The sequence below is a fragment of the Neofelis nebulosa genome, chromosome 9, assembly GCF_028018385.1.
Source record: "Neofelis nebulosa isolate mNeoNeb1 chromosome 9, mNeoNeb1.pri, whole genome shotgun sequence".
NCBI lineage: Eukaryota > Metazoa > Chordata > Mammalia > Carnivora > Felidae > Neofelis > Neofelis nebulosa.
In genome coordinates this window covers 26,359,672-26,503,850 of record NC_080790.1, presented here as the reverse complement: position 1 = coordinate 26,503,850, position 144,179 = coordinate 26,359,672, and the positions used below count along the sequence as shown (strand labels likewise).

Below are 144,179 nucleotides of genomic sequence, written 5' to 3'. Positions count from 1 at the left end.
TCTCTCTCTCTCTCTCTCTCTCTCTCTCTCTCTCTCTCTCCCCGCCCCTCCCCCGCTTGTGCACACACGTGCGCGCTCTCTCTCTCTCTCTCTCAAAATAAATAAAACTTAATAAAAAAAAAGAGTTGGAAAATATATTAAGTGCAAAGGAAAGCCATTAGCAATGGAGTGATATGATCTGATTTGCCTGTAAAGAGACCACTCTGGCTCTTTGTGAACAGATAATTTAAAAGCCACAAGCGGGGCCCAACTAGAGAGAAACGCTAAGGCGCTCACCTAGGATGCAAAATTTAATTTTTTTTTTACATTTATTTATTTTTGAGAGACAGAGAGAACGAGTGGGGAAGGGGCAGGAACCGAGGGAGACACAGAATCCAAAGCAGACTCCAGGCTCTGAACTGTGAGCACAGAGCCTGACGCGGGGCTTGAACTCATGAACCGTGAGATCATGACCTGAGTCAAAGTCGGACCCTCAATCAACTGAGCCACCCAGGCGTCCCTAGGATGCAAAATTTAAAGACCTGCCAAAACACTCAGTAAGCCAGATAAATAATATTTCACTTTTTTTCAGATAAGTCATATTTTATTTTATTTTTTATTCAAAAAAAAATTTTTAATGTTTTTTTTATTATTGAGAGACAGAGAGACACAGAGCGTAAGCAGGGAAGGGGTAGAGAGAAGGGGAAACACAGTTTATTTATTTTTGAGACAGAGGGAGACAGAGCATGAACAGGGGAGGGGCAGAAAGAGAGGGAGACACAGAATCTGAAGTAGGCTCCAGGCTCTGAGCTGTCAGCACAGAGCCCGACACGGGGCTCGAACTCACAAACTGCAAGATCATGACCCAAGCCGAAGTCGGTCGCTTAACCAGCTGAGCCACCCAGGCACCCCAAGATAAGTCATATTTTAAAGCAAGACTTGGAAAAATCAAATCTACAAATAGTGGCCTACAGTCCAGCTGCCTGTTTTTGTGAACAAAGTTTTACTGGAACCAGGACTGGGATGAGCTTGAGAAAAGTACAACAGGATTGTGGGAGTGCAGATGCTGCCCTTAGTTAAAATTTTGATGTTTTTTACACCGATTTTGCATTTATTCTGATTTTTTAAAAAAATGTTTATGTTTATTTTGAGAGAAAGAGAGACAGACATACAGAGAATCCCAAGCAGGCTCCACGCTGTCAGTGCAGAGCCCGATATGGGGCTCAAACTCACAAACTGTGAGATCATGACCTGAGCCAAAATCGAAAGTCGGGCGCTTAACAGACTGAGCCACCCAGGCGACCCCTATTCTGATTTTTTAAAATTAGTTCATTAAAATATGATTTATCTTGATTACTGAGGTTTTGGGCATCCCTTAATATTTTGTACCTAAGACCACTGCCTCACTTGCCTCACTCTACAAGGGCAGAATATGAAGACCAATTGGGAGGTCATTCATCCATTCATTCAACAATACCAGACACTTCTACATTGTGGGGGTACAGGGTAGAAAAGACAATTACAGTCTCTATACTCTCATGGAGGGTATATTCTAGTGTAATATAAACAATGAAAAAAACAAGATGATTTGGGGTATTTTCGAGTGCAATTAAGGATGTAAAAGAGAAAATCTGATCTGGTGACCAGGAGGAGGCTACTTACAATAATGTGGCCAGGGGAGGCCAGTAGGACTAAAATCTGAATGGTGAGAACCAAAGGAAAAGGGTCCCAGGAAGAGGAAATGTTAAAGTAGGCTGAAACAGGATTCAGAAGAGTGAATAGTAACCTAAACTGGCATGGTGGCAAAGAAATTCACAGCAGTGGCTGATGTGAGAGGTTTTAAAAGTAGAATTAGTAATTGGTTCAACAATCCTAGAGTGAGAGAGGCATGTCAAAAGACTCCCCATTTCCTAACTCACAGTTGGTTGAATGAAGGCAAAGTGTGACAATAAATGCTTTGACTGTCATGATGCTTTAGTCCAGCAGAATTTATGAATCAGAGGAATAATTACATCAAAATAGCTACTGACCACTTGCCCCAGAATCAATACTTTGACACTGCACAACTCCCAGCTCAAGTGCCCATAGCCTCACTGAATTAAAGGGGATCAATATCTCTAAGAGATCCACTCCAGTTTTCCTGAATAAAAAATAAGATGAGGAGAGTCTGGCCATCTGATATGTAAGGAAGAGATGTGCTGTTCCTCTCAGGATCTTTCTCTAGGCTAGCATGCTCTGTCTTGGATGCCTAACATTTTTCTGTGGGTATGATATCTCCTGTCTAAATGGAGAGTAACCCATCACATCACACTCACTACTTAGCCCTTTGAGTATCTTTTTCCTCGTTTCGAACCTGCTCCATTGTGTCAGAATTGTCAATGTTCTGGTTGTTTCCTGATCTTGATAACAAACTGTCCTTCTGAAGAGCAGTCTTTTCTGTAAGGTAGCAACTGCAGTGAACTCTTCAACACATAAGTCAACATTTGGGCAGTTATACAATTTGAGAAGCCTAAAGGGGGGATATTAGCTTAGATATACCTTACAACAATCCTAAGGTGCAAAGTGTTGTTATTACTGGCTTATGGATAATGCCACTGAAGTCCTAAGGAGCCAGAGAGACCAGGAAAATCATACATTAGTTAAGTAGAGGGTCAGGGTTTGAACTTTTTTTTTTTTTTTTTAATTTTTTTTTCCAACGTTTTTTTATTTATTTTTGGGACAGAGAGAGACAGAGCATGAACGGGAGAGGGGCAGAGAGAGAGGGAGACACAGAATTGGAAACAGGCTCCAGGCTCCGAGCTGTCAGCACAGAGCCCGACGCGGGGCTCGAACTCACGGACCGCAAGATCGTGACCTGGCTGAAGTCGGCCGCTTAACCGACTGCGCCACCCAGGCGCCCCAGGGTTTGAACTTTGAACTACCATCAAACTTCACAGCCTCTATTTTCAGCCACTATACCTACTAAACTTCCCCCTGAAAGGGTATAACTTTATTAATTTGATATCAGTGCTCAGATGGAATGTGGTGTACTGAGAGGAATGCTCAGGTCAGTGGACGTGGGTTGTAATCTTGCCTTTTCCTGGTGTCCCTCACTCCATCTTCCTGAGCACCTTTTCTCAATTGCAGGAGCCCCTAAAGTCCTCTAGGGGAGCCTCCTTGTCCCACAACAGACTTATGAGTTGGAAATGTTGATGTATAGGAAGGCAGGATCAGTGTAGATAGATATGATTTTTTTTTTTTTTTAAATTTTTTTTTTTTTTTAACGTTTATTTATTTTTGAGACAGAGAGAGACAGAGCATGAACGGGGGAGGGTCTGAGAGAGAGGGAGACACAGAATCGGAAACAGGCTCCAGGCTCCGAGCCATCAGCCCAGAGCCTGACGCGGGGCTCGAACTCACGGACCGCGAGATCGTGACCTGGCTGAAGTCGGACGCTTAACCGACTGCGCCACCCAGGCGCCCCGATAGATATGATTTTTTTAAACAAAGCTGTCAGTTTGGACTTTCTGTATGAAATTTCCAATGTTTCAATGTTGGCAAGGAATTTACAATTGTTAAAACAACAACAACAACAACAACAAAAAAAACCCTCTGTGTGGACAGATTACATCCTTGGACCTAACCTAGTTTGCTCTCTGCTGTAAGTGAGCTACCTATAGAATCTTTCTCCTGGACAGAATATACTTTGTTTAAAAGCACATCTTAGTGCAAATTAAAAAAAAAAAATTCGACCAGACTATGAAGGAAACCCAAAATGGAATAGATATTATTAAAAAATGAACCTAAGTAAAATAAACTTAAAAAAAGAGGGGAGTACCTTGGTGGCTCAGTTGATTAAGCGACCGACTCTTAATTTCATCTCGGGTCATGATCTCAGGTTGTGAGTTCAAGACCCACATCAGGGTCTGCGCTGACAGCACAAATTCTCTCTCTCTGTCCCTACCCCCACCTCTCAAAATAAATAAATAAACTTAAAAAAGTGAACCTAAGTGTATTATGAGTCAATAATACAAGAACACTGCAGGGCATGGAGCAGAAAAGAACTAACCTAAGAGTAACTCTGGAAACCAGTATTTTGACTGTCTACTGTAAGGTTAAAGAAAAAATTGCACCAGGTACTGTACTCTGGTTAGTAAACTTGTTTCTCATAAGTTTATGGGTTAGCAATTCCGAAACTACTTTACACATTGACATTATATACCCTCCAAGGGAAGTTTTTTAGCTAAAAATGCATAGCCTCAATAATCAGTAAAATATCATCAGGTATGAACTAAAGGACATGCTACAAAAGGACTGCACTCTTCTAAGTTTCAGTACTCTTCAAAAGTTTCAACATTTTGAGGACAAGGAAAGACTGAGAAAGTGCCAGAGAAGACTTAAGGAGACGTGATAACTAAATGCAATGTGGGATCTGGAATTGGATCCTGGAACAGAAAGAGGACATTAACGGAAAATCTGATGAAATCCAAATAAAGACTATCATTAATTTAACAATATTGCACTCATGTTAATTCCCAGCTTTGATAAATGTACAGTTATGCAAGATGTTAACACTAAGGACATGAGGGTGACAGATATTCAGAAACTTTCTGTATTACTTTTACAACTTCTATGTTAAATCTAAAATTATTTCAAAATAAAAATTTAACACATACGCACACCACACACTACACATATCTTAAAGGCTGCTTTGGTTTGGCTGGTGGAATCCTTCTAGATTGGACTGAGAGGCAAAGAGAGAGCCAAATTGCTTTGCCCAAGAAACTCATGGAAATTTTGGGAGGAACAACTAGAGGACAGGAGAGAAGACCAAAAAGGAGACAAGTACCCAGGTCCAAGGCTCTGTGGAGAAATAGTCATGAAGAGGGAGTGATTGAGGGAATTTTAAGACTGGGTGGCTCAGTCGGTTGAGTGGCTGACTTTGGCTCGGGTCATGCTCTCATAGCTCGTGAGTTCGAGCCCCACATCGGGCTCTGTGCTGACAGCTCAGAGCCTGGATCCTGCTTTGGATTCTGTCTCCCTCTCTCTCTGCCCCTCCTCTGCTCGTGCTCTGTCTCTCTCTCTCTCTCTCTCTCTCTCTCTCTCTCTCTCTCTCTCTCTCTCAAAAAAACAAATAAATAAATAAATAAACATTAAAAAAATTAAAAAAAAAAAAAGACAGGATCCAAGTTGGATTTGTTTGTTGGACTATAATGTTCTACAAGTAGCCTTGTGCGGATGCTTTGTGGACCAAATGAATCAGGATGATGTACAGCTGTGACACAGGATGGCAGAGGGACAACATTGCATGGAAAGTAAAACAGCACAGAAAAAAAGGTCAGCAGAACTGGAAGACAGAAGGAACTAGGAAGCATGTGGGTACCATAGCAATTGCCAGAGTTTTCAAAGGAATATGAGTTTTCCCAGTATATCATGCTTCTAGACTATTTTACTCAAAGTTTATTTTATACTTTGTCCTTAAAAAAAATTGTTCCTTCTCCTTCTTCCCTCCTCTCCCCTCACTCCTTCTGTCTTCTATTTGCATGGCACTCCCTTCCCTCCCACAAATGTTAATCACTGTTGTTGGTTTTGTAAGCACCATTCTAGAAATTTTAAACATTCATTTACAATCAAATGTGACTACATATTGTCCCTGTTTATTATTACACAACTAGCATACTCTACATAGTTATCTCCACCTTGCTTCTTTTGCTTAATGATGTTTCTAGTAGATCTTTTCACATCAGATTATGAACAGTTTCATCATTCTTTTATATGACTAACAGTACACCAATTGACTCTGTACCATAATTTTTTTTTTATTTTTTAATGTTTTATTTTATTTTAGAGAGAGAGCACACAAGCAGGGGAGGGGCAGAGAGGGGTACAGAGGATCCTAAGTGGGCTCCATGCTGATGGCAGAGAGCCCAATATGAGGCTTGAACTGAAGAACCATGAGATCATGACCTGAGCCAAAGTCAGACACTTAACTGACTGAGCTATCCAGGTGCCCCCCATAATGTTTTTTTAAAAACAGACACTATCGCTAGATATCATGGTGATTCTAATGGAATTGCTGGGTGAAGTGTACATGTATAATTTGTTTTTACAGATAATGGTAAATTGTCATACAAAGGAGAATTTTATTTACTTAAGAACAAGTTGATCATGATACATTGGAGGATTAAGGGGAAAGCAGTCAAGTGAAATCACAGGTCCTAAAGAAAGTCCTAGTGGATTCACCACATGGTGACCCCAACCTAAGCACATTAGGATGACCTTCCACATCTAGAAATATCTCATGACTGTGCCTGCAGACTTGTGAAATGGCAGGGGTACAAGATTATTTCTCCAAGCAAGATTTGTAGTAGTGAAAAAAGCAATCTAAACATCCACCAATAGGGGGCTGGTTAAATAAATTATGGTATATAATCATACAATGGAAGACTAGGCATCTATAAATAAAAATGTATAGGTTCTTTTTGTGGTGATATAGCATAATCTCCAAGATCTACTGGAAATGATTAAAAAAAATACAGTGCACAGCAATGCACATAAAGGTCATCATTGTGTAAAAGGGGAGGGAGACTATGATACACATATATACCTGCATATGAATGAATAAAATAGCTCTGGAAAAATACACACAAAAAAGATACAATTGTTGGGGTGCTTGGCTGATTCAGTCAGTACAGCATGAGACTCTTGATCTCAGGGTCATGAGTTCAAGCCCCATGTTGGGCATGGAGCCAACATGAAAAAAAATTAAAATAAAAATATAAAAAATAAAATTTAAAAATCCAGAGAAGATTGTACAAGGATATTTTTTTTTTAATTTTTTTTTTAACATTTATTTATTTTTGAGACAGAGAAAGAGCATGAACAGGGGAGGGTCAGAGAAAGAGGGAGACACAGAATCTGAAACAGGTTCCAGGCTCTGAGCTGTCAGCACAGAGACCGACGCGGGGCTCGAACCCACGGACCACGGGATCATGACCCGAGCTGAAGTCGGACGCTTAACCGACTGAGCCACCCAGGCGCCCCAAGGATAATATTTTAAATATCATTGTTTATTTCTAAGGAGAATAACTGAGTAACTGAGGGGCAGTTCTACAAAGCTTTGCAAAACATTCAAATTTTGAACAATATGGATACATTACCCATTTGCAAAATGAAATAAAATTGTCAATTAAGTTTCCTGAAAGGGGAAAGATTGACCAATTAAGTACTAACTGTTAAAAGCAAATCAAGGCCATAGTGATTGTAAACACCACAGAAAAATGTTTGATCTTGAATTGGTGCCCCTGCACAGCATCTGGCCCTCACCTAGAGTGGTCTTTTCTGTTCCCACTCAGTGTAAAATGGGTGTGTCATTTTAGTGGATAAATGTGGATTGGCTGGCTCAATGTGCATTCTACCATTCTCTAGGGTGCTTGCCTATATGACAGGCGAGGCTAGAACACTAAAACCTGCAGTCTTGGCTCCTTTGCAGGTACAACTCTGGATGTGACTTAACTTCTGTCCATTAGACACATTCAAGTGAGATTTGGAAGGCAGAAATGAGGTGAAAGCTATTTTTCTGTTCCTCTTGTTTACTTTTCTGCTGCAGGTGATGTCATGGAAATGTGAGATTTTATTATTTTACAGCAGCACCTTCAGTGTTCTTTCTACCGCTTTCAGGGGGTGGAGTGGTTACTATGGCAACAGGAGCCATGTTGGATTCCTGAACGCTGAATCCAGGAATTTGTATCCATGGTATTGTGTCTTGAACTCAGTCTTTCCAAGTAGTGGCCTCAAAGGGCCGTTCCTGGTGAGTCAGTTCTGTATTGCTCTAGAAGTCATTCCTGACGTCCCAGCCTAGAACCTGCTCCTTGAGTCCTTTCAAAGATTTCCTAAGCACATAAATCTGACATCCCTTCATGCTTGAAATACCTCCATTTGTTTCTGTTTCCTGCACTAAATCCCAGCTGGTACAATAAGTAAGATCTCAGAAAACAATACATGGAAATATTGTGCCTGGACCTTCATGTTCTAATCCAGGTTATTCTTATTACTTCCTCCCCACCACCACCACCATGGTCCTGGCCTGCCCTTCACTGTGATTCCATCCTGACCCCAGACTAATAAGATATGCAGAGCCCAAATTCAGTATAGTCGTCTGGCTTTGCTGCTTATTCTGACCTAACCTTTGTTCCAAGTTTTCCAGCATGTGTCATAACCTTCCCTCTGCAGCTGAGTCTCTACACTTGTGACTCAGTTTCTGAAGAACTGGATATTTACTTAATACCTTGGAACAGAGTTCCTACAGAAATGATTAGAAAAGTATCTGGATCTCTGACCACTACAAGTGGTCCAGGCTGGAAACCAACTCAGGGAGCTAGGACTACCAGCATGGCTATATATGTGGTTAAAATACTGAAACAGCTACTATCTGGGACACCTCAGTGTTCCCTCACACTTCCCCTCCCACCTGGACCCTCCCTCCAATGCATCCACTAAAGACTTAATGCTCTGTCCAGCAGGGTCCTCTAGGCGCTGGTTCCAGAGCCATGGTCAGTCTCAACTCTGATTAGTCTTGGACTGTTCCCAATTGGTTGTCAAATATTTTGAAGAGCATCTCTGTATACAAGCCTGTAGTATCTTTGCTGAATGTGTAATCCTCTTTACCTCTGTTAGTTCTGGGCAACTGGGATACTTACTTTCTATTTATTCAATGAATCCTGACTGTTCAGCTCTAGGGACTGCTATTATCCAATTCTTGGTTTTAGATTCCAGTTTCTACTGATGTCCAGGATTTCTATATTATTTATATCTTTCTGACAAATCTCTTAGGTTTGATCAACCTTACTAACTCATTATTGCAGAAAAGATTCCTGGGATTATGGACACCTTTTAAAAGTCTCAATTTTTACCTGCTTTTAGTCCCAGGCTTCTGAATCAACCCTATTCTAAGCTATATTTATAAGAAATAATTAATATGAAAGAAGAGTATTTTAAAAACATTTTAAACATTAAAATATGCTTAATTTCCTGAGGCTAAATAAAAGTTATCTCATGTCCATTACTAAAAAATAAAATTTCTGGGGGCGCCTGGCTAACTCCATCAGTTAAGCATCCAACTTCGGCTCATGTCATGATCTCATGGTTCATGAGTTCGAGCCCCACATTGGGCTCTGCACTGACAGGCATTCTCTCTCTCCCTCTGTCACTCCCCTCCCTCCGTTGTGCTCTCTCTAAATAAATAAATAAACTTGAAAAAAATAAAATAAAATTTCTGGCTATAATTTAGGTCTTCTCTTTACAAAGCTACAAAGATTAAATTGTATACCTTAAATTAAATTAATCTGTCATTGGAAAACACTGTTAAAATCAAGACAATTTGACAAAATTGGTCAAATTCACAATCAATTTGTATAAATCTGGCAACTTTTATGATGCAAAACATGTACTAGGTTTTTCCATATTATCTGGATCATTATTCGACCACACAGAGAACCAATGGTGGCTCAAAATTACAGAATTCATAGTACACCTACCTTTTAAAGAATATTGGTGCTTATTGAGTAAGGAATCTAAGGAGGAGGTTGTAAGTTAAGTTCACAAGGGGAAGAGCATTTTAAGTAGAAGATAGGGTGCATATCACTTAAGTTGTTTGCAGAAATGAAAATCAAGAACATGTTCTAAATTAGAAAACAAGAAATCCGTGTGAGATGTATTGATCTATGCCAGCAAAACAAGAGAAAAATAAAAAAAAGAAGACATGGGATACAAGAACACAGCAACTGGAACTCCTGGGTGGCTCAGTTGGTTGAGCATCCAACTCTTGATTTTGGCTCAGGTCATGATCCCAGGGTCATGAGATCAAGCCCTGAGGCAGACTCTGTGCTGAGCATGGAGCCTGCTTAAGATTCTCTTTTTCTCCCTCTGTCCCTCTCCCCTGCTTATGCGCTCGCTCTCTCTCTCTCTCTCTCTCTCTCTCTCTCAAACAAACATAGCAACTAACCAAAAGTCCAGTGATGTGGTGGATCTGGAAGCAATCTGTCTCCAGAGGACATAACTCAGTGGGCTCCAAGGAGCATGTATTCCAACAGAAGCATTTCCTGCTGTGGATGAATAAAAGAGGCCACATATGTCTTCTCTTCCATAGGGAAAAAGAAAGGCAATTGGGATTTCCAGGAAAAACAAATAAAACAAAATATCAAGAAAGCCACCATCCAGATATAAAGCAAACTAAAAAGTGGCTTGATTTTGAAGAACTGATGGAATTTGAGAGGGACATTCTCTCTTAAGTAGCAGAGGGTGGGGTCAAATAGTGGACCCATGAAAGAGGAAAGGCTGTCCTGGCATATCACATGTTTCTCCACTGAGTAATGTTTACCTTGTGATAATAGAGCAAATGTTGGTTACTGACATTCAAAGTTTAGAATCAGTATGGACAAAACATTGAATATTTGTTTACAGCTACAGTACAGAATGTAGTTGTCATTAACCTTGATGTCATAAAGTTAAAAGAGAAAGCAAAAGTGAAGCTGACAGAAGTTGGTTGGAAGGAGAAAAGGAAAGGAAGCTGTGATAATGGCTTCATCTTACATACAAGAGAGACAAGAGCTACTGTAAACAAAAAAAAGCTGATGAACAAGAAACAGCAGCTTAAGCTATAAAGACTTTCAATCAATATAATAAACATACTAACACTGAGAGGAGAGAGAATAGATTAAGTAGTTAAATCTTTACCTTTTGTTTGTTTGTTTACTTATTTTTGAGAAAGAAAAAGCAGGGGAGGGGCAGAGAGCAATAATTCCAAACTGGCTCCACACTATTAATGCAGAGCCCTATGCGGGGCTCCAACCCACAAACTGCAAGATCATGCCCTGGGCGGAAACCAAGAGTAAGACACAACCGACTGAGCCACCCAGGCGCCCCAAATCTTTACCTTTCAAAAGTAGGAGTAAATGTCTACAACTGATACAAGAAATATCAACATAGGAATATTATTTAGCTATAAAGATGACAACATGAAAAACAAAAATAAAGGAGTTGTCCCAGAGCAGCAGTACAGGAAATGAGCAGGGAAAGAGGATCAGGGGCTGTGGCATTTAATTGTAAGTCCTCTGGCAATCCAGAGGTGTTTTGTTTTTTGGTTTTGGTTTTGTTTCACTAAATGTTAATTCCTTAAAAACAGTTAATAAAAATAAAAGTGCAGTGGATTGAAAACAGGCATAATAATTTTGTTCTCAACATATCAAATGTGGGGAGAACTGGTAATAGATCTAGAATATTTTAGAAAATAATAAACAATTAAAAATCATAAATAAATGCAGTCAAATAAGAAATTTGATAACAGTTTCTAAAGAACATTAATACTTGTTTTTCCTTTGTAACCACTGTATTCCTTAAGTAATTATCATTTATTTTTCCTTTGTAACCACTGTATTCCTTAAGTAATTATCACTTATTTACTTCAAAGATTTCTAGACATGTGAAGTAGTCATTGAATACAAGACATTAAACATCATTACCAAAACAGATGACCTGAGGTTTTGCCACAGATTGATAAAGTTTTGTGGACAATTCCTTTCCTCATGAGAAATAAAACCAAATGTGGTATAAAGGAACTCTCAGCACTTTGTAGTTTCTCCATTTTAATGGAGGTACCTTCAAGCTTATGCTCCTTAGGAGCACAGCAGTGATAAGTAACTTCCTACTACACCATTTTCCTCAAGCACAAAATAAGCATAGGTGGTTGGGGAGAGATTTACCCTCCCCCATTTGTCGGGACAAGCAGTTGTGGCCTGAGCAGCTTTAAAAATTTGCACAGTATGTGAACCCTTACAGGGTAGGATTCTTATCCTTGCATTGTTTTATTTTTTTTTTTTAACGTTTATTTATTTTTGAGACAGAGAGAGACAGAGCATGAACAGGGGAGGGGCAGAGAGAGAGGGAGACACAGAATCAGAAGCAGGCTCCAGGCTCTGAGCCATCAGCCCAGAGCCTGACGCGGGGCTCGAACTCACAGACCATGAGATCGTGACCTGAGCTGAAGTCGGATGCTTAACCGACTGAGCCACCCAGGCGCCCCTCCTTGCATTGTTTTTAATGAGATTTCCTAATAAATGTCTTTAAAATGTCTTTGAAAATCCTTTCGTTATAATAGAAGCCACACAAATGTTCTTTTATATTCAATCTCCTATGGATATTGGCTTTTCTCCACTTTCCTGTGGAAAAAGATTATAGTTTTTCTATAATCTTGTATAAAGATCTCTTCCTTGCTATATTTTGAGACAAGGGCGGGATACTTACAAGGTAGCTGGTAATGTGGTTCAGTTTTACTGCACAGATAAATGAAGGGAAAACCATAAAAAATACTCACAGAATAAGAGTAGCACACATTCTTGATTGATTAAAACAAATACATATTGAATACTTATTATGTACTAAGCAGAAAGCTAGCTGATAAAATTCTATATCAAGATAGGACTGGAAGCATTATTCTATCCCTAGTAGCGCTTTAACTGCTTGACATTTTAGAAAATGTATTCATTTTGTGTAGGATTTCTCAATTATGGCACTATTGACATTTTGGACGAGGTAAGTCTTTGTTGTAGGAGGCTGTCCTATACATTGTAGATTATTTAGTAGCATCCCTGATTTCTAACACTAGATGCCAGTAACATTGTCTCCTCTCCTCACACTCCTCCCACCTGGTAGTGACAACCGAAAATGTGTATAGATTTTGCAGTGTATCCCGTTTAGGCAAAATTATACCTGATTGAGGATCACTGAGTGTGACTGTATTTTTAAAAAACCAAAAATTTATTTAATTTTAGAGATCACTGTGCCAACCTTGGCTACGACTTACATGATGAAATTTGTCTTGCACACAGTTGAACATCCAAACTTGAAAAATACAAACCACAATGGACTCTGATTCTTAGGTAGGATAAACAAAATCGTTAGCACTGCAATTGATGGCATTTTCAACTAACTTATGAATAGCAGAACAAATATGATTAGATATTTTTAGCTTATGGGGGTCTATCTTAAACCATACATGGCTCATAAAAATGTGGAATCTACGCTCTTAGGATTTCTCTTGAGTTAACCAGATGGTGTGTTTATGATCTGCCTACAAAATCTTTCCATTCTTTTCAAATAAAAAGCTATTTTTTACTTTCCACTTTAGTATCATATGGTTTTCAATTCTTTCCAAATGAAAAAATATATAGGCTATGTTAGACACTAAAATAAACTATCACAAGTCCTGGGATTCCTGGGATTTGTGACACTGTAAGGAAAAGAATGTTCATGTTCTCTAGCCTCACCTAGGCTTCTAAACTAGCCTTATAATGACAGCAAACACAAATATACTTATTACGTGCCAGACACCATTATAAGCTCTTTTACATACGTTAAAGCTAAACATTTTTCCACTTTATTGATGTATAATTGATACACAAGAAACTGCACATATTTAATGTATACAATTTGATGAGTTTGCACATACACATATGCCCATGAAACCATTACCATAATCAAGGTAATAAACAAATCAGAATTTTAGACAGAAAAGTTGCAAAAATATACAAAGAGCTCCTCGAAACCATTCACCCAGATTCACCAATTGTTAACATTTTACTGTATTTGCTTCTCCCTACGCCCTCCATAAGTGTGTCTATAATGTGTAATTTTTTTCGTGAACCATTTAAGAGTAAGTTACATTATCATTTTATCTCTACCTCATTAGTGAGTTTTTCCTAAAATCATGGAAATTGTAATTAATGTAATACAATTACTTAATCTGCATTCAGACTTCACCATTTGTCCTAAAAATGTCTCCATCTAAATCCGAAGAAAATCCAAGACTATGTGTACATTCAATTGTCATGCCCCTTTAGCATCCTTTAATCTGGCACAGTTTCTCAGTCTTTCCTTGTAGTAAATGACATTGACATTTTTAAAGAGCACAGGCCAGTTGTGTTGTAGAGTCTCTCAGTTTGGATTTGTTTAGTCTGAATCATTTTAGATTCAGACTATGCAATTTGGCAAGGATACCACAGAAGTGATGCTCAGTTGTTTGTTTTCGTTTTTGTTTTTGTGATACTGAGTTCTTGTCAATGCTTCAGAAGGCATATGATATTTGTCCCATTATTGATATTATCTTTAACATTGGTTAAGATGGGATCAACCAGATTTCTCCACTGCCAAGTTATTAGTGTACTTGGCACTTAATAGGTATCTTGTGGAAAGATACAGAGACTATGTAAATATTGTTATACATAGATATAAATATTTCTCAAACTTTCATCCACTAGTTTTAGCATCCGTAATTATTACTGTGATTTTCCAATTCCCTCATTTCTTCTATATGGCTTTCTACTTTAAAAATGAACTTTCTTTTTATCTATCTATCTATCTATCTATCTATCTATCTATCTATCATCTCTATCATTGCAGCCCTGTTCTTTACTCAACAGGTTATATCCCTTTGCTTTTTTTTTTATTTTGTTGTTCAAATTGTTACACATTTGGTCAATGAGAGCTCCTTCAAACAGGTTCATGTGACTTTTGACATAGCACAAAAAGGTGCTCCAAGTTCATCTTGTACTTTCCCTGCCTCAGACCTGGAATCAACCATTTCTTCCAGGACTCTTGGTTTCTTTTTAATAAGGAATGGGATTTAGGAGCCAAAATCCAGATGCTATGTGTGTGCAAAGCTACGGGGCTCTAAGAGCAGACAAATGGGAAATAAACATATTTATATATACATAAGCATACATATACACATATTAACATTTAATCATTATAACCCTATGATATAGTTACTACTTTTATTATTTTCATTTTATAGTTCAAAAAACTGAGGCAGAGAAATTAAATAACTTGCCAAAGTTTTCCCAGTTAAGTGATAAGGCTGAGATTGGAACCTGGGTGGTCTGGCTGCAGGCTTACCCTTTTAGCATAAATATTTAAAGATAAAAGTATTCCCAGAATTGAGAAGAAAGGTTATCCTGTATGATCTAAAATTCCTATTGAGTTCTTCAGCTTTAATGTCCTATATGTTTTCTATATGGGGAAGAAGGAAGTAGGGAATGTACTGCTGACCAAGCAATCAAATCCTAGTATCAGACCTGACACAGAATTTCTTCCTCCCTCAGAAAAGTAAAGGCTTGCAACTGTACCAAACTCACTATGCCTGGTTCTCTCTTCCCCAAGGAAGAGTTCAGTCCTTCAAGGATTTTTCAGGCCCTCATGGAAATAGGCTTCTGGTCAGCCTGCTCACCAATCCTGTAGATGTGCTCAGACTTCATCTCCGGCTAAGCTGAGGCTCCATCTCCTGCTGCTTATTCACTCTTCAAAGTATTCAGGAAAACCAGGAAAATTAGTGTCTTTTTTAAAGTGGAGGATGAAGAGGATTGTGGATTTTTAGATAAGGTGAAAGGAAATTTATTACTTTAAAATTAATTAGGAAATGTTTCAGGGTGGGATATGGGAAAGTTTTCTTTAAATTTTTTTTAATGTTTATTTATTTTTGAGAGACAGAGAGAGACAGAGCATGAGTTGGGGAGTGGCAGAGAGAGAGGGGGACACAGAATCGAAGCAGGCTCCAGGCTCCAAGCTGTCAGCACAGAGCCTAACGCGGGTCTCGAATTCACAAACTGCGAGATCATGACCTGAACCGAAGTTGGACGCTCAACCAACTGAGCCACCCAGGCGCCCCATGGGAAAGTTTTTAATACCTATCCAGAGAACATTTGCCTTGTTCATGATTATGTTGCTCTAAAGGGAGCAAAAATATTAGGAATGACTTATAAATAAATGACTTATAAATTTAATTCTGACCAGAAAGCTAGACTTATGTCATGACACTAGCTTGAATTTATCCTTGGAAAATATTGTAATAGCAAAAAGAATAATGTTGAACATACATTAGACATATACTCTTAGTTTTGAGAGTGATAACAGGAATTTTTTTTTTTTAATTCATGTGATACCAAGGCCAAGGATTTTTAAAGGAAATACAAATGGATAGGGAAGCTTTAAAAATTATATTCTAACAAGAGAAGTGCAAGCAATTCAATTGAGTAAGAAGGGGAGGTGTTCAAAGCAGCCAATGTACCGTGAATGGAGCTGTCAGATAAGCTCAGACAAACCCAAAAGATCAAGAATGAATTTTTAAAAATGTAAGACAACTAGAGGCGCTTGGGTGCCTCAGTCGGTTAAGCATCTGACATCAGTTCAGGTCATGATCTCACAGTTCGTGGGTTCAAGCCCCACATCGGGCCCTGTGCTGACAGCTCAGAGCCTGGAGCCTGTTTCGGATTCTGTGTCTCCCTCTCTTTCTGCCCCTCCCCCGCTCGTGCTCTGTCTCTCTCTCAAAAATAAGTAAACATTAAAAACTTTTTAAAAAATAAATGACAAACTCTAAGGATAGTGTGGTAGGGCAGCCAGGCTATGAATTATCTCTGTGTAAACTCATACATACCTGGAAACTTCATATCCTGTAGGTCAGTATGGATATGTTGAATTATTTACTAAATGTGGCTTGGACAATTGGTTATCTATATGGAAAATAATAAAATTCGGTCCTATTTCACACCATAAACAAAAATAATTAACAGGAGGATTATATATGGTTTATATAATAGATTTAATTTAGCAAAACAGAAATATGATGTCTCTTGTGCCTGAATGATTACACATTAATTTTTTTGACAGAGAGATACAGAGAGAATGTGCAAATTCGGGGAGGGGCAGAGGGAGAGGGGGACAGAGCATCTTAAGCAGGCTCCATACCCAGCTCGGAGCTCAACTCAGGGTTTGGTCTCAGAGGCAGTGTGATCATGACCTGAGTCGAAATCTAAGAGTCGGATGCTTAACAACTGAGCCACCCAGGTGCTTCTACACATTAAATTAACTTCAGAAAGCAACCACGCAGAAAAAGCAAAGGCTAGAGACTCTTAGGAATGGATCCAAATCCAGAGAAGACAGTGCAGTTAGTACATAATGGGAAGGAAAGAGAGCTAGAAGTCTCTTTTTCCTATCTTCTCAAGGGAGGAAAATAACCTCCAAACCATTGAGCTGGACCAATAGTAAAACAAAAAAACTTAAGTTCCTAAATAAGAAACCTTGTACAACAGGAGTGCTAGATGAACGCATAAGCTAGGCCATCGCTATGATTCAGCTTCCAAGAAAATAAACCCTATAGCCAAATGCAATGGCAAACTCATAGAGTCAGATGACCAGAGTGAGAGAAATCCCACTGGGTGCCAGTTAGATCACATCCAGGTTTGAGGTACAGTGACTAGCCAAAAAGTACTCAGAAGTGAGCAAAGTTGAGCTTTCAGGTAAACATATTCTGTGACAAGCTGTTCACAAGTATGACAACACATTTACAGAAAACCTTGCATTCCCTGTGTTTTAAAAAGGTAAATATTATATAACTCTATTTTCTCTCATGTAGGTTTCTAAAAATCAACGAACACTAAAGTATACCTAGAATAAGATTGTACAAGGGGCGCCTGGGTGGCTCAGTCGGTTAAGCATCTGACTTCGGTTCAGGTGACGATCTCAAGCTCATGAGTTCGAGCCCTGCATCAGGCTTTGTGCTGACGGCTCGGAGCCTGGAACTTGCTTCAGATTCTGTGTCTCCCTCTCTCTCTGCCTCTGCCCCCTTCGCAGTCTGTCTCTCAAAAATAATAAATATTAAAAAAAAATTTAAGAATAAGAACGTACAATAGTTAGTTATATAAAATGTCCATGTTTTAAGACTATAGGGAAAAAAAAAAGTGTATTGGGCTCTCCAGAGAAACAGAACCAATAAGAAATATATAAATGTATAAATATATATGCTAAGAAATTTATTATAAGAAATTAGCACACATGATTATAGAGGCTGACAAGTCCAAAGATATGCAGGGTAAGTAGGCAAGCTGGAGACCCAGGAGGGCCAATGGCATAGTCCCAGTCCAAAGGCTGGCAGGCTTGAAACCCGGAAGAGTTGAAACCCAGGAAGAGTCCAAAGGCAGGAAACAACAGATGCCCCAGCTTTCCCAGCTAGAAGGTGGTCAACCAGGAGGAATTCTCTCTTGGGAGGTTGGAGGGTGAAGGTGGGAGGGTTGGAGTGGGATGGGAGGAAGGAGGGTCAGCCTTTTTGTTTTGTTCAGGCCTTCAGGATGCTGTCCACCCACCTTAGGAAGGGCAATCTGTTTTACTTGATCTACTTATTTAAATATTAATCTCATCCAAAAACATTCTCATAGAAAAAAACCCAAATAATGTTTGATCAAATATCTTAAGGCCAAATTTCTAAAAATATTTTCATATTCTGAATGTTTGCTCTGACTTCAAAATTTCTAATGAAGAAAATATGCAAGGGTTGGTTGGTATGATTCTCAAATTACCTTTGCAGTTCTAAAACTATAGCCTTCCATCGAAGCCAAAACAAAAATCCAAGTATCATTATCACAATTCTGAGCTCTTCAGATACTATTCAACTTTCTCAGAAAATTTTACCTTTGTTTGCTATCATAAATTTATAATAAATATACAGTTTATTGGGAAAATACGTTAAAGTGATTCATGTATTTATGTCTTTATTGCACCATTTGGATGTTCAAGTGTAGTGACTTTGTGCCAAATTAAAACATCTGGACATCTTTCTGAACTTTGGCTAAAATTCCAGATTTCTTCCCTAGCATTTCATAGTATTGTCTGTTAAAAATGCAATGAAGTTTTTCCATATAGTTCTTACTGGAATCATTTTCCTTGGAATGCCTATAATGATGTTTGGTATTTTCCCCTGGATGTTACCTTCAGCTCCACAGCATCAATGCAAGCCATTAAACTATTTTTAAAATTGTGATATTTTACCTTTTAAGTAAATTACTAAGACACTCATATGTACCAATTCAAACTCTGTGGTAATGACTGAAAACTTACATTCTTTTTTCAGATGTGTTACAAGTGAGACCATAAATCTAAATTGCAAACTCTGTATAAAAGGTTTACTAAATATTTCATGCCTAAAAATCCTTCTTTGTATTTAACACCAGAGTATTTGGTGTTAACAATATGAATGGTCTTTTCAAAACAGTTTTTCTTGGGGTTCCTAGGTGGCTCAGTTGGATAAGCATCTAACTTCGGCTCTGGTCACGATCTTGCAGTTTGTGAGCTCGAGCCCCACATCGGGCTTTGTGCTGCCAGCACAGACCAGATCCTCTGTCTCCCACTCTTTTTGACCCTCCCCCACTCACTCTCTCTCTCAAAAATAAACAAACATAAAAAAATAACTTTTCTTTGATCAATTGAAACTCTCAGGTGAGGGGCACTTGGGTGGCTCAGTCGGCTAAGTGTCCAACGTCAGCTCAGGTCATGATCTTAAGGTTCGTGGGTTCAAGCCCCACGTCGGGCTCTGTGCTGACAGCTCAGAGCCTGGAGCCTGCATCAGATTCTGTGTCTCCCACTCTCTCTACTCCTCCCCCACTCATACTTCGTCTCTCTCTCTCTCTCAAAAATAAACATTAAAAAAAAAACCTCTCAGGTGAAATTTTTAGAGGTTTTTTTTGGGTGAAAATGATAGATCTTTTAACCTCCTCAATGATGATTGCAAAGCTTTGAGTTATGAGCTTTAAGTGAATATGACTGCTTTTTGGATGAAATATGAGTTTAGCACTTTCAACTTTCAACACTACATTTTTGATCCCTGTTTGCATTCAACATTCACATCTGCTGTAATAAGTCATGTTTTCATTTCAGAAGTGAAAATCACAGGTTTTATTTTATATTAATTTTTGCACAGTATCAAAATACATTTCAGGATGTTTCAAGAAATGTTCCAAGCTAGAGTTCATTATCATATTCTTCCACAGTTTTAGAACATGAACATTTATGACATTTAAAAGGAATGTTAAGAAGCTTACCAACATTTTGCTGACACTTCATTCTGGGTGGGTTTTTTTTCTCTCCAATTTACAAGGTTTAATTCAAATACAATATCCTTATAGCAAGGTGTATCAAGTATACAGCTTGATACATTTTCACAAACTGAACACGCCCATAAAATTAGCACCCACATTAAGAAAGAGAAGGTAACAGCATCCTAGATGCCCCAATCCCAAAGCCTCTTTCAGTTACTTCCTTCCCACTCAAGAGTAACAAACATCCCTTTTTGTACTTTACATAAATAGAACCATGAAGTATGTATTACTTTGTGTCTGCTTCTTTTGCTCATTCAGTTTTTGAGATCATCCATACTTTTACATGTAGTTACAGATCTTTCAATCTAATTATATTCAACTGTGTGAGACTGCCTTAATTGGTCTGTTTGGGTTGTTTACAGTTTGGAACACTATTAATGGTGCTGCTATGAATATTCACTGTTCTGACCAATACAGTAGCTAATAACCACAGGTGACTCTTTAAGTTTAAATGAAATTAAGTTGAAAATCAGGGGAGCCTGGCTGGTTCAGATGGTAGAGCATGCAACACTTAATCTAGGGGTTTTGAGTTCAAGCCCTATGTTGGGCATAGAGCTTACTTAAAAAAACAATCACTTTCTCAGTTGCATTAATCACATTCCAACTACTCAAAAGCCACATAGCTAGTAGCTACTGTAGCGACAACACAGAATATTAGACTCCTTCCATCACTGCAGAAAGTTTCATTGCACAGTACTGAATTTATGTGTGTGTGAGCATATAGAATTGCTGGGTAGTAGGGCATGCACATGTTCTGCATTGACAGAAAACAGATAGGGTCAAACAGCTTTGGGGTATATCCATTTTTAATATTTTGTTATAAATTCTATTTTAAAATACTAAAACACTATTATTACTTTTCACCTAAGAATTGCAATGTACTAAAAATAAAACAACAACAAAAAAAACTATTTAGAAGTAGCAACTGTTAGGACATGGAATGTTTCATAGGTAATGCACAAAGCAGCCACATTATTTACCATGACACAGGCTAAGATAACAGATGTTGGAAATGTTTCTCATATGTAATTACAACAAAAGGTTCATTACCAATGAATGTCACAACAGAAAAAATCTTATCAGAATTTACATAATTAACTTCATTGCTAATGCAGTTACAGTATTACTATTTACCAGTTGCATTTCAATATTTTAACAATTCAGACAGCCATGTTCCTGTCTATCAGTTAAATCAGATCTGCTCATAGTCTCAATCAACACCAGATATTACCAACCTTTTTAAGGTTTGGCAATCTGAGGGGCCAATGTTGTTGTTTAAACTGCATTTAATCACAAATGAATTTGTGCATTTATACATATATTCATTGGCCTTTTAAAAAAAATAATCTCTCCCTTATATCCCTTGCCCATTTTAAATATCAATTTATATTCTTTTACTATTACATATTACATAACACGATTGACCATGTATATCCTTTGCCCATTTTAAATTACTAATTTATAAATGTTCTTTTTATATTAAGGAAATTAGTCCTCTGCCTATATAAGTCTTACATACATTTCTTAATTCATAGTTTATCTTTTCCTATAGAATCGTTTTAAATGGTAAGTAGTCAACATTCTTAATTTCTTCCTTTTTGGCTTGTGTCTTATGCCATACTTTGAAAGCCCCAACTTCTCAAGGAATATATGAAAAATTAATTCCTGCTTTTTTTTCTGGCTTTTGTTTTTAAAATATGATATATCTGTAATTTACTTTGGTATAAAAAGTGAGATGCAGATTCAGCTTTATATTTTTCCAAGTGGCCTGACATGTCTTTGTAAGACACTGCTCGTTACCCACCTGGTATCCATTCTCCCTTACTAACAGAACTGTGACTTTGTTTAAGGCAGAGACATATCCAGGTTAATACACTTTCCTAAACTCTTGCAGCAAGGGATGACCAAGTGATTCAGTTCTGTCCCAAGATACAAGGTGGTGAAGTCACAGAATGCAACTTTAAAAAAAAGGCAACTTTGATTTGACATGTTCCTTTTGGCCTCTTGACTTTCACCTTTCTTTCTGCTAGGAATCTAGCAATGAAATGAAAGCCACACACTCAAAAGGGCAGAGTAAAAAGATAAAAGGAGTCTCTTGAGTCCTCAATGACATTAAGTTGCCATATTTGTCGTGGATTATATACCCTTGGATTGCTTATCATGTGAGAAATATAAACTCATATTTAGTGAAGTCATTGATCATAGGGTTGCTTCTTGTAACCAAATGTTTTTTATCTGATGCAGTATCACCTCTTATTTAGTAATTCATCTTTAAGTGTTTCTTTTTTTATTGTTGTTGTTTTGATTTTTGTTAGTTATCTATACACCCAACATGGGGCTTGAACTCACAACTCCAAGACTGAGTCATATGCTCTTCCAAATGAGTCAACCAGGTGCCCCAATAATTCATCTTCTTTTATCAATTTAACATGCCACCTTTATCATATACTAATCTCATATATAATTGGGTATATTTCTGGAAACTCTCCTTTTTCATTGATCTAAATGACTTCAGTATTATCAATAGCTAATATATTAGCTAATGTGTACCAAGTACTAGGACAATCCAAAGGACAACAGCCCTTTGAGACTTTATTATTTAATATTAATGTGCAATACTTGAAAGCCTAAAACTAACATTGACTTTAAAAAGTGGAGGGGCGCCTGGGTGGCTCAGTCGGTTGAGCGACCGACTTCGGCTCAGGTCATGATCTCACAGTTTGTGGGTTCGAGCCCCACGTCGGGCTCGGTGCTGACAGCTCGGAGCCTGGAGCCTGCTTCTGATTCTGTGTCTCCCTCTCTCTCTGTCCCTCCCCTGCTCATGTTCTGTCTCTGTCTCAGAAATAAATAAATATAAAAAAAAAAATTAAAAAAAAAAAAGTGGAATAGGAAGGATTAAAAGGGAAAGCAAAGGAAAGATGTTTCCATTATTTATACAATGGACTATGATAAAAAAAAGACAACTATACCTAGGTTGTTGAGTGGCAACACTGATATTACAGATCATAATGAAAAGAACACTAGATTTGAAGTTTGGAGACTTAAACTTAAAAAAAAAATTTTTTTTTAATGTTTATTTATTTTTGAGATAGAGCATGAATGGGGGAGGGTTGGAGAGAGGGAGATACAGAATCTGAAGCAGGCTCCAGGCTCTGAGCTGTCAGCACAGAGCCCGACGCGGGGCTCGAACTCACGGACCGTGAGATCATGACCTGAGCCAAAGTCAAATGCTTAACTGACTGAGCCACCCAGGTGCCCCACTTTTCTTTTCTTTTAATATTTATTTATTTATTTGGAGAGTGCAAGCAGAGGAGGGGCAGAGAGAGGGGTACAGAGGATTTGAAGCTGGCTCTGTGCTAACAGGCGACAGCAGCGAGCCTGATGCAGGGCTCGAAATCAGGAACTGGGAGATCATGACCTGAGCCAGAGTTGGACACTCAACTGACTGAGCCACCAGGTGCCCCTGGAGACTTAAACTCTTAACTGTGTGGGTGAACAGTGTTATTTTATTTTTAAATCTTTTTAAGTTTATTTATTTATATTTTGAGAGGGCGCAAGCTCGAGTGGGGGAAGGGCAGAGAGAGAAGGAGGGAGAGAGAGAGAGAGAGAGAGAGAGAGAGAGAGAGAGAGAGAGAATCTTGAGCAGGCTCTACGATGTCAGCATAGAGCCCCAAAGGTTTGAGGGGTTCAAACCTATGAACTGTGAGATCATGCCCTGAGCCAAAATCAAGAGGTGGATGCTTAATTGACTGAGCCGCCCAAGCACCCACAACAGGGTTATTTTAGACAATCCTTTCTTAGGCCTAATTTCCTCATCTGTATGAGAAATGATTATACTCATTAGATCATCTCTAAGGTCTTGCCTAACTTCAACTAAACTTCAACACTCTGAAAGACTAATGCTAAGGCTGCTGGTTTTGAAATTCACTGGCTTTGGATTTGAATTCAGGACTCAATGACCAGGTTCATGTATTCATTCAAAAAAACTGGGGATACACTGATGAACATGTCAGAAAATGTCCTTGTCCCAAGGGAGCTTGCATTATAGTGGAGGAATAACGGTAATAAAAAAGATGAAAAATGATAATTTACCTATGTTAGATACATAACCCGTTTAGAACAATTAAAAAAGATTTTAAGGGGAGCCTGACTGGCTCAGTCAGTTAAGCATCCAACTCTTGATCTCAGCTCAGGTCTTGATCTCAGGGTCATGAGTTCAAGCTCTGCAATGGGCTCCACCCTGGGTGTGGAGTCTACTTAAAAAAATTAAGACTACATTATAACACACATATAGAAAAAAACATAAAACATACAGCTTAATGACTTAATAAAAACCAAACACCCATGAAAGTCCTTCTTATGACTCTTTCCAAATACAACCCTTCTCCCTTCCCATTAAGGGTAACCACTAACCTTTTTTTTAATGTTTATATATTCTCGAGAGAGATAGACAGAGACAGAGTGTGAGTGGGGGAGGGTCAGAGAGACAGGGAGACACAGAATCTGAAGCAGGTTCCAGACTCTGAGCTGTCAGCACAGAGCCTGACGTGGAGCTCAAACTCACAAACTGTGAGGTCATGACCTGAGCCGAAGTCGGACTCTTAACTGACTGAGCCACCCAGGCGCCCCAACCACTAACCTTTTATGGTGGTCACTTTCTTGTTTTTTATAAACATGACTTTGTCAATTGGATTGTGGTAGTGGTTGTACAACTAGACAAACTTAATAAAAATTATCAAACTGTATACCAATGATGGATGAACTCTGTGGCATGTAATATACATCATTAAAGCTGTTTAAAAAAAAACTTTGCACCTCAATATGTATCTCTAAACACCATCACTCAATTTTGCCTGTGTTTGAACTTCACACAAAGGGAGCAACACAGTGTAAGTTCTTTGGTGTCTGCTTTGTTCACTCATAATACTTGTGTAATTCTCCATGTTCTTACACGTGGCTCCAGTCATTCATTTTCATTGGATAACACTCCACTGTGTTATACCTATTTACCCATTCTGTGTTGATGGACATGCTGATTCCAATTTTTGGCTATTGTGTACCTTGCACATGTCTCTTGTGGCATATGAACATGCATTTCTGCCGGGGAAAATCAAGAATAGAATTGCATATCTTGGCTTTTAGTATTAAAAGCATGTTTCTGGTACTGTACTTCTAAACAAGAGCCCTGACAAAGAAAACATGGCTTGGAATGTCAGGTATGGACTAATGCCAACTTAACCTGTTCAATTTCATAACCTACTAAACTTCAGCCTAACGGGTTTTCATATCCTTCTACACACCCACTATTTCCTCTGTCTGGATAGTCTTCCCTCCCACCTCTGCCTAGTTAACTTTTACTTACTCCTAAGATTATACCTTAGGCATCATTGCCTAAGGGAAGGCTTTTCTCATCTAATTCTTCTATTATACATTCTCTTGCTACCACAGACTTACAGTTCTTATTTCTCTATTTGTTGCAATTGTTTTACAACTTGTGAAACTCTCTCTCCAAAAATACTGGCTCATTAAAGTTAGGGTGTGCATGTGTGGTTTTTGCATACCACTGTATCCTTGTACCTACCACAGTACCCAGCACATACAAGAGGGGGCAATAAATACCTGATTGATATCTATTATCTCTTCATATTCAGGGTACCCAATTCAAATGCCATTTCTTTTGAATGTTTTATTCTTGGGACCACCACCAGTACCATCCTTTGAAAATAAATTTTGATTGGGCAAAAGATTTTCCTAAGTCCCATGGGGCAAAGAAGATCGAATATGAGGGATTTAGCACCTAGGCCCATCATCATGAATAAGAGTAAGAGAAAATAATTCTGTATAAGGATTACAAAACATATGGAGTGTTTCCTTATCAAATGGTGCATCCTATTTAAGTAATACTTCACATAGCAACTGATTAATTCCACAAAAGTGAGTAGGGTCATTATAAAATCAAGCAAAAATACATAATTTCATTTACCTTCAACAACGAGGACTTATTATGTGAATAGCAGCAATCCACTTGTATTTGATAAAAGTTGCTCAGTGGCAACTATTATAGAAAAACCAAGGTATCTGTTCTCGATAAACCTAATTTACTTATATTCCGAGCGTTAAGAAAATTATTACAAATAGCAAAGTTTACTTCTCTACTATACTAATAACCTTCACATGCTCTATTACAAGTTCAAAATACTTTATAAAAATATTTTTTCATACCAATATCTAACTTTTAAAAAATCTCAGTGATAGCACAAATATACCACTGAACTAGCCACAAGGGATGTTTAAGGAATTTTTTTCAAGCACTTGCAAACTACACATATCTTCAAAGTAAAAACGCATGGATATTTTGCATAAAATAAGAAAAGCTGAAACTACGGTTACTACCAACACAAAAATGAAAAATTGGGTATTATTTTACTGATGCCATCTTAATCATCCTGACATTCTTTCCTTTAATTAACCTCCAAGATGCAACCTCAGCATATCAAAAGAATTACAAATGAGAAATCTAACCTTAAGCTTCATGCTTAATAATATGCCTTCAACAGGGAATATTCTCATTTCTGAATTTCAGACCACTACACTCCATAGAGAAAAGGTAGGGTCTAAAATGTATACCAGTTTGTTACAAAGAAAATATAATCACAAGTGGAACTTTCTTCAGAAGATATCATGATTTGAAGTTCAGAGACAGAAGACTGTCTAGCCTTATTAAGGTCAAAATCTTATTTTGGGATTTATTTACAAAATGGCAACAGAGTCTCAAACATACTACTGTTAGGAAAGTACACAAATGAGAAATAAAGCATCTGTAATTCAGTTTCTAAAGGGAAATTAAAATGTAGTGAAAGGGAAGATGTTAACACAAGGGTTCCCTTCAAGAACCATTTATGAAAGGTGGTGACAAAACACTATTATTTTGGGGCACCTGGGTGGCTCAGTCAGTTAAGCGTCTGACTTCAGCTCAGGTCATGATCTCACAGTCCGTGAGTTCGAGCCCCGCGTCAGTCTCTGTGCTGAAGGCTCAGAGCCTGGAGCCTGCTTCAGATTCTGTGTCTCCCTCTCTCTCTGCCCCTCCCCTGCTCATGCTCTGTCTCTGTCTCAAATAAATAAATAAAATAAAATAAAATAAAATAAAATAAAATAAAATAACACTATTATTTTATGTTATCAGAGCAGAGAATCGCTGAGGGTGATTTTTAGTTCTATCAAGACTTATTTCAGACTGCTATGCCATGCAACCAGAAAGAATTATATTAATACAAGCCTATGACGTGTGTTGTCATCCTTTGCTGCAAAGAACAAAACAACAAACCCAACTTGTTCACTATAAAAAAAGAAGAAAAAAAAAAAAAAGAATTGCATGGAAGACATTATAACAAAACTTAAAAATGTGTCACAATTTCCTAAAGCCTAAAACTGGCTAAAATATGCATAAAAATGTAAAAGATAAATAAATAACAATCATCTTAAAATATTCAATTAGTTTTGCTCAATATGAAAAATATTCTGTTTTTATTACATTGTAGAAGCATTATTTTATTCAATGTTTAAGTACAATGTAATTTCAAAAAATAAATTGACTGAATTTTAAACAATAAACAAAAATATCTACCTCATTATTTTCAGTCAATGCGAATTTTCACTAATTTAGAACTCTATATTAGCATTTTAATATTTGGGGAATTTTTTGGAAACACACACCATTATATAAAACTGTCTTATAGACCTTGGAAGTAAGCAAGTTTAATAATGGTTCATAAAAGTTTACAAATCTTCCTAAACTGTTTTCTAATACAATGAAAATTATAGAGATTTTGATTTTTAATCCAAATTTCAATTATTTTACAATCAATTTGAAATATAAGTAAATATAATTTACTCATAATTCTCCTTTTGAGGATTAACATTCATCACAATTGCTACAACTGAAAACACACACACGCGCACACACACAACTAGAAGAGACTATCTGGCGAGTTCTGTTTTAAAAATACTAATGAACTAATAATTAAGTTGGAATCATGATTTAAAATCAGTATGACTTAGAAAATATTATTATATAAAAATTCAAGGAAAGGACATTATCACGGTCAGCTTATCATTGTTAGCAGTAATGTCTCTTGTACAAATTTACAAATTACATTTCCAAACTGACAATCTGTTTTAACTACTTTGCTCATTAGCCCATGAGTATGTTGGTTGAGCTTGAAACATGATAAAGAGTACCTACATATACCCTAAAGAGCGGAAGTTCTCATGATTAAATGTTGTTATTTTTAAACACCTTTTTAGAACATAAATACCTCATTTTATCTTCATCATTAGGGAATAAACACAATACAATATGTAAACTTTGCATTCACATCTTAAAGAACTGATAGGTTAAAAAAATTAAACCAGTTTTTGATAGAATGGGTCCCAAAATGGCTTAATGTACTGCTTAGTAAAATTCTACCCCCTGGGACCAACCCCCAAACTTCTTGGGGGAAGATTCAGGGTCAACACTATGAATATCAAATATAATAATTGACTGTAACAAAGTAGTGACCTCAGGAATTTCTTATGTGTGACAAATGTTTATTTTACAGTTGCTACTTCTGTAGCTATTGATCCTTCCTCACAACTTCATATTATTTTAGGTTCCAGAAATTCTGTCCCTCTGGTGCTTCAATCTATTGTCCTAAGCTTGTTTTTAAAAATTAGCATATGTAATTTTCACATTATTCTGGCTCAAAGATAGCTCCACCCTTTTCCTGTAGCTTAAAATAAATTTTTCCTTTTTTTTTTTCCCCCTTTTTTAGTGAAAGGAGGAGAGATGGGTTTGGTACTTTGAAGACTTGCTTCAGAGTTGCTAGATATCTCCTGATGCATAAAGTTGTTAAAGGAATGGTATCATATTGAGGACAGCAGTTAACTCTTCCAGCTGAGACCAGAAAGGATAATATAATTTGCTGATAGTTACCAGGCATTTGCTGTTTTATGGACATAAATAAAATATTTAATCTACTTTACAAAGTTATATTAACTAAAGTATACACCAGGGTATATGAAATAATTTGCAACAAAAATTTCACTAGTTAAAATTTCTTAATATTTCCCTTAGCAAATACTGTACATTTGTTAGAGTACCTGATACTTGTTTAGTAATACAGGACAAGGTGTTATAAAACAAAACACACAGCTGGGAAGCATTTTATTTTTTTCTACTTCATATAACATTATTCAAGACCACAAGATTTTAAAGGTCTCTTTCCAGCAACTTTTATGACTTAGGAGTACCACTTAAAAATATTTCTGATGCTATAAATATTACTATTTCTCTACATATTGACAATTTTAATAATGCCATATCCATTATACCTCCTGCTCCTTTGGTCAGAAAGATAAACATAAACTGAAATCAGATATTTAGGCATTCAAAAATAGTTTTTCAAAGCATACCAAGAAAACCAAATCTACAGCAGCAACTGTTAAAAAATTAGTTTTAGTTGTTATTAGGACTCTTAACAAGGACATACTGAAGCATGTATGAGATTTTTAAAATTATACACAATTTAAAAAACAAATCTGAATTTATAAATAAAAGATTAATGGCCAAATTAAAGAAAGGTTAAGCATCAGATTGAAAATATCTCAATTTTTAGGCTATTCAGAAATATATTTTGTGAATAAAAAGAATAATTTCATAAATATATACGTATAAATATAAATATATATATACAGGATCTGCAATGTAGGAGAAAACCCTTTAAAGAAAAAACTGCGCTTTTAGATTATTAGGATGCTGCCATATTTACCCTTTGAATGAAATATAATTACCATTCCAGGTGCTTTTGGCACAAGTTTTTAGGTGAATATTGACACAATCTTAAAAACACAATGCTTTTAAATTTTATTCACTGGAATATGAAGAATCAAACAGAATTCGGAATTCTGACCAAAAAAAAAAATCCAGATAACTGCAAATAATTAAATACAAAAAAATGTTGTTTTAAAAAGACTTTCAACCTGCCTTTACATGTGGAACATGTAAAATTTTACCAGCAACAGGATTTCTTCAATCCCCTCAGCAAGAGTTCCCAGCCTATACACACAAATGTAACGTCTTTTTCTACTCATATATGACTTAGATCACACCCCAGTATATAAGGACAAAAAATAAATGTATAGTAAAAAGATTGGATAAATCAGGAGAGGCTTTTTGGTCTTGAATTCTTCACCCACTAACAATGAAGCAGCACTGTAGGCAGCCCAAAACACACCAAACAGCTTTAAAAAAAACAAACAAAAAAGACAAAAGGCAGCATATTAGCAAGTCAATTAACATTCTGGGTATCAGACAGTAAAATAACATTCACAATAGTTTCTTAAAACAACCCTGACAACCAATTGTGGTAAACAATAAAACTTAATGTTTAAGATTATTATTAAGAATGTTTATCCTTGCTTTGTTCCTTGACGTATGGAAATGAAGTCTTTTGTTATCACACTTGTCTAATCCTAGGAATGACTCGCAGTGCCTATTAAAAAGAGAATCCGGGGATTCACTCTAGCTTGCTAAATCAAAATCTCGTCAGGAAAGGGTTTTGTTAATTAGTCTTTTTAACAGAGTCCCTGGTGATTTAAGATAAGGCAACTTTTGGCCAACTGAAAGAAATTTGGCCAACTGAAACAAATGTGCTGAAAGTAAATTAATTTCATTACAAAGTAAATTTTTTTCCTGTTTTTTCTTCTAAGAAGTAGGAAAACAGACTAAGCGAAAATTTTACACAATGTTTATGAAATAGAACAGCATTTTCCCAGAAATAGGTAAAAGTATGGGGTTAAATAAAAAGGAGGAAAAAATAACAGTTTGGTCAAGAGTTTAATTAAATACAAAGTACTGTGCTTTTCAGATTATACGTGTACCAAATTTTAAGTTATTTCCACTGGAAACTTATAGAACACTTACTGATGTAGTTGCTAACGGCATTTTATAGAATAAAATTAAAGGAAGAACTTCAAGGGTAGAAATCAGAGAAACTATGATAGAAAAGGACTTGGCACAGGGCAGGATATCTCAACCTTGTACTACTGACATTTTGGAGCTGGATAATTGTTATGGGAAGCTGTCCTGTGCATGACAGGATTTTTAGCAGAATCCCTGCCCTCGACCCATGACATACTAGTAAGATTCCACTCCCAACATCGTTTGTGACACCCCATATGTCTCCAGACATTGCCAAATGTCCTCGGGAGGCAAAATCGTCCTTGAGAACCACTGGTAGAGAGGTCAAAAATAAATACCGACAGCCTGAAAATGTATTTGAGATGGTCCGGTTTTCTACTGTTCTTTTTAAACTAAAACAAAAAGCTACAAAATATTTTAGACTTTCAGAAAAGTATAGGGAAATATATGAAATAAGATTATGATCAAATTGCATTTGTATGTCATACATTTTTTTTGTTATAAGTAAATAGTTAAAGATTGGTAAGAATTACAGAGATTTAATATTAAAAAAATAATGCTTGTAGATTGAACTGTATTCTAATGAGATTTAAATGATAAGAGTTTTGCAACATATTTCTCCATAAATCTTGGACTTGGAAACAAACATACAATGGCTCACTACAAACAGAAGATTAAACAATTAGGAAAAAAAACTAGGGAAAGAAAAATCTGAAGTTTAAAACAATTGTATCCTAAAATTTTAATGACAAAAGACTTTCCGGTTCATAATAATACATTCATAAATTGCATACAGAATGCTAAACACCAACTTTCAATTGAACTTGATTACTAAAAGTGACCAGAAGACACACAGTTTTAGCAATTTTGGGAGTAGTCTTAGAAGTATTCAAACAGGCTTTAACCCAAGTTAAAACAACACACAAGCAAGAAAGATCCTGAATGATTCAGTAAAGTGGTACGTTCACTAAAGCTAGATAATTACATGTCAGCAATGGGGCTAGCTTCTGTACTGTAAGACTTTTAAATTAAGTGCTGATAATGCCAATTAAAAAAAAAAGATTTCAGGATTAGAAGGCAGAGAGAAGAATGATCTGGTACTTGGTCTCTAAAGTGATCAAGTAGTTCTAATATACAAAGATGTTCTCAAAATATTCTTTTATAATATTTGTAATAACAACTACTAATTGAGTGTCTTCTCTGTGCCAAGCATAAATACTTTACCATTTTGATAATGAACCCTAAAAAACAGTTGTCAAGATTCCCAATTTGCAGAGGAGGATAAGAAAAGGTATAGCCCCAAGAGGGGAGCAAATAAGTGGAAGAACCAGAATTCGAATTTAGAACTAATTGGTTCCAAAATCTCTACTCTTCTCAATACCTAATACTTATATCTCATTATTACCCTGTAGTTAACCAATTCTAAAAGGAATCTTTTCTCCCATATATTAGAATTAGTAAGGGACTTTAAATAAAACCAAATGTCATAAAAATTAATTGGCTGTACTTAAAAACAAATACTTTAATGTGAAGGCTACATAATGGCAGTTCTGAAAGTGGTAGTCTTAAGAAGTTCTGTATTTTTGGGGCACCTGGGTGGCTCAGTCAGTTAAGCGTCTGACTTCGGCTCAGGTCACGATCTCACAGTTCATTGAATTCAAGCCCCGCAACAGGCTCTGTGCTGACAGCACGGAGACTGGAGCCCACTTCAAGCGGCTCTCTGCCCCACCTCCACCCCTGCTCACATTCTCTCAAAAATAAACATTAAAAAAAAGAAAAAAGTTCTATATTTTCTCATAAAGAAAAAAATTACATTCATTGTGTAATATAAAAACATGTGCTAAGCATTTATTTCCCAAAGTTGTTCAAAATTTAGGTTATCTTACTACTTAATACTTAATATTATCAGTAAATGTTTAATATGCATTTATGTTAATGTAAATTTAACACAGCATAAAGAAGTGCTGATCTCTGCAACAGAGAAAAGCCAATTTATTACAACCATGTCTTTCATATTTGATAAGGGAGTTATTATTCAAATAGGAGTACCAGTTATTAAATAAATGTCTGGTAAAATCTTAAATATAAGTCACCCACAAAATCTAACTCCTATGAAGTTGTATTATAAACACAGAGAAGAGCCATTTGCAGCTATGGGGATGGAACTAGAGGGTATTATGCGAAGTAAAATTAGAGAAACACAAATATCGTATGACCTCACTCATATGAGGAATTTAAGATACAAAACAGATGAGCATAAGGGAAGGGAAGCAAAAATAATATAAAAACAGGGAGGGACACAAAACATAAAAGACTCAAATACAGAGAACAGAGGGTTGCTGGAGGGATTGCGGGAGAGAGGATGGTCTAAATTGGTAAGGGGCATTAAGGAATCTACTGAAATCATTGCTGCACCATATGCTAACTAACTTGGATGTAAATTAAACAATAAATAAATTAAAAATAAATAAAAATAAATAAAGGTTATGGAAAAGACCAAAAATAAACAAACAAACAAACAAACACAGAGAAGAAAAATTCAACATTAAAAAATTTATCTGAGGGGTGCCTGGGTGGCTTGGTCGGTTAAGCGTCCGACTTCGGCTCAGGTCATGATCTCACGGTCCGTGAGTTCGAGCCCCGTGTCAGGCTCTGTGCTGACAGCTCAGAGCCTGGAGCCTGTTTCAGATTCTGTGTCTCCCTCTCTCTCTGCCCCTCCCCTGTTCATGCTCTGTCTCTCTCTGTCTCAAAAATAAATAAACGTTAAAAAAATGTTTTTTTTTTTTAAATAAAAAATTTATCTGAGTGTAATATCCTGTATCCTGATTTGCTCTTTGTTCTTTACTCCTCCCTAGACATACATTATAATTTCTGGTGATTAAAATGAGAAAATAAAAGAAACACAATTGGTAAAATCAATGACTAAGATCACTGTTCCAAACACTTACAAATGTTTGATAGGTACAGACTACAATATTCTGAGGCAGAGAACTAGTATACTTTTGTTATTGGAAAATAGTTAATTTTTATGATATACACTACTTACTTTTATAAGTGTAGATACCACTTCAAATGATCCAACCACCAGAAGTATAGGGGCTATAACAATGAGAGGAAGTAGTGAATATCCTATAACTCCAAGAACTTGGCCATATGCAACCTGTGAATTTTCAAAATTTTAAATAAATATCATAGAAATCAAGGTAAATTATTTTAATTACTATTAAACATCACATATTTATTGTTGTACTTTCATAAATGTGAGACTTAAGAAGAAATCAACAAGTATCAGGGCATCTGGGTGGTTCAGTTGGTTGAGCACCTGACTCTTGATTTCCTCTCAGGTCATAATCCCAGAGTCATGGGATCACGCCCTACACTGGGCTCTGCGCTGAATGTGGAGGCTGCTTAGGAATCTCTCTCTCTCTCTCTCTCTCTCTCTCTCTTCTCTTTTCTCTCTTCTCTCTCTCTCTCCCTGCCCCCAACCCTTTCCTCCCAGCTCGTGCTCTCTCTCTAAAAAAATAAATCTTAAAAAAAAAATCATGAAGTATCATATGCCTTATATTTCAAATTATCATATAACCTGCTATGTTCCTACAGTCTTATCAATCTACTACTGTTTCAATTATCATCAATTTTCTGATACCCAAATCTACATTTCCAGCCTTCTCTCTTTTGAGACTTATATATCCAATTACCTTCACTACAACTACAGTATACTTTGTCACTACTTTCCTTAAAGTTGTAGAAGGATTACTTTTATTTAAAATTTTTTTATTCATTTATTTTAAGAGAGAGAGACAGCACAAGCAGGGAAAGGCATAGAGAGAGGGAGACAGAGAATCCCAAGCAGGTTCTGCTGTCTGTACAGCAGCCCAATGTGGGGCTGGGACTCACAAACCATGAGATCATGACCTAAGCCAAAATCAAGAGTTGGAGGTTTAACTCACCCAGGCACCCCAGAAGGATTACTTAAAGGGATCACAACCATCTTAATTCAAGCAAAAAATTCAAGGTCTAGAAAGCTACATGTGGTAAGCGCAGACTAAAAGGGAAGGGAGGGCAGGAAGAAGAGACTGAAGGAAAAAATATTTTTTAGTGGCTACTGTGTGTCAAGCTCTGTGATAGATCAAGACAGATCAAATGCAGCAACAATCCTTTAAGTAGGTATTACTGCCTCCATTATGAAGAAACTGATTTTTAGAGAGACAAAGTGCTTTGTTCAGGAAAGCAAAGTTGGTAGGAGAAAAGAGTTCAAATTAAGATCCAGGTCTCTTAACTCCTACATCAACAGTTCCAAATTACCAAAGCATTTAGTGATATCTTTTTTCATATAAATATTACATGGCATTGTGTTAAAACATAACAAATAATATGTAAACAAATATAATTTTAAATCTCCATTAGAATTATTTTATATTTCCATATGCAGAGTAAAAAAGTTTCACAGATAAATGTTATTCTACATTTATTTAAGGGTTTTAGGTTAAGATAATGGATTGAGCACATATATCTAGTATCATTCCCTCGTGAAACTATACTAAAAGGGGAAAAACTTTTTTTTAAAAGAGGCATAAAAAATGGAAACTAAACCACAAAATAATCATGCATTTTGAGAACACTGCACACGCCTGGGAGAAACTAAGTAGCAGAAAAATACATAGAGGCCATATAGGTTGCTCACTATGGAAAGGAGAACTGATCCCTAAGTGACACATTAAAAATGTATAAATATGAAGGCACACCTCAGCATTCACAAGAAGTGATAACTAAAGGCTCAGTGAGCTCTGGATGAAACCCCTGAGCCTTCTCAGAATACAGATAATGCAGATCAAGTTCATTCTCATTACTCACATACCTTACACTATTGTCAGTAATGTAAGCCCCAGTGTATATATGAAATCATGAATAAAACAGAAAAAAAAATAACACTATCAAAAGAACCAGCAACAAAAGTCTGATCCTAAACTCTGTAAGTTTAGATCAGACACATGAAATAAAGAGAATAAGTGTAATGACAAAAAATCCATTTACAAGAATCAAAGTATTCTTTTGTATAAGATAACTGTATAGTTTTGGAGAAAATAAAGTTTGATGAAAGTTATTTCCTCATCTTTATAGTAATTGTCAGTTGTGACACTTTATGAATGATGGTATTTTCATATCATTCTTTGTGGCCTGCATGGTGTATAGATAACTATATATTCTATATCACAAAATACAATGTTTTATTTCATTGATAATAGAATTTTCTTCAAAAAAGAGGCTTAAACAGAAGAACAGAAGATGGGACAACAGCAACATAATTTTGGAAGCTGGAAAGCAGATAAACAAGAGCTAAGTAACACGGCAGATCTTTCTACCAAATGTGACAAAAGAGGTCAAGATCTCTACATTTAGCAATCATTCTCATTTAGTCCACTGAATCACTTCTCTGCCTGGCATCCCCTCTGCTTTACTCTCTCCACAGAATAAACTACTAGGAAAAAAAAAAAAAAGAATAAACTGTTAGAATTCCTACGTTTAAAGTAATTCACAAAGTCTTATTTAATGGGGTAGCAATTCTAAAGGTGTGGCTAATGGGCTCCTGAGGGTCCCAGCAACTCTTCCAAAAGAATGGAAGGTCAAAACAATTTCATTTCTTTTCTTTTCTATTCTTTTCTTCCCTTCCCTTCTTTTCTTTCCTTCTTCCCTTCCTTCCCTGTTAATGTTTATTTATTTATTTTGAGAGAGAGAGAGCGTGAGGAGAGGGGCAAAGAGAGGGAGAAAGAGAATTCTAAGCAGGCTCTGCACTGTTAGTGCAGAGCCTGATGCGGGGCTTGATCCCATGAACTATGAGATCATGACTTGAGCCAAAACCGAGTCAGATGCCTAACTGACTGAGCCACGCAGGTGCCCCGATAAAATTCTATCCTTGAGCAAAAATTAGAATTTTGGAAAAGTTGTGTCTACCACTGTAAGGTTGACAGTTTTCTAGCACACATTTCTGATGAGATAGGAGGTGATATTAAAGAATGTGATTTTCTGTTAGTGTACAGTAAGATGTGTCAACATTTAGAAGATCAGCAAAACTCAGTGAACCAGTATTTTCCAAATGATCATGCATGGGTAAAAAGATTCACCCAAAGTGACTTTTAATGAGACAGAATATGAAAAGTTCATTAAAAGGGTTTGAGATTCCTTATTGCAACAAACCTTTAAGAAACTACTACTTGTTGAACGTAGGTGTAGATCAGAGAAGAATAGACACAATCATCTGAAAAAGCTACTAAAATACTCTTCCTTTTCTGGGCGCCAGCATCTGACTCTGGATCTTGACTCAGGTCACGATCGCAAGGTTTGTGAGTTCGAGCCCCACATCAGGCTCTGCACTGACAGGGTGGATCCTGCTTGGGATTCCATGTCTCCCTCTTTCTCTGCATCTCCCCCACTCACCATCTTTCCCTCTCTCTCAAAAATAAACATTTATTAAAAATAAATACATAAAATAAAAGTCTTCCGTTTCCAACTAAATATCTGTTTAAGGCCTTATTTTTTTCATATGCTTTAACCAAAACAATGTTATCAGAACAGACTGAATGCAGAAAGCAGATAGGAGAATCCAGCCTCCACTAAGCCAGATATTAAAGCTACTTACACAAATGTAAAATAATGCCACTCATCACTTTTTTGTTTTGAAAAAGATTTTTTTTCTACAAAACATATTATTTATGTTAAAATGTATTTGGCTTTACTTTTAAATGAACAAAAATATGTATTTAAAATTTTTATTTTAATTTCTAACATGGTAAGTATTGATAAATATAACCCACATAAAGACATCTCTTTGGGACCTGAGACCAAAAAGTTTGAGAACTGCTGTACTAGAGAATAAATTATATACTTCCCTGAAAAGCTGTAAACTACTTATGAGTGGTATGGGATCTTTTCTTTCATCTTCCTTTCTTGTAACATTTATTGAGTATGCACAATACTAACATGCTGATCATCTTAAAGGAAGTAGCATAACTTAAAAGCAATTCCACGACAAGAAATAGTTATGATGAATATATAGCTACTGATGATATCTACATACCAAAAATAAAGTTTATGATAAGAAACAAAGGCTATTTTCAAAATTAACCACTTACTTCTCCACCAAGAACTCTGGCCAGTAAGAAAATTGTTAGGGAACCAAATATCCAAATAGTTATAATCCATGAGACCACCTTAAGGGAAAAAAAAATTCATGCAATTAATAACTTTGTACCAAAAAATTGATTAATTTCCCAGGAAGTCAATTCTCTTCTAATATAAGACAGCTTGGTGTTTCCAATTTCAGTTTATAGAGTTTGAATTCCCAGTTATCTTTCCAAATCCTAGTAAGAATGCAATGTGTTAATACAATTTTACATCCAAACTGAAAATTTAGCAATGTTCAATTGCCTAAGGAAATCTCAGTATTTCAAGATCTATTATAAAATATTAATGCAGAAAAAGAACAAAGTGTTTACTTTGTAAACCTCTGGTTTACAGCATCTTGCAAGGAAGATTCACCACCGAAAGAAGTTATAGATCTTCTTGGGAGGTCTTTAAAATTTACATTAATTACATATGTATCTAAGTGATGGAATGTGGAAGACTTTCAGACAATTTTAACTCCTGAGACAATATAATAATGATACATGCCTCCACTTCTAAGTTTCATCTGCTTCGAGGTTCTAGAGATAATGAAGCCCCAAAAGCAAAATAAGCACAATTATTGCCCAGATCCTGATTTCTAAATATCATTCCCTGATAAAAGAACGAGGATTCCTTTGATAAGCAATTGATTCTAGGGATGGAGCACGGAAGATAAAAGATGAGCCCAGAACACTCTGTAGAATTAGAAGGAAAGGAAATGTTCAAAAAAAAGGATGGGAATATGTCGAAAGGACACAGAAGCTAACCTAAAGAAGCTCTCATTGGCTAAAGCAGGGATAACCTCAGCAATAAAGTAAGTGACAACAGCACTGGATGATAATCCAGAAAATAAAATAAATATTCATGGTTCCATACTGACATAAATCAATCAATCAATGATTAAGCAATGGTAAAGAAGGGATAGCCGCTCCATACAGAATACCAATTAACACATGTGGAAGGAATGAGGAAAACAGAAAACTACCATTCAGTAAACAATAGTAGTAATTGCTGCATGCAAGATCCATCTGTAGATACTAAAATTAGTGGGCTAACGTTTGATGAGAAACACGATGTCTGCATAGTCATCAAGTATGTCTACAAGATACTTATTAATTAAAAAAAGTAGGGACACCTGGGTGGCTCAGTCAATTGAGCATCTGACTTCAGCTGAGATTATAATCTCACAGTTCATGAGTTCAGGCCCCATGTTGGGCTCTGTGCTGACAGCTTGGAGCCTGGAGCATGCTTCGGATTCTATGTCTCCCTCTGTCTCTGCCCCTCCCCCGCTCAAGCTCTGGGCTCTCTCTCTCAAAAATGAATAAAACATTAAAAAAATTATTTTTTTAAAAAAGGGAAAACAGCAACTTTACAGTGGAGGATTTAGGCACACACCACCTCATCACCTAACCAAGCGACCAATGTTAACAGCACCAGTAATAAGATATATCAAGGGTGCCTGAGTGGCTCAGTTGTTTCAGCATCTGACTTTTGATCTCAGCTCAAGTCATGACCTCATGGTTCATGGGATTGAACCCCACATCAGGCTCTGCACTGAAAGCATGAAGTCTGCTTGAGATTCTCTCTTCCCCTCTCTCTCTCTGCTCCTCCCCTGTTCACATGCTCTCTCTCTCCAAATACATAAATAAACTTGAAAAAAAAAAGATACTCATATCACATACTCCTTGATAGTATACTGAGGTGGGCACAAAGTAGTATTCTTGCTAAAAATTTATGACCCCAATCTAGTCATGAGAAAACATCAAGCAAAACCAAATTGACCAACATTATATGGACGTAGTAATCTGTTTTAAGCTTTAAAACCCTTTGTTCAGGGGCGCCTGGGTGGCTCAGTTGGTTAAGCGGCCAACTTCGGCTCAGGTCATGATCTCGCGGTCCGTGAGTTCGAGCCCCACGTCGGGCTCTGTGCTGACAGCTCAGAGCTTGGAGCCTGCTTCCGATTCTGTGTCTCCCTCTCTCTCTGACCCTCCCCCATTCATGCTCTGTCTCTCTCTGTCTCAAAAATAAAATAAACGTTTAAAAAAAAAAAACAACCCTTTGTTCAAATCAAAGATTATACAAAATAGATAAAATTAGAGATGCTCTAGATGAATGATTAGTGGTAGGTAGTAGACCAGCGTCCCCACTCAACTTCTTCAATTCACCTTACACTTCCAACAGAATACATGATATAAACTACTGATCTAAGGTAAATATTAGTAAGGATCTTGCTATTCGGAGATTATTCTGGATTATCCAGATGAGAACTAAATGTAATCACAACTGTCCTTAATAAAAGGAAGCAGAGGGAGTTTTGACTACTGTAGAGAAGAAGTTAATGTGACCATGATAACAGAGATTGTAGTAATGCTGTCAGAAATCAAGGAACACTGACAGCCTCTGGAGTGGGAAGAAGCAATAAAAAGAATGTGCCCTGGAGTCTAGACAGGACCAGCCCTGCTGACATTTTAATCTTAGCTCCTTAGAACTTATTTTGGATTTCTGACTTCCAGAACTATAAAAGCATAAATTTTCACTGTTTTAAACCACAAAACTTGTGGAAATTTGTTATAGAAGCAATGAGAAGTGAATTCATTTCCGAATCATTTTGTGATGAAGTTATTTTTTATTCCTCTAACGCCTTAAACTAGGAATTAAGGAGTGATGTGTGTATGTTGTATTTTGATAATAAAGATAAAGCCCCCAAGAGTAGAACAAAGTATTATATAAAAACAAATACTGTTGGAATCCTTATCATTATTTATTAATTTTTCAAGTAAACTCTAGGCAATGTGGGGCTCAAACTTATGATCCCAAGATCAAGAGTCACATGTTCCACCAACAAAGCCAGAAAGGTACCCCTAAAATATTTATTAAAAAAAAATGAATAAAAGGTAAGAACACATTGAGTATTGTGCTTTAAACCCTTCATCCCGCGGGGAAAATCATAAAAGGCAAGGGCAGCTCTTTGGTCACTTCTAGTCACTATTCACTTCTGCTCAGCTGAGAGTAGTCCCATCTATTAACCCCAGTTGCCAAATACTAATACTTTCTATGTGAATGATGATGTAAAAGTATGGAAAGCATTAATCTAAGGTACTCCCTGCTTATTTAATTAAGAAGAGTTCTAGAGATGAACAATACAGGAATAATGGGTATAAGTAAAGCATTTCTCAAACATAACGTAGCATTACCCTTAATATTTGGCCATTTTTACTTTCAAACCTCTTAAAATATTTCATTTTGTATAAAGTAAGATATACTTACCCTAAACTGTCCATATAATGATATCATGGAAAAGAAAAGAACAACAGCCAGAGGGCCCCAAAAGTCAGGATTGTCTCTCACCACTTGTCTATTAAAACCAAGTGATGGCATTGGCATCAGAACACACCGGATCTTGTAGTAAATATCCTTTAGATCAATATCCAATTCCTCCCTATAATATAAAATAAAAGTTCTTAAAAGACACACACTTCTAAATATTCAGCTGCAACATAATTTAAGTTTAAATATGACGTGTTGTCTCCATAGGTCAACAAAGCATTGCATCTGAAGTACTGTATTTCACAGATTCCACAGATATTACATTTTCTTTTATTTTATTTTATTTTTTATTTTTAAAATTTTACATCCAAATTAGTTAGCATATAGTGCAACAATGATTTCAGGAGTAGATTCCTTACTGCCCCTTACCCATTTAGCCCATCCCCCCCCCCACCACCCCTCCAGGAACCCTCAGTTTGTTCTCCATATTTATGAGTCTCTTCTGTTTTGTCCCCCTCCCTATTTTTATATTATTTTTGTTTCCCTTCCCTTATGTTCATCTGTTTTGTCTCTTTTTTTTTTTTAATTTTTTTTTTTAACATTTTATTTATTTTGGAGACAGGGAGAGACAGAGCATGAACAGGGGAGGGTCAGAGAGAGGGAGACACAGAATCTGAAACAGGCTCCAGGCTCTGAGCTGTCAGCACAGAGCCCGACGCAGGGCTGAAACTCACGGACTGCGAGATCATGACCTGAGCCGATGTCGGCCGCTTAACCGACTGAGCCACCCAGGCGCCCCTGTTTTGTCTCTTAAAGTCCTCATATGAGTGAAGTCATATGATTTTTGTCTTTCTCTGACTGACTAATTTCACTTAGCATAACACCCTCCAGTTCCATCCATGTAGTTGCAAATTGCAAGATTTCATTCTTTTTGATGGCTGAGTAATACTCCATTGTAAATATATATACCACATCTTCTTTATCCATTCATCCATCGATGGACATTTGGGCTCTTTCCATACTTTGGCTATTGTTGATGGTGCTGCTATAAACATGGAGATTCATGTGTCCCTTCAAGACAACACAACTGTATCCCTTGGATAAATGCTCAGTAGTGCAATTGCTGGGTCACAGGGTAGTTCTATTTTTAGTTTTTTGAGGAACCTCCATACTGTTTTCCAGAGTGGCTGCACCAGCTTGCATCCCAAGATAGTACATTTTCAACATTTCAACATCTCTAAAACTGGGATGCTTATCACAATTGCTGGTGCCTTCCCTTAGCCTGGAGGGAAGCGAAGAGCTTCCAAGATCCTCCTTTCCAGGGGCGCCTGGGTGGCGCAGTCGGTTAAGCGTCCGACTTCAGCCAGGTCACGATCTCGCGGTCCGTGAGTTCGAGCCCCGCGTCAGGCTCTGGGCTGATGGCTCGGAGCCTGGAGCCTGTTTCCGATTCTGTGTCTCCCTCTCTCTCTGCCCCTCCCCCGTTCATGCTCTGTCTCTCTCTGTCCCAAAAATAAATAAAAAACGTTGAAAAAAAAAATTAAAAAAAAAAGATCCTCCTTTCCATTTGCCAGTCTACTGGAGGAACTACTACTTTGGGACAACTTAAAAATCTTCTGCTTGAGCCCTTCTTGACTATATTGATAATTCAGACTGCAATCCTATATGATATGGTGTGGGGTTTCCATTCTCAGGGAAAATTTTTCTTCCAACACCCCACCCATTGCCAACTTGAGATAAGCAAACATCCTTGCTGCCTCTTTATGTGTGGTGGGTTTTTTCTCATCTATTCTTACACTAAGAAGACAGCCCTTGGATATCTTAGCTTTATACTGTCTTACATAATTTTTCCTTCTTATTGATAAACATAAAATAATTGCATCTTAAAATCTACTGTCTTAAATTTGATGCAATGTGGTATATTAAGAAACAGAATGTTTCAGCACTTAATCTACCAGTAATTACAGAGATTAACTTGATAATGCCTCAATTTTACAGAGCTACAGGTTCCTTCTCTAGTTGTTAAATTCTTCACTTTTTTTGCAAATGATAATCACTTAAAACATTTCAAGTACCATGAAGAAAGTGAAAGACTCTCTGTAGTCCTTCTAGTGGTAGCTCTAGAATTTCTATATGGGAAAGATTTTAGAGTGATAACCTTTTTGGAAGTTTTAATTTGCCTTAAACTGAATTTCCACAGCAAGCACCCTGATTTTTTACTTAAACTGCATGTTTACTTGAGATAGTTATAGGCCCAAGTAAGCCCTAACATTTGGAGTATACATGTGTGTGTTTGTGTGTGTGTGAGAGAGAGACAGAACTATAATTCATTCAATTTTAGCCATTCATTAGGTTAAAAATATCCTCCCATTATTTCAATATTTCCAATTATTAGTAAAATTGAAAAACAGCTAGAACCTTACATCAAAAAGGTTAAGATTTTCCATATTTGTCTTTAAATAACATGAAAGAATACAATAATCCCACAGACTAGTTCTAAAAGTCAAAAAATACATATTACTATTTCTACATACAAGAGTGGCTTGTTATCTTCAGGATCATCATCTTCCACTTCCAAAAGCCAGCCATATCCTCTTTGTCTCAGAAATGTAGTAGCTGTAGATTCTTTAATAAAATCTCCACCAAGGTTTAATTTGACATCTGGGGATGCTATCGAACCACTAAGATCTTAGGAGAAGAGAGGACAAAATTATAAATCAAGGTAAAAATGTGTGAATCTTAACCAACATGAGCATCATATTCAAGTGGACAAAATTATAAATCAAGGTAAAAATGTGTGAATCTTAACCAATATGAGCATCATATTCAAGTAAAATACTTACCATTTTTTTAAAAATGTTTTAAATTTGTTTTATTTTTGAGAGAGAGAGAAAGGCAGAGAGATTGGGAGAGAGAATCCCAAACAGGCTCCACGCTGTCAGTGCAGAGCCCAATGCAGGGCTTAAACTCCTAAACTGTGAGATCATGAGCTGAGTTGAAACCAAGAGTTGGATGCCTAACCCACTGAGCCACCCAGTCACCCCTAAAATAACTATCATATGAAGATCTCTAACTACGAACATCTGCTATTACATACAATCCTCATATTTTATAGCTGATAAAAATCTAAAAACCATCTTTTATTTTACAACAAGAAAATGAAACATGAGAGAAGTGAAAACATAAAAGATTTTAAATAATTAGCTAGACTGGTAAAAAAAAATCTAGGACTGTAACAACTTTATGTGGAAGATATATACAAAATATATGATATCATTTCCGATTCCCTTCATTATTACATATACTATACTCTTCAGAACAAAGTGATTATATAAATTCTTTCTAAAGGCATTACACATATACAGAAAACCTTACAGAAAATTTGCTAAAGAAAACTACAGATTTTTCTCTACATTTTTATGTATTATTCATACATCCTCTCATTTAAATCACCAAATAGCTATGTTAAGTGCTTGGTTCTGGATAAATCTGACTAGTAAGAGATCCCCACTATTTCAGCTAATTTTTTTCTTTATATATTCACATTATTCATCTTTTAGTTTGGGCAACAATAAATGTGTTTTGGGGTTTTTTTTGGTTTTGTTTTGTTTTTAGGTCGGCTCTAAAAAGGAGTGAAGAGGGGTGCCTGGGTGGCTTAGTTGGTTGTAAGTCCAACTCTTGATTTCAGCTCAGGCCATGATTTCACAGTTCACAAGTTTGAACCCTACATCAGGCTTTGCAATGACAGCATGGAGTCTGCTTGAGATTCTCTCTCTTCCCTACCTGTATGTGCCTGCTCTAAGTAAATAAATACAAATTTTAAAAATCATTTTTAAAAAAATAAAAGGAGTGAAGAGATTCAGTTATAGACCTTACAAAATAAATTCCATTCATAGTTTCAACTGTGCCTTAGAGATTACAGATAATCACACTTGTACAAATGCCCCATTTTCTGGTTGGGAAAAAATGAGAATAGTAAAGGACTTGAGGTCATACAGGAATTAAGAAAAAAAAAATCTGTAGGCACAGACAATATGCACTATTAAACAACCATCAATGCTGTTAACCAGAAGCCACATGACTGGAGTGATACTTTAGAAAATAATCTTGGGGCGCCTGGGTGGCTCAGTCGGTTGAGCATCTGACTTCAGCTCAGGTCTTGATCTCAAGGTTCGTGAGTTCAAGCCCCGTGTCAGGCTCTGTGCTGACAGTTCAGAACTGGAGCCTGCTTCAGATTCTGTGTATCCCTCTCTCGCTGTCCCTCCCCCAACTTGCGCTGTCTCTCTCTTTCAGAAATGAATAAACATTAAAAATTAAAAAAATAAAAAAAAAAAAGAATCTTGGCAAGAAAAAGCACAACATTCTTAACACAGACTCTCCTTCTCTAAAGATCATATACAATATAAAGAAGAGCTTAATGTGCACATTACTCTAAATTCTAATTAGCTTAATGTGCACATTACTCTAAATTCTAGGTTAGTTTTAGAGAAGTGCTATTAAAATTTTGGCTTAAACTTCAATCAATCAGTGTCTCAATTATGAGTCACATCTTGTTCTGGTTGCGACAACTCTTGCAATTAACTGTAATAAAGTTTGCATTCTACGGCTAAGTCCTAGTTTAGCTACTAATTAATACAGCAAATCATTAATGTCTTTGTCTCCAGTTTGCTGTTCAAAATTCTTTCCTGGGGTGTCTGGATGGCTCAGTCAGTTGAGTGTCCTACTCTTGATTTCAGCTGAGGTCATGATTCCGGGTCCTGGGATTGAGCCACGCATCAGGGCCCAGCTGAGCATGCAACCTGTTTAAGATCTTAAGATTCTCAGGGCGCATGGGTGGCTCAGTCAGTTGAGCGTCTGACTTCAGCTCAGGTCATGATCTCACAGTCCGTGAGTTCGAGCCCTACGTCAGGCTCTGTGCTGACAGCTCAGAGCCTGGAGCCTGCTTCGGATTCTGTGTCTGCCTCTCCCCTGCTCATGCTCTGTCTCTCTCTGTCTCAAAAATAAATTAAAAAAACATTTAAAAAATTAAAAAAAGATCTTAAGATTCTCTCTCTCCCTCTGCCCCTCTCTCCTGCTTGCTCGCCCTTTCTCTAAAATAAATAAATAAATAAATAAATAAATAAATAAATAAAATAAATTCTTTCCAGGTTTAACAGTATATGATTCTAAAGTTTTTATAAGGGAGTTTACTCAGCTGGAAATAAAATGCAAGGCCTTTTGTATTCACTGTCCTTCCCTACTTAGTTTACAAATAGTCCCTGTAAATGCTATCATAGAATCTTGTGATTAAAATATTCTCTGAAATTAATTTCTGCTTGTTTTAATCTAAGTAAAAAAAAAAAAAAAACTCAAAAGAGGTATAAGTTAACTATAATTCCATTTCACTAGGTACAAAGAATGCTTTTCTTGATTTAACAAGAGGAAGATTTCGATCAGGAAGTCATTAGTATGGCAGCGTCATTAAAGGTTTTAGAGTTATGGGCGCCTGGGTGGCGCTGTCGGTTAAGCGTCCGACTTCAGCCAGGTCACGATCTCGCGGTCCGTGAGTTCGAGCCCCGCGTCAGGCTCTGGGCTGATGGCTCGGAGCCTGGAGCCTGTTTCCGATTCTGTGTCTCCCTCTCTCTCTGCCCCTCCCCCGTTCATGCTCTGTCTCTCTCTGTCCCAAAAATAAATAAAAAACGTTGAAAAAAAAAAAAAAGGTTTTAGAGTTATAAGGCAGGAAAGGACCTTGACAACTGTTTCCTGGCCTCCAGAAAGGACTGCACTTAAAATTCTTAATCTAAACAAACAAAAGATATATAAATTATGGTGCAAAGAAATACTTTAATAAAGAGTCATATGGTTAGCAGTTTGTCATAGCATGGATGCCTGAACCTCAAAAAGACACCTTTAGCTTAAGATTTTGTAGTATTTTTCATTCCATTTTCATAAAGCAAGAAAAGATGACGAACATATGCAAGAATGCCAGCAATAGCAGTTTCACACGTCCCTTAGTGCCCCCAAAATATAATTAGGTGTAGGTACAAAAAGCAACAAGAAATGTCCAAAAAACTGGTAGTTAGCCTAACATATTAGCAAGTTAACAAGAATGTCAGAAAATAACAAGATTCCAAACAACTCCAGGAGCACCGGTATCTTAAGTTAAACCAGAGTGAGAACCAGCTAGCTTGGTTGTCAACCCTAGGATAGTTATTATAAAATATTAATTTTAAATTATTTCTTACTATATATTTTATAATATTCTTGTCATTTGCTAAATAAAAACATGTAAAGATAATAAGTGGATTTAAAAGAAAATCTTTGAATAAAATCTACTGCAAAAGAAAATCTTAAAAATATTTTCACTTCTATTTGCCTGAGAGTGAGGAAGATCAGTAAATTTCAAGTTTAACAGAAAGCCACCTGGAAAAACTACAGGACAAGATTTACTAGTAATTCTCCCTTCCTTTAAAGGCCAAGTGTAGGGGCACCTGGGTGGCTCAGTCGGTAAAGCATTCAACTTTGACTGAAGTCATGATCTCACAGTTCATGAGTTTGAGCCCCACATAGGGCCCTCTGCTGTCAGCACAGAGCCCGCTTAGGATCCTCTATCCTCCCCTCTCTCTGCCCTTCCCCTGCTTGTGCTTTCTCTCTCAAAATAAACAAACTTAGAAAAAAAATAATAAACTCAAGTGTATCACTAGGTGAGGGATCTTTTCTCTGAATCTTCTCAGTTTAACAACTTCACTTGGAAAGATGAGTAAGAACTCAGTGCTGTAAGATAGTATACTCAGGATGAGATTTACTGTTCTGCTGCTAGATGAGTTCTAGATTTCTGAGAAAGAATATCCTGCAATGAACAATATACATTTTGTTGATACTTTTTAACTTCTTATATGTGTGAAGAAGCTTTTTCTTATTTAACAAGCAACAAGAATGAGGATAAAAACCACCGCATTTCATTGGAAAATGAAATCCATGTGTGCTTAAATCTAAAACAGAATTGTGTATTTGTGCAGCACAACAAAACAATCACATTTTTTGGGTGCCTGGGTGGATCAGTGGGTTAAGCGTCAGACTTTGGCTTAGGTCATGGTCTCGTGGTTTCTGAGTTTGAGCCCCATATCCAGCTCTGCTTCAGATTCTGTGTCCCTCTCTCTCTCTCTCTCTCTCCCCCTTCCCCACTCACACTCTGTCTCTCTCTCAAAAATAAACATTAAAATAAATAAAAATAAATTAAAAAAACAAGCACATTTCACACTGAAAGGATAAAGTCCATTCTTCCATCTTAGTTATAAAAACATTTTGGGTGCTTTGGTGGCTCAGTCAGTTAGCATCTGGCTCTTAGTTTCCACTCAGGTCATGATCTCACACTTCATGGGTTCCAGCCCCACAATGGGCTCTGAGCTGATGGTGCAGAGCCTTCTTGGGATTCTCTCTCTCTCCCCCCATCTCTGCCTGTCCCCTGCTCGTGCTCTCTCTCTCAATAAATATAAATTTAAAAACTTTTAAAATTTACTTAAGAAAACATTTTATTTTTATTTTTTTATTTTTTTAAATTTTTTTTTTTTTTCAACATTTTTAATTTATTTTTGGGACAGAGAGAGACAGAGCATGAACGGGGGAGGGGCAGAGAGAGAGGGAGACACAGAATCAGAAACAGGCTCCAGGCTCCGAGCCATCAGCCCAGAGCCTGACGCGGGGCTCGAACTCACAGACCGCGAGATCGTGACCTGGCTGAAGTCGGACGCTTAACCGACTGCGCCACCCAGGCGCCCCTTAAGAAAACATTTTAATGCTTGCATAGATCAAAGAAAGAGATCAAGAAACCAATGCAAGTACATAATGATTGCTAGATTCACATTACAGTTTGAGGTCACTCCATAAGAAAAAATTTTAAAGCCTCTTATAAAACTGTATCTTAGGTTATATTCTTATTCATAGTATTTTGATTTATGGTTTTAATAGCCTTACTATTCGATATTGTAAATTTTTTATATCGTACATATTAATCAAAATCAATTAAATCAGGGCTACTGACTGCCTCAGTTGGAAAAGCATGTAATTCTTGATCGCAGGGTCATGAGTTTGAACCCCACAATGGGTGCAGGTATTACTCAAAAAAATAAACTTAAAAAAAAAAATCAATTAAATCTCCTGAACCTACCTTTGGAAAAATTAAATCTCATTTTGGCATAAACATCATTTAACAGAAATTTCTTTTGTTTGCCTTATGAGTCTTTTAACTGAACCTTTTATTCTGAAATAATTGTAGATTCACAGGAAGTTGCAAAAATAGTACAGAAAGGTTACATGTACCCTTCATCAAGCTTCCTCTAATGGTACCATGTCATAGAACTATCAAAACCAGGACACTGACATTGGTATAGTCTGCAGACCTTATTCAGGTTTTACCAGTTTTATATGCACATATTCGTGTATTGTATATAGTTCTGTGCAATTTTATCACCTTTATAGATGTATATAATACCTTATGAATTTAAAATATATGAAAATAAATAGTTTAATTATTTTAAATGGTAAACTTTGCTTGACCACCTTTTTTCTCCCCATGAATGGCTGGCTAAAAAGTCATTTTCAGAGCACCTGGGTGGCTCATTCATTTAAGCATTTGACTTCAGCTTAAGTCATGATCTCACGGTTTGTGGGTTCAAGCCCCGCGTTGGGCTCTGTGTTAGCAGCTCAGAGTCTGGAGCCTGCTTCGGATTCTGTGTCTCCCTCTCTCCGTCTCTGCCCCTCCCTGACTCATTCTCTAGGTCTCAAAAATAAATAAATGTTTAAAAATGTTTTCAATAAAATAAATTTTAAAAATTTTTAAAAAGTCAGTTTCAACTTTCTTAATATTTTAATGTTTACCTTATTTCTGACAGAGAGAGAGAAAGAGAGACAGAACATGAGCAGTGGAGAGGCAGAGAGAAGGAGACACAGAATCCAAAGCAGGCTCCAGGCTCTGAGCTGTCAGCACAGAGTCCAACACGGGGCTCGAAGTCACAAACCGTGAGATCATGACCTGAGCCAAAGTCGGCCGCTTAACCAACTGAGCCACCCAGGTGACCCTCAACTTTCAAACAGGGAAGAGAAGCTATTCTTGCACACCCATTATATGCCATGTATTACACTTCATTAGCCTATTGTATATTTGTGATAATATCTACATGGATACGATTTTTTTTTTAAAGTAGAAAGTTTTTAGAAAAAAGAAACTAACAATTCCTTTGTCTACGCTACTAACTTGTATCAAATGTAATATCCTTTCTGGGGAGGGGGATCTTCACACAAAGAGTAGGCTAAATGTTTGGCCACCTTGACAAAAAATTATCATTTACTCATGGGCTCCTGGGTGGCAAGTTGGTTAAGTGTCCGACTCTTGGTTTCAACTTGGGTCATGATCTCACAGTATGTGAGCTTAAGCCCCACGTCGAGGTCTATGCTGACAGCGAGGAGCCTGCTTGGGATTCTCTCTCCCCACCTCTCTTTGCCCCTCCCCTGCTCACGCTGCCTCTGTCTCTCTCAAATAAATATATAAATAAACTAAAAGAATCATCATTTAGTCAAAAGAACACTGATAATAATTATTGGATTATTATGTCTACAACTTAGTGATTACAATAATGTACTATAAGTTGTAGATACTATGATTCCTATATAGGAGTGTCTTAGCCTGTTCAGGCTGCCATAACAAAAAGACCATAGTCTGGGTGCCTTATAAACAATAGAAATGGATTTCTCACAATTCTAGAGGCTGGAAGTCTAAGATTAGGGTGCCAACAAAATCAAGTAAGGGTTCTCTTCTGCCTTACAGACTTTTCCTTGTACCCACATACAGGAGTAGGGAGTAATAGGGAGCTCTGTGGAATCTTTTATTAAGAGCACTATTCCCATTTATCAGGGTTCCACCCTTATAACCTAAGTACCTTCCCCAAATCCCCACCTAATACTATTACATTGGGCATTAGGATTTCAATATAATGAATTTTAGGGAGACCCAAACATTCAGACCATAAATGGGGGCAAGAAGACTTAAGAAGGCTGAGCTCAAAAAGCAAAAATTGAACCCAGTCTTCTTATATCAACCTATATAATCAACTATCAGCTTAATGTTTCTTTTTAACTATGTCAAAAGCACCTAAAATTCAATATTCCAAAACTACATTCTTGATATCTAAGGTCTTCCTCTAGTTTCTTCTTTCAGTGAATGATACCATTATCCATCCAGCTGGATAAACTGGAAGTTCAATTATCCTCGACAATTTCCTTCATTCACATGCTCCCTGCTCCATCCAATCCACCATTAAATTGTTACTTTCACCTCTAAATATTTTTGAACCCGCCCACTGTTCTCCATTTCTACTCCCAGCACAAGCTATAGAAAACTGTGACTCCTACCTGCATGACTATAATGGTCTACTAACTGCTTTCTCCCTAGTCACTCGTGTCTTTGTCTTCTTCCAATCCATTCTCTGAATTGTAGCCAGAAGATTTTTTTAAAAAATAATTTTTAATGTTTATTTATTTTTGCGAGAGAGACAGAGAGCAAGTGGGGGAGGGGCAGAGAGAGAGGGAGACACAGAATCCAAAGCAGGCTCCAGGCTCTGAGCTGTCAGCATGGAGCCAGATGCAGGGCTCAAACTCACAAACTGCAAGATCAAGACCTAAGCTGAAGTCGGACGCTTAACTGACTGAGCCACCCAGGCGCCCTGCCAGAAGATTCTTTGTAAAATGCAATTCCTTCACTCTCCTGGTTAAAATCCTTCTGTGGCCTTCCATGGCTTTTTTTAGCTCACGTCCAAAAATCTCTATGCACCCTGCCTACTTCCCCAGAACAATTTTCTGCCCTTCCCCATCTGTGCTCTGGCCACACTAAGCCTCTCAGTTCTTTGAATGAACCAGGATCCCCTTTATCTCAGAAACTTTGTACCAAGCTGTTTTCTCCAACATCACATAATTAAATGCCACCCATTCTTCAGTTCTCATATACTTGCTTCAGGAAATTTTCCTTCATCTCCCAGACTAGATTCCTTTCATAGTCCTCTGGACTTTTCCCTCACAGCGTTTATAATAATATATTTGTGTGATTATTTGATTAATGTCTGTAAGTTCCATGATGGCAAGAACTAAATGTTTTTGTTGTAGTTTTGTTTTGAACATATCTCCCCAATACTTATAACAATGCCTGACCTATATGGTAGGCAACTAACAAATATGTAGTTCAACAAATGTTGAGTTAATTAATGAATGGAAGGGAAAATAGCTCCATCGAGTTTAAATCAATAAATGACATTAAAACCTTTTAATAAAGCAAACATAAAAATTGGACTTGTATTTTGGAAACATAATCCTGGTCGCACAATGGAAGACTGATTTAAGAGGGGAGAGATTTGCACAGGGGAGTATGGTCAGGAGGCTACGGTATAGATGAGAAATGGTAAGAGCTCAAACTAAGGCAGTGTCAGTAGAGAAGGAAGAATAGATTCATTATACAGTTATTCTGGAGCTAGTCTGAAATAGTTGATGACCAACTCAATATTGAAAAAGTGAAAGAGAGACTAGAGACAAGTTTCTGCCCTTTGGCAAGAGGAACTATATCACAAACATTAAGTCACTTTCACTTTAGTACCTTCCTTGTTTTCAATATTAGTCAATTAATCTATCAATAAATATTTATGAATTACTTAGCTTATTTCTTTAATGCCCTGACAGTGATATAAAAAAGTGAGATACTTTGAGGAGTTTTTTTTGTGCTGTTTTTTTTTTTACTTTGAGGAGTTTACAATCTAATTGATAGTACTATATATCCAAACAATGGAACATTATTCATCCAGAAAAGGGAACAGTTACTAATACAAGCTGCAACATGGATGAAACTTAAAAACATTACTTTGAGTACTGAGTAAAAGACACCAGACAAAAAAAGTCACATATTATCCCACTTACATGAATGTCCAGAATAGGCAAACCTATAGGGACAGAAAGTAAATCAGTGGTTGCCAGAGGCTGGGAGACAATGGAGAATAACTAAAAATAGGTATAGGTTTGCTTTTTTGAAGTGATGAAATGTTCTAGGGTTAGACAGTGGTGGTGGATGCACAACTTTATAAATAAACTAAAAACCACTGAATTGTATGCTTTCAAAGGGTGAAGTTTATGGTATATAAATTATATCTCAATTTAAAAATCTAATTTAGATAGCATGTAACATAAAACCCTATTAGTACTGTAAAACACGCTCTTCTGTAGGTAAATGACAATGCAAATTGCCAAGTGATCACAGGTGCCAAAGGAGTAAATAGGCCTAAGTTACCAGAGAGGTGGTCAGGAAGGCTATGTAGAGGTAGAACCTGAATTTGGCTATGAGGGATAATGGGATCAGCAGTGAAGGAATGAGAAGAGAAATCATTCCAACGAAAAGAAATGGCAGGGAGAAAGGCATAGAAGCTGCAGGCTTCTGTTAGGCAGAGTTTATCTCCAAAAGCTGCATAAGATAGAGTGGGGACAAATTGTTAAGAGTATAAAATATCAAGTAAAAATCAAACTTGTCTTTAGAAGTTATGCATATTCTGCAGAATCTGGATCCTGTGACATGCTCTTCACAAAAGGCTTTTGGTGTTCACTCAGTTTGGAAAATCCTGTATACTACAACCCCCACTTGAGTTTAATTTTTTTTTTTAATTTATTTTTCGAGAGAGAGAGAGAGCAAGCAGGGAGGGACAGAGAGAGAAGGAGAGAGAAAATCCAAAGCAGGCGCCACACTGTCAGTGCAGAGGCCATCACATGGTCGATCTCACAAACCGTGAGATCATGATCTAAGCCAAAATCACGAGTTGAATGCTTAACTGACTGAGCTACTCAGGTGCCCCAAAGGCTCTGGGAGTTCTACATTAAGGAAACTCGTTTACCTTAGGTTAACACATCACTTGTCATGTGTCAAATTTATGTTGTCATGGAACCTCCCCCCCTGGGCAACACTGCTGAAGATGGAAGGAAGCAAGCAAAATGCCAAAGAGTAGGGATTCTGGATGCTGAGGAAACAGGAAATAACAGAGATAGTATGGCTGTGAAAATTTTACTTAAAAATTTAATTTAAAATCCTGTAATTTAGGAGGGGACCTGTGATGGTAGAGATGTAAAAAACAGAGAAGAAAGAGAAAATGCTAGAGAGAAAAAGTGAAGAGAAAGAAAAGTTCCACAAAAGGCAAGAAGATATGGGCATAAAAGCACTAGTAGAGGGTTATCCTTTTAGAAAAGAGGAAAGAAACCTTTTCTTTAAGATTTGCAGGGAAGATGAATGTTTCCATATAGATACAAAGATACTTAGAGGTACAAAAATATGAAGATGAGAAAATGTCTATCCAGTGGCTTACATCATCTTTCTTGCTTAGTTGTCTGTGTTCATGACTTTCCAACTACTTGTTTAATTCTGTTGAATTAGTACTGGCTTCAGTTTTAGAAGCACAACACCTTTATCTTAATCAAAAAGTATCACATGGTCATTCATTCATCACTAACTGAATTCCTGCTATGTGCTGGGCTCAGTGCTAGGCAGTGGGTATGAGTAAAGCACGGCTTCTAACCCTGAGAATCTCATGGTCTAAATCAGCATTGTTTTAGGTCTATGAAGATTAATAACTATAAGACATGGACGGCCTCCAGCATGTATTGTACTGGCACAGTCCTTAAGTGAAAGCTCTTTCCCCTTTCAACTGGAAGAACGCCTACTTATCCTCCAAAATATACCTGATCTGTCCCCGAATACTTCCTTGATCCTTTCCTGCAGTTAACCACTTCCTCCTTTGAACAATACTTTCTATAGCATTTATTATGTACAATGAAATTTATCTCTTATTAGACTGTTTCTTGGTGCCAGGGACTTCCTCATATGCAGACCCTTACACATGGAGGCACTTATTCCATCCTATATATATATAAAACATTATCTATCCTTCAAAGTTAGGCAAATTATCATCTCCATTAAACTGTCCGTGATCTTACAGCTAGAAAAAATTTCCTCCTCTTCTAATCATTCATAACATTCTTTTTAAAAAAAAATTTTAAACATTTATTTATTTTTGAGACATAATCATTCATAACATTCTAAATCAGTGCTTCTCAAGCTTTAATGTGCATATGAATCACAGCAGGATCTTTTTAAAATGCAAATTATGATTAAGTCAGACTCTGTATTACTAAGTGCTCAGGACATAAACCAGGCAAAGAATTACTTATTTATCTGATACGAAATAAAGTCAAAGGATCCCTAAAAACTTCTATGATACACTTTACATATACATAATGGTATCATTACACTGTTGCATTTATACACATGCATTTCAGTACTGCTTTTGGATATAGTTTTATACCATAGACTTGAATGATTCAGCCTGGGTTTCACTACTCATTTATTGGCTGATTCACACATAGCTCATGCGTTTTTAACTTGTACTTATGGAACTTGCTTTTATACACATTATTTTAAATAACTCACATTATGTATGCTATTCATTAAAAATTTTTCATTAAAAAATTTTTTTTCAAATAAGTAATCTCTGCACCCAACATGGGGCTCAAACTCACAACCCCGAGGTCTAGAGTAGCATGCTCTATGATTCAGCCAGCCAGCGTCCCTGCTTTTCATTTTATAGAAGACAATATGGAAGTTTATAGAAACTCTGTAACTCGCCCGATATCACATCACTACTATAAGGCTCAGGACTTTAACTGAAGTCTGCTGGCTCTAAATCCAGCAGTTTTTTAGTTACACTATACAAAATGTGCTAAGTTTTATAGTCCCAAGTATCAATGTCATAGGAGATAAAAGAAAGGAAGAATCATTTATCCCTTCAACAATTATTTTCTGATGTTTATAGTCTGGATTCTGTGGCAGGTGCTGGGACACAGAAACAACCAGGGAAGTCTGTTTCTGAGGGACAGTTAAGCAAGGTTTCCCCAAGGAATGAGCATGCCAGTTCAGTGTTAATTCTCAACTTCAGGTAAGGAGCAGAAAGGCATTCAAAGCCTGGGGACTAGGATATGTATAGGTGTGGAGACAAACACTGAGTGAGGCACATTTTAGAACAAAGGATATGTGTGCGTAAATAGTATAGATAGGATCATTAAGAAAGACCTGGACAGAATCTAGAAGGAAGGTACACTGAAAACACTCATGGTTAGAGAAAAGGCAGGAAAAGGGAGAAGAAAGAAATTACATGATATGCTTAAGAACCAGGGAAAAGACCTGGAGTTACAGAGTCAAATTTTCATGTTAGAGAACAATAAAAACTAAGTGTGGGGCCAGTTAATAGTGAAAAATAAGCAGCAGCAGCATTGCTAACATGTACCAAGCTCTTAACTCCACCAGATACGGTACTAAGTGCTGTGCATTTGCAAAATATTTGAGCACTGTGTATTAATTCCCATTTTGTATATGAGAAAGTTGAAACTAAGAGAGGCTAAACGACTTGGGCAATATCATATAGACAGTAACTGGCAAAACCAGGATGCAAACCCAGGACTCTTAACACTATTCTTCAGATACACTATTCAATTTATAAAAATATTTAAGAAAGCAGCATCACAATTTCACTAGCTCTTAATTCAGATCCTTCATGCAGAGGTTACTGAACTTCTCTAAGCCTCATTTTCATGACAAAATACAAGAATAATGAAGCTCAGCAGAATTCTTATAAGGATCAAATAAGTTATTTGCTTAAAATACTCTATAAATTTAAACTGTACAATGTTATACGCCTGAGGGTATTATTAGACATATATCTATCCTTGTCTATACATCCTCGGTATATAGGAAGCGTAGGTATCCTTAAAAGGCTAAATGGAGAAGTTCGAATAAACCTTATATCCGTTAGGTTTACTTATTCCAGGCTTCTTGGTTTCGTGTACAGAGTCAGAGGGTTTGCTTGTTATATCATTGTTAGAATTCTTAGGTGTATTTAAGAGAGGTTATTCCAGGGGTGCCTGGGTGGCTCAGTCGGTTGAGCGTCCGGCTTCGGCTCCGGTCATGATCTCTTGGTCTGTGGGTTCAAGCCCCGCATCTGGCTCTGTGCTGACAGCTCAGAGCCTGGAGCCTGTTTCGGATTCTATGTCTCCCTCTTCCTCTGACCCTCCCCTGTTCATGCTCTCTCTCAATCTCAAAAATAAATAAATGTTAAAAAAAAATTAAAAAAAAAAAAGAGAAGTTATTCCTGGGGGCAGGGGGAGGATAGGAAACATATATACATAAATACACGAGTTTGAACAAGAATTCAAAATTTTTGAACAGTTCAAAAGGCCATTTTTTTAAGGTCTGGAAAATTAAATTTGATATTCCTCCCGAAGCACTATGCTACCAAGTATAGATTAAACAAATCGAAATCTTTTGGGTTGCTGTATTTCACCAAATATTCATATTAGCTTTATTTATATATTTATTTAAAAAAATTTTTTTAATGTTTATTTATTTTTGAGAGAGACAGAGACAGTATGCGAGTGGGTTAGGGGCAGAGAGAGAGGGCGACACAGAAGCTGAAGCAGGTTCCAGGCCCTGAGCTGTCAGCACAGAGCCCGATGTGGGTCTCGAACTCACAAGCTGTGAGATCATGACCTGAGCTGAAGTCAGACGCTCAACCGACTGAGCCACGCAGGTGTCCCTATTCATATTAGCTTTAAAATAAATGTATCAGCTATGTTCTCCACGATAAATAAAAATTTTATTTTCCATTTTAAGTTACGACCAAAACTACAATATTATTTTTTAAACAACGCCACTGAGAAATCAAAACAAGGAAAACAAAACAAAGGAAAATAAGCTATACTAACTGATGCACTCTGAAATCAGATTTCTGAGCAAACGTTAGGCTCTCTAGATTGAAATTTCTACAGCTTTATGCATACTTTTTTTTTTCATATAGGGCAGTAAGTCTAGTCGTTGGCAAATAATTGGTGTATACAGTCTAATAAAATTCGAAACCGACTAGCAGAGAAACAGGTCAGAAAGAGTCTGGTAAGGAACAGAGAAAAGGAGGAAAAACTTTCCTACGATGTAGGAAAAGAAAAATCTCTCCGGCACAAGGGCTTCCTCACAACAGCACAAGGAAATACGTAGATGCCCTTGGGGACTCCTAACTGTATTACAAGAACTTTCAAACACACTTGGGCCCGCTTCTCTGAATATTGAGGTCAAACTCTACACAACAGGAGGAAAACTGGGACGTAAGCAGGATATCGGAGTCCATACAAAACACGAACTCTTCTAAGAAGTTTGTATTCGCAGTGCCGAATCTAACATCGGCATAAAGTTCTCTCTCGGTAAATAAGAGAGGAACACAGCTCTCCTACCTCGTTTTCATTCTTTGACACCCACCCTCGCCAACTGGACCACTCCTTTTTTGATTAACAGCAAGTCATTGCAGAAATAAAATCTTACGGTTCCGTGGGCCCCGCTGAGGTGTGGGGAGAGCCAGAAGCCAAGTGAGTAATTTGGGACGCCTTCCCAAAGCCCTCCGTCCACTCAGGCCCCCTCGGAAGGCCGGGCAGGCGCAGAGGGCTCGAGTCCCCAGGCGGCTCCCTGCCGGTCCCCACCCGGCCGCAACCGCCTCGGCACCACAAAGAGCCCACCGCGTCGCACCCCGCGTCCACCTGGGGCTCAGGCTCACCTTCCGCGTCTGCCGAAGACACAAAGGTGAAGTCCCCGTTCGAGGGGGAATACGCCGGGGGTGGGCCCGGCGGCTGCATCTCGCGGCCCCTCCGAGCCAGCGGCGGTGGAGGAGGCTGCGGCTGGGCCCAGGCCCCAAGGCGGCCGCGACACCGGCCCGCACGCGCACCCTACGGTGAGGCCCGCGAGCCGGGAGGTGCAAGCTGGGAGCGAGGCCGGAGACGAGCTGCCCCCGAGTCTGCCCCACCAAAGTCTCTTAGGTGGCGGCCGCCCAAACACCACGACGCCGGCGCCCTGACAGGACCATAACAGTGACAGCGCCCCTTGGATTGGCTCTTTGTAATGTGCTCTCCCATTGGCTCCTGGAGGAAGGTTCCGATTGGGTCTGCCCATTGTTGATTCCGGAAGTTGACCCAAGGACAGGAAGTTCACTTCTAATTGGTGGGACCTCTAGGTTTCCCCAGCTCTTCTTGGCTGTTATTTTTTAGTTGACGTGTCTTCTCTTGTGGCTTTTCTTTACTTCTTTCGTCCGTTTTTGTTAACTGGACAAATTCTAAAAAAATTTTAGAGCTAGGAACATTTCTGGAGGTCTGGGATCCCCAGATTGCGTTGTCTTTAGTCATTAAGTAATTGTAATAACATTTTGACTGAATTATATATCATCCCTGAGAGTCATGTGTGAAAGGAAGGGGGCTGGACTGGATAATAAAAAAGAAGATAAGTTGTAAATTGCTACCTAGAAACTAGGGCTGTCATCTAGACACACTTGTGTATTTATGAGAGAGACAACTGAGGCCAGAAAAGAGAAGTACCCTAATGGAGGGTACTCAAATCTCCTGACTTCTAGTTCAGGGCTCTATTCGCTACAAGGCCCTGTCTGTTGATACACTTATCAAAGTTTACAAACTCATCTAGGTTTTTTGTTTGGTTTGTTTTATTTTAGAGAGAGTGGGAGGGTAGGAGGGACAGGGGCGAAGGGGTTAGAGAGAGAGAGAGAGAGAGAGAGAGAGAATCCCAAGCAGATTCTATGCACAGAGGGTGACGTGGGGCTCGATTTCAGGAATTGTGAGATCATGACCTGAGTGAAGAGAGTCCCACACTCAAGGGACTGAGCCACCTAGGTGCCCCACCCACTGAGATTCTTAAATCTTTAAATATATATACTTAAATTTAATGTCCAAGCTGCATAACCATGGCTTCCAATTTGGAAGGAGAGGGTTTGAGGATATATCATGAGACAGACTTGCAGAGATGCATGATGCATAAGCAGTAGAGCAATGGGAAGGCATGGCCATTAATGTGTAAAAAGGAATATTGATATTTTTTGCATAGGAGGTAACAAGTTGGTACTTAAAGGATGAGCAAAAACTTGCTGGCAAAGAGGATGGGTTGTGGGGTGGGGGGAGTGTGCTGTCAGCTTGGGTCAGAACATTCTAGAAACCATTTAATGGACTTGGGAAACTGGAAGTCATTTAGTTTACTTGGAGATTATATTTCATAGCAGAGAATGGGTACAGATGAGATTGCATGAATAGGTAAAGAAGAAATCATGAATAATCTTACCTGCTATTCAAAGGATTAGCTTTTCTTCATGGAAGTATTGGAGGAACCATTAAAGGAGTTAGAGCAAAGGAATAACATATCAGATATCCTTGTTAGAATTATTACTTAAAATATCCACAGTAGTAGCTATTTTGACTTGAAAAGCAGAGACTTGTTTTTTTTTTTTTAGTTTATTCATTTCTGCAAGTGAGAGAGAGTGGGGGAGGGGCAGAGAGAGAGGGAGAGAGAGAATCCCAGGCAGGCTCTGCACCGTCAGCTCAGAGCCCAATGCAGGGCTCGAACCTACAAACCATGAGATCATGACCTGAACCAAAACCAAGAGTCAGACACTTAACTAAGCCACCTAGGCACACCTGGAGATCAGAGACTTGTATGAGACTTTTGCAGAAATAAAAGTAAATTGTGGATGAGGGTTGCAACATTGGGGATGGAAAAGAGGAAGCCCATATGAGACATATTAAGTTTAGGAACCCACAGGACTTAGTGATCAAAGAGAAGAGATTTGGAGTGAAGAAGAGGAAAGAGCCTAGCGTGACTTCATGTTTCTTGCTTAGGTGGTTGGAAGTGTTATTTATTAAGTGAGTAAATAAAAGAGGACCTAGTTTGGGGAGAAGGGAAAGTTTTGAACAACCTGCACTAGAACATGCAGGTTGAGCTGTCTAGTTATTCTTTGGTAATAAGGACCCCGTGCACGGTGTAGCTTTGTAATTATCAACGTATGGTTGGTAATTGCATCTATGAGTACAGAAGAGATTTCCCAGTAAGAGTGTAGTGAGTGAGAGAAGAGTGCCAAGAGTGATACTCTCCGGAATACCAATATTTAAAGGCAATCTAGGAGGGGGTTGGGCTACAAAGGAGGTGAGATGAGTTGCAGTTTAAAATAGGATGGTCAGGATAGGCAAAATTGGGAAAGTCACATTTGAGCAAAGATTTGAAGGATGTGATCATTTGTACTGGGTCCACTCAGTTAAGTTGGAACTGATTCCTATAATCCATTTTCCCATATGCCTTTAGGCTAGAGTTTCTCAAAAGAAGAGTTTGCACAAGATTTGTAAGGTAGAAATAAAGCAGTAGCCATTGCAGTCAGTAGGTTGAGCCTCCAACTTTCGCTCAGGTCATGATCTCGTGGTTTACAGGTTCAAGCCCCGGGTCGGGCTCTGTGCTGACAGCTCAGAGTCTGGAGCCTGCTTCAGATTCTGTGTCTCCCTCTCTCTCTGTTCCTCCCCTGCTCATTCTCTGTCTCTCAAAAATAAATAAATGTTAAAATTAAAAAATAAATAAAAATGTCTACAAGGAAGGAAAAAAAACCACTCAACAATTGCAACAGAAGAGCAGTTCCTCATTCTGATGATGTGGACATATGTGGTAGGCAGAATAATGACCCCCAAAGATGTCCAATCCAAATACCCAGAACCTCTGACTATGTTATGTTACATGGCAAAGGATAATTAAGACTGCAGATGGAATCTTTGCTACTAGTGTTAACAAAGGTCTTTAATGTGATATGAAAAGCACAAATCATAAAAGAAATGGTGACTTGAACTTCACAAAATTTAAAAACTGCTGACGACATTAAGTCAATGAATGAAAAGACAAACCACAGACTGGGAGGAAATATTCACTATCCATATATCTGACAAATGATTTGTCTTTAGAATACTTAGATAATTTTTATAAATCATTCTCATTAAAACATGGAAGAAAAATTCACAGATATATTTCATGAAAGAAGATATTCATTTGGCCAATAAGCACATTAAGGGCGCCCAACATCATTAGTCACAATGGAAATGGAAATTATCACCACAATGAGATACCACTGCAGACTCATTAGAATAGCTACATTTAACAGGACTGATAATACTAGGCATTGGAGAGGTTGTGGACCAACTGGAACTCTAATACATAAGGACAACTGTTTGGCAGTTTTTAAAAAATTGTTTTAATGTTCATTTATTTTTGAGACAGAGAGAGAGTGGAGACACACTCTCCACTGAGGGGCAGAGAGAAAGGGAGACACAGAATCCCAAGCAGGCTCCAGGCTCTGAGCTGTCAGCACACAGCCCAACATGGGGCATGAACTCACAAACCGTGAGATCATGACCCAAGCTAAAATCGGGGACTTAACCGACTGAGCCACCTAGGTTCCCCTGCTTCTCCTTTATAAGGACATTTGTGATCACATTTAGAACTCATCCAGATAATCCAGGACTAGGTCCCCATCTCAAGATCCACATCTACAAAAATACAACATTTACGATCTCCAGGGATTAAGACCTGATACATTTGGGTGGCCCACTATGATCACATTTCTATGTTTCCTCTTTTTATCCTGTATTATATAATTTGTTATTAAAAAGCAATATGAGTTTATTACAGAAAATTAGAATATACAGATAAGCAAGCAAAGAAGAAAATTTTTAATTACCATAATCCTACCTCTCCCCAGACTATTTATATAGTTCTTTCTCCATGAACATACATTTACATTAAAATTTAGGGGGTGCCTGGGTGGCTCAGTTGGTTAAGCATCCGACTTTGGCTCAGGTTATGATCTCGCAGTTCTTGAGTTCAAGCTCTGCACCCAAGTCTCTGCTGTCAGCATAGAGCCTGCTTCAGATCCTCTGTTCCCCTTTCTCTGCCCCTAGCCTGCACTCTCTCCCTCTCTCTCTCTCTCAAAAATAAATAAACACACACAAAAAATTTAAAACCCAGCCAGTAGCACAGCCCTTGATCTCACATCAGAGAAACCCAGCTCACAAGCTGGAAAAGACTGCTGTTACTCCCATAGAAAACCCGATATGCAGAAAATGATTTAGGGGACAACTTAGATATCCCCCTCTGTCAGGTGAATGTCAGAGTGCTCTTTTTGAACTAGGCAGTTAAGGAACATAAAAAGTTCATGGTAGTTTGTGCAAACATAGAGGAAAGATTACACAAGAGTGTCATTTTCAAGAGAACTTCCGGGAGATTTCTCCATTTCCAGAGCTGAATGTCAACTGGCTTCCTGGAGTCTGTGATCACAAGGTTTGAACGTGTGTGTGTCAGTCGAACCTATGGCTCTTCACATTCAGGAGAATGTCCCATGCACCCATTTGCTCTGTGCTAATGTTGCTCAGGACCCTGATGACCGAGAATATACATGTGCTAGAAGTCTGCTGGGATCCATGGCACGGGTGGCCGTGACTGCAATAGCAATATGCTTTAGCCAACCCGACTGGCTCATTTAATTTCTCTCTCACTCATTTAATCATAAAAATTAGAAATTAAATGTTCAAAAACACTTTGCTTCATTTTAGCTATAGAATAAGTAAACCAACAGAAGTAAGACTGCTGTGTTGTGAATAATGAGTATAGTGTCTCATGAGTAATTCCTTTCCTGATGCGAATTTCTAGCTATTGTGCCTTTAAGGTTCACGGTCAGCTTCTTTCCCTTGCTACTTCTACTTCCTCTCATCTTCCCTTTCTGAACTGGTAGTTTTGGTATCCAAACCATTCTTACTACACTTTGGAAAAAAAAAAAAGGGAACTTATGTTGGCCCTTCTCTTACAATCCCCTACCACAGGGTCAGGGAGACATTCAACCCACACAACACTTTACGTGAAACGGGAAGCTAATAAGAAGAAACATTATTTTGAAAGCCTCTTTTGATCCAGCAAGAAGAGGGCAACTGGATTGCTCAGCCAGGTAACATGGGGAGAGAGAAGGGGGCTTTAGGTGGGTTTCAGAATCAAATACTAAACTGTGGGTTTACATTCAATTAAAGCTTGGGTGTGGGGATATAAAAGGCTTACCACTGAAGAATGTGCTTTTGCATGGCTGGCTGGATTTGACTGCTGGGAAACTTTTAGGGGTGTTAGCCTGGTCTGCTGGGGTGTCATGAGATTACTTGGAATTGATGTTAAATGCACATTAAGTCAGAGAGGTGTGTTTTTCTATGAGACAAAGTGAAGGAAAGGACTTTGAAAAATACTTGTTGGACTTATAGAAAGGAAACCTACTCTTTTTCCTAAAAGTGTTGTTAGAGTCATAGGTCAGAACTGAAAAGGCCTGGGGGTGGGGGAGCTACGTAGTCCCTTCAGCCTCTGAATTCCTGACAAGAAAGCTGATATCTGGAGAGAGAAGTGAAGGAAACTGCTGTTCACAGGACATCTATTATTGACAGTACTGACAGGGTCTCTACATACTTTCTCTCAGTTAATCCTTACAACCCTAGTTTAGAGAGGTGGAAACTGGCAGAGAGTTTAAATGACTGCTTCAGGGTGCCTGGTTGGCTCAGTTGGTTAAGTAACCTACTCTTGATTTTGGCTCAGGTCATGATCTCACTGTTCGTGGGATTGAGCCGTGCATCAGGCTGCTTGGAATTCTCTCTCTCTCTTAAAATAAATAAACTTAAAAAAAAAAAAGATAGAACCACGTCTCCTGTCACTCTCTTAAGAGTTGGGCAAACTTCTTCGCTGTCTTATAGTCTGCTCAGGCCACCATCACAGAATACCACAGAAACAGAAAGCATTTTTCTCACAGTTCTTGAGGCTACAGTTCAAGATCAAAGTGTCAGAAGTTTTGGTTTCCCCTGAAACCTTTGTTTTCAAAAAAAATTTTCTTTAATATTTATTTTTGAGAGAGAGACAGAGCATGAGTGGGAGAGGGGCAGAGAGAGAAAGGGAGACACAGAATCCAAAGCAGGCCCCAGGCTCTGAGCTGTCAGCTCGGAGCTCCTCGCAGGGCTCGAACCCACAGACAGCAAGATCATAACCTGAGCCAAAGTCAGATGCTTAACCAACTGAGCCACCCAGGTGTCACCTGAAACCTTGGTTTTCAGACGGCTGCCTTCTCACTGTGTCCTCACATGGTCTCCACTGGGCAAGAATCCCTGGGGTCTCTCTTTGCGTGTACAAATCTTACCTTCTTATAGGACCCGAGTCAGATTAGATTAGGGCCCACCCTCATTTAACTTAATTACTTCTTTACAGGCCTTATTTCCAAATAGTCATAGAGTGAGTACTGGGGGTTAGGGCTTCAACATATGGATTTTGGGGAACATAATTCAGCTATAACACTAATACTAAGAATAATATTTTCTAGTATCTAAACTGAATATGAATTTTTGGCAACTTCAGAATCAGCTGAGATGCCTGCCTGATGATCCACGTAGCAATTTTAATTCATTATTTTAGCAGACAAAGTGACTGATGGCCAACTCAGGGACTAGCTTATTGTGTTTACATGTGAATATAAGGATCTTCTTGGCTCCTTCCTCTATCTTCTTCCTCTTGTCTGTTCTCAGTGAACTCTGACTCAGTCAGTGGAGGTCTGATACCTCCAAGACCCATACCTTTTTTGTGGGGGTAGAAAGGGAGGGAAGAAACTATAGTAGCTCCTGTTTACTGGGTCTTTTCTGTGTACTAAGGCCTCCCAGCTTAACGGTGGTAGAGCTGGAATTTGCACTCAGTCCTGACACCAAAACAGGCCCTTGCTCACACTCACATGCTATCCTCATCCTTGCTTCCAGGCTGTAAACCCCCATGGCTCCTTCTCTATGCTGCCCCTCTGCCTAGAAATACCCTTCTGCCTTTACTGCCTGGTGAACTTTGGTTTCCTTCCAAACAACTCAAAACTAACCTCTTCCAGGCAGAATTAAATATCCCTCCACAGGGGTTGCTCTAGAACACTGACCTTCAAAACTGCATTGACTGCCACTCGCAATAAGAAATACATCTTCTAAGGGCGCCTGCGTGGCTCAGTCGGTTGAGCGTCCTTCTTCAGCTCAGGTCATGATCTCGTGGTCTGTGAGTTTGAGCCCCACGTCGGGCTCTGTGCTGACAGCTCAGAGCCTGGAGCCTGGTTTGGATTCTGTGTCTCCCTCTCTCTCTGCCCCTCCCCTGCTCATGCTCTGTCTCTCTCTCTGTCAAAAATAAACATTAAAAAAAATTTTTTTTAAAGAAATACATATTCTATCACTACCCAGTGCCAGGGTACATAAATAATTGAAATAAAACGTTCATGTGTTCTGATAGTTTTAATTCTATTTCATTAAAAATATATATCCTAAGGCACCTGCCTGGCTCAATCAGAGGAGCATGCGACTCTTAATCTTGGGGTTGTGTATTCGAATCCCACATTGGATGTAGACATTACTTAAAATAAAAACAGAAATAAACTTAAAAAAATTAAAAAACTAAAAATATATATACTAATTGTAACCCACTTAAGTTACTATCATGACCTGCTAATGAGTTGGCCAATTTGAAAAACTGCTCACGAAGATACTCTTTCTCGTTTTGACAACTTTTCTTGTTTCTCTCATCTCTGAAAGCCTCAGATCCTCCAGCTCTACATATAAGTGTGCTGGGGTCCAGTTCTTTTCTGATACTGGTTCCTGAGAGGTTTCTGATTATCAGTTTCTACTCCTTCTGGGTTTCTACTCCAGGAAGTAGGACTTTCTGTATCTTCCTGTCTTTCTCTCCAGCCTGGGGGGCACCTGTTTGCCCCAATTCTCTGACAGATCTAAAAAGAGGTGTTGATTTTCAGTTTAGGCAGTTACTTTTTACTTGGTATGCGGATGGAGTAATGACTTCTTTATACGCCAGACCATAAAACAGAAGTCAAAAAGGCTTCCTTTAAAAATAGAAAGCAATAAGGGTGCCTGGGTGTCTTAGTTAAGCATCCAACTCTTGCTTTCGGTTCAGGTCATGATCTCATGGTTTGTGAGGTTGAGCCCTGCATCAGGCTCCGTGCTGAGCATGGGGCCTTCTTGGGACTCTCTCTCTCTGCCTCTCCCTTGCTCACACACTCTCTCTCTCTCTCAAAATAAATAAAACATTAAAAAAATAGAAATCAATAATTTTTTAACATCTATTTATTTTTGAGAGACACAGAGAAACAGAGTGTGAGCAGGGTAGGGGCAGGCCAGGCTCAGAGCTGTCAGCACAGAGCCCAATGCGGGTCTCAAACTCATGAACCTTGAGATCGTGACCTGAGCTGAAGTCAGACACTTAACCGACTGAGCCACTCAGGCGCCCCAAGAGAAATCAGTAAAACTTTAAATTTATATGGAAATGCAAACAGTTCTTAAAAAAAAAAAATTGAAGAGTTTACACTACCTGATTTCAAGACTTATTATAAGGATGCAATAATCAAGACAGTGTGATAATGGCATAAGAACAGACATATAAATCAATGGAACAGAAGCAGAATCCAGAAGCAGATTCACAAATTCAATGGGTAAAGGATATTTTTTTCAACCAATCATGCTGGAAAAATTGGACATCTCTATGGGGAAAAAAACAAACTTCAACTCATCATCTTCATAAACAAAAACTATCCCCAAATGGATCAATGACCTAAACGTAAAAGCTAAAATTATAAAACCTCTACAAGAAAACTTAGGTGAAAATCTTTGTGGCTTGGGATAACAATGATTTTGTAGATAGGACACAAATAGCATGAACCAAAGAAGAAAAAATTAATAAGGTGGAATTCAGGGGCTCCTGGGTCACTCAGTCTGTTAAGCATCCAACTCTTGATTTCAGCTCAGGTCATGATCTCATGGTTGTGCAATTGAGCCCCTTGTCCAGCTCCACACTGGGCTGGGTGTGGAGGCTGCTTGGGATTCTCTTTCTCCCTCTCCCTCTGCCCCTTTGCTGCGTGCGAGCTCAGGAGTACGTGCACATGCTCACTCTAGCTCTCTCTCTCTCTCTCTTTCTCTCTCTCTCTCTCAGTCCCACTCTCTCTCAAAAAACAAACAACCCCCCCAAAAAAAAACAAAAAAAAAAAAACCAAGGTAGAATTTATAAAAAGGAAAATGTTTTGTTTTCCAAAAGATATAAGGCCGTTGTATTAATAAAACCTTTGTATTAACCATGTTTTTAATATTTTATATATTATGATGCTTGGCTTGCTTGGGGGTTTTGCTAGCTGGGAGAGCCTGTGCCTACCAGGGCTAACTAATTCCTAGGAATAGCGAAACACTTGTCTGTGTGTGTGCCTTTCTTATGCAAAACAACCAATCCAAAGACATCCCCAACCACCAACTTTACTAACAGGCACCAAGCCATTATTCCCTTGCCTTAAATCACTCCAGAGACACCATTATATCCCAGAGTTTGCCAAAATTATTCAAACTGTCCAATCCTAAACTTGTTCAAACTTGCCTGCCCTGCCTTACCCATTTCTTACTGTGAAGACAATCAAAAAAGGACTTAACTACCAATAAATGCAAACAAGGCAAATCTCAAAAACATGATGGTAAATGAAAACATGATGGTAAGTGGTTCTCTTGACACAAGAGAACATACTACATTTTTCCATTTATATGACTCTCTAGAACAGGTGAAACTAATTTATAGTTAAAGAAATTGATCAGTGGTTGCTTTGGTGAGGAATAGGAGGGATGGATTATACAAGGAAACTTTCTGCAGTGATAGATATAGTCTAAATATAGACTGGGGTATTATTGACTTGGGTGTGTACATTTGTCAAAGCTCCTTGCATTTTATTGTCTGTAGTTTTTGTATCATATATAATTATATTTTAATATAATAACATATACATACAAATGTGTTATATAATATATAATTATTATAATCATTAACATTTATTATACATAATAAACATATATACATCAAATACATAATATAATACCTGCATACAAATATACCATATATATGTATGTCTTGTATATAATTATACCTTAATGAGGTTGATATTTTTGTTTGTGTGTTGTTGTTGTTGTTTTGTTTTGTTTTGTGAGAGAGTGTGTGAAAGCAGGGCAGAGAGGCACAGGGAGAGAGAGAGAGAATTAAGCCTGGGATCATGACCTGAGCCCAAATCAAGAGTTGGACACTCAGCCAACTGAGTCACCCAGGAGCCCCAACAAGGTTGATTTTTTTTTATTAAAAAAATTTTTTTTAATGTTTATTTATTTTTGAGAGCGAGACAGAGTGCGAGCAGGGGAAGGGCAGAGAGAGGGAGAGACGCAGAACCCTAAGCAGTCTCCGGGCTCTGAGCTGTCAGAGCCCAACGTGGGGCTCAAATTTGTCAACCAAGAGATCATGACCTGGGACAAAGTCAGATGCCAAACCAACTGAGCCACCCAGGCTCCCCAATGAGGTTGATTTTTTAAATGAAGCAGTTTAAGGGGCACCTGGCTAGCTCAGTAAGAAGAGTATGTGACGCTTGATTCAGGGTTGTGAGTTCAAGCCCCACATTGGGTGTAGAGATAACTAAAACAAACAAACATAACTAAATAAAATGAATTAGCTTAAAACTTAACTGATATAGAAAGGTCTGAAAACATATAGTAAATTAAAAAAAACAAACAAACGAATGTCAAACAGTGTATACAGTGTGTCCCTATTTGGTGTGGAAAAAAATAAGTACAAAAGTGACAATGGTTGCTGCCTGATAGCTTTTGGTTCTGTTTTGTTAGTTTTACAGAATGAGGAGCAGTTGTACAAAAAGAAGGGAACACTATTAGAATCATCTTTGACCTGTGCATTTGGAAATATCATCTATTGAGATATAGAAAAGTGAAAATCTTTTTTTTCAGAACAAGTAAGTATACTAGAAATTAAATCTGCTTGGTTGTATAGCGTGCCACCAAATAGGGATGATATTGAATGGAAAATCAATCTGTGTCTTCTCCCCAACAGTTATTTGTGGAATTCCCCATAAATATTCTGTGGTTTTGAGAATTCAGTTACAAACATGGCAACCCATGATAACCGGCACAACCCCATATAGAACAGGATTTACGCACAAAGAGTAACCAGGTGTATGTTTTAAAATTGGTCCCCTGCCATTCCCTATTCAGCCGCATCCTCCCAGCCAGACAGCAAAGAGCTACACCTGTCAAGATCATTGTGAAGAAACATGGTGTGGATCCAAGTGGCAACCAAAATGTAATGCTTTCCACTTTGATGACTGGAGTGAGACCTGTGCTATCCAATGTGGTAACCACTAGCCACATGTATCTATTTAAATATGGATTTAAATAAATAAAAATTAAGTAAAATTTAAAATTCAGTTGCACAGTTGGGCGAGCCACATTTCAAGTGCTCAAGAGCCACCGTGGCTAGTGGTTACTCTACTGGACAGTGCAAACTGAGGACATGCCCATCATCTCAGAATATTGTACTGTATTAGCACTGGCCTAGATAGAATCTGATAAGAATGAATACTGAATGAATGAATGAATGAATGAATAAGCAGCAGTGTTTTCACCTAATTACTTGATAAGAGAGGAGTATGGTAGTCCAGACAGGGGGAGGTACACCACGGTTAACAATAAGAATACCTTACAGTTACACAGCAGTGCACTTTTCAAATTTTAAAACATTTTTATGTATGTGACTTATGCGATTTTATTAAATCTTTCTCATCAGTCTTCCAAACAGAGAAAGTATCAATGTCTTAATTTTATAGCTGAAGAAATGTTAGTCTCAAACAGGCTAGCATTGGGTGCCTGGGTGGCTCAGTCAGTTAAGCGTCCGACTTCAGGTTATGATCTCATCATGATCTCATGGTTTGTGGAATCGAACCCTATGTTGCGCTCTTTGTTGACAGCTCAGAGCCTGGAGCCTGCTTCAGAGTCTGTCTCCCTTTCTCTCTGCCCCTCCCCCACTTGTACTCTGTGTGTGTGTGTGTGTCTCTCTCTCTCTCCCTCTCTCAAAAATAAATATTAAATAGAAATTAAAAAAGGCTAGCCTTGTGACCTTTCATAGTCTCTAGGCCTCTCTGAGGTGACATTTCTTTGGCTATCCAATGAAGAGCCTGGCTAGACTCAGACTCAAGGGTCATCTCTGTAGGGATGCTGCAGAAGCCAAGAGGACAGATGAGACCCTGGAGGGGAGAGGTAAGACTCGCTGACAGGTCATGTGCACTGTCATCTGGTACCATTCCAACTGAGGTTAGTGGTAGAAACTGAGACGGACAGAAAGGGAAGCTGGGTGAAATCCTGGGGATCAGAATGAGTGCCAGATGGTGCCTTTCAGGCCAGAGAGGCCTTGGGGTCTTCAGGAGGAGCACATCATTTATATGAGATGAGCTTAAGATCTGAAAAGCAGAAGCAGCCTAATACAGGAAGAAAACTAGTGCAGACAGTGCCCAAGAGTGAAAAACCAGGGAGACATTTCTCCAAGCTGTGAAGGGCTGCTTAGGTGCAGTGTGGTCTGCATCTGAGAGTTAGATCTCAGAGAGCTGGAAACAGAAGTGATACCGCTTCTCCGGGAACTTGGAGAGGTGCCAGAGCTCACCCCTGGTACAGACGACTGTTTTGCACACATACTCTACAGAAAAGACCAAATTCTATGGGAGGTAAAATGTGCTACTCCTTTGAGTGGTGACAGCAGAATCGTTGGCTAAAGACAGTAAGTAACGTATTGAGCTATTCTTTTGTATGAGATATTATACAGGAATTCTCATAACTTCATAAGTTCAATAGTGTTCCCAGCTCCAGTGTGACAGGTAAGCAACCAGGGCTGGAGTGGATCTGGTTCTTACTGTTTAGTGAGACCTGACTGTTGAATTTTCATGATTTTTCTTAGCCAGCTGACATGTTATTAGCTTGAAATCAGCCATGGCAAAAATATTTCTACCATGGAAATTGGTGACATGCTACAAATTAGGGCCTTTACCCCCAGAGAAAAAGGGTGTTTACATATATATATATATATATATATGTTATATATATATGTTATATATATATATGTTATATATATGTGTTATATATATTACATATATATTATATTACATTATATTATGTAATATAATATATATATTACATATATATATTACATATATATATATAAGAAATAGACTCTTTAATGTTTATTTATTTTTGAGAGAGAGAGAGAGACAGAGTGTGAGCGGGGGAGGGGCAGAGAGAGAGGGAGACACAGAATCCAAAGCAGGCTCCAGGCTCCGAACTGTCAGCACAGAGCCCCCGACACGGGGCTGAACCCACAAACCGCGAAGTCATGACCTGAGCCAAAGTCAGATGCTTAACCGACTGAGCCCCCCAGGCGTCCCAAGTGTGTTTAATATTTAGCAGCACAGCACTGAAATAGGCTCAGAGAGATTTAGCAACTTGCTGAGGTTACACAGATGGTAGCAACTAGCAGATCCTAAGCCAGTTTCATTATTCTAAAGCCCACAGTCTTACCACTATGACCTCCCTAGAGACCCTTTTATATTGGGGCACAAGACTGCTCCCCTTACTTCATGACCAAAGAAACACCATGTTGCTCAATAAAAACTCTGGGATTGAGGGTGGAGGGTTTTGCAGAGCTTTTCTTGAGGGCCTGGAATTCAAACATTTGACATTTCCATAGCTCAAGGTGGGTCCAGAGGGGGAAAACTGCATGACCCTACTGCTCTGTCAACAGGATGCTGAGATGTACATTTTACGTAAATAAATCGATGTGCGTGTCTTCCCCCATCTCCTCAGTGAATTTCATAAAGGAGAATAGTCAAGTGCTCATTCAAAGGATGGGAATGACTGTTATAAAGCAAATTGTGGATGAGCTATTTGTGTGGAATGTTCTGAATTACGAAGAAGTAAGTGTCATTTGCTGTGAGAAGGTTGAGCAGGATGCTGCAAGAGGGATCATTCACATGATTCTGAAGAAGGGTTCGGAATCCTGTAACCTTTTTCTCAAATCCCTTGAAAAGTGGAACTATCCCCTGTTTCAGGACTTGAATGGACAAAGTAAGTATCAGTTTTCTTGTATCTGTTCTACAAACAGAATAAACCATGAAGAAGATTCATAATCCCCACGAGAGAGCCTCTGCCCTCCTCTCTCTTTACATCACTGGGTAGTGGGTTTTGGTTCTGCGAAGGAAAAAGTCAGACACTCTCAGAAAAAACTCCCATTATATCCCTTGTTGGTGAAGCCAAATAAGTAATGCCAGGGTCAGGGATTAATGATTTAGTAAAGACTCATTTCAAAATCAAACTGGATAATGAAGGCACTTAAGTTAATGCAGTCATGGTTCTTGACATTCCTTAGGCCAATGCAGAATCGTTTTTAATAATATTATCATTAAATAATAACTTGTATTTTGTTTTATGATAGATTTTAATCAAGGTTAAGGCTTGATCTGGGGAAAGTTACCCCTAACCACCCCTCATGGCCCACACCACCCCACACCACCCCACTATTCTCACACACTTTCGAACTTAACCCAAACACAGACTCCTCCTATTTCCAATTGACTGCTGCAAAGACCATGTGGTGGAAAGAAGGAAACAGAAGACAAAAGGGGAAGAGTAAATATTTGGAACGCTTTGTGCCAGCTCGGAACTGGAGAAGGAAAGTAAAGTCACCAATGGAGTATTCCCAACATAAATCCCTCTTCATCCTCCTGAAAACTTAAGTTCTGGGGAAACATAGAATTGGGTCCTCTAACCTTACCTCTTCTCTAACAGGTCTTTCTAAGCAGATGTCAGAAGAAGTCTTAGATGATTTGGCTCAGAGTCTAAAGTATTTATACAATACTCCATCTTTTCTGAACTTCTATCCTCTGGGTGAAGACTTTGACATAATTTTTAATTTGAAAAGCACCTTCACAGAACCTGTTCTATGGAGGAAGGACCATCACCATCACCGATTGGAGCAGCTGACCCTGGATGGGCTGCTAGACACTCTTCAGAGTCCCTGCATCATTGAGGGGGAATCAGGCAAAGGGAAGTCCACTCTGCTGCAGCAAATCGCGATGCTCTGGGCTTCCGGAACGTGTGGGGCTCTCACCAAGTTCAAATTAGTCTTCTTTGTCCGTCTGAGCAGGGCCCAGGGTGGGCTCCTTGAAACTCTTTGTGATCAACTCCTGGATATACCTGACACCATCAGGAAGCAGACTTTCATGGCCATGCTGCTGAAGCTACGGCAGAGAGTTCTGTTTCTCCTTGATGGCTACAATGAATTCAAGGCCCAGAACTGCCCAGAGATCGAAGCCCTCATAAAGGAGAACCACCGCTTCAAGAATACGGTCATTGTCACCACCACCACTGAGTGCCTGAGACACATCAGGCAGTTTGGTGCCCTGATTGCTGAGGTAGGGGACATGACAGAGGACAGTGCCCAGACTCTCATCCGAGAAGTGCTGATGAAGGAGCATGCTGAAGGCTTGTTGCTCCAAATTAGGAAATCCAGATGCTTGAGGAACCTGATGAAGACCCCTCTCTTCGTGGTCATCACTTGTGTAATCCAGATGGGGGAAAGTGAGTTCCACTCCTACACACAAACAACACTGTTCCGCACCTTCTATGACCTGCTGATACAGAAGAACAAGTACAAACTTAAGGGGCTGGCTGCAGGTGACTTTGCTCAGAGCCTGAACCACTGTGGAGACCTAGCTCTGGAGGGCGTGTTCTCCCACAGGTTTGATTTTCAACCGGAGGACATGTCCAGTGTGAACGAGGATGTCCTACTGACAACTGGACTCCTCTGTAAATACACAGCTCAACAGTTCAAGCCAAAGTATAAATTCTTTCATAACTCCTTCCAGGAGTACATAGCAGGACGCAGACTCAGCAGTTTGCTGAAGTCTCAAGAGCCAGAGGAAGTGACCAAGGGGAAAGGTTATTTGCAGAAAATGGTTTTCATTTCAGACATTACATCCAAGTATAGCAACCTGCTCCTGTACACATGTGGATCATCTCCTGAAGCCACCAGGAGTGTTCTGGAACACCTTGCAGCAGTGTATCAACATGGCAGCCTCCTTGGGCTCTCCGTCACCCAGAAGCCTCTCTGGAGGCAGGAGTCTATACAAAATGTGAAAAACACCACCGTGCAAGAAACTCTGAAAGCCATAAACATCAGTTCCTTTACAGAGTGTGGCATTAATCTATTCCATGAGAGTATATCCAAATCAGACCTGAGTAAAGAATTTGAAGCTTTCTTTTGTGGCAAAAGCTTATATATCAACTCAGAGAACATCCCTGATTACTTATTTGACTTCTTTGAACACTTGCCTAATTGTGCAAGTGCTCTGGACTTCATTAAACTGGACTTCTACGGAGAAGCTATGGCTTTGAGGGACACGACCACAGAAGACACAAGCAGGACTCAGGAAGGGTCCTCAGAAACCTACATTCCCAGCAGGGCTGTGTCTTTGTTCTTCAACTGGAAGCAGGAATTCAAGACTCTGGAGGTTACACTCCGGGACTTCAGCAAGTTGAATAAACAAGATATCAAATATCTGGGAAAGATATTCAGTTCTGCTACAAACCTCAGATTGTGCATTAAGAGATGTGCTGGTGTGGCTGGAAGCTTTAGTTTGGTCCTCCGCACCTGTAAGAACATTTATTCTCTCATCCTGGAAGCCAGTCCGCTCACCATAGAAGATGAGCAGCATATCACATCCGTGACAAACCTAAAAACCTTGAGTATTCAGGACCTACAGACTCCACGGCTGCCAGGTATTACAAACATCAGCAGTTTAAGCTATAATCAAGCCTGTTTGGGTGCCATGGAAATATTAGATATCATACAGTTTTGCTTTAAATTTTCTAATAGTTTCTTTTTTATTTTTAAAAAATTTTAATGTTTATTTTTGAGAGAGAGAAAGAGACAGAGCATGAACAAGGGAGGGGCACAGAGAGAGAGAGAGAAAGAGAGAGACAGAATCCAAAGCAGGCTCCAGGCTCTGAGTTGTCAGCACAGAGCCTGACCTGGGGCTTGAACTCATGAACCACGAGATCGTGACCTGAGCCAAAGTCAGATGTTTAGCCGACTGAGCCACCCACGGGTCCCTGAATTTTCTATAAGTTTCAACCAGATGTCAGGACTTGGAAGAGAGGTAGGAGGACTGAGCAAGAGAGGTCCATAAGGGGGTAGACTGTCATACGGGGAGGCCCTAGGGAAAATTCCCAGAGCTGAAGCTATACGGTCTGACTGAATGGCAATATAGTTTATATGGTGTGTGTGTGTGTGTGTGTGTGTGTGTGTGTGTGCGTGTGCACGCACGTGCGTGCATGCATGTGAGGTAGGTTAAGCTCATCTTCACTGACCTGTCCCCCTTCTCCATCTCCATCCATTACCCACTGCTTCCCTGCCAAATGGCACCCCTCCCCACTTCAATTCTGGGAGGAAATCCAGCCTGTAAACTCATCACTTGCAGGAGCTGGTAGCTAATTGTGTTCCTGGATTCTCATCCAGGAGATTGCAGAACATACCCACCCCACCCACCCCCAACGCCAACTATATTTCATTTTGAAAAAAGATTGTGGGGACAGATTTTGTCTAACATGAAGAAATTTCAGATCTCAGACACATACAAGTTGAGCCAATCTTTCTGAATAAAGGCAAATTTTCCCCAAATGCAAAATACTATTAAAGGTGAATGTCTGCCTTACCTGTACAGACCAGCTTTACCTGTGTAGACCAGCCTGCTGACTTGAACAGGGGCTACTTTGTGGTGTGAACCTACAGGCTGGCAGGGGCCTTGCTCTACTTGACTGTAATCCAAGATTACTTTTCATTTGCAATAGATTTCTCATCAAGCTCTACCTCATCTGTCACCCTGTAAAGGAAATTTCATATCACTTTAAAAAGCTAGAATCTGGGGCCCCTGGGTGACTCAGTTGGTTAAGCGTCCGACTTCAGCTCAGGTCAGGATCTCATGGTCTGTGAGTTCGAGCCCCGCGTCGGGCTCTGGGCTGATGGCTCAGAGCCTGGAGCCTGCTTCCGGTTCTGTGTCTCCCTCTCTCTCTTCCCCTCCCCCGTTCATGCTCTGTCTCTCTGTCTCAAAAATAAATAAACGTTAAAAAAAATTTTTTTTTTAAATCTAGAATCTGGGGCGCCTGGGTAGCTCAGTTGGTTAAGGGTCTGACTCTTGATTTCCACTACTGGTTCATGGAATTGAGCCCTTGGTGGGGCTCTGAGCTAACAGTATGGAGTCTGCTTGGGATTCTCTCTCTCCTTCTCTCTCTGCCCCTCCCCCACCTCGATAAGTAAATATTTTGAAAAATCTAGAATCTCTTGCACAGATAATCTTTGCAACCTTCTACTTAATGCAGGAATCCCTTCCATAAGGTTCGGCATAGTCACCAAGACTTCATTTCGATTACCTTCTGTGTCAGGAAGCTCACTATCTCTTCTTGATGGCTATTCCTTTCTGCTGATCTTGCAAACTGTCACCTCTGTGCTGAATTTAGCCTACATATTATGTAGAGTTTTCTTTTGACTGTTTGCCAATATTTTGTTCTTAATTTTTAAAATTTATTTTTTAAGTAATATATTCACATCATTCAAATTATAAAACAATCTACAGTGAAACCTCCTTCCCTTTCACATCCCCCAGCCATGACCCTTCTGCCGGAGTTGTCAGTATTTTGACATTGGGAGATTGCAGTGTGAAAACACAGGTTACTCATTTCTCTTGACAATTGTAGGTCCAGCAACTGTGGACCTGCATCTTCACTTGGTAACAATTGGTAGAGCTTCATGAACTTCTCCTGTGCCCTTTGGACAAGATACATAATATCCACATGGGCAGTGCCCACCTGTTCTACGTCTTGGAATGACATTATCTCCCTGGACCTTGTTGACATTTGAGTTTGTAATCAGTGCTCACTCTTTCTTATAGCTAAAAATTCAGTTCCCTGACATTTCTACCCAAAGTTGATTTCTATTTTTGCCCTCCACATCTCTTCAGAATATTCCTAGTTCATCTGTTTCTTTGCTGAATAGTATTACATTATATGGACATGCCACAGTTTATCTCATCACCTCTCAAAGACACGTAGGTTATTTCCAGTTTGGGCGATTATAAACAGAGATACTATAAATGTTTGTATGCAGGTTTTTATGTGAAACACAAGTTTTCAAATCACTCAGGTAAATACCTAGGAGTGGGATTGCTAAGCCATATGACAAGTGTTTGTTTAACTTTTTTTTTAAGTTTATTTATTTTCAGAGAGAAAGAGAGCAAGCACAAGTTGGGGAGGGGCAGAGAGAGTAGGAGAGAGAATCCCAAGCAGGCTCCGCACTGTCAGCACAGAGCCTGATGTGGATCTTGAACTCACAACCAAGAAATCTTGACCTGAGCCGAAATCAAGAGTCAGATTCTTAACCCACTGAGCCACCCAGACACTCCCAACTTTTTTTTAAATGTTAATTTATTTTTGAGAGAACGCAAGCAGGGGAAAGGCGGGTGGGGATAGAAGATCTGAAGCGGGCTCTGTGCTGACAGCAGCGAGCCTGATGTGAGGCTCAAACTCATGGTCACTACCTGAGCCGAAGTCAGACACTCAACTGACTGAACCACCCACGTGACCCTCATGCTTGTTTGACTTTTTAAGAAACTTCCACGCTATTTTCCAGTTTGTACCATTTGACATTTCCAATAGCAATATATGAGCAATATATAGCTGCTCTGCATTCTCACTAGCATTTGCCATCCTGTGTGTGTGTGTGTGTGTGTGTGTGTGTGTGTTATTTTTGTCATTCTACAATTGCCTTAAAATAAGAAAAAAAAATTGACAACACCAAGTGCTGACGAGGATGTAGAGCAACTGGAACTCTGGGTGCAGTGTTCTTTCATCATACTTATCTGATAAAATAGAAAACTCTTTGTAGGTTTGTTTGCCTACTATATACCTCTTTGGCCAAGTATCTTAAGTTTTCATCCATCTGTTGATTAGGTAATTTATCTTCTTAATGTTGAGTTTTGAGTGTTCTTTATATGCTCAAATGTGTATGAAGAATACCAGTCCTTTGTCAGATAAGTGATTTGAAAACATTTTCTCTCAATCTGTAGCTAGTCTTTTCATTTTTTAAAAAATTTTTAATATTTATTTATTTTTGAGAGAGACAGAGACAGAGCATGAGTTGGGGAGGGGCAGAGAGAGCGGGAGACACTGGATCTGAAGCAGGCTCCAGGCTCTTGAGCTGTTAGCACAGAGACCGACGCAGGGCTCGAACCCATGGACCATGGGATCATGACCAGAGCTGAAGCCGGACGCTTAACCGACTGAGCCACCCAGGTGCCCCTAGTCTTTTCATTCTCTTAATAGCCTCTTTCATAGAACAAAAATTTTAGATTTAGTTGCAGTCATTTTTTTCCTGTACAAATCAAGCTTTTGGTGTCATGTCTAAAAACTTTTTGCCTAACCCCAGGTCATGAAGATTTTCTCCTATCTTTTTTTCTTAAAGTTTACATTGACATTTATGATCCATTTGGGTTAATGTTTATATAAAATATGATGCTTAGATCAAGGTTCATTTTTCTTTCATATGGATATCCAGTTGTTCTATTCACTGAAATTACTATTCTTTCATGTTTGAATTGCCTTTGTACTTTTGTCCAAAACCATTTGGCTGTGATTATGTTGGCTGTGTTTCTGGACTCTATTCGCCTATTGATCCATCAATTGCCAGTACCCTTGTCTATTTCTTGATAATTTCATCTTGTCTTAGTAACTGTAGCTTTATAGGAAGTCATAAAATTGAATAGTGTTGTTTCTACAACTTTATTCTTTTTCAGAATTGTTTTTTATATTCTGGTTCCTTTGGCTTTCACATTGTTTATATAATCAAAAACTTCCTGGATATTGGTTGGAATTATATTAAATCTATAGGCCATTTTAGGGAGAATTGATAACTTTATTTTGTTGAATCTTTCAATCCATGAGCATGGTTTCTCTTTCCATTTATTTAGATTTTCTTTTATTTCTTTTATCATAATTTATAGTTTTCATCATGTTTATCCTGCATATGTTTTATCAGATTTACACTTAACTTTTTGATTCTTTTGGAGTTACTGTAAATGGAATTTTAAAAAATTGGTTGCCAAATATTTATTGCTACTATATAGAAATGCAATAGATTTTTGTGTATCAATCTTATAATCTACACATTTGCTACACTCACTTCATGTCACTTCCAAAAAGAACAGGTTTATTTCTTCCTTTCCAATTTGTTTTTATTTTATTCTCTTGCCTTATTGCACTGATTATGACTTGCAGTGCAATGTTGAATAGGAGGGGTGAGAGTGAACATCCTCCCTTGTTCCTGATGTTAGCAACAAAGCATTCAGACTTTCACCAGTAAGTATGATATCAACTGTAGTTTTTTTGTAGATGACTTTTATCAGGTTGAAGAAATTTCCTTCTATTCCTAGGTTACTGAGAATTATTATGGATGTATGTCAGATAATGTCAAATGTTTTTTTCTGCATCAACATACTTGATCATGTAGTTTTTCTTCTTTAGATTGTTAATACATTGAATTACATACATTGATATCCAAATATCGAAACAGCTCTGCATTCTCTGTATAAAGCCCACTTGGTGGTTATGGTTGAGTTCTTTAGTAATATTTTATTGAGGATTTTGCTTCTATGTTCATGAATGATACTTGTCTTAAGTTTTCTTTTGTTTTATTCTCTTGGTCTGGGATTTATATCACTTAATGATAGCATCATGAAAACCTTACAAGTCTTATTATTAAATTTCCAAGTATTTGGAAATTTCCTTGTTATCTTTCTGTTATTATTTTCTAGTCTAACTCCATTATATTCGGAGAACATGTTTTAGCTAAAGAAGATGCCCATCTCTGACCAAAAAAACAAAAGCAAAACACTCTTGTGTCAATTTCATGAGCATTTCTTGCCCATGGAGAAGCGAAAATTTTTTGATTGGTAACAAAAATCTAGTAAATGACAAATGAACATAGTCAATTTTCTTTTTCCAGGTGGTCTGACTGACAGCTTGGGTAATTTGAAGAATCTTATGAAGCTCATACTGTACAACATTAAGATGAATGAGGAAGATGCTATAAAATTAGGTCAGATTTTTATTTTCTTTGTTATTTTTATTAATGTAAGTTTGATAATAAGAACAGTTAACTTAAGACTCCTAGACACTGGTTGTGTCTGTATAAGGCAAGGATTCCTTTATCTACTTGTGTTACATTGATTTTCTAGACGTTTTTCTCCATGGCCATTCCAATCCTTCAGCACCATTTTATGTAAATTGCACACACCTAGACTGTAATGCTTTGGGGGACAGAAGCCATGATATGTTTTTATCTTCCTGGCTGATTGACTATGTTTATATTTGAAGCATAGAAACAGTATAAAAAAGTTTATACTGTGGTTTCATAATTAAATAAAGCTTTGTAAATGGAATGGAACACAAGAAGGAACGTGGACCAAGAAAACCTAAACAGTACGAGCAGAATGTGTGGTTTGTCACAGGGAGCCAGCCTCTTCAGGACAGGGAGGATTCCCATTGAAGCTGTTTTCCTCCAGTGTCCCTGCTTTCTGCCCCCTCCCCCATGGCTCTTTTTTTCCCCACTGTTTGAGCCCTCAGTTAAATGTTCCTCAGCCTTATTCTTTTTTATTCTGCTTCCTGCCTAAAGACAACCTTATCCTATAATTGAAAAATGGCTCCCCTTTTTTTCATTACATGGCCTATATAAGAATAATCAGATTAATCCAGTGTTCAATAAACATCTGTTGCATGCCTATAAATTACTCAGAGTATTAGAGCTGGAAGGAGCCTCAGAGCATCTAGTTCAACTCTCTCATTTTACTGCCACTGAAACCCAGAACAGTTTATTGACTTGCGCAAGGTCTCACTAATTGGTACAAAGGGTTCAAAAATACCTATCTCAGATGATCTGGTCCCCAGGAACCAGTCTCGGGTAGGGGGCGCCTGCGTGGCTCAGTTAGTTAAATATCTGACTCTTGATCTCAGCTCAGGTCTTGATTTCAGGGTTCCGAGTTCAAGCCCCACGTTGGGTTCTGTTCTGGGTATGAAGCCTACTTTAAAAACAAAAAAAGGAACCAGTCTGAGCTTAAATAGACAAATCTAAATTTATTGTTTATTAAAGGGTTACTATACATAGGTTATACACTACACTAGGTACTTTTACATACTTCCTCTCATTGGATCCTCACAATAGTCCCAGGACATAGGTATAATTATCCCTAAATCCACAGCCAAAATGTTGAATAACCTGTCCAAGGTTACACAATTAAAGTATGGGATCCAGGAATCAAACTGACTGCAAAGCTCATGTTCACAACCCCTAAACTGTATAGTTGACTATAAACAGTTACACCAGAAGCACACCAAGGAACTGAAGTCCCCATGCTACCCCTCTGAATTCAGACTCCACCCCTCCTAAAATTTGGGGGGAGATTAAGAGAAAGTGTTCATTCAGAATATTTCATCCTCATCCTACCAAAAATATGGTAAAAGGCACACATGGATATGCATTAAAATACTGCCCATTTACTCATGTCACTGAGAGAATGACCTCCACATAGGTGATCTTGGTATGGTCCAAGAGATTGGAGAGTAATGGTTGAAAGAAAAACAACTCTCTTCAGCTTTTATAACTCAAGATCTCTAGAGATAGAGTGTGGCAAGATCTGTGTGCAATTGTTCTTTGCCTTCTTTTCAGTCCATTAGTCTATGTTTAAATCAAATTAACTTGGTGTCCTAATGTATTTCCTTTCCTACTTTTTGCAGCTGAAGGTCTGAAAAACCTGAAGAAGTTGTGTTTACTTCATATGACCCACTTGTCTGACATTGGGAAGGGAATGGATTACATAGTAAAGTCTCTGTCAGCTGAACCCTGTGACCTTGAAGAAATCCAATTAGTCTCCTGCTGCCTGTCTGCCAATGCTATGAAAACCCTAGGTAACTGTTGCCTGCATTAAGTGAATGAGAACAGTGTAAGAGAACATGTGATACTTTCATACTAATGCATGTTAAGTCTCTCAAAAGGAAATTTAATTTTTAGAGAAACTGGAAAAGATAATAAAGACTTCCAGGTAATATCTAGCCTGTTTTTAATGATCTTCTCCATGACTGGAATGAAAATGGAGAATTAGGAGAACATTTCAGAATAATGGAAGATATTATAATTTTAAGATATGGTGAACAAAAAGAAAAGAAGAAATAGGTGCTTGAAACTTGGCACATGCTCTGTATATAATAACTGCCTAATAAATATTTAGATGATGGATAAATAAATGATTGAGAAGCAGAGAGAGAAGGATTTTCTTAAATGTTCTCAGGCCATCCAATTCTTACCCACTGCCCTTTTAAAATGCAGCTAACGTACATTAATATAAGAGTTGAGTCTTGGGGTGCCTGGGTGGCTCTGTCAGTTAGCGTCCGACTCTTGATTTTGGCTCAGGTCATGATCTCATGGTTTGTGAGATCAAGCCCCATGTTGAGCTCCACACTGACAGTACAGAGCCTGCTTGGGATTCTTTCTGCCTCTCCTCCACTTGTGCTCTATCTCAAAACAAATAAACTAAAAAAAATTTTTTTAACTTAAAAAAATAAACTAAAAAAAAACTGCTCGGGATCTGTAAAATGAAATCATTTGTATGCTACTATAAACCAAAAGCTAGAGAAACCCATGATTAGAAGAGGCTAGATAAACACTAGGAAAACAAGGATAAGTAGATCCTTACTTCTCTACCTGATCCTGGAAACAGACAGACTTAGAACTATAAATAGCAGCTGTACTCTTTTTGAGAGGAGTTCCATGGGTTTTTTATGTTAAAGCACCAAACCCCAGAAGTTATTTTACTCTACAATTGGGTAAAAGTGATAATAGCTGGGGCAACTGGCTGGCTCAGTCAGTACAGCATGTGATTCTTCATCTTGGGGTCATGAGTTCAAGCCCCAGGTTGGGTGTAGAGCTTACATAAAAAAATAATTTTAAAAACAGCTAATAATAATAATAGCTAATAGTTTAATAAGAGTATATATCATGAAAAACCTCTTTTAATTAGAGATATTTCTTATTAGTCTTGATAGGAGAAATTTCAATTAGATTAAACAACCATGATAAATACCTAATGTAAAGAAAAGAACTAAGCAGTTTTTAGCTAGAGTGATAGTATTCTATGATTAATGTTTACATGTAAAATAATTTTCTGTATTTTTTACCTCAACATAATTATATCTTTTGCAGATAGCATGGAATTGAGTCTTGCTTTTTGGGGAAAAAAAAAAAATCCAGTCTTATTTCTGCCTTTTAATTAGTGCTTAGTCCATTTACATTTAATGTAATTATTGATGTGGATAGATTTTCATCTGCCATTTTGCTATTTGTTTTCTATTTTTCTCACCTGTCTTTTTTTTTTTTTACTTCCTAAGTTTTTATTATTAACATCACAACTATGACATTACCAAAATCATTTAAATTAAGATAAACAAAGAACTGCTCATTTCATCTGTTTTTGTTGTTGTTGTTGTTGTTGTTGTTGTTGTTCCTTTGTTTCTCCTGAATAAGGACATTTTAGAATTGGAAGCAATCTTACATTTTATCTAGTTCAACTTCCTTGTTCTTTGTTTTTAAGTTTTTGTGTGTTTTTTTTAAGTTTATTTTTGAGAGGGAGAGAAAGAGTGTGTACAGGGAAGGGGCAGAGAGAGAGGGAGAGGGAAAATCCTGAGGAGGCTCCACCCCACCAGCACAGAGCCTGATGCAGGGCTCAAACTCAGGAACTGTGAGTCAGACACTCAACTGACTGAGCCACCCAGGCGCCCCTCAACTTCTCTAACGATGAAGCTTCAGTGGAAGGTTGGAGAAATGGAGTGACCTTCCTATAGTTATGTAACAAGTATATTTTATGCTGCATTAGGCTTTACATGAAGTTTATTAGTCAGAGCTTAGGACTGGAAATATCTATCTGTCCATTTAGTCATAGCTATGAAAGTTCAGGGTTAAATCTAGCCAGATACCTTTGGGAATAATTAAATAATTTAACTAATCAGGTCAAATAATGATGTGTATGCTATCAACAAAGAAGACAAGGACTTAGGATCCTCCTATGGATATTTTTTAAATGCACATATAGTTCTGTAAAAGCCTTTTAATTTTGGATTGAAATTTTTTCCCAGCTCAGAATCTTCACAATTTGGCCAAACTGAGCATTCTTGATTTATCTGAAAATCACCTGGAAAAGGATGGAAATGAAGCTCTACATGAACTGAGTAAGAATAACAATTTAGCCAAAATCACATAGTTGAGTATATGTACTAGATAGTCAGAAACACGTATCTGGGCCCTGATGTTTTTTGGTCCATGTGTGCCTTACTATACGTCCCTCAAGGGACACAGACCAATGACTTTGAGCTACCAGTTTTCACACGCTCATCACACCTGAGGCTCCTAACTGCTTGCTTCATTCTAGGGGGCCAGTGTCTGAGACTAATTGATATTCAAAACGAATTTGTTTAAGGAGTTAATGATAAGATTTTTATTTTATTTTCTTAATGTTTATTTATTTTGGAGAAAGAGACAGAGTGGAAGCAGGGGAGGAGCAGAAAGAGAGGGAGTCACAGAATCTGAAGCAGGGTCCAGGCTCTGAGCTGTCAGCACAGAGCCTGATGTGGGGCTCAAACTCACAAACCTGAGTTTGAAAGATCCTGACCTGAGCCAAAGTCAAACACCTAATTGACTGAGTCGCCCAGGCACCCCAATGATAAGATTTTTAAAGTGTGATAGTGATATTGTAATTACATTTTTTTTCTTTTTTTTTTTTTAAGAACTATATGGGGCACCTGAGTAGCTCAGTCGGTTAAGCGTCCACTTCAGCTCAGGTCATGATCTCAAGGTTCGTGAGTCTGAGCCCTGCATTGGGCTCTGCAGGGCCTGGAGCCTGCTTCAGATTCTGTCTCCCTTTCTCTCTGCCCCTCCCCCACTCACACTCTGTCTGTCTCTCAACAATAAACATTAAAAAAAAAAATTAATTAATTAAATTAAATTAAAAAAAGAACTGTATTTACTGTCTGAGATTTGCTTTAAAATAATTCAGGAGAAAAAGAATTAGGTGAGGATGAAGGAAGCTTGTCCATAAACTGATGTTTGTTGAAGTTTGGCTTATTAGTACATATAGTTTCATTATACTATTCTGCATAATATTTGTATACTCTTGAGTACTTTCCACAAAAATATTAACCAAAATTCAAGTAGATTCTCATCGCATCATCGCACAATGAGTAGGCTGCAGAGATAAAGACTATTCCTTCTCCCACATCCCTTCATTCTTCATCAAGAAGAATCCATTGGGATGGATTAAATTCCTGCATTGCTCTCTGGTTCTTGAAGTTGACAGGCTGTACATCCTGGAACAGCTGACTGTGCTCATGTTGCCCTGGTGGAGTGATGTACGAGTTAGTCTGACCAGGCTGTTGGAGCAACTGGAGGGGGCCCTGCGGCTCATCAAGCTTGGGCTGAAAAACTGGAGACTCACAGATGCAGAGATTAGAATTCTAGGTAGGTACATACATACAGAGCCAAGAGAAAAGAAGTGAGCTCTAACAAAGCTCTTAAGTTGGTTTTAAAAATTAATTAATTGTATTTATTTATTTACCTTCTCTTTTTGTTAAGATTTTATTTTTTAATGTTTATGTATTTATTTTGAGAGAGAGAGAGTGTGTGCGTAAATCGGGGCAGGGGCAGAGAGAGAGGGAGGAGAGAGAGAATCCTAGGCTCCATGCTGTGAGTGCAGAGCCAGACGCAAGGCTTGATCCCATGAACCATGAGCTCAGAATCTGAGCTGAAATCAAGTGTCAGATGCGTAACTGACTGAGCCACCCAGGTGCTCCAAGATTTTATTTTTAAGTAATGTCTACACCCAGTGTGGGGCTTGAACTCACAACCCTTAGATCAAGAGTCACATTCTCTACCAACAGAGCCATCCAGGGGCCCCACCTCCTCTTTTTGTACAAGTATATTTAAAGAGCATTCAAGGAGTATTAATTAATCAAGAGATTAAGGAGTAAAATGATTTAAACACTTTTAAACATTTATTATGAGAGAGAGAGAGAGAGACAGAGAGAAGCAGAGTCAGGGAGACAGAGAGAATCCAAGCAGGCTCTGTGCTGTCAGAGAACCATGAGATCATGACCTGAGCTGACATCAAGAGTCAGGTGCTTAACCAACTGAGCCACCCAGGAGCCCCAAGGAGTAAAATGGTTTAAAACACTGGCCTGCCTTCAGGTTTTTAAGCATTAAAAAGTATTAAAGGAAAAACATTCCCATTACCTGAGAAGGTATATTATGTTTAGGAATTGCTCTTCCTACCCTTAACTGTCTGAAATTCAGCAATACTCCTCCAGTTTGGGGAAATATTTTTAAGTTACCTGTTGGGTATTTAAAACATGTAAAGATAAAGGCACCTGCATGGCTCAGTGGTTGGGCGTCTGACTCTGGATTTCTGCTCAGGTCGCCATCTATCGTTTCGTGGGATCAAACCCGTGCTTGAGATTCTCTCTCTGCCTCTCGCTCTGACCCTCTCCCATGCACCCATGTGCTCGTGCTGTCTCTCTCTCAAAGTAAATAAGCTTAAAAAAAATATAAAGGTAAATGCAACTTTATCTAAATGGGATCATTGAATATCTTTAAGCAATTGTGATATAATCCAGGAACAAATAGAGATACAAAAATGACTGAAGATTCCATTAACCTCAGGCAGTTGATGAAAGGTCTTCATTCTACCTGTGTGTTATTAATTTCTATGTAACAGATTACCCCCCAAAACAGTGTCCTAAAATAACTATAAATGTTATCTCACAATTTCTGTGGGTGAGGAAAGTGGTAACCGCGTGGTTCTGGCTTAGGCTCTGTCACGAGGTTGCAGTCCAGATGTTGGATGGGGCTGCCGGAGGATCTGCTTTCTGGGTGGCTCCCCACTGGGTTGGCAGGTTGCCCAGAGGCCTCAGTTTCTCATCCCTGGACCTCTCCATAGGCTGCATGAGTGTTTTCACAGTGTGGTGGCTAACTTCCCTCAGAGCAAGAGATGTAAGAGAAAACCATTTAGAAGCTGCAATGTCTTTTATGAGCTAGCCTTGGAAGGTCATTTCTGCTGTATGCTGTTGGTTACTTGGGTCAGCCCTATCCACTGTGGGATGGGACAACACAGGGGAGAATATACTAGGACGTGAGGATCACTGGCCCCATCTTAACTGCTGACTACAATACCATCTAAGGCAACATTGGTGAAAGCAATCTTGACTTTATTTCTGTCACAGATTGTCTAGAATATATTTGTAGTGTACAAAGTTATGAAACTTATGCTTTTAGCCATTTTAAGTGTGCAGTTCTGTGGTATTAAGGACATTCACATTTTTGAGCCACCACCATCACATCCATCTCCAGAACTTTTTCATCTTCCTTGACTAAACCTCTGTACCCATTACAAAACTAACTCCCGACCTACTCCTGTATTTAAAACCTTTTCTCCTAGAGATGCATATGTCTCTAAGTGCTTAGGCTGCTCCAGGGTTTTAGCCTTCCCTAATGGTGCTTCAAATGCTGGATTTTTTTCTTCCCTTAATTCCTAACTCTAACTTTACTCACTCCCTTAACCCATTAAATCATGTAATTCTGGGTGTCATTCTTACAGATCCCTTCTCTATTCTGGGTGATTTTGGAGGCAGGTGGCTTCTGTGACAGGCTAATTAGTTAGCTAATAAATTATCCCTGTCAGGTAACTTCATACCTTAAACAAGTTGGAAAGGATATGTGTTTTTTTCTTCCAAATTTTTATTGAAATTCAAATGAGCTCATACATAGTGTAGCATTGGGGTCAGGAGTAGAATTTAGGGATTTGTCGCTTACATATAACACCCAGTGCTCATCACAAGTGTCCTTAATGCCCATCACCCACTTAGCTCATCCCTCCACCCATTTCCCCTCCAGCAGCCCTCAGTTTGTTCTCTATATGAAGAGTTTCTTATGGTTTGTCTCCCTCTCTATTTTTCCTTCCTTTCCTCTATGTTCATATTTTGTTTCTTAAATTCCACATGAGTAGAATCATATAGTATTTGCCTTTCTCTGACTAACTTATTTTGCTTAGCATAATATACTTTAGCGCCATACACATCATGGCAAATGGCAAGATTTCATTCTTTCTGAATGCCAAGTAATATTCCGTGATAGGTATAGATATAGATAGATAGAGAGATAGAGAGATAGATATTTGGCTATTGTTGACAGCACTGCTATAAACATTGGGTGCATATACCCCTTTGAATCAATATTTTTGTACCCTTTGGATAAATACCTAGTAGTGCAATTGCTGGGTCACAGGGTAGTTCTATTTTTAACTTTTTGAAGAATCTCCTTACTGTTCTCCAGAGTGGCTGCACCAGTTTGCATTCCCACCAATAGTGTAAGAGGGTTCCCCTTTCTCCACAAGGGATGTGTCTTTTTCAGGCCACTGGAAAGTGTGTAGAATTAGAATCATTTGTTTGGGAGGCATTTTTAGGTAGAGGCCTTTTAGCATCTTTCACATATTTAAGTAGTTAGCTGCCTGATTTGCCCACTTCTCAGGCTGGCCAGTGAGACCAGAGAAAGAGACGGTACATTTAATTAAGTAAGAACTGAGCTAGGCAGTAATTTGCCACTTGACTTTAGTTGCCCAGGGCCTTATAGCCTCCACATGTAAATGAGAAAAATAAGAGTAACAAAAGGCAGCTGGCTCTGGGAAATAGATCTGTAAGAATGTACCCTCAAATGCAAGTAAAAAAAAAAAAAGTATAAAATGAACAAGTCAATAGCAGTAACTACTTTATTCTCAAAATGTTTTAAAGAAGAACTTGTGGAATTATCATTACATCCCTAATAACAGATAACATTATCCCTGTTTTATAAAAAGGCAGAGACATAAGGTAGTCATACTAAAGCAGGGAAAGAAAGGGTTGCAGACAGAAGAGCAAGAGTTGAAGATGTGAGGAGACAGTGTGGCTGCTGGTCCCTACCCTAGTCCCCTCCAGACATTTCTTTCACCTCCCACAAGTAGGAAAAGCAGTCTGCTTGTGCTTGAGCCATAAGCTGGAGTGAAAACCAAGTATTCTCTGCCTTTGGTCTCTCCCAGGTGATGAGGCTGCTATCTAGAGGCTCCATCTTTGTGGAGTGGTGAGTGCCCTGCTTTTGGGGTCAGATCTGCCCACCCTTTCCATTGATAGATGGATGGCCTGTAGCAACTAAAAGTCTCTGAGCCTCGGTCTGCTCATCTGTCAAGCGAGAGTCACTGTAATACCAACCATATTAGCAGTTACTGTGCCAGTCAGTTATAAAACTAATGTATATAAAGTAAGAAGTTCAACATTGACCCATTGTCTATGTTCAATAAACGGTACCGTGATCATTTTCCTCGGTGGGCTTCAAGATACTAGGCTTATCTTCCTTTTTTTAAAAAAGCTTCCTCAGCCTGCAAAACAAATAAAATTTATCAAAATAAACCCTGCTTGCATCATTTATAAGACCATTCACAATGGAACCTCAACTTATCTTCCTCTTCACCTTCATCTTCTGCCATGCCTCCCTACTTACATGAGGTTCCATCCTCATGGACTTCTGTTGTTCCCCAAAAGTGCCTTTGTACACGCACTTCCTCCAGAACATCCTTTCCCTTCTCTAACAGTCCCTGTAAGACGTAACTGAAATATCTCCTCCTTGTTCACATACTCTTCCTATGCTCTCTCTTCTGCCATATGTAACTGGGATGTCTGCTTTAAGCCTCTTGTCCAGAGTCTTTTAAACTGTTTTTGATTATGACCCACAGTTAAAAAATACATTTTATCTTATGATCTAACATACACATACATACACATTAAAAAAGTTTCACAGAAAGTGATTATCTTATGCCATGTGTGACACAAGCTGTTATTTTCTATTCTTTCTGTTCTGTTTCACTTAAAATAGATGCTAATTGCAACCCATTAAATTTATTTCACACTCCTCTAAAGGAGGGGACACCCTGAAGCTTACAAAAAACACTGCCCTAATACATATCCTGCCCAGGATGTCAGCCTAGATCCAGGGCTTCTGTTTCCATGTCACTTTGGCTGTCTCTACTCCCATGTGTCTCTGGATCTGTGTCACCTAGCCTTCTGCAGAGGTTCCTTTCCCTCTTTTCCAAGAGACTTGGACAGGGAGAACAGTCACTTGTCAATTTCTATAAGAAGGGCCCAGGATAATTACAGATATAGCAAATATACTGAGCGCTTGTGGGTAATTGTGATAGTTCTTAGCAGCAGATTATGTTAAATGTAATATTGGTGCTTCCATACTCTCAGAGATATTTAACCAATTCTGTCAATTCAGGTTCCAAGTGCCACTCAGTCGCCTTGCCCTCTCCCATCTCCATCTCTCATAGTCCCCTATGAAGCTGCCATAGTCCCAGTATTATCAGTCAATTTAGGCATTAACATTTAATGATGGGTATGTATGACAGATGCAATAGTGAAATGAAGAAAGTGCAATGAGAGAGAGAGTCTCTAACTGAAGAAAGACGATCTAATGAGATGGAGGGAGAAAATGAGATGTGGATGTGAGGTATGAAATAGATACAGTAGTTGGAATGTACTTTCCTGGAAAAATTCTAAGCCTGGGTTGTCCCTATATTTCAACTTTTTCTGTACACATACTCAGGATATTGGGGAATATCACACAATTTGGCAGATAGGTATGCTACAATTTCATCAAAAACATTCAGAAGTGAATGGCAAGAAAACACCACCAAAACTTGTGGCATGCAGCAAAAGCAGGGCTTGAATAAAATTCTCATAACCTTAACTCTTTATATGAGAGAAGACCAAAATTAGTAAGTTTCTAATTTAAGAAGCCAGAAAAACATCAGAGTAAACCCAAGATCATAAATATAAGTCAATGAAACAGAAAATAAAAATACACTAAGCAAGATTAATAAAGCTTAAAGTTGGTTCTTTAATAAGAGTAACAAAATAAATAAAAGTCAAGCAAGACTGGGACACCCGCTGGCTCAGTCAGTAGAGCAGGAGACTCTTTTTTTTTTGTTTTCAATGTTTATTTATTTTTGAGAGAGAGAGAGAGAGAGAGAGAGAGAGAGAGAGAGAGAGAGAGAGAGAGAGACAGGATCTGAAGCAGGCTCCAGGCTCTGAGCTGTCAGCACAGAGCCCGATGTGGGGCTCGAACCCACGAACCGTGAGATCATGACCTGAGCCGAAGTCAGACACTTAACCAACTGAGCCACCCAGGTGCCCCAGAGCAGGAGACTCTTGACCTCGGGTTGTGAGGTCAAGCCCCATATAGAGCTTACTTAAAAAAAAAAAGTCAAGCAAGACTGATAAAGAGAAGATTGAGTGACATAAATAATTTCATTAGTCAAAATAGAGACAGGCACATGTAGTAGTAGCTTTATTCATTATCACCAAAAACTGGAAGCAACTGAGATGTCCTTCAATGGTGAATAAACAAACTGTGGTCCAGCCATACAATAGTGTATTATTCAGTGGTAAGAAGATATGAGCAAGAAGCCATGAAAAGCCACAGAAGAAACTTAAATACATAGGGCTAAGTAAGAGGAACGAGTCTGAAGAGGCTACATAACATATGAAACCAACTGCATGACATTTTGGACAAGCACAGCAAAAAGTTCAGTGACTGTGGGTGTTCACCCAAAGAAAATGAAAAGACTGATTTGTAAAGATATATACACCTCTGTGTTTATTGTAGCATTATTTATAATAGCCAAGATATGGAAGACACCTAAAAGTCCACTGAAAGGTGAATAGGTAAAGATGTGGTATGTATAGACAGTGGAATATTACCCAGACATAAAAAAGAATGAAATCTTATCATTCACAACAATATGGATGGACCTAGAGGGTATTATGCTAACTGAAATAAGTCAGAGAAAGGCAAATACCCTATGATCTAAAATCTAACAAATAAAACAAATAAACAACAACGACAATAGAAACAGCCATAGATACAGAGAACTGGTGGTTACCAGAGGGAGAAGGGTGGCAGGATGGGTGAAATAGGTGAAGGGGACTTAGAAGTACAAACTTCCAGTTATACAATGCAAATTCTGAATTCAGAATGTTGATAATTTATTTAAAAGAAATATGGAGAAGAAAAGCTTCAAAATTAGAGCATGCTGCCTGTCAAGAATTTGCATTGTATAACTCAAAGTCGTGGGGATGAAAAGTATAACCTAGGGAGCACAGGGAATATAGTCAATAATAACTGACCAATGGGAACCACTTTTATCATGATGAGCATTGCATAATGTATGTAATTGTCAAACCACTGTGTTGTACACCTGAAACTAACATAATATTATATGTCAGCTATACTTCAAGTTTAAAACAAAGTTCAGGGGTTGCTAGGAGCTCAGATGAAAGGGAAGAAGAACCAGAAAATCACTTAGGGGGCCCCTGGCTGGCTTAGTCGGAAGAACATGTGACTCTTGATCTCAGGGCCATGAGTTCGAGCCCCACGCTGGGTATAGAGATTACTAAAAAAAAAAAAAAAAAAAAAAATCAACTTAAAAACAATCACTTAGTAGGTCTGAGAAACCTGATGATGGAATGAGGAATGCAAAACACTCTAACTGTATTACAAAGTGTGAATCAACCTCACTAGGGGATAAAGGACAAAGATGCTGCCATAAATAACTTAGGAAATGAGTGGTCTGTAAAACTAAAGGCAAAATAAACTGCACATAAGCACTGTACTCTAACTTATAAAGTTATATTCAGTTGGAGTATAGATTATTTTGATACTGCTATATACATTTACACTGGAATAATTAAGTAAATGGATGGCAGATGGTGGGAGCCAGGGTTTTCATTGCTGTGGTAGGAATCTACAGCAAGAGAAGAAGGCTAGTATAATCCATGTGGGTATGGATTAGAATTGGAGACATCAGTATGGACTCATTTCATGTTTACATTAATATATATGGTTACAACCGAAAAAATATATATAGCATACTGTGAAATAATAGAAAATAAATATCGGTCTCTGCCCCCAGTTCCTGGTACAATGCCTGAAACCTCTGTAACTTCCTAAGTGATAACACTCTGGGTGGGCTCCTGGATGGCTCCAGGATGGGTCACCAGAAAGACCAAGCCATGATTAGAAGCTTGCAATTTTCATGTCCACCCGTCATCCTCCAAAGAATAGAGAGGGGCTAGAAACCGAGTTAACAATTTATCATGCCTGTAGATAGTGACTTTCTCAGTGATAGTTAGCAAAGGGAGAAGAGTAGCTTTACAGATGATAAACTGAACATAAAGTCCCAACAGTACAGGATTAAGGGAGCTTCCAGGTTGGCAAACAAAGCCACACTGGGAGGGTGATGCACCTCAGACTCCATGGGGACAGAAGTTCTTGTGCTAGGGATCCTCCCAGACCTTGCTCTATGTATCTCTTCATCTGGCTGTTCATCTGTATCCTTTACATATTCTTTAATAAACTGGTAAATATAAGTGTTTCCTGGAGTTCTAGTGTTTCCTGTAGTCGCTCTAGCAAATTAATCAAACATGAGGAGGAGCATATGGGAACCTCCAATTTGTAGCTTAAGCAGACAGAAGCTGTGGATAACCTGGGGACCTACTACTTGTGATTGGCATCTGAAGTGGGATGGAAGCAGTCTTGTGGGACTGAGCCCTTAACCTGTGGGACCTGACACTCCTTCAAGGTAGACAGTGCTAGAATTGAGTTAACTTGTAGGACACCCACCTGGTGTTGCACAGAATTTCCAGGTGGGGGGAAAAGCCTCCACACATTTGACGACCAGAAATGTCTGAAGTGTTCTGTATGCACAGTAAAGGAGACACACAGGAAGGAAACTGGAGGTAGAATGAACTGAGTTTTTGTTACACATATACATACACATATTCTTTGCTCTGTCAGCTGAGAGGGCCTAGAAGCAATGATACCTCAGAAGCCATAAGCACTCCTTGTACCTAGATCTTGAAATCTAATACCATTCTCTAATAAAAGGAACCAGGGCACTTTGACAAAATGGCTGATTCTAGGACTAGGGCAGGAAATGTATAAGCCTAGAGCATCCTGTAGTGTGAGAAAAGTATGGAAGTGCTCAAAACATAGAAACAAAAAACAAACAACAAAAACCACCCACAGTAACAGGAGGAAGTCAAAGTGACACAGAAACCAACTAAAAGTGCTCATAGTAGTTAAAGCTGGAACTGAAACAATAAAATAAAGTAGAATTGGATGATATCCCAAAGCATAAAATATCCATGAGTCCATAGTGACATAAATAAATTACTGAATAAATAAATAAATGGGGGAGGAGATAAATCTCTCATGCAGAACTGCAAGTAATTATGTAGATAACTTTGCCCACAAGAAAGTGGAGTATAACTCCCACTGCTTAAGTGCAGACTGCACGTAGGGACTTCCTCAGTGATAGTATACAATGGGGAGAAGAAGAGTAGCTTTACAGAGGATAAACTGACCACCACCTTACCCAGATGATCAAGGTGAATCTTAGCAGTGACAAATCATGCTGACAGCATGCACCCTGGACATGCTATAATAAAAATGGTACTCTATGCTTCTGTGATCTTCCTCCCCAAATGCATAACCCCAATCTAATCATGAGAAAAACATCAGACAACTCCTACAAAATACCAAAAGTCCTCAAAACTGTCAAGGTAATAAAAAACAAGAGTCTGAGAAATTGTCACAAGACAAGAAGTTCTATGAAGAACCTAAGGAGACATGATAATTAAAGGTAATGAGAAATCCTGGATGGGATCTTGGAACAGAAAAAAAGACACTGGTAAAAACTAAAGAAATCTCAATACACTATCGACATAAGTATCAATACTGGCTTATTGATTATAACAGATATGCTAAGATAATACAAAATTTAAAAAATAGGAGAAGCTGAGTGTGGAGTGTATGGGAATTCTGTGTACGGTTTGCAATTTTTCTATAAATCTAAAACTGTTCTAAAAAATTAAAGTTTGTTTAAAAAATCAAAGGCATTGGGGCACCTGGGTGGCTCAGTTGGTTGAGCGTCTGACTTCACCTCAGGTCATGATCTCATAGTTTGTGAGTTTGTGAGACAGGCTGCTGTCAGCCTGTCAGTGCAGAGCTCACTTCAGATCCTCTGTCCTCCTGTCTCTGCCCCTCCCCTGCTTGTGTTATACACACACACACACACACAAAGGCAAAAAAGGAGTCATAATTATAGATAAATCATAGATTTAAAAGATATGGAAACCCATCAACTATGACACAAACAAATCTGAAAGCTTAGACAAGGAAGACATGTTTTAGAAAAATATAATTTACCAAACTGTTTCAAGAATCAGGAGAAAATCTAAATAATCCATAGATATAATATAAATGGAAGATATAATTAAACTTTTTTCCATAAAGAGAAAAACTAACCTGAGAGGCATTTTTTGGCTAGTTTCACTATTAGAGAATCCTCAAAGTAGTAACTGTTACAGGAAAGATCAACTGGCGGAAGCTAAAATCAGTGGGCAAAACTTCGAGGAGAAAAAGGTTATTAGTATCTCACCTATGATATTTATCAATTAAAAAGGGAAAAATTACAAATTTACAATAGAAAGCCTGGCACACCCCACTTTAAACAAGAGATAGATTGAAAGACATCCCATGGTCCTGGAGTAGAAGACATTATACTGCCAAGATGGCAATACTCCCCAAATTGATATACAGATTCAGTGTTATCCCTATCAAAATCTTGGCTAGCTTCTTTCCCAGAAAGTGACAAATTAATCTTAAAATTCATATGAATACTCAAGGAACCCAGAATAGCCAAAATAATCTTGAAAAGTAGAACAAAACTCAAATACATACTATTCCCAATTTTAAAACTTACTACAAAGCTACAGTAATTAAGACTGTGTAGTACTGGAATAAGGATAGATATATCCACTGAATAACCACAGGCAAGAGAATGATTTTGGACCCCTACCTCATACCATACAAAAAAATTAACTCAAAATGCATCAAAGATCCAAAGGTAAGAGCTGAAACTATAAAAAATTCTGAAGAAAATCTAGGAGTAAATTGTCATGACTTCAGGTTAGGCAAAGTCTTTAGATAGGACATCCAAACACAAGTAAGAAAAAAATAAATAAACTGGACTTCATCAAGATCACAAACTATTGTGCTTTAAAGGGCATCATCTAGAAAGTGAAACAAGAACCCACAGAATGGCAGAAAAACTTTGCAAATCATTATTTTCTATATTATTGTGTAAAATATATAAAGATCTCTTACAACTCATTGATAAAAAGACAACTCAATTTTTAAAATGTTTGTTTGTTTATTTATTTATTTATTTAGAGAGACCGAGCACAAGCAGGGGAGGGGCAAAGAGGGAGAGAGAGAATCCCAAGCAGGCTCTGTGCCATCAGGGCAGAGTCTGATGTGGGGCTTGAATGCACAAACCATGAGATCATGACCTGAGCCAAAATCAAGAGTCAGATGCTTAACTGACTGAGCCACCCAGGCGCCCCAAGTAACTCAATTTTTAAAACAGGCAAAAGATCTGAATAGACGTTTCTCCAAAGAAGATATACAAACCGTCAATGAGCCAGAAAGGATGCTCAAAATCATCAGCCATCATGGAAATGCAAATCAAAGCCATGATGAAATCCTTCTTCCCATCCACTTAGGAAAACATTCTGGCTTTAAATTACTCTGTTAAGTTCCTGTGAGTTGGTAAGATCTGTTCTCCTGCTAGTAGAGAAGGAGAAAAACTACTCTTTAGGGAAGGAGCCTTATACAGAGACACAACAAGTGGCAACCAGTATTTTGGCTGAGTGCATGCTATGCTGGAAAGCACATGAAAAAAGGGGAGGAGCCTGAATGGATATGAATATGAAGTTCAAGACAGCAGGGAGAAAGCTGCTTATAAGGAATAAAGAAGGGCTCCTTAGGGGAAGGAAGAAAAAGGACAAAGTGAGGCCCTACGTATGAGTTAGGCTGGGCATAGGCTTAAGTTGGTATAACAAGAGACCCACCTACACCATGGCTTACAGAACACAGAATTTTATTTCCCTCTTCTGTTAATAGTCCCAAAGCGAGAAGTCTAGGCAGGTGGGTGTTGTTTTGTGCAATCTTTCAGACCCAGAAACCTACTTTTTTTGACTCCTTTACTCCTTAGAGTTTGACTTTGATTTCATGGCTAGGATATCCACCTTCTCTTTGTAGGAGTGCCCTATTCTGTAAGGAATGTAAGAAGTTCCTGAAGAGCCTAGGGTGCATTAAAAAAAAAAAAAAAAGGCAATCCCAAAGATCCAAATCTTGAGATACTGAAAGGGTCTCACTTAATCTTATGATTAGGAACATTCCATACTCAAAGAAACAACAGTTAGTATTTGCTTCTCAAGAAGAGGAAATGACTTAAGATTGAAGTCTGACTCTAGTTTTGAAACCTGTGACAAATATTTAATAGCATCTCTCATACCTCATTTTTTTTTTTTTTTTTAATTTGAGAGAAAGAGAGAGAACACAAGTGTGGGAGAGGGGCAGAGGGAGGGAGAGAATCTTAAAAGCAGGCTCCATGCTCAGGGTGGAGCCCAATGCAGGGCTTAATCCCATGACCCTGGGATCATGACTTGAGCTGAAGTCAAGAGTCAGATGCTTAACTGACTGAACCACCCAGGTGACCCTCACACTTTAATTTTAAAGCAATTTTCTATTTCCTGGAAGAATCAGGAAAAGTAAAAAAATATATACAATTCATTTATATTGGTTTGCTATATTGCTACTAATTACTATCTATCAGATTCCCTTACACTTTAGGACAAATATAACTTGTAAACATAATGGAACAGATTCATAATCACTGCCCTATCTATAGAGAATTCTAATTTCTTTCTGAAGCAAAGGACTGGTTCAAACAGCCATTTCTCTTAAAAAATTATTTCACTTCTAACATACTTCTATTTTTTCACCCAGGTGCATTCTTTGAAAAGAAACCTCTGAAAAACTTCCAGCAGCTGGATTTGGCAGGAAATTGTGTGAGCAGTGATGGATGGCTTGCCTTCATGAACGTATTTCAGAATCTTAAGCAATTAGTTTTTTTTGACTTCAGTACTACAAGATTTTTACCTGATGCAGCATTAGTCAGAAAACTTGGCCATGTGTTATCTAAGTTAACTTTTTTGCAAGAAGGTAGGCTTGTTGGGTGGCAGTTTGATGATGATGATATTAGTGTTATTAAAGGTGCTTTTAAACTAGTAACTTAAATAAAAGTCACCTTAAGCCCATGAATGCTCTGGGGACCCCATTACTTTCAGCCGGGTGACCTAAAAATCTTTGCTCATCCAGTGCAAGAGTCTGAATGTATATGACAACCCATTATATAGCCTAAAAATTATTCTTCTTGGGGGGCCTACGTGGCTTAGTCGGTTAAGTGTCTGACTCTTGATTTTGGCTCAGGTCATGATTTCATGGTTCGTGAAATCAAGCCCTGGCATTGGCCTCAGTGCTGAATGTGCAGTCTGTTTGGGATTCTCTCCCTCTCTCTCTGCCCCTCCCTGCTACCACTGTCTCTCTCTCTCAAAATAAACATTAAAACAAAAATTATCCTTCTCAACAGTGTCTACCTAACTTGCTCTTTCCAAACTTTGTCTTCCTCTCCTGGTATCAGGATGATGTGTGACATCATGACCTCTGTAGCTGGCCTCATCCATGGAAATTTGCTTCCTTAGTTTCATTATTCAAAAAAAAAAAAAAAGAAAAAAGAAAAAAAAAAGCAAGAGGATAAAAGGAGAATGCCAAGAAAATGAGGCAAAGAAGAGGAGCAAGTGGGGGGCAGTTGGACAACATGAGCTATCTTTCTGTGTCTCATCACAAGTAGGATTACCATGTAGTTGAAATGATATCGTTTATCCTTGTATTCCCGTTGGTCTTGGGAATAGGTCACAAAAATTGATATACTGTATGCATATTTACTTAGTACAGTGCCTGGCACATACTGGATACTCAACAAGTATTTGCTGAACTAAATTAAATTACCAATAAATTGCTATTGAATAAAAAACAAGCCAAAATTATTTAAGATCAGAGAGAAAACTCTATGTACGTTCTTTATTCAAACAGTGTGATTCAAACAATTTGGGATGTAAAAAGCATTTTCTCATATAAGCAGATTAGACTCCCAAAGAGATCAGCATTCTTTAGTCAAGCAAAAAACTGGCAGTTCACAAGCAGCTTAATCAGAGGCTTGATATTCAGGACCTCCCCATTTGCTTATACATGTACGTAATTCCAACTGTTATCTTTAGAGATTAAGGAAGAAAGAAAAATGTACCCCATTCTTTTGTACCCAAGGAAGCTAAAGGTACCCTGTCCTAAACTTTTCGCCAATACCGCCCAAAATAATCCTTCCCCACAAAGAAAGAAGTCCAAGAAAAATCTGTTTAATCTTAACAGATTTAAGTCCAGTGTGAAATAAACAAAAACCTAAATGGTGTTTAACCTGCAGTTCACCTCCTATACTCATGGCACCTCAAATTAATGGCTTGGGTGTTGGTGTAGGTAACACTTGGCCTGTATGCTGAGGTAGTCACTGGAAGGAAATTTAGAGCTGACAGTTTACAGATTAACTAATCCATTCCCATCCCAACTTTATAGATGATAAAGCAGAAAGAAGTTAAATGACTTGCCCACAGTAACAAAATACTTACATAATGGCAGCGTCAGGATCAGAATCCAAATCTCCTGACTTCTAGTCCAGTGTTTTTCCATTACAGTATGGCGTTTTCTGAGACGGAGTTAATTACACTCCATAGAACTTGCTCTTAATCACAAACAATGAGCCAAATATTCAATTCAAACTTCCTTGTTTAGCTTCAAGTGACTCTGTGGCAAGATTTACAAGCAAGGCTATTGCCCATAGTCCTAGGTTGGCCAAGTTTCTTGTTTTCATATCCAGAATCTGGCCAGAGCTTGGCAAATAAGACTGCTTTATATAATCATGAATGGACCAATGTTACCTATAGCAGTCGGCATCAGTGAATTTCAGGAAGTAGAGCCAATTCCTCCAGAACCCACAGCAAACTTCTTAAACAGTGCAGGTGGGTATCAAAGCACCTTTGGTGGGACAACTACACAGGTGTTGCCTCTGAATGCGTGATGAGGAAACAGGCATTTAACTTCATGCAGAATTGTGTTCTCTACACTTTAAAAATCCCATGAGAATGGAGAAGACATGCGGGGGGGTGGAGGGGGGCAGCACATACCTCTTAATCATCACTCAGTACATGGCAGTTCTTCAGATTTCATGCGTGACCCACTTAGATGAGGTCAATGGAGGAAAAAATCACCCTGTAATAGTAGACCAATAATAGGTATACTAATAGTTGGAGAACATAAGACAAAGGACAAGGAACAGATTGCCTTATTACATTTACAAAATTTCATTTTTCCCAGCAGTCAAGGTAGTGTGGGGTCTATTTCTTTAGCAGGTCAAATGCCTGAACAGGGTTGCGGATGTTAAAGACAGTGACAAACTCCTCACCAAGCAAAAGTTGGGACATGGCCACTTATTACAGGATGACTATAACTCTGCTTGACAAAGATGGCTTCTTGGATGTTATTCCACTGTGAAATCAGATTTGGAAGTGCTGCTCATATTTAAAAGAGGATGAGCTGATTGAAGCAACTTGCAAATTCTACAAAAACAAAAATCTTCTCTACATAGCTGGCTATGGCTGGAAAAATCATAAATCTCCAGGAGTACTCGATTCCAGAAAAGTTGAATCCACTCTCAAAATACCTTTTTAAAACTCTAATTACAAAACTCAAGATTAAATTTTAAAAATTACCTCAGGTAATTTGTGACTGCTGCTTGTGATACTTTTTATAAGTAATACTGACCATGTTGGCAAGTCCTTAACATCCGCATTTGGAAAATAATCAAAAAACAAGATAATCCACATGATCCTCACACTTCATCACAGTTAACAATTTATGATTTTGACAAAGCAAAACAAAATAAGTTGGAAATTTCCTGTTACAGATATAACAATACTGTACTCTATAATGTAGGATCTATTATGTTTTGGTAAAATTATATAATGTTAACTCAAATTGTTTATGCAACTTTGAAAAGATATCAAATCCCACATTATGCATGGAATTCTATATATTTTGGTAATATATCTGATATATTTTGTTAATAAAGTGAGAGAGTAAAGTCAACCAATGGAAAGGTGACAAAAAAGATAAATTTCATCATTATGTCAGTACTTTGGGGGTTTGTTTTTGTTTCATTATGTCAATTTGATTATATGTTATATAGAAAAGTGGATTCCTTCACTGCACATTACCAAAGGATTTGGTATTCACTTAACCAAAATAAAACACTTTGAGAACCACAGACTATTTAGAAGTGTACTGAAATATTTTAATGAAAAAACTAAAAAAATTTTGATAATTAAAAATTTCAAATTATGCTAGACAGAATATGCTTTAAAATTTTTGATAAAAACTTTTTCTTTCTTTTGCAAGACATAAATCAAGAGGACCTCAAAAAAATGTAGCAATTAAGTTTGGAAAACTATAAAAGAGACTTTTACTTTCAGAATGGATTTTTTTTCCCATTCTTAAAATGTATGTCATTATTCAAGAAGCATGTTTATAAATTTCATTGAAGAAAATATTACACTTTTAATAATGTGACAGATTTGTTCCATCAAGTGGTTCTCTTATAATGTCTATCACACTGCAATCAACTACAAAACCAAATAACAAAATTTAAATTCAGAGAAACACGCTTTCTAAAGGAAGCCTAAATTTCAAACCCTATAACATTTAGAAGGTTCTCACAGCCTCAAATACATTTACAAAAAGGTACTTTCATCAGTTTCATGTAATGTGAACAAACCTACTATTCTCTATCATTTAGAGTAAACGATTGAACAGTCAGTGCACAGCTGGATTAGTAAATAAAATGGAATCAAGGAGTCAATGTTCCTCATAAAAATAAGTTAGATTGCAGTACATCATGGTCTTGGTTGTCCAGTTCTATTGTTAGCTCCGTATCTACTTGGCATATTTGTAAAACCAGTCCTGAATCCTTGGGTTACTCCAATTCCTGGAACTCCAAGTCCTTGATTAAGCAAGCTACTACTGTAAGGTGTGTGTCCATGATTAAGACCCAAACCAGGTCTTGTTTGGGTGTTGAGCAGAATGACTGGGCTCACGTTTTTTCCAGGGGTGTTAAATGAAAATTCTGGAGGTGGACTACTAGGTTTAGCTGGAGTCGATGTAACAGGGTTTGAATCATCAGTACCCTTTAAAGGAGGCATTGGAATTATGTGATGATCTGAAAAGTTTAGGACATTGGCTGCAACAGGCCCAGACAGTAAGGCAGGTCTAATCCAATCATCCTTGAAAATTTGAACGGTCAAAGTAGACACCAGAGTGTACAGCCTGTTGGTCACATGAGCAAGAACCATTTGTTCATTTGCATCCCGTCGAATTCTTACATGCACTGATCCGGCCTAAAAGGGGAAAAATCGTAAGAAAGAGATACTTAAAATTATACCATTGAAAATTCCCCTAGAAATAAATATTTTATTTATGATTTGGCTGTAACTGTACTTGGTGTTTTCTTTTAAACAAGAGAAAGTATCATGTCTTGATATTCCTTGAAGACTACTCAGCAGTGACTGTCAATGTGAAGAGTTGATAAAATTATGTGACTAAATAAAATGTGTCTTTTTAAAATATATGAAAAAAAAATATATGTAGGAGGAAGACAGGCATGTTATAGCCTAATGCAGAATATAACGTATATAGAAAATGCAATGGAAGAGCAGAAAAGAGAGCTGCTAATTCAAATTAAGGAAGATTTGTAAAGAAGATGGCATTTGATCCAGGGTTGATGGTGAAATGTAATTTCCAAAAGTGGATACAGATATTCTAAGCTGAGAGAACAGCAATTAAAGTGCATGGCATGTTCGGACAGAATAAGCAATATTACTAATATATAAAGAAGTACAAATATTTCAGAGGGCAGAAAAATAATGAAAGAGAGAAAAGAAAAGAAAGAAGGATGGAAAAAAGAAAGAAAAACAGGTAGTAAGGTTAAAAGAAAGGCTAGCAGAGAACTCTAAAAATCATGATATGGAATTTAATAGTAGCAATCAATCAGAAATAAAGTTCAGAAAAAGTGTAGGTATGAATGATTGGTAATTAGGTAAAAAATGACTGCAACACTCTAGGTTAGAAATGAAGAGGGCAGGACAGGACAAATATAATGAGATCAGAAAGGGACAGATGGATTCATGAGTTTCCCTGGGTTCGATGTGGGGGGACTTGATACCCAATTGGATGTAGTGGATGAGGGAGATGGACTGACTCATCAAAGATGATCTCAAGGTTTCTAGCCTGGGTTACTATGAGGATAGAGAACCCCAGGCTTTACAATGATGGCTAGAAGTCTGTTTACTGAAAAGATATTTATCATACGTTATGTTTTTAAATGATTCTATTTTGTTTAAAACATACACAGAGAGAAAAATAGCCAAGAGTGACAACACTTATCTCTAGATAGTAGAATTATTAAAGGCTTTTTGTTCACTTCTCTTTGACTTAGTTACAATTTTTCTAAGAATCAGGTACCATTTGCATAATGAAACTTAAGTAAAAATAAATAGTAAGTAAAATGAAACAAAATGTCCAGCAGACTCAGTGCTGATTTCTAGATAAACTCAGATTTTCAAGATAAAAAACTATAACGAAGAATAAGTTTCACATAAATTAGTCAAATACAAGTAGTTGTTTTATTTACAATGTGTCTGAATCTATGACTTTAACAGTAGTGACTGCAATCATAAGATGGAGAAAATATCTATAATGCTTGAATTTGACTTCTAGTTTATTATGAAAGGCAAGGCATGTTTAGAAATGCAGTCACCTTTGATTTCTTCCTTTTCTTGGCCACTACCATCTCACAGTTATCACTAGACAAAACTATAAAAGACACTGTAACCTCTTCCAGTCTGCTACAGAAATTAAAGCAATTAAAATAAATGAAAACCATTTCTGAGCAGGAGCTTGAAGAGTCTGCTGTGACTATGGTGTATGCATTAATTTATGGCTTTTGTGACAACTACTCTTGGAGCTCAAAAGCTTGTTTTATTTTTCCTTAGTCTTAATTAGGTACTACCTGGGGGTAGTGGTTAGATGGCCATGTTCTGAACAGCTGGGTGACTTAATTCTTTGTGTGGATAAGCCACCCAGCTAAATAAACACTTACCTTCTATGTTATTAAGATCGGTAAAATTAAAAGAATGATTAAAAACAAACTGTGTTCCTGAAGGAATTACATTCCTAAAGGAATGTAAATTGGTATAGCCATTTTTGGAAAGTATATTGGCTGCATCAAAAGCCATGAAAATGTGGATATCCTTTTTTTAAAAAAAAATTTTATTTTTAACTAATCTCTACACCCAATGTGGGGCTCGAACTCACAACCCCAAGTCCAAGAGTCACATGCAATACTGACGGAGCCAGCTAGGCACCCCAGTGTGAATATCCTTTGACTCACAAAAACCACTTCTAAAAATTAATCTTAAGGAATAATCACAAGTATGTGCAAAGATGATTCACAAAAATGTTCATCCTAGCTCTGTTTATAAGGGAAAAATGGAATGCCATTAAGGGAGTGATTAAGTAAATGATGGCATATTCAAATAATGTAAAACTGCAGCCATTAAAAATTATGTTGGGATTCTTCAAAGACAGCACTAATGGTGGCACTTTTTGGAAATTCCCCCAAATATGCCCAGAAAAACCGAAATTAAGACATCAACCCCAAAAACCTATGGACAACATCTATTAAGAAACTAGATAACATGGTTTTCCCAAGAAATCCTAATCACAAGGTGTGAGACCTGCAAGGTATCAGCACCTGTGAAGGAGGAAGCAACAAGATGTCTGATGGACCTAAAAACCTCAAAGCAGCTAACCTGTTCTCAATGGAAATCTAGGGCAGCAAATTTGAGAAAGGCAGCTGGGAAACTGGGAGGAGATTTGCACATTTCAATAGTGGGTGAGTACACTGAGTTGGCTGTAAGATCTGAAGAGCTGGAGCAGCCTAAGCCCTGTGAGCTCTCCAAAGTAAGCAGGCAAGCTCCCTGCCAGTAGAAAGCCCCACATTAAGAAGAAACAACTGGGAAAAGAATCCAAATTGAGCAACACAGCAGAAACAAGAGATAACAAAGAGCAGATACAAATGGCAGGAAAAGACCCAGGAGAAAGAAAAAACTTTCACTTCACACACTCAATCAGAAGAGGGAGCTTTAGAACCATAAATTCAAACACACTACCCTAACCACTCCTTATTTTAAAACTCAGGAAAACAATTTTGCATAAAAAGGAGAAACAGCAAAGGACTGATTCCAAATCGCACACAAAGCTATTGTAAGAAAAAAATAGATTACAAAGGATTGCCCAAAAGACTCACCTATAAAACACATGAGAACTATGACCTACTTTTTCAAAAAAAGCTGAAAGACATGAAACACATAAAACAGTATCAATCAGCATTCAAAAACCTCAAAAATGAGGGGCCCTGGGTGGCTCAGTTGGTTAAACGTCCAACTTCAGCTCAGGTCATGATCTCACAGCTCCTGAGTTCGAGCCCCATGTTGAGCTCTGTGCTGACAGCTCAGAGCCTGAAGCCTGCTTCGGGTTCTGTGTCTTCTCTCTCTGCCCCTCCCCTGCTCGCACTATCTCTCTCTCTCTCTCTCTCTCTCTCTCTCTCTCTCTCTCTCTCAAAACTAAACATTAAAAAAAAAAAAAACCTCAAAAATGAGACAACAACAAGAAAAACAATCACTTGAGAAATGAAGACCAGACTAGGGGCGCCTGGGTGGGTCAGTCCATTGAGCATCCTGCTCTTGATTTTGGCAAAGGTCATGATCTCATGGTTTGTGAGTTTGAGCCCCACATGGGGCTCTGCACTGACTGTGTGGAGCCTGCTTGGGATTCTTTCTCCCTCTCTCTCTCTCTGCCCCTTGCTCACTTGCTGTCTCTCAAAATAAATAAAAAAAAAAGGAAAAAGAAATGAAGACTAGACTAGAACGAATACAAAAGGAAATAAATATACAGGTCTACTGTGAGAAAATAAAAGGCGATGAGAAGGCTAGTTTTAAAAATCAAAGGAACTGAAAGAAAATAAATATAAAAGACCCAATGTGCTTACAATAGTAGATCCCAAAGAAGATACTAAAAGCAAGAGAACAAAATAAATATTAATAATTACAATTAAAGAAAACTTTCCTGAAAGATAAAACAAGTTTTTTGCAGTAACATTACTGCAAGGCTATAATGCAAACCTGGAGTAACTGACCCAAAATGACCAACACCAAGACATAGTCTAGTGAACTTACTGGACTTAAAAAAAAAAAAAAAAAAAAAAAAAAAAAAAAAAAAGTCTTGCAGTATCTAGGCAAAGATCAAGTCACACTCAAGAGAAAAAAAATTAGGGCCCCTGGATGGCTCAGTTGGTTAAGCGTCCGACTTCGGCTTGGGTCATGATCTTGCAGTCTGTGAGTTCTAGCTCCACGTTAGGCTCTGTACTGACAGCTCAGAGCCTGGAGCCTGCTTCAGATTCTGTGTCTCCTTCTCTCTCTGACCCTTCCCCGCTTGCACTCTCTCTCTCTCCCTCTCAGAAACAAATAAGCATTCAAAAATTTTAAAAAAGAGAGAAAAAAATATTTGACCAAAAAAGTAATTATTTGGTGACAAAGAAAACTGTAAACGATATATTAAGTGAAAAGAGCAAAATATAAACTGCATGGTTTCATTTTTTTTTAATGTTAATTTATTTTTGAGAGAGAGAGAGATAGAGCATGAGCAGGGGAGGGGTAGAGAGAGAGACACAGAATCCAAAGCAGGCTCCAGGCTCCAAGCTGTCAGCACAGAGCCCACAGAGCTCAGGGATCATGACCTGAGCTGAAGTTGGCGCTCAACCGATTGAGCCACCCAGAGGCCCCACATAGTTTCGTTTTCTAAGGAGAGAAAATAGGTAAGTATAAATAAGAAAACATCTTGGCAGGCATCTCTATATGATGGGATTATGGTGATTAAATTTTTTTCCAGAGTACTTTTCTGTATTTTCCTCATCATCCCTGACACAGGAATGGAACCATGCTGTAACTGTCTCTCTGGTAATAGGTCCAAACTGGATTCGCAAAAATTAATAAAAGGAAAACCTTATTAAAATGGGAGATGGGAGGCCCAAAGGGAGGGTCTCTCAACCCCTACTACCCCGAGTCAATTGTAGACTCAACAGGAAGAGAGGTAAAGTCCATTCTACTTTAGCTACTTCTTTATAACATCAACAGGAGGAAAGAGGTTTTCTTCCTCCTTCTCTGACAAAAGCCCAGCCAATGAGAGACTAATACAACTCAGGCAGTGAAAGCCACTACACTTGAACTCCTGGTTTACTTCACTGGATTTTTCATTTGTAACAGTCCTTTCAACTTCCCCCTTTCCTCTATAGCAGACTGTTCCTCTGTTTTGTTCTTCAGACTTGCCTATTGTTTTGTTGTAGCTTGCTTATCCCGAATTGCAATTCTCTGCTATTCCGAAATAAACTCATTTTTGCTAGTAAAATAACTGGTCTTATTTTTAAGGTTAATATCAAAAACATGGGGGGGAGCCTGGGTGGCTCAGTTGGTTAAGCGTCTTGACTTTGCTCAGGTCATGATCTCATGGTTTGTGAGTGCATGTCCCACATGGGGGTCTGTGCTGACACCTCAGAGCCTGGAGCCTGCTTTGGATTTCTGTGTCTCCTTCTCTGTGCCCCCACCTCCCCACGCATGCACGCTCTCCCTATCTCTCAAAAATAAACATTAAAAAAAAAAAACCTTTAAAAAAAAGACCATTAACAGTAGTTTGAAAGGAAAAATAAAAGAAAAATATCCCTCAACTAATCTCAATTAGGCTACTGAATCCATCTACATTTTAGACTCTATTAGACAGAAATGATAATCAAAGGCTCTATAAAAATTTAAAGAAGTTAGGGCTCTTGGGTGGCTTAGTTGGTTAAGCATCTGACTTCGGCTCAGGTCATGATCTCGCAGTTTGGGAGTTCAGGCCCCACATCGGGCTCTGTGCTGACAGCTTGGATTCTGGAGCCTGCTTCAGATTCTGTGTCTCCCTCTCTCTCTGCTCCTCCCCCTCTCATGCTCTGTCTGTCTGTCTCTCTCAAAAAATAAACATTAAAACATTTTTTTTAATTTGAAGAAGTACTTTCTTTAGTTTTAAAAATTATAAACTATGTTTCACTTATTTATTTAATTTTTTTATTGTTTACATCCAAGTTAGTTAATATAAACTATGTTTTAAATTACAACTATATTAACATGGAAAACATACCAGTGAGCCAAAACCTAGGGTCCAAAAATGCTCATTTCGAACTTCTAAAACTCCATCCAAGGTAGATACCTAATCAAAAACAAAGAAACTGAGCTGTTTATACTTGACATATCCAACACAGTTCAGTCACAATATGGACTTGACCTAAGCCTAGAAATGACCTGGCCAAATCCTGCATGAAGACACTCATTAGCCAAGAGAAGTCCTAGACCACTCAAGGTATCATTTTACTTGTTCAGTAGTGAGCCAAGGCCTTGTGTTCCGTTTCTCGTCTGGCCCAATCCTTTTAGTATCAGGTGTTTACCACCTACCCTCACCACCACCTTGTTCGACAGCGGATGGTTCTTTTCATTTTGTGAGTATGTCACATATTTATATCCAGCACTGGTGGTATTAGATTTTTTCCCCCTCTTGGGGACTCTTCTCTATCATTTCTTTCTTTTAGCAAATTTCTGCACAACACAGGATGTTATGTGAATGTGGACCAAGAGGAAATTCCAAGACCAGATATATAGTGTATGTCCCATTGGTATAACACAGGCTAAGACAAACAGCCAGCTATACTGATAAATAGTGGCCTTTGTGATACCAACAATCAATAGTTTGAAATATTCTCAAAATCCAAATAATTACATTATCTTATTCCTTCAATTAGTAAGCAGGTGGGTATTTATACAATACAAAATCTAAACTCACAAATCAATGTTAAGTGATGAAGCAATCAACATGTAAAAGTAGTTTTTGACTTCTATCAAAATCCTAGATTTGAATATAGACGCATAAAAACCATAGCATTAACACAGCTAGTAGTGTGGTCTCTAGACCATTACCTTCCCTTCCACATTTACTTCAAGTTTCCAGACTGAGCAATTCCTCAAATTTTTATACTTTTGTCACTATTTTATATCTACTACTGTATTATTTAGTATAAAGAACACAAACTCCCCTAAAATAAAACAGAGATAGGGCTGAGTAAAGTATCATTTATACCCATTCTTTCCGTTCTCTAATTATAATTTAAAAGGATTTTGTTTTCTATTCTACCTTACCTCTCTGATAAGTTTGTCCAACTGACCAATAACATGGGGTGGCGTTGTCTGGAGAAAAAATAAAATAAAATATGAGTAACTTAGGAGATAAAAGAATTTTTCCACAGTGGTCCTGAAAATAAAAAGTTGGATTTTATACCAGCCTTTGCTTTGTTTGACAGCCTATCATGATTTAGGGAAGAGAGGTTTCAGTTGGCTCCACTAGTGGGACAACATCAACTATCAGCCCATGCTTATTTTTTATCTCTACACCCAAACAACTCTTGAAGAATCAGCCAACCAAGTAAAAATCTTTTGTATGGCACAGCATGACACAACTATTATCCTATTGCTACTACAGCTTCTGGAGATAAAACTACTGCCCCTAAGTTTCAGAAAGGGCATGAGGGTAAGACACAAGGAAAGCAGTGCTTACATATACATCCATCCCTGGGAAACTACCTTTGCATTCAGGGCCTTGTCTACAGGTGTTTCTATTGTTTAAATAAGGAGTCATTTGTCATTTTCGATTTTAAGTTTGAAATTTAGAAGTCTCACTGATTCAATGACAGGAAATAAGAAAACAATCACAACCAAACTATATAGTAGCCAAAGCATATTTATTGAGGGAAAATAAATAGGTAAAAAATATTTCTAAGTAACACTGTTTTTACTTGAAACATTAAGGGCAAAATATTTTTAGCTTCTGATTTTGTCTTATATTATAAATACAGGAAGATCTGTGCATATTTTATGGGCCAAGAGAATTTCCTCTGCTTCTTACTGTAGAGATTTCAGGTATCACTATTTGAGTTCATTTCTAACAGGACCTTCTAATAGCTAAAAATTTTATAATCTGGTAGAAGAGAACATATAATTTTATTCTCTGGTATAAAAACCTGGCTAATATTAAGCATGTGCATTGAAAAAGGACCCTTACCTGCAGTAATACTTTGCCACTGTACACGCTCATGGGATACATAGTGCCAAATGTCATCAGAGCAATGGCTATGGCAGAAGCAGTGTCCACAGCAAAATAATTACTAAAAGGAAAAAACAATTCTAAATCTCAAATATATGCGTCACTGGGCTTCTTACAATTCAATCTTCCAAAACATTGTCTAATGCAACAGGACTCTGATCACAAGTGGCCATCACTGGCAAAGAGAGTGTCTCAAAATAAATAAATAAATAAGTTTTCAGAATCCTTTCTTGCCAAGTTTGGTGGAAAATAATAATTATGTTAAGCAGCGTGAAGAGATGGTGAAGAAAAAAAATGTGACCATTTCCTCATTATGTATTTTCAATCTACTTGTCAACGAGAAAGGTTTCATATATATTCATTTGTTGTGACAAACAAAAACCTTCAACTTACAATTTCTGATACAGAGAAGGCTAATGTATCTCATCTAACAATTTTCCTATCAATAATAATTTTCCAATTATTACCAAGAATTTTTGAAATTCCTCAGGAATTACACAAGGTGAGATTCTATGGGAATTTGTTAGAGGAACACTGTCACTGAAGTGCAACACTCATCAGTAGTTCAGACTGTTCTGTTAATAAGACAGACCAAAATGCCAATGCCAATGCCAATGATTACAAGCTGATCATGTTTTGTTTTTATTTGTGTTGTTTTTTACTTTTTCCCACATGCTGGCAATAGAAACATGAGGTAAGACCTAGCCCCTACCTTTGAAATAGCAGGATATAACCATGTAAAGAAAATAAAGCAATCTGGGAGTAAAGGAGAAGTCCTATAGGGTATCAGGGATGCACAAAGGAGTGAGTGACAAGCCTCCTGAGGTAGGGATAATCCAGAAAGGATTATAAAATAGAAAAAAGAGACATATGAGCTGACCCTTCAAAGACGAGTGAAATGATGGGAGGAAGGTATCACAGACAGTGAAAGCAGCATGTGCAAGGGTGTGAAAGTCCTGACACAGCATCAGAAGTAGGAACAGGCAAATATAGACAGACAGATGGCCAGTGAGGTCAGTAGGGGCCTTACCATGCTAACAGCTTTTATTTATTTTTTATTTTGTTTTATCTCTTTTTTAGTTTTACTTTTTATTTTTAAATTTACATCCAAATTAGTTAGCATATGGCACAAAAACAGACACATAGACCAACGGAATAGGATAGGAACCCCAGAATTACACCCACAAAAGTATGGCCAACTAATCTTTGACAAAGCAGGAAAGAATATCCAGTGGAAAAAAGACAGTCTTTTTAACAAATGGTGCTGGGAGAGCTGGACAGCAACATGCAGAAGAATGAAACTAGACCACTTTCTTACACCATTCACAAAAAAACCCCTCAAAATGGATAAAGGGCCTGAATGTGAAACAGGAAACCATCAAAACCCTAAAAGAGAAAGCAGGAAAAAACCTCTCTGACCTCAGCCACAGCAATTTCTTACTTGACACATTCCCAAAGGCAGGGGGATTAAAAGCAAAAATGAACTATTGGGACCTCATCAAGATAAAAACCTTCTGCACTGCAAAGGAAACAATCAACAAAACTAAAAGGCAACCAAAAGAATGAGAAAAGATATTTGCAAATGACATATCGGACAAAGGGCTAGTATCCAAAATCTATAAAGAATTCACCAAACTCCACGCCCAAAAAACAACTAATCCAGTGAAGAAATGGGCAGAAAACATGAATAGACACTTCTCTAAAGAAGACATCCGGATGGCCAACAGGCACATGAAAAGATGCTCAACGTCACTCCTCATCAGGGAAACGTAAATCAAAACCACACTCAGATACCACCTAATGCCAGTCAGAGTGGTTAAAATGAAAAAATCAGAAGACTATAGATGCTGGCGAGGATGTGGAGAAACAGGAACCCTCTTGCACTGGTGGTGGAAATGCAAACTGGTGCAGCCACTCTGGAAAACAGTGTGGAGGTTCCTCAAAAAATTAAAAATAGACCTACCCTATGACCCAGCAATAGCACTGTTACGAATATACCCAAGGGATACACGAGTGCTGATGCACAGGGGCACTTGTACCTCAATGGTTACAGGAGCACTTTCAACAAAAGCCAAATTATGAAAAGAGCCTAAATGTCTATCAACTGATGAATGGATAAAGAAATTGTGGTTTATATACACAATGGAATACTACGTGGCAATGAGAAAGAATGAAATATGGCCTTCTGTAGCAATGCGGATGGAACTGCAGTGTTACGCTAAGTGAAATAAGTCATACAGAGAAAGACAGATACCATATGTTTTCATTCTTATGTGGATCCTGAGAAACTTAACAGAAGACCATGGGGGAGGGGAAGGGAAAAAAAAAGGTTAGAGACGGAGGGAGCCAAAACATAAGAGACTCTTAAAGAGGGTTGATGGGGAGTGGGAGGGAGGGGAGGGTGGGTGATGGGTATTGAGGAGGGCACCTGTTGGGATGAGCACTGGGTGTTGTATGGAAACCAATTTGACAATAAATTTCATATTAATTTTTTTTTTTTTACGTTTATTTTTGAGACAGAGAGAGACAGAGCATGAACGGGGGAGGGGCAGACAAAGAGGGAGACACAGAACCAGAAGCAGGCTCCAGACTCTGAGCCATCAGCCCAGAGCCCAACACGGGGCTCGAACTCATGGTCTGTGAGATTGTGACCTGAGCTGAAGTCGGACACTTAACCGACTGAGCCACCCAGGCGCTCCAACAATAAATTTCATATTAAAAAAAATTAGTTACCATATAATGCAACAATGATTTCAGGAGTAGATTCCTTAGTGCCCCTTACCCATTTAGCTCATCCCCCCTCCCACAACCACTCCAGTAACCTTCAGTTTGTTCTCCATATTTATGAGTCTCTTCTGTTTTGTCCCCCTGTTTTTATATGATTTTTATTTCCCTTCCCTTATATTCATCTGATTTGTCTCTTAAAGTCCTCTTATGAGTGAAGTCATATGATTTTTGTCTTTCTCTAATTTCACTTAGCATAATACCCTCCAGTTCCATCCAGGTAGTTGCAAATGGCAAGATTTCATTCTTTTTGATTGCCGAGGACTACTCCATTGTATATATACACCACATCCTCTTTATCCATTCATCCATTGATGGACATTTGGGTTCTTTCCATACTTTGGCTATTGTTGATAGTGCTGCTGTAAACACTGGGGTGCATGCGTCCCTTCGAAACAGCACACCTGTATCCCTTAGATAAATGCCTAGTAGTGCAATTGGTGGGTCATAGTGTAGTTCTATTTTTAGTTTTTTGAGGAACCTCCATACTGTTTTCCAGAGTGGCTGCACCAGCTTGCATTCCCAAGCTTTTATTTTTTTAACAGGCAAAGAGGAAGATTTTGAAACAGGAAAATATTATGGCCAGAGGTGCCATTTTGAATGATGACATTAGTAGCAAAATGGAAAATAACTAGAGATGTATGACAATGACAGAAGACCAGAAGACTATTGTAATTAGACCAAGGAAATAATAAGGCCTCAATTTGGGAACCAGCAATGAAAACGGGAAAGAGAGGACAAATAAATATTAAAAAAGAAGGTCCAATCAGACTGGCTGATAAGAGTATTATTTACAATAGCCAAGACATGGAAACAAGCAAAGTATCCACTAACAGATGAAGGGATAAAAAATGTAAGATACACACACCTATAAACACACACAGACACACACACTGGCTTGAGAATTATTCAGCCAAAAAAGGGAGGGAATCATGCCATTTACAACAACATGGTAGAGAGAGACAAATACTGTTATGATCTCCCTTACAGGTGCAATCTAAAGATCCAAACTCCTGTGAAACACAGAAGAGTTTGGTGGCTGTCAAACGCAGGGGGTTGGGGGTGGGGGAGAAATGGGTGAAGGTGGCCAAAAGGTATTGAGTTGCAGTTATGAGACACAGAAGTTCTGGGGATGTACTGTACAGCATGATGATTACAACTTTAAAATACAAAAAACAAATTCAAGACCAGGTGACCAATTAGAACCGGCTTTGGGAGAGGTGAGAGGGGAGAAGTATGATATTTAAGAGTGCACTGGAGTTAAATATTAAAAAAAAAGGGGGGGGGGAGCGCCTGGGTGGCTCAGTCCGTTGGGCGTCGGACTTCGGCTCAGGTCATGATCTCACGGTCCGTGAGTTCGAGCCCTACATTGGGCTCTGTGCTGACAGCTCAGAGCCTGGAACCTGCTTCAGATTCTGTGTCTCCTTCTCTCTCTGCCCCTTTCCCACTCAAGCTTTTGTATCTGTCTCTCTCAAAAATAAATAAACATTAAAAAAAAATTTTAAAAAAAGAGTGCACTGGAGTTCATCAAAAAATTAAACGCTGAATTCTCCTATAATCCAGCAATTCTACTTCTGGGTATATGCCCACAAGAATGGAAAGCAGGGACTCAAACAGGTATTTGTATACCCATGTTCATAGAGCACTATTCACAATAGCCAAAAGGTGGGAACAATCCAAATATCTATCAGTGGATGATTCAACAAACAAAATGTGTTCTGTATGTACAATGGAATATTATTCAATCTTAAAAAAGGAGAAAATTCTGATACATATTACAACATGGATGAATCTTGAAAACCTTACACTAAGTGAAATAAGCCAGATGCAAAAAGACAAATATTGTATGATTTCATTCACATGAAGTACTTTGTCAAATTCGTAGAGACAGGAAATAGAATAGTAGTTAGCAGGGGCTCTGGGAAGAGAGGAAGGGGAGCTACTCTTTAATGGGTACTGAGTTACAGGTGGAGAAGATGTAAAAGTTCTGAAGATGGACAATGGTGACAGTTACACAATGATGTGAGGTACTTCATGCAACTGAACTGTATGATTAAAAATGGTTCAAGTTTTAATATACATTGAAAAAAAACAATGCAACAGAATATTCACTGAGGTCGAAAATATAAGAAAAAACCGCTTTGGGGATAGGGAAAATAGGTTCAATTGATGTAGACATGAATAGATGTAAGATATGCCTTTTGGAATTCAATAGACATCTGGACTAGAAATAATGGTTTGGGAAACTCACAGAGGAGGTAAATAAAAACGAGTAATTGAATGTAATCTTCCAGAAGAGTATGCAAAATAGGAAAAAGAATAATTAAGGACCAATTCTAGTAAACCCTAATATTTAAAGGGTAGGTAGTTGAAGAATCACATGTCATAAGATGCTAGGGAAGGTTAAGGCAGCTATAAAGTATACTTCCTAAAAGTTTTGCCTTTTATTTATTTTTTTCCTTTTTCTTATTATTTTTTTTTTTTAAGGCTTGACTTAAAAAATTTTTTTTTCATACCTACTTCCCCTTCCTTTTCTCAGAAATAGTAGCCATGGCTTATCTGTCACCTTCTGTCCTCTTCTGTCACGGTCATCTTCTCTGTTTCACTCACCAAGTCAGCAGTAGGGACTTTAAGTAGTTTTCCAGTCTGAATTATAGACTGTGGTGAAAAATACTTATTGAATCCTACCCCTTAATTTTTCAGATGAAGATACTTAAGGACAAGACTTGACCAAAGCTACACAGGCCATAAGCAAACATGCTGTAAGCATAATCCTTACCTACCCCACAGATGCCTTTAAAAGTCAGGCCCCCAAAGTGGAACCACTTGACAGCAATAAAAACTACTTACTTAATTTCAATTAGCATATATGTAATACAAAGAGCAAATGCTCCAGCAAGATCAATCAAAACAAATGGATTCATTCGGGGAAGGAAGATGCTGCTAAGTCCTGGAATAATTCCACACAGGCTAAGAAGAAACAAACAAAGAGTATTCGTTAGCAGACCTCAGTGTAATACTGATGGAAATCTTGTGAAAGACAACTTGTATTTTAGTACCATATGTCTTACAGAAAGCAAAGAGGATGTGGGAACAAAGTTCTCTCACTCGCAAAGGTATCTTATGTCATCAATTAATAAGTAAAAGGCGAATAAGTTTGATCTGTGAGATTCATGTAGCAACCTCAGCAATGAATAATGTAAGTTCCCATGACAGATGCATTTCTTGTACATCCCTTTGAAATTATGTGTATCATGAAACCCCACATAACATCTTACCTTCGACTAAGATCTGCAACATGCTCTTGAAGCCAACTCGTACTAGCAGCTTTAAGAAGAAAACACGTAAATTACCTATATAGAAAAATAAACCACTACCAGAAATACTTGATTTCCTTAATTTAAAAGATAAGTTTTGTAATGACTGTGTAACATTTTACAAAAGGACATGCTACTTAAATCTAGACTTTTTCCCTCTTTTATACCTTCAAGATAATAAAGCAAAAGCAGTTTCAACTATTTATATCACTGACCTGGAAGAATTACATGTCAGTGTACTATTAATTTTAAAGGCTCTTTAAATGTAAAGCAGAACTTCCTAACCAGTGTGCTGAGAATGGGTTATAGGTATACCAATTCTAAATTCCCCCAGCTCTCAGAAAGGCCAGGTAGGGGATCTGGCTACATGCAGAAACCTGCCAGTTACTGTTCCTGAACAAGTAGCCCCCAGGCTCAAACATCCTTTTACATTTATCTCAGGATTACAGAAATACTCACTTTTTCATGTGTAACATGAGGTAAAAAAGACTGGCGAGGTTATACAAAAGCCATATTGTAGAGCAGTTAAGAGCAGACTCTATTGCCAGAATATCTGACTTAAAACCCAGCTCTTAGCTAGATATTTGACTTTGGGCAAGTGATTTAATCTCTCAGTGCCTCAGTGTAATATAAAAATAATAAAATTATTTACCTCATGTGGTTATAGGGAGAATTAAATGGGCTGATCTACATAGAGAGTTTAGCATTGTGTCTGGTAGACAGAAAGTGCTCAGTATTATCTTTCACTCAAATTTCAACTAATGTCACAAATATTAATGTTTCTGGGAACTTTAATATCCAGTTAATGAAAATATAAACTAGATAGCCTTTCCAGAAATAAGTCTGGCACAATATATATCAATGACTTGAAAGATATTATATTTCTAACCCATTTATAATTTCTCTGGGAATTCATCCTGAAGAAGACTCACAGATGCATAAAAGAAATGTGATATCAGAAAGCAGATTGTAGCATTATTTATAAAAGGAAAACTTGGATCTTTCTCATCTTTATGGAGAGATAATTTCTAAATCTTTGTACCTTCTTAAAATCTCTAGAGTGAACATTATACTATTTTAATAACTTATGCTTTTCTTTTCAAAATAATTCTGGACATCACAAATACCGTATTTTCTAGTTCAGGCAGTAATTCTAAAACTTTAATTCATACAAATACAACTGACACTTCATAATATTCACGAAGGTGTTTAAATTTGAATGGGAAATTCAGAAAACTTTCTTCTCTTGATTGTCTTAGTGTTCAATTCAGTGGACCCAAAAAGATCCTCTCCTATCTTTGCTTCAAAGTGTGGGTCTGTGCACACAGCCCACTTTTATTTTTACCTCACTTCTCCACCAATCAGTGTTTAACCCTTTGTGGGTTAGTGGGAATCCAGAACATGGAAATTACCAAAAAATGACAATAATTTTAACTACTGAAGAGAAATAACACTCTAAATTTTTAAAGACTTGAAAATAAAATAATATTTCAAAATATATATGCTACTTTATAATATATGCCCATCCACCATTGACACAGAGAAGTTCCTGGGAACTTACTTAACAGAATACAATTATTTGCAAAGAGCACATCAACCATCTGAAGTATACTGATATTTCCAAAATGTGTGCAATAGACTTTTTCTAAGTAGGTGACACATCTAAAATCCCACTCATGTTATTTGGCAAATGTAATTTTTCATTACATATAATTTAATATATGTCAGTTCTGCTCATTTTAAAGTAATACATTCTTTTAAAGCTTGAACTAATTAGATTTTGTTTTGTAATTCTCTACTCAGAAAAGACCTGAGAACCTCTAGGATAGTTCTCTCTTCTCTTCAGGATAAGCTTTCTAGGTGATGTGAGTTAATAAAACAAACACAGGACTTGTTTTTATGAGAGATGAATTGGATTTTTTATTAATGGTAAATAAAAATCATACCTTCAGAGACATAAGCAAAAGGCTTATTCCGAATAGAAAGCATTGTGAACAAGTTGAAGGAAAGAGCCACAAAAGTACCAACTAATAATCTTCCCCTAAAAAGAACAATAACATTTACCATTATTTTTTCTTGGTAATAGCAACACGTAATTTCAGCATGCAGACAGACTAGGAGATGGGAAGGGAGAGTCATCTGCTGCAGTGGTTTGGGATTTGTGGAGCCAGGCTCTGAACTTGCTTTCGAGGTCCATCTTACACAGGACAAAAACGGACTCGCAGCATGAACAGTATCTTCCTACAGGTAACTGCTGTTATAAATTTATATAAATGCAATGGTATATGGTTTACAAGATACTAGGCAGGTCAGAGTATCCTGAATTAAACTGGTCAAAACAGAAAAAGTCCATGTATTTGGCAACTCTGTAGTAGACAATTACACTTTTATCTTTTTTTTTTTTAACTTCTTTAATGTTTATTTTTTTATTTTCAGAGAGAGAGTGCGCAGGGGAGGGGGAGAGGGAGAGAGGGTGAGGGAGAATCCCAAGCAGGTTCAATGCTTTCTGCAGAACCTGACACAGAGCTCAGTCTCAAGAACTGTGAGATCATGACCCGAGCTGAAATCAAGAGTCAGACATCTAACTGACTGAGCCAGCCCGGCTCAATTTTATCTTTTCTAAAGGTGCTACTAAAAGATTTTGGGCATCAAATTTTAAATCATAGAAGACCAACGTGGCTAGTTTATGTGTTGATTTAGGCCTGGAAATAACGAGGGACCTAAAGCCAGAGTACAGAGGCCTTCCTGTGCAATATAAAAACATAAGGACTTGGGAACAGTTAAGGCTGAGAAGGAGTCTTGGAATTGGGGGATTTTGTTTGTGAAATATCAGTGAAATGTATATTGCCACACTCTGACCTATGACTGGCCAAAGTAACCATTATTCTTTTTTAAATTTTTTTTTTTTTTCAACGTTTTTTATTTATTTTTGAGACAGAGACAGAGCATGAACGGGGGAGGGGCAGAGAGAGAGGGAGACACAGAATCGGAAACAGGCTCCAGGCTCCGAGCCATCAGCCCAGAGCCTGACGCGGGGCTCGAACTCACGGACCGCGAGATCGTGACCTGGCAGTAACCATTATTCTTAATGTACCTCTCAATAACTGGGGATCAAACATAATAGTAAATTATGTTATGTCAAAAGCAAAATCTCACGTGTGTATCTCGGGCTGCTCCAGAAAGCGTTCTGCACTAAAAGAAAGAAAAAATGTATTAAATTAGTTCTAAAAATTATGAAACTAAAAAGCTTTATTAAATATAGAATTAATCTAATAAGTGAACAAAATCTTTTTTTTTTAAGTTAGTTTATTTGTGTAAGTAATCTCTACACTTAACATGGGGCTCAAACTCATGACCCCAAGATCAAGAGTCACATGCTCTTCCAACTGAGCCAGCCAGGCGCCCTGAACAAAATCTTTTAATATGATAACCAACTGTTGATTATTAGCAGTGATCAGGCAAGACTTACAAATTATCCTCAATATGTAGTATCAATCTTCCCCACCAAACTTTTTTCAATGGGTTTATACCAAACATTAAAACATGTCTGACTGAACCCCTTTCCTTCATACCTGCCCAGGATTTAGTAGCATCAAATTAGGTAATAAAAGGAGGGTGAAAAGAAGGGAGAAAAGTCTGAAAAATGAAGAGAACATCCTATCAAAACTCCAGCACTGCTCATCTTAATTTGTATACCCTTTAAACCAAATGTATCTCACTGGATTCTTTCATGTTGCCAAAGGTGGAATTTACAATGAAGTGACATAGTAAACAAATGTACCTTTCTTTTAATATAAAGAGAGCTCCCAATTGTGCCAAGACTGTGGAGGCAAATACAGCCAAGACTTCTAATCTTTCAAATCTGAAACAAGAAAATTAATTAGATCAGCACAATTCATACACCAGTATCTCCAGAACACATTTTCATTCATTTATTCACATATTCAATTTTTTTTGTGTGTCTACTATAAGCCAAACACTGTTAATTTTTTTTAATGTTTTTAAATTTATTTTTCAGACAGAGAGAGACAGAGCATGAGCAGGGGAGGGGCAAAGAGAGAGGGAGACACAGAATCCGAAGCAGGCTCCAGGCTCTGAGCTGTCAGCACAGAGCCCAATGTGGGGCTCGAACTCACAGACTGTAAGATCATGATCTGAGCCGAAGTCGGACACTCAACCGACTGAGCCACCCAGGCGCCCTAAGCCAAACACTGTTAGAACAGACTACAGATTTTCTAGAATGAAGATAAACAATGACTATCACAGATTTAAAAAAAGTGCCTATATGTACAACACCTATTCCTAGGACCCACTTATGGCTGTTATTTTTCTAGAAATAATTATTATCACAATAACAGGTAACTCTTGATTGACCCATCTTATGTTAGACCACTGGTCAAAGTGCTTAACATACAATTTCTTCTAAACTACCCAACACCTTATGAAGGTTACTCTATCCACTTTAAAAAAAAAGAAAAAGAGATAAGGAACTTGAAATACAAAAAGGAAAAGTAACTTATTAGAGTCATACAGCTAGCAAGTGGAGGAGTGAGGTTTCCAAACTCAGGTACTCTAGCTCCACAGTTCATGATTTTAACCACTTATTATATGGTCTCTCACTGAAGCAAATAATTGCAGTTAATTATGTGTATGCCTTATAATCCCTAAAATGTAAGCTCAAGGTCAAGGCCTGTAATCATATTCATCTTAGTTTTTCCCACAACAGTTTAATGGCATTCAATATTTGTGATAAGTATAAATGCTTATTTCTCAAGGAATTAGATATCTTCAGTAAAGACAATAAAATAATTAAGGATCCTGATCACATTGCTGTTTTTAAAGGGGAAAAATGCTGGAATCAACAACATATTATTAAAAATATAACAGAAATGGGGGCGCCTGGGTGGCTCAGTCGGTTAAGCGTCCGACTTCAGCCAGATCACGATCTCGCGGTCCGTGAGTTCGAGCCCCGCGTCAGGCTCTGGGCTGATGGCTCAGAGCCTGGAGCCTGTCTCGGATTCTGTGTCTCCCTCTCTCTCTGCCCCTCCCCCGTTCATGCTCTTTCTCTCTCTGTCTCAAAAATAAATAAACACGTTAAAAAAAAAATTAAAAAAAAATATATAACAGAAATGTATTTACTGACATGGAAAGATATAAATGAAAAGAGTGGGTTATAAAAGAGTATAAAAAACAGTATGTAGGGGCGCCTGGGTGGCGCAGTCGGTTAAGCGTCCGACTTCAGCCAGGTCACGATCTCGCGGTCCGTGAGTTCGAGCCCCGCGTCAGGCTCTGGGCTGATGGCTCGGAGCCTGGAGCCTGTTTCTGATTCTGTGTCTCCCTCTCTCTCTGCCCCTCCCCCGTTCATGCTCTGTCTCTCTCTGTCCCAAAAATAAATAAAAAAAAAAAAAAAAAAAAAAACCAGTATGTAAATGCAGCATGTAAATGTTATTTGTGGAAACTAATAAACTGACATTAAAGTGCATATATGGAAACGCAAAAGGTGAAAGAAAGCAAAGACAATCCGAAGAAGAACAAAGCTGGAAGATTTACACCACTAGATGTCAAGATGTATTTCAAAACTATTCAAAACTACTGTAGTTAATATAGCAAAGTACTAATGCAAGAATAGACAAATATTGACATTGAACAGACAAGAAAATCCAGAAATAGAATCACACATTCATAGTCACCTAGTTTATGAAAAAGGTAGCACATAAAGGCAGGAGAAAAAGGATTTTCCTGCAATAAATGTTTCATCAGTTGAACAGCTATATAAAAACAAATATGCCCTGACCTCTACCTCAACCCATACACAAAAATGAATTCCAGTCTGACTGTAGGTGTTAAATGTGAAAGGTCAAACAACAAGATTTCTAGCTAATAGTAGAGTATCTTTATGACCTCGGAGCTGGCTAAGATTTCTTGACAAGTACACAAAAAGTACAACCCATGAAAAACTGATAAATTGAACTTATTGAAATAAAAAAACTTTTCATTCATGGGAAAAGTTATTTATATATGAAGAACTCTACAGATCAATATGAAAAAAAAGATAACCCAATTTAAAAATGGGTAAAACATTTTAATATGCACCTGACAAAAAAGGTAATCTGAATGACTAAGAAATATATGAAAAAGTCAATAATATGAAAAAGTGTTCATTTAGTCATCAGGATAATAATTTAAAACCAAATGACACAACTATATACCCTAGAATAGCTTAAAAAATAAAAAGACAATACCAACTGTTGGTATAGGCATGAAGCAACCAGAACTCTCAAATATTGCCAGTGAAAGAGTAAACTGGTAAAACCACTCTAGAAAACTGGTATTACCTTATCTTCCAACAATGAACATATACAATTCCTATGACTGAGTAACTTCACTCAAAGATACATATCCAACAGCTGAAAATCACCTAAATGCCTTTCAATAGGTGAACATAAAAAGAAATTCTGGTATATTCATATAATGGGATATGAGAGCAATGGACCAGAATGAACCACTATTATAGGAGAGTATATACTGTAATCCCATTAATGTGCCTCCAGACAGGCAACAATAATGTGCAAAGAACAGCGGTCAGAACACTGATTACTTCTGTTGGGTTGGACTCTGACTCAAAAAAAGGGGGGGGCTTTTTGGGGGGATTTGTAAAGTTTTATATCATGATCTAGGTAGTAGTTATACAGGTATATTCATTTATTAAAATTCACCAAACTGTACAAGGATATAAGAACAAGATTTGGCCCCTGCTACCATGAAATTTGCATTTTATTAGTATTTTTAATTTATTTGGGGGGGGGGGTGCAGAGACAGCAAGTGTACAAGAGCAGAGGGGCAGAGAGAGGGAGACAGAGGATCTGAAGCAGGCTCAGGGCTGACAGCAGAGAGCCCGATATGGGGCTCAAACTCACAAACTGTGAGATCATGACCTGAGCCGAAATCAGACACTTAACTGACTGAGCCATCCAGGTACCCCAAAATTTACATTTTAAGGAGGGAGACAGAATAACAATTTATAACTTCTGGTAAATGCTATATAGAGAATAATAGTAGTCTGACATGGAAAGAGGCTAACCAGGTGATCTATTTTAGAATCTATTTCAGATTGGGCCCAGTTACTTAATGACATTGGCATTTAGTGATATTAGGATTCGAGTAACAAGATGGAGCACATCCTGCAAAGATGAAGTGAAGAGAATTGCAAGGAGAGACAACAGCTTGTACAAAAGACCTAAGCAGGAATATATGCACTGTACACAAATTACAGAAAGAAAGACTGTGTGGTATATAGGGCATGAAAGTAGAAACTTGAAGAGAAGTAGGCAGAGACTAGCTCATCTAAGAATTTTGTAAACTAGAGAAAAGAGGATTTTATTGTAAGTATGACAGCAAATAACTGGATGGTTATAAAGAAAGTGATAGTATGATTTAAGTTTAAAAGGGAAAACACTATGGGGTGTCTGCATGGCTCAGTTGGTTAAGCATCCAACTCTTGATCTTAGCTCAGGTCTTAATCTCAGGGTTGTGAGTTCAAGCCCTGAGTTGGGCTCCATGCTGGATGTGAAGCTTACTTAAACATAAATAAATAAAATAAACATAACTAAGCTAAAATAAAATAAAAAATAAAATGGAAAACACTCTGGTTGCAATATGGATAATGGTCTACAGGGGGGTAAGAGGAGAGGCATGGGGACCAATTAGGAGACTGGACATTGATAAAGAAATGAAGGTAGCTTAGTTACGATGGTAGTTGTTGAGATAGAAATGGGGGTCAGGGCAGATTCTGGATGTGTCTTTAGGTTACCCCGTAAAAACCTGCTGATGGATAAATGTGGGGAATGGGAGAAGACTAAAAATTTTGCTTGAGCAAATGAGTGGTGGTATTAACTAAGATGGGAAAAACTGCAGAGGAACAGGTTTTTAGGGAAGAAAACAAGAATTCTAGCCAAAGTTTAAGGCACCAAATAGATATCCATGTGATGCTGTTAAGAAGGTAGTCTGAAACAAGACAGATCTTAGGGCTAGAGAACTGGAGTTTGGAATTATTAAATATAGATAGTAGGGACGCCTGGGTGGCTCAGTTGGTTGAGCGTCCCACTTCGGCTCAGGTCATGATCTCGCCGTCTGTGAGTTCAAGCCCTGCATCGGGCTCTGTGAGGACAGCTCAGAGCCTGGAGCCTGCTTTCGATTCTGTGTCTCCCTCTCTCTCTGCCCCTCCCCCACTCATGCTCTGTCTCTCTCTCTCTCTCTGTCAAAAATAAAAACATTAAAAAATATATATATATAGATGATAGTTCAAGCTATGTGACTGACAATTATACTTGGATGTTAATTTTGTTTAATTGCTCCCTCCTTCCTTGTTCAGTCTAAGTAAGTGGGAGCTATCATGTCCTTGCTTAACCTGGTCTCCTGGCCACAGTAACTGATCTAGAGACTAATATCTGTTCCAAGCTGGACCAATCAATAGTTCTTTCCCATGATTTTCTTTACTAGCACTGGGGAAGCATCTTTCCTTATCTAGGATGTAGTTAAGAAATTTCAAGTTAAGGTCTTGCTAGGAGTTATTCTAGTATGGTGGGGAAACATGGTATGAGAAACTAAACCTGACATGTAGAGAAAAGTGGGCCTGAGAGGTAAGAGAAAGACAAGGGTCCTGAGTGTGCTAGTCCCTATGCCAGTTACCTCAGTCTTCCCACATTCTGGTTACATAAATTACAAAAGTTCCCATTTTCCCCCGATACTAGTTTGAATTGGATTTTTGTCACTTACAACCAAAAGCCTTAACTCAGAGTCACAGATTTCCATATAGAGATATCTATATGTACCTTAAAACCAAATATCATAGCAACAGTCCAACGCTATCAAATTTTAGTGACACTTATGAATATCTTCATCTTGCATGAAAATTTCATGTTTACTTTGCCCCATTGTTGAAGTAAACAAAACTTGATTTTGTTCAAAAGAATATTCCCAATGAATGGTATGGTAGAGAAGATGGGTAAGTTTGGTCCAAGTTTCTTTGCCAAGTTAAATTCTTCTTTCAATGGGAGAAGATATTTGCAAATAATATACCCAATAAGAGATTAGTATCCAAAATATATAAAGAACTTATACAACATCAAAAAAATGTTTTTCCTATTAAAAATGGGCAGAAGACATGAACAGACATTTCTCCAAAGAAGATACACATATGGCCAACAGATACATGAAAAGATGCTCAACATCACTCATCATCAGGGAAATGCAAATCAAATCCACAATCACCTCACACCTGTCAGAATGGCTTAAATCAAAAACACAAGAAACAACCAGTATTGTTGAGGATGTGGAGAAAAAGGAACCCTTGTGCACTGTTGGTGGGAATGCAAACTGGTGCAGCCACTGTGAAAAACAGTACGGAGGTTCCTCAAAAAATTAAAAATAAAATTACTATATGATATTTACCCAAAGACTACAAAAACACGAATTTAAAAAGGTATATGTACCCCTATGATTATTGCAGCATTACTTAAGAGTCAAAATATCGGGGCGCCTGGGTGGCTCAGTTGGTTAAGCAGCCGACTTCAGCTCAGGTCATGATCTCGCGGTCCCTGAGTTTGAGCCCCGCGTTGGGCTCTGTGCTGACAGCTCAGAGCCTGGAGCCTGTTTCAGATTCTGTGTCTCCCTCTCTCTGACCCTCCCCCGTTCATGCTTTGTCTCTCTCTGTCTCAAAAATAAATAAACGTAAAAAAAAAAAAATTAAAAAAAAATAAAAATAAAAAAAAGAGTCAAAATATGGAAGCACCCCAAGGATCTATTAATAGATGAATGCATAAAGAACAGGTATTGTATGTGTGTGTATACACACACAATGGATTATTACTCAGCCGTAAAAAAGAATAAAATCTTGCCATTTGCAACAACATAGATGGATTTAGAGGGTATAATGCTAAATAAGTAGCATATGTAGAATTTAAGAAACTAAACAAAGAAAAAGAGACAAAACAAAACATAGACTCTTAAATACAAAGAATAAACATGGTTACCAGAGGGCAAGGGGGGGTGGGCACGGGTGTAATAGGTGAAGGGAATTAAAAGTATACTTATTGGTTTTTTTTTAATGTTTATTTTTTAATTTTGAGACAGAGAGAGAGCATGCACAGGGGAGGGCCTGATTTGTATTTCCCTGATGATGAGTGATGTTGAGCATCTTTTCATGTGTCTGTTTCCCCTCTGGATGTCTTTTTTTTTAATGTTTATTTATTTTTGAGAGAGAGACGTAGCCCAAGTAGGGGAGGAACAGAGAGAGAGGGAAACACAGAATCTGAAGCAGGCTCCAGGCTCTGAGAGGTCAGCACAGTTGCCCCTGGATGACTTCTTTGAAAAAGTGTCTATTCATGTCTTCTGCCTATTTCTTCACTGGATTATTTGTTTTTTGAGTGTTGAATTTGTTAACTTTTTTATAGATTTTGGATATGTCCAATATGTCATTTGCAAATATATTCTCCCATTCCATTGGTTGTCTTTTAGTGTTGTTGATTGTTTCCTTCACTGTGCAGAAGCTTTCTATCTTGATGAGGTCCCAATAGTTCACTTTCGCTGTTGTTTTTCCTGGTCTCTGGAAACATGTCTAGTAAGAAGTTGCTGCAGCCGAGGTCAGAGGTTTTTGCCTGTTTTCTCCTCTAGGAGTTTGATGGTTTCCCGTCTTACATTTAGGTCTTTCATCCATTTTGAGTTTATTTTTATGTATGGTATAAGAAACTGGTCCAGGTTCATTCTTCTGCATGTTGCTGTCCTGCATTCCTAACACCATTTGCTGAAGAGACTGTCTTAGTCTCTTTAACAAATGGTGCTGGGAGAACTGGATAGCAACATGCAGAAGGTTGAAACTAGACCACTTTCTCACACCATTCACAAAAATAAACTCAAAATGGATAAAGGACCTGAATGTGAGACAGGAAACCATCAAAACCCTAGAGGAGAAAACAGGAAAAGACCTCTCTGATCTCAGCCATAGCAATTTCTTACTTGATACATCCCCAAAGGCAGGGGAATTAAAAGCAAAAATGAACTATTGGGACCTCATGAAGATAAAAAGCTTCTGCATAGCAAAGGAAACAATCAACAAAACTAAAAGGCAACCAACGGAATGGGAAAAGATACTTGCAAATGACATATTGGACAAAGGGCTAGTATCCAAAATTTATAAAGAGCTCACCAAACTCTACACCCGAAAAACAAATACCCCAGTGAAGAAATGGGCAGAAAACATGAATAGACGACACTTCTCTAAAGAAGACATCCGGATGACCAACAGGCACATGAAAAGATGCTCAACGTCGCTCCTCATCAGGGAAATACAAATCAAAACCACACTCAGATATCACCTCACGCCAGTCAGAGTGGCCAAAATGAACAAATCAGGAGACTATGGATGCTGGGGAGGATGTGGAGAGACGGGAACCCTCTTGCACTGTTGGTGGGAATGCAAATTGGTGCAGCCGCTCTGGAAAACAGGGTGGAGGTTCCTCAAAAAGTTAAAAATAGACATACCCTATGACCCAGCAGTAGCACTGCTAGGAATTTACCCAAGGGATACAGGAGTACTGATGCATAGGGGCACTTGTACCCCAATGTTTATAGCAGCACTCTCAACAATAGCCAAATTATGGAAAGAGCCTAAATGTCCATCAACTGATGAATGGATAAAGAAATTGTGGTTTATATACACAGTGGAGTACTACATGGCAATGAGAAAGAATGAAATATGGCCCTTTGTAGCAACATGGACGGAACTGGAGAGTGTGATGCTAAGTGAAATAAGCCATACAGAGAAAGACAGATACCATATGGTTTCACTCTTAGGTGGATCCTGAGAAACTTAACAGGAAGCCATGGGGGAGGGGAAGGAAAAAAAAAAAAAGAGAGAGAGAGGTTAGAGTGGGAGAGAGCCAAAGCATAAGAGGCTCTTAAAAAATGAGAACAAACTGAGGGCTGATGGGGGGTGGGAGGGAGGGGAGGGTGGGTGATGGGTATTGAAGAGGGCATCTTTTGGGATGAGCACTGGGTGTTGTATGGAAACCAATTTGACAATAAATTTCATATATTTAAAAAAAAATGAAGAGACTGTCTTTTTCCCATTGGATATTCTTTCCTGCTTTGTCAAAGATTAGTTGGCCATACGTCTGTGGGTCCATTTCTGGGTTCTCTATTCTATTCCATTGATCTGAGTGTCTGTTCTTGTGCCAGTACCATACTGTCTTGATGATTACAGCTTTGTAGTATAGCTTGAAGTCTGGGATTGTGATGCCTCCTGCTTTGGTTTTCTTTTTCAAGATTGCTTTGGCTATTTGGAGTCTTTTCTGGTTCCATACAAATTTTAGGATTATTTGTTCTAGCTCTGTGAAGAATGCTGGTGTTACTTTGACAGGGATTGCATTGAATATGTAGATTGCTTTGGGTAGTATCGACATTTTAACAATATTTGTTCTTCCTATCCAGCAGCATGGAATCTTTTTACATTTTTTTGTATCTTCTTCAATTTCTTTCATAAGCTTTCTAGTTTTCGGCATACAGATCTTTTATTAGGTTAGGTTTATTCCTAAGTATTTTATGGTTTTTTGGTGCAATTGTAAATGGGACTGATTCTTTGATTTCTCTTTCTGCTGCTTCATTATTGGTGTATAGAAATGCAACCGATTTTTGTATACTGATTTTATATCCTGTGACTTTGCTGAATTTATGTACCAGTTCTAGTAGTTTTTTGTGGAGTCTTTTGGGTTTTCCAGGTAGAGTATCATGTCGTCTTTGAAGAGTGAAAGTCAGACTTCTTCCCTGCTGATTTGGATGCCTTTTGTTTCTTTCTGTTGTCTGACTGCTGAGGCTAGGACTTCCAGTACTATGCTGAACAACATGTTCCTGATCTTACGGGGAAAGCTCTCAGTTTCTCCCCATTGAGGATGATATTAATTGTGGGTCTTTTGTATACGGCCTTTATGATGTTGAGGTATGTTCTTTCCATCCCTACTTTCTTGAGGGTTTTCATCAAGAAAGGACGCTGTACTTTGTCAAACGCTTTTCTGCATCTATTGAAAGGATCATGTGGTTCTTATCCTTTCTTTTATTAATGTGATGTATCATGTTGATTGATGTGTGGATACTGAGCCACAATTGATGTGTGGATATTGAATCCCTGCAGCCCAGGAATAAATCCCTACTTCCTCACTGGAGCAGAGCCAGGCAGTGAGCTCTGAAACTTCAGAGTCTGCTCCACTGCTTATCGAATGCTGGGGACACTGAAACCCTCTCTTTTCTCCCTGCCCATGGCCTTGGGGAACAGACTTCTTGCCCAGTCCCCTGAGAGTGTCTTTTCTCTTTCTCTCTTTCTCTCACTCTCTCTCTTTTCCTCCAGCTACTTTTGAGGGAAGGGGAGTGCTTTTCTTGTGTGATCCTGATGTGCTGCACTCTCTCCCTCTCTTTGTCCTCTCTCCCCAAAGTGACTCCATACTCTCTGCAGCCTTCTTCTCCAATTCACTTCTCCACACTGCGTACCTGCCAACTTCTGTAGCTCAAATTATGCAGACTGTTGTGTTAATCCTCAGATCAATTTCCTAGGTGTTCAAGATGGCTTGATGCTGAACTAGCTGGGTTTCAGGGATGAGACAAGCGCAGGGTCCCCATACCACTCCACCATCTTAATTCTATCCCCCCTTAACTGAATTTCACATTGTTTCCTAAAATCTGAAAGAAACTCATTTTTTCTAATATATTAACAAAAACTTCTAATTCAAAAGATTATCTTCCAGCTTTCAACTTTGAGTAATTTCTGAAACTACCGAAACAGAATCTCAAATTCTATTAGCCCATAGCTATCACAAACCCCATTTTAAGATAAAAATATATCTCTATCACTGCATTAATGTTAAAGTATATCACATTTTTCTAACATATACATAGGAAAATCCTTTGTACTCCCTTTAACTAAAATTTAAGAGATTACCAAAATACTCAAGAACTTAATGTGAACATTTCATGTTAATATTTGTTTTATAAAATAGAAAAAAAATGTGAACATTTTATTTTAATACTATTTAAATGTAAATATTCATGTTTCTTATCTAAAATCCTCTTGGAAGATACTTTTTTAAATCTATTTCACTATTTGGGATCCCCATTCCACTAAGCAGGCAGCATTTATTCTCTAAAAATATTCTAACTAGCTCTTGACTTCCTGATACACCTACCATTTTAATAGCAATAAGTTGCCAGAAAATAAAAGGACGTGAACTTACCCAAATGAATAGACAGGGCTAGGTTTCCTCATCATTACCCAGTAACTTATCAAACATGTTATTAAACTAAGTAAAAAGGAAAATAAATTTTGCTTTAGAACTAGAGCGAGAACACACAGAAATAAATTAAGTTTCCAGAATTCCTAAGTTTGGTGAAAGTTATTAGTGTTTGAAGACTAAATAAATTATTCAAATAATCCCAAATCTAATCACAAAATCCTAATACCTCAGCTTTAACATGTGAAGAAACTGAAAAAAATTAGGATACATCAAGTCAATAAATAGAACCTAAATCCATTCTTTCTCTACTCAGTAAGTTATCCATGCTAAATGGCTTCCGTAACTGAGCATGCAAAAATGAGACAGTAATAATAAGGTAATAATAAAATATAAATAATATATTTTATTTTAGCCACAGACAATAAATCTTGACTCTGATTAACTTTAATCTTTGTTAAAAGTTAAACTAAATATTAATAACACCTTAACAACATTCTGAATGTTCTGGATGTTCATTTTCCAAGTACAGTGGAGATTACTACAGTGTGAAATTCAGGTGGTAACTATCTGTTTTAGACCAGTCAAGTAGATTTAGTTAGATGACTGATGAAAAGACACTGTAATACTCCTAAGGCATCGCTCTTGAAAACATCAAGTATTTTACAACCCTTACACAGTAATATGAAAGGTCTTACAAAGCAGGGAGCCAAAAAGGTGTCTCCCTAGCTCACAATTACTCACTTTAGTTATTAATGCCCATCTACATGGTTACAGAAGAAACTGGTATGTTCTTACTTGACCCTGCTCCCTGGCCACAGCTGACTCAACTACAGGTAGGCACCTCAAGCACCTGGTCTAATGCCTTAATATTATCTTTTCTGCTCCTCTATAAATGAGATAATTTCTTCCAATATATCTCCTAATTGTTATTGTTTGTATATATATTGTTGAGAATTTTACTTGTTACACACATTGCTTTAAGCAGAGAAAGCTTCATAAATTCAGTGCAAAAATTCCTTATTAGTTTCAAAACAGTGAAGAGATCTTCTAAAACTTACCTAAAAAGGTCAAATATGGTCAAGTAAGTATAGGCAGTTAAAGCTGCAAAACAACAACAAAACAAATGATTAAAATGTTGCTGTTAGGAAATATAGCTCATCATCAGGATTGTTCACACCAGAAGTATCCATTACAAAAAAAAAAAAATGGAGTCACTAATTAACCTCATATGTTGGCAATTACTTAGACTAATATATATGTAGCTAAAGTTGATAAGTACAGAGGCGCCTGAATGGCTAGAGGATGTGACTCTTGATATCAGGGTCATGAGTTCAAGTCTCATGCTGGGCATGGGACTACTTAATTTAAAAAAGAAAAAAAGTTTAAAAAACAAAAAACAAAGAAGGTAAATTTAATAGTTTACTTTCAGAACCTGATTTCTCCATCAGGAAAAATGAAGCAGCACATACCCAAAAGTGCTGTAATCGTTTTTGGTTTTTTGCCGTTTTCTGTCATCTGAATACTATTTTAAATATATTAATTTTTTTTTTTTAACGTTTATTTATTTTTGAGACAGAGACAGAGCATGAACAGGGGAGGAGCAGAGAGAGAGGGAGACACAGAAACGGAAACAGGCTCCAGGCTCTGAGCAGTCAGCACAGAGTCCGACGCGGGGCTCGAACTCACCGACCGTGAGATCATGACCTGAGCCGAAGTCGGACGCTCAACCGACCGAGCCACCCAGGCGCCCCTATATTCTTTAAATAGCAGTATGAAAATAAGGATGCATAAAAATATACGAGGTCAAGGGGCGCCTGGGTGGCTCAGTCGGTTGAGCGTCCGACTTCGGCTCGGGTCATGATCTCGTGGTTCGTGAGTTCGACCCCCGCGTTGGGGTCTGTGCTGATAGCTCAGAGCCTGGAGCCTGTTTCTGATTCTGTGTCTTCCTCTCTCTCTGCCCCTCCCCCACTCATGCTCTGTCCCTCTCTGTCTCAGAAATAAACATAAAAAAAAATTTTTTTAAATATACGAGGTCAAGAAACAAAATATTACAGATTTCCCTTTACAAGGAAAATCCAATAAACATAAATGTCAAAATCTTACAGAGACACCGCATAAACTGAAGGGATAGTGTATCACGTTAAACAGGAATCTAAGTTTTTCAAATAGATTTAAAACTTACAGGGGTACCTGGGTGGCTTAGTCAGTTAAGCGTCTGACTTTGGCTCAAGTCATGATCTCAGGGTTCATGAGTTCGAGCCCCGCTTTGGGCTCTGTGCTGAGCTCAGAGCCTGGAGCCTGTCTCCCTCTCTCTCTGCCCCTCCCTCACCCACATTCTGTTTCTCTCAAAAATAAATAAACAACAAAAAAAATTTTTTTAAAGGATTTAAAACTTAAAAAAAAATAGGTGATTTAAAATGAGAATGCCTAGGGGCACCTGGCTGGTTCACTCACTTAAATGTCCGATTCGGCTTAGGTCATGATCTCGCCATTCCCAAGTTTGAGCTGTGTTGAGCTCTGTGCTGATAGCTCAGAGACTGGAGTCTATTTCAGATTCTGTGTCTCCCTCTCTCTCTCTGCCCCTCCCCACTCACGCTCTGTCTCTCTCTCTCAAAAATAAACAAACATTAAAAAAAATGATAATACCTAATAATTAAACCATACTGTACCGTTTACAAGATACTTTTCAAATAGATTCTCACAATTAAATCTTTTGATTTATATTTCAGAATAATATACCCCATGTAAAGAAAGACATACCTTTTTTTAAGATCAGAACAATAAATGTGAAACTAATAATTAATTGCACAAAAATAAGAATGGTGACATACCTATACTGTTCGTAGAACTGCACCACATAAGCAGGAAGCCAGTACATGTTAAATTTATTACACCAAAGAGCAGTATCTTCCAGGACTGTGAAAAAGAAAATCACTCTTATTTGCATAGTGCTAATAAACTTCACTGGGTTTATTAAAGTTGCTGCAATTCATACTCCACAAAGGAATAAACCCAACTTCCTTCAAAAAGTCAGTGTCACATTTTCTATATCTACCAAAATTATCATCAACCAATTTATTATTATAATATATGTAAATCTAAAACAATAGAAGGGGAATTCTTCAAGAGAAAAAAAATCCTGCCATAAAAACTCTCAAACAGTTGAGAAAAATAGCATTTACTTTAACACCATTTTGTCTCTATAAATATGTACACAGAGATAATGATAGCAAATGGGGCAAAATGTAAAGCAAATGGCAAACCTGAGTAAAGGGCTTAAGGGAGTTCCTCACACTAATCTTGTGACTTTTCTGTAAACTTGAAATTATATCAAAATAAAGTTACTCCTTCCCTCCCCTGAAAAAGGGCAGCACTTACTTATTCACCAAATAAGTCATATGAAATAGGACTGCAAAAGAGGGAAAGACTACCATGGTTTAGAAGTTCACAGACCTGAGATACACCCTGAAAGTAGCTAGGATTTCATCAGAAGGAGAAAGGGAATTCTAAAAACAAGAGATCAAGTGGTTTTTTTTTTTTAATTCTTGTTCCACTCTACTCCGTACAAAGAAGGGAGACCTATAATTGTGTGAATGTAGAAGTGAAAGAAATTAGCGAAAAGGGAATTATATGTAGGCATTAAGATTAAACAGATATAATTGCAAAAGTCAAGTGTGGGATAGGATGGCTTTAGAACACAGATGGAAAATGCAGGTTTAGAATGAAGAACAACTCTTTTCAGAAAGGTGAGAAGGATAAGAAGGTGACTGAAGGGACAGAAACTGTGAGGCAGAAAGAAGTGACAGCGAAATCGCACAGAGCTAATACCTTATAAATCTTCAGAAAAGAACAACGTGTTTTTCGAAAATTAAGGGATATGGTAAAGTGGGACATAAATCAAGAGGAGAGTTTGCAGAATAGCTATTATAGTGAGAATACTACTGAATTGTCAAAAAAGAGAAAAGAATTACCAGCATGAATTTATGGTAGACAGCATTCTTCAGGTTCCCCTACCCCTAGGAGCAAAACCAGAGAAGCAGGTGAGGTAGGGATGTCAGAGACTGAGAGCTGATAGGATAGGTTAATGGGACAAGGACTCTAAAAGTGAGGACATTAATGAAATGACTGGATATGAGCTCTAGTCAGGACAGGGATTGAAGAATAGTCAGAAAAAGAGGATAAAAGCATGTAATTTGAAAATGACCTTCTCTGAAGCTCTACTGATGAATCAAGCTATTCATCAACAAATATTTGAGTACCTATTTTGTAACAGACACTTTTCTAGGCACTGGAGATACAGCAATGAACAAAACATGGACCTTATAATCTAGCTGGGATGACAGACAACAAACAAATATCTAACATCAGGTGGTGGTAAGCGCTACAAAGGAAAAATAAAGTGTGTAAGAACTCAGTAATGGGTATCATGGAAAGGTTGCTCTACTAGACAGTAGACAGGGTAGTCAGAAAAGACCCCTTTGGTGAGGTAACATGTGACCTGAGATTTTACACAGGCAAAGGTGCTAAGCATGCGATATCTGGGAAAGAAAATGGGTACCACGGTGCAAATGCCCTAAGATAGAAGAGTACCTGGCCTCGGATGGCTAGGCAAGAGAGGTGAGAGGGAATCTGGGGCTCCATTGAGTAGTATCTTGTATGCTAGCAAAAGACCTGGGGTTTATTTCAAATGAGATGGAAAGTGACTTAGTTTTCATAAAAGATCATCTAGCTTCTCTATTTTGAATGTACTGCATAAGGGCAAAGAGAGAAGTGGGAAGACCATTTGGAACATGACTGCAATAATCCATGTGAGAAATGGTGGCTTTGAAGTTGGTAAGAAAGTGTTAAAAGAGTCAGATTCTGAGTACTATATTAAAGATGAAGCTAGCAAGATTTACTTATAAAATGGATGAGAAACGAGAGAAAGAGAGGTAAGAACAACTCCAGGGTTTCTGGCCTGTGCACCGCAAGAAAAGAGTGGCCATTTACTGAGGAAGGGACAGAAAATCAAAGTGCAGGTTTGACCATATTAAATTTGAGATGCCTGTTAGATATCCAAGCAGAAATGCTGAAAGGGTCATTATACATAGGAATCTAGAAGTAGGGGAGAAGTTAGAGATTGAGGTATATATGTGGGGTCATCAGCATATGAAGTCAGTGTCACCTAGATGTAACAAACATAAGCAACAGAGGCTAAAGCTCTAAGAGGTGGGATGCTCTAAAACTTAAAGATCAGAAAGATGACAGGAAAGTGATGAACAACAGCCAAGTAAGTAGAAGGAAAACCAAGAGTGATGTTTCAGTCCAAATGAAAAAAGTGCTTTAAGGAAGTGACCAATTTTTGTCAAATGCTATTGAAGGTTAAGTAACATTGGAAATGAGAATGAATATTGATTTTGGCAACACAGAGGTTATTACTTTGTTAAAGCTGTTACAGTGGATTGGTGGGAAGTAGAGCCAGGGAGAAGAGAAAGTGAACAGAGTAAAGACAATTCTTTTAAGTAGTTGTTCTATAAAAGGAAGCAGAGAAATGAGGAGTAGCTGACAGTGGAAGACATGGCATGTAATAATGATGCAAGAAGGAACAATGATGCAAGAGACAGAAGGAACAATCGTAGGAAAGTTGTCTTTGAGTAAGCAACAAGTAGAGGCACTGGCCTTACAAAGAACAGAGTTCATTTATAGAGACAGGCGCAAAGATAGTGTTGGTGGATGACAGGATGTGGAAGCGTTTTCTGATTACTTCTTTTCCTTTAGTGAAACAGGAAGCAAGACCAATAGGTCAGAGTGAGGATGAATAAGGTTTTGGAAGTATAAGGACAGAAGTGAAAGAAAATGGGTTGAAATAACCATCTAGAAAAATGGAAAAGTGAATGAACTAAAAAATATAGAATGGGCAGCTCTAATGGCATACTTGACCATGAATTTAAAATCAGACCAGTCACCATGTTTCTCTCAGGCTACATTCAATTGGGTGCAGCCACAGAGTAGGAGGAAAGTAAACTTAATGATGTTAAGGATTTGCAGAAAGTATCAGAGGATGAGAGATAGATGGAAGGAGGGCACAAAGGAGTTTAAGACATATGCATGAAATTGGTAATGATGAACCAAAGAATCTAAACTAGATAAGTAAGCAAATGAGGATAAGAGAAGTAAAAAATAGTGAAAGGATGGCAGTCAATGGATTAGAGATCCTAGTAAGACTGAAGAATTACTGGAATTGGGGTAATACAAGGAGTGAACTGGAAAGACAGATGGTAACTATATGCTTGAATATGAGACAACAGGCAGTTTTAGCTACTATAAATGATAATGTCTGTAGTATGATCATAGAAGTGGATAGTTGGAAGGGATGTATGACAAGATTATTTGTGGTAAGGAAGTAAGGAACTGAGAGGTAAGGATCTTCCTTATAAGAAATTACCAAGAACTAAGATAGGAGTAGTAGTAAAAAGAGACGAGCTAGGGTACATCTTGTAAGATTTAAGTTATGATAGAGTTATCTGCACAATGTAGGTGTTCCTAGATCAGTTTTGTTCCTACTACCAATTCTGTGGTGTACTGTATATGGTTCAGGAGTTTCCTGTTTACTTCTGTAATGTGGTTGCTTTCCATAGAACATTATAAAGTTCCACTTACCTGTTTTCAAAAGATCATCCTAAACGGACTAGACACACAAGTAGCAGATGAATTTCCTACCTTTGGCTCTTTAACAACCACAGCAGTATACTATTTGCAAATATTAGAATTATTGAGTTCTGCCTATATTCCAAGGTTTTAGCAAACAGAAGATACAGTGATAAAAAACAAAGAACAGAGTCTCTAGTCGAGTATCACAATACATGGCCAATATCACTGGTTTACTTATGTTCCAGTGAAGCTAGGTGTATTTGAAATTCTTCACATATTTATTGCTTATTTTGTACTTTTATTAAAAAGTGGACAAAATAAGATACAGTCACTGTCTTCAGGGAGCTTATAGTATAATTTACACAATAACGAGAACAATGAAAACAAAACTAGCTCTATATTGGTGACCAATGTGGGGCTTGAATTCACAACCCTGAGATCAAACCAATTATCTTTTTACTTACAGTATCAAAGCATAAATTATTTTTCCTTCCATACACTAAAAATAAGTAAACATGGCTTCAAACTACACCTATTATTAGATTTGTAAAAAAAAAAAAAAAAAAAAGGTAAAAAAAATAAAGTTGAGATGCTGAAAAAAATAAATAAAAAGCAATCACAAAATAATTTATCTTTAACACTCATTAGAATTAGAATAAGAACCTAAACTGAAGCCTAGCTTCCTCCCAAGCAAACAACTGTGTATGAAAATACTATACTTTTACATTAAAAATGTGCTTATTCAGGGGTGCCTGGCTCACTCAGTTGGTAGAGCACGCAACTCTTGATCTTGGGGTTGTGCGTTAGAGCCCCACACTGGGCACAGAGATTACTTTTAAAAAAAATTGCTTATCCAACATAAAAAAATGAAAACAGTGTGGTGGGGCGCCTGGCTGACTCAGTCAGTAGAGCATGTATCTCAGGGTTGTTGAGTTCAAATCCCACATTGGGTATAGAGTTTACTTAAAAATAAAACCAGTGTGGTGGGATCAAGAGTAATTTCTTTGTACCTTAAAAATGATCTTTTTCAATGTCATTATGTTGTCTGTGCAATGATTAAAAATAGAGTTAATAAATAACTTACCCTTCGGTCAGCTGCTACAAGTCTAAATTCCTGTAGTAACTTGCCAAAAAAAGATCTCTGTGGTTTTCTAAAGAGATGAATTGTCCCCTTTAAAATAAACAAAAATAAACAAATCAGCATTTAAGCATGTAATCTTTTTCATATCCTGTGATACGATATAATAGTAACAACATTTACTGAACACTCAGTATGTGGCAATTATTCTAACCACTTTATAAGTATCTATTTAACTCTCACAATAATCTATGAGCTGGAAACAATTTTTAGTAAATTGTCCAAGGGGACATTGCTAACAACTGACTGAGCAGAAATTCAAACCCAGGCATTTTAGCACCAGACTATACTCTTTTATTTTTAAGTGGATTAAGTAATTTTGAACCAGAAAAGCAAACCATTTGCCAAACAGCTCTGCTGGAAATAAAATATTACATTTACCTAATCAAGAGGTTCTGTCTTAGGCAAAGTATCTAGCATCCTGGCTAGCCTCTGTAGTCCTTGTTAGTTCACAGTATGGGTCCAGTAGAGAAAAGGCATGGCGGTGGGGTTAGCAAGAGAAGAAATGTTAACTGGAGACTAGAATTTGTCACTCAAGTATAGGAAACCTTAGCATAAAGGAGAGTTTAAGCACATATGGGAAACTGTTTTATGATTAAAGAAGTATCCAACATCAGCAGGAGAAAATATAAGCTACTCAATACATGGTTTCTTGGAAAAATTAAGTTGGATCCTTACTGTATTTCTTACTTTGATTTTTTATTCTGTTAAAACACAAAACTATCGAGTACTTGAAGAAATTTATGGATGTATAATTTCATCACTATCTTGGGAATATAATACCCTATGAAAAATAAAAACAAAGACAACTCTGGGAGGAAAGACAAACTGTGGAAAAAATAATTTTTAATTATTATTCCAAAAGCAAAGTACTGTTTCTAGGGATAAAACAAAAAGTCTTTCACAATTTTCAGTGGGTCATGTACAATAATTTGATTGCTAAGTGCCATGTACTTAAATATTTATTTGGATTTTAATTTTAGCAAAATGCTTTCCTAGATGGTAAGGCCATGATCACCATTAACAACCGTACTACATTTCTACCTCATTACCACTGGCTGCTTTGACTTAAACACTTAAACTCCACAGAAAGCAGTGGAACTGAATGTTAACAGATTTAAAGTGAGGAAAACTCAGATTCAACTCGAGCACAGGTATGATTTTCCCACAGTTAGCATCTGGGAACATCTCAGTAGTTATATAAAAAAAATATATATCCCATCCTTCAAAACTCAGACATGTCATTAGTTACATTAGGTTGAGACTCAGAAAAGGCAAAAAATAAGGTTGAGCCACTAGAAATCTGGCATAAAAAAACCAGAATGTTGATAATCGAGGCCAAGTGATGGCTACACGGGGGCCCATTATACTCTACTTTCCTATGTTTGAAAATTTCCATAATAAAAAAATTTTTAAGTGAAACAGACTTTAAAATATAAAAATAAAGCATTAGAACAAAGTGTTACTGATTTTGCTATCCAAATAAAGACCAGTGTGTGTGTAACTCTAAGGCTTTGCTAAGCTACTTCAGGTGAAAAGGAACAATATGCTACTTTCATTTGAAATGCTAATGAATGTTAATGTTAATGAATATACCCTATTCTTAATGAGTTATATGTCAGTTATTTTGTCCCAAAAATAAATTCTGCTTAATACTGTTATCTTCTACCTTCATCCCACTTTAAATTATTTAAGTTACTTTAAGTTTTAGGTTGAGACAATAAGGTTTTTAAAAGGCAGAGGGCCATTTCTGATGCCATTCTGATATTAGCTAAAAGAGGTAAGAACCCACGAAAATCCTAAATTCATGTCACTTTTTCCAAAATTACATTGGCTGTCCACTGCTATCAAGATAAACTCCTAATTTTACAATCTGAAATTCAATGCTTTCAATGACCTAGCCTCAGTTTCTTTCCAGCTTTACCTCTTGCTTCAGGTAGGAAATCAACTCAAACCAAACTGGTGTACCCCTGTCTCATGATGGTTAACACTCTAGAATGAAAAGGCCAGACTTGTCTAACCCAAGCTCTAACAGCCCTGTAATACCTGGCAAGTTACTTGACCTCTGTTTCCTCGTTCAAATGAGAGTAATGAAAAGTAGATTCAGAGTGATGAAGTAAGGCACAAAGCACCGTTTCATGGGTGATTTTCTATATGAAGCCTTCCTAGATTATTCCAAACGATACTGTTTTTTATGCCACTTGCTTTGTAATGAACCAGAGGATAGCTTTCATCTTGTCATCTTGCACTGAAGTTAATTTTTTGGTAACTTCACTAATGACAAGGGCTATTATTTCCTTTACATTTTCTAAGCTAGCACTGTGCTTTGCATATAATACCTTAAATGCTACTATTTTCCTGTATTACTAATGTTTCAAGCATAAAAATTTAGTGCCATAGATATTTATTTGGTGTTTTATAAAACAGGTTTATATTGGAAAAACCTCTTCTGGGCCAGCACTGTTACAAGGCTCTGGGAATACCAGAGTGAATACAGAGGTCCTGCTCTCAAAGAGCTTACAGTCTAGGAAGTGAGAAAGACACCTGAATACACAATTTTAACAGTCTGTTAAGGGCCAGATGTTATTGGTAATTAGCACCAAGTTATCATGGGACCATGGAGGAGGTGCCTAACAGAATCTGGAGACAGGGCAGAAAGGCTCATGAGAAACTAAAGGACATGTAAGGATTACACTGATAATAATGAGTAGTGAGAGATCAATGATTTCCGCAGAAGAGCATGCACAAGTTAGGTGCAAAGGCCTAATCCTTAGAGCATGATCTGCAAGCTGTTCACTGTGACCGGAAAATGAATATAAGTATATGCAAAAAGAGGCTATAAAGAAGCTTGACAACAGGTTGGTATGCCGTGGCAAACAGGACTTTATCTTGAGGATTATGCGGCATGGTGAATGGAAGGATTTTAATCAAGTGAGCAAGGGAGTAGCATGGTCAAATTTTATAAACTTAATTCTGGCTACACAGTGGTGAGTATTTTGAAGAAAGGAGCTCGAAGGCTATTTGGTTAGATCCCCAAAAGTAAACTTTTACCCACTTTCTGTGTGTAAAAGAGGGATTACATAAAATTTACAGAAAAAAAAAAGTATAAATAAAACATTTTATCGACCATACCTACTCAAGGAAAAAGACTTAGAGTAACAATGGCTTAGGCACACTGAAACGTGGTCCTTTTCTCCTCCGTAGTCTATCAGTAAGAAATCCATGAATTTTTTAGATAAAATGGTGCATACCTCTTTTGACGCTAAAGTTACAATCAACATATCTTTTGATAAAATTCGGAGAGCCATACACTTGATTTCTAAAGGCATAACGAGACTAATTTCTCTTACAAAACCCCTTTAGATTAAACATCACATCCCCCAAACCATAAGGTATACTGGAATCTACAAACGCCGAGGAAAAGTGCACCAAAGACGTTTTACCAACACCTGGACTTTCTCCAGTCACTGGCCTTTTGAAACCTGCATCAGGCACTCCATAAAGCCAAGTTGCACAGTAGGGAGTCAGTCTCAATACCCTATTCATATTAAGGCCAACAGTGTTGTCACTATAAGCCTCACTAAATAGGGTCGCTGTTGTTGGGGACTTGTTTTCACATCTTTTGCTGGGGTAGTCGCTGACGCCAGTGGAGACTTATTTCTATAGCAAGTAAATCTCGGCAGGGGAAAGTCAAACTTGCTAAGAATTGGAAACTCGGCCTCGAGCAGGGCTGGGATCCCGAGCGTCTAAGGAACGGGGTGAGGGAGCGAAGGGGGATCAGAACTCTAGGAGGAATGCTTCGGGCGTCAGCCGCTTCTCCCCGGACGCCGGAGGACAACTTCGAGGACCCCCTCCTCTGGGCAGCTGAGGCATGTCAAGGCCGCTTCAGGTTGAGAAAAGATAAGAGGAATCACCTACGACAGAAGCCCTCACACCCCCAGCCAACTCACCATGATAAGGAGCAGCACAGCTCCCGCCGGAAGACGCCCTGGGAGCTAGTTTTTCCCTAGAGCGGAAGGGGTGGGGTATCAGAGGCCGATTGGCTGAGAGAGACGCGGGGGCGGAAGTGCGTGCATGGACCTCTTGTTCCCGCCCCCTCCTGGGTTGCCCCTGAGTTCTATAGAGGTGAAGGTAGAGGCTAGAGCGACCCTACCGAGGCTTAGGTGGAGTAGAGAGCTAAAGTCAAGGAGCCTTTGGCATTTATTTCTAATGCTGGCAAATTTTCACTTAGTGCTGAACATTTTTATGTTACGTGATTTAATTTTTTTGCAATACCTTGTGAAATCAATAGTATTCCCATTTGAGGAAGCCGGAAGAGTAAGAAGAAG

The 144,179-nt window shown here is 38.1% G+C and overlaps 3 protein-coding genes across 10 annotated transcripts; 1 reads left to right on the top strand and 2 right to left on the bottom strand.

The window, feature by feature from the left end:
- Positions 1–28,716: 28,716 nt before the first annotated feature.
- On the bottom strand, positions 28,717–59,243 carry YIPF4 (Yip1 domain family member 4). Its single transcript, XM_058682996.1, has 6 exons — positions 58,965–59,243; positions 43,854–44,007; positions 41,323–41,494; positions 38,025–38,102; positions 33,941–34,054; positions 28,717–30,215 (listed from the first exon to the last, which is right to left on the bottom strand). The coding sequence occupies exons 1-6, from the start codon at positions 59,041–59,043 to the stop codon at positions 30,078–30,080; spliced, it is 735 nt and encodes a 244-aa protein (XP_058538979.1). The 5' UTR covers positions 59,044–59,243; the 3' UTR covers positions 28,717–30,077.
- Positions 59,244–72,383: 13,140 nt separating this feature from the next.
- Positions 72,384–99,564, top strand: NLRC4 (NLR family CARD domain containing 4). Of its 3 annotated transcripts, XM_058682982.1 has the most exons (7): positions 72,386–73,236; positions 73,957–75,948; positions 81,224–81,316; positions 83,011–83,181; positions 85,402–85,494; positions 86,612–86,779; positions 99,254–99,564. In XM_058682982.1, the coding sequence occupies exons 1-7, from the start codon at positions 72,915–72,917 to the stop codon at positions 99,541–99,543; spliced, it is 3,129 nt and encodes a 1,042-aa protein (XP_058538965.1). In that variant the 5' UTR covers positions 72,386–72,914; the 3' UTR covers positions 99,544–99,564. The 3 variants fall into 3 exon arrangements, with proteins under 3 accessions (XP_058538967.1, XP_058538966.1, XP_058538965.1); XM_058682984.1 differs by lacking the exon at positions 73,957–75,948 and having other exon boundaries at positions 72,384–73,236; XM_058682983.1 differs by lacking the exon at positions 86,612–86,779 and having other exon boundaries at positions 72,385–73,236.
- On the bottom strand, positions 89,029–143,911 carry SLC30A6 (solute carrier family 30 member 6). 6 transcript variants are annotated; one of them, XR_009248326.1, is made up of 16 exons: positions 143,802–143,911; positions 139,798–139,884; positions 134,915–134,999; positions 133,142–133,184; positions 132,084–132,149; positions 121,589–121,669; positions 120,964–120,999; positions 119,754–119,848; positions 117,769–117,817; positions 117,341–117,460; positions 111,665–111,767; positions 110,746–110,793; positions 109,697–109,765; positions 100,987–103,806; positions 95,021–95,130; positions 89,029–90,719 (listed from the first exon to the last, which is right to left on the bottom strand). XR_009248326.1 is itself a non-coding variant. In XM_058682985.1 (14 exons), exons 1-14 carry the CDS (start codon positions 143,802–143,804, stop codon positions 103,306–103,308), a joined length of 1,386 nt encoding a protein of 461 aa, XP_058538968.1. In that variant the 5' UTR covers positions 143,805–143,911; the 3' UTR covers positions 100,374–103,305. The 6 variants fall into 6 exon arrangements, 1 of the variants encoding a protein (XP_058538968.1); XR_009248325.1 differs by lacking the exon at positions 95,021–95,130; XR_009248329.1 differs by lacking the exons at positions 95,021–95,130; positions 117,341–117,460.
- Between the last annotated feature and the right edge of the window lie 268 nt (positions 143,912–144,179).

Bases quoted from the DNA above. Each gene is read 5' to 3' on its own strand.
- YIPF4 (XM_058682996.1), bottom strand. From the start codon at position 59,043: ATGCAGCCGCCGGGCCCACCCCCGGCGTATTCCCCCTCGAACGGGGAC. The intron at 38,103-41,322 runs GTAAGTATATCT...TTTTCCCTTAAG, and splicing joins CATTATATGGACAGTTTAGG to GTGGTCTCATGGATTATAAC. The intron at 30,216-33,940 runs GTAAGTAGTGTA...TTTTTTTTAAAG, and splicing joins TGGTATCTACACTTATAAAA to CTGTTTGGTGTGTTTTGGGC.
- SLC30A6 (XM_058682985.1), bottom strand. The intron at 121,000-121,588 runs GTACATTTGTTT...TCTTTCTTTTAG, and splicing joins CTCTTTATATTAAAAGAAAG to TGCAGAACGCTTTCTGGAGC. The intron at 111,768-117,340 runs GTAAGTAGTTTT...TTTTCCTTTTAG, and splicing joins TATATGCTAATTGAAATTAA to TAATTATTTTGCTGTGGACA.
- NLRC4 (XM_058682982.1), top strand. From the start codon at position 72,915: ATGCTGAGATGTACATTTTACGTAAATAAATCGATGTGCGTGTCTTCC. The intron at 73,237-73,956 runs GTAAGTATCAGT...CTTCTCTAACAG, and splicing joins TCAGGACTTGAATGGACAAA to GTCTTTCTAAGCAGATGTCA. The intron at 75,949-81,223 runs GTATTACAAACA...TTCTTTTTCCAG, and splicing joins ACAGACTCCACGGCTGCCAG to GTGGTCTGACTGACAGCTTG.